Raw genomic sequence first — 144,179 nt, forward strand, 5'->3', positions numbered from 1 at the left:
CTAGCGTTTGAAAATGTACTTCCATCCCTGGGGATCTCGACAATCACAGTCGACCAACCCATCCCCTTTTGGGCGGCGCACTATCCTTCTCATTGTGCTTCTGATAGTCCTTATGATTTTCCTCATGAGGTGGTCTCGTTCTGCTAACCCCTCACAGAAACATCTCAACCTGACCTTGTTCTCTTCTCGTTTAATCCAACAACGGTGGCGAGGTTGGTCCTGGCACATGGTGTTTCTACCATTCTCTTTCTTCACAAAAAAAAAAAAGAAAAACAAAAGAAAGAAAAACAAAACAAAACAAACAAAACAAACAAAACTGTTATAGGAGAAAATGAAGAAATTCCCTGTCATAACAGGCCTCATTCCAAGAAAAGGTGGAAACACCCTTGGACGGGAAGCTGACTGTGGAAAAGGTGGTAACACCTTGCAGTTCAGGATAGCTAGTTCATCAGCAGAACCTTTTCAGTAAGTAATTTGAAGCCACCTCCCTTGGTGCGCTATCTCTGCAATACCAGTCCGTCTATCCTTCCTAACAGACGATCTTTCTTGCAAATCATTGAAGTATGAGATTTGTAGGCTGCCTGACAACAACAGCCGACATGATCTACATCACCAACCTCTTGAGTGATGCGAGCTTTCATCTTAACAGGATGGGAACGTGAGTATGGGCTGCCCTCTGTATCTATAAGTGAGAGTGTAAGACAGAGGGTCGGGTGAGTGACCAGTCTTTCCCTTCGAATCAAATGAGAGGTGAGATGTGTGAATGGAGTGTTGCACGCACGGGAGGGGCCTCTTAATGCACAACGCACGATCTATTCCTGTGCACTGCACCATAAGGCTCCCTGACCTTGCACTGTATGTCGATACAAGGTGGGATGCACCATTGCACTATCAATTGCGTACAAGGCATACGCCCTCTACACAAGTGATAGTGAGGATTACATCAATGGGTTTCAGGAAATGGGATGTCCTCTGTATTTATCAACAGAGAGTGAGTCAGAGGGTGGGCCGAGTGTGACTGGTGTTTCTTCAATCAATTATTGAGAGGTGAGAATTGAGGGACGTTACAACCATTGGAGTCCGGTATGTTCTTGTTTCCCTATGCACCCATAGGATGGGTCTCTGCCACAACACAGGACACGTCACTCTGTTATGTACACTACACTGCAAGGCTCCCTGGCCTTCCTCCTTGCACCTATGCCATACGGATTGGATGCACTGATGCACCATCAATTGTGCACCCTGGCATACTCCCTCTGCACCATCACTTTGTTGATTCCTAAATCGGGCGTGAGCTTCGGGTCCCATCATTATTACCTCGAGTGATGTTAGTAATGGAATGAGCGACTGCTCTTTCATTCCATTTGAGTGATCGTGAGTTGAGTGCAATATCCCTCGTGATCGACGAATTTCCTGTGATTCCTTCAACCAGCTACATCCCTGGGTGTTGCCGCATGGTCCCTGTCACATTGGACGTGTGCTGTGAAGACGCCTTGGTACCTCTTGCAGCCGACAACGATACAAGACGCAACCTTGATAATCGACATTCCTCCTCGGCAATATGGGCCAAGTTTTACTAACCCTACACCTTCTGTTTTTTAGTGACGGTCATGTCTTAAGTGTGGGGACGTTCATGGTTGGTCTGATGTGTGGTACTAGGTCCTTGTTATTCAATTTGCCCTTCCTGCTAAGGTTTTAAGTGTGGGGACGCGTCCTTATGCATCTATGTTGCATACCCCCATGCATATACCCTATTATGCATCTATGCCATGATTTTATTTTACCCTGACGGGGTCCCTTTCCCACTCTTTCGTTCTATTTCACCCTATCCCTAGAGTTGTTTCTTGACCGTTTGCCTTTATTCTTTGTTTTGCGATTTTTCCATGCGAACGTACCCTACGTTTACTAAGACTTACATCCAACCTTACAGCCATGTTCATCCCTTTGAACTGCCCATTTTTCCTTTTTACCAACTCCCGTTCCGATAGACGCTTCTAAAGTTATTAATTTTTGAAGCAATTCCCGTAAATTGGTCGGTTTTCCATGTGAACGTGTCTTTATTGCTTCGGAACACTGATTTGAGGCACTAGCCCTGCCCTACCCATTTTTCCTGACATTTTTTCTTTTTACTCCCTGTCATTCTGATGCACGGGTGGTCCGTATTAATTTTTGCAGGTTTTCAGACCCTTTTCATGCCTATTTTTCACATTTTTCCATGTGAACATGCCCTATTTGCACTGGAATTCTAGTTTAATTTCACAGTCGTGTCCTGTTGGCCTTTCCCCCACTTTTTTCTTTTTCCTCCCCCCTCTTCCGACTGCTGGATTTTTAGTTATTAATTTTTTCGAGTGTTTTCGAGTGTGTTTTTATGTTTTTTCCATATGCACCCCTCCTAATTTCCCCCAAACTGAGTTTTGATGCGCCATCCCTGAGAATCCCTCTTTTTTACACATTTTTCCTTTTTACTGTTCTCTATTCCAGTTCACGATTTTTCTTGTATTAATTTCTGAGTCCATTTTCGGGTCCGTTTTTGGGGTTTTTCCCATGTGAACGCATCCTATCTCGATTGAAACTGTGTTTTTCGGTGATAGGGTTATTGGACACACTATTCTGGACATTTTTTCTTCTTTTCACAGTTCGTTACAATGCGCGGATTTCTAATATTAATACACGTAAGTGTTTTTGGGCTTGTTTTTTGTGTTTTTTCCATGTGAACACCCTGATTTTGCCCTGAAACCCGTGTCACATTTTTCTATCATCTTCCCTCGTCTCCCAACACATTTTTCCTTCTTACGGTTTTTCGATCCAACATGTGGTTTGAGTTTTATTAATTTTTCTTCCTTTTTGTTGTATAGTCGCATTTCTCATGTCGCACGTGAATGCGCCTATTTTTTGTTTTACGCGCCTCAGGATGCCCCTGTGGCATCTATGGCTCGCGTCTCGCCGTCCCTGCCCCGTCTAATCCCACTAATGCAAAAAAAATTTCCTCCCACTCCGCACATGCGCACGAGACGAAAAAAACACACACACATCAAACACAAACAATTATTTTAAAAAACAAAAAACACACACACATCAAACAAACACTAACAAAAAAACAAAAAATTAAAATAATCATAAAATAAACTCAAAAAAACAACATAAAATTCTTTTTTTTAAAACAAAAACAAAAACAAAAACCCACAAACACCCACCTACACACATCCATATATTTTTTTTAAACAAAAAAGCGAAAAAAAAAGAAAAAAAACGGTTACTTGACTCCCGCCTGTCGCGTCATCCACCCCTTCTCTCTTCTCCCCCGCTGACATCTCCTCGCTCTCCCTCAGCTCATCCTCCGCAACTACCACGTCCCCCGCGGCCACCTCCTCCCGCGACCCCCACAAACACCTCCCCTCGTGGCCACCGCCCTGCCTTCCTCTCGCCCTCTCCCTTCCCCTTCACCACCTCCACCTCGCCCACCTCATCTTCTTCTTCACCATCTCCGCCTCGCCCGCCTCATCCTCCCCTTCACCATCTCTGCCTCGCCCACCTCATCCTCCCCTCCACCACCTCCTCCTCCGCCCTCCTCTCTCCACCATCTCTTGTCTACCCCTCCCCGTGGGCCTCCTCCCCACCTGCCCGTACGGCCGTCAAACTTACCCACCCCGCCCCCCAAACCTAACCATGGTTACCCTTAACCCCACCCCCCCCCCCCCCCAAAACCTAACCATAGTTACCCTTAACCCCACCCCCCCCAACCCTAACCATTGTTCCCACATTACCCCACCCCCCCCACTAACCCCAGTTACCCCTCCCCTAGTCCCCCTTCCCACCCACACCCCTCTCCCCCCACCGCAACACCCCCCTCTCCCATAGTCCCTATTCCCCCTCACCACCCGCAGGAACATACCCGCGTCACACACTCACCACACCTCCCCGCAGGTCCGTGTTCCTTTTCATGCACATCTCTACATGTGCTTGTGACGTGTTTGTGAGCTGCTAGTGGGCGACCATGCGTCAGGACGCACTTTCGGTTTGTTCATGCGGTGGTGTGTTGCAGTTAGCCGTTCACACACAGTCATCCTCCGTTGTTCACACACAGCTCAGGTACCGCCTTTTAATTTTTACACCCGAAAAATATATAAAAACACATAAAAATACACATAAAATACCTAAAACCTTCAAATTTTCATTAAAATTCATTTAAAATCCAAATAAATTGCAAAAAAAATCATTTAAAAATTCCAACATTGCTGAAATCATTTGTAATATTTTCAAAAGTGGGAATTCAAGAGAATAAATTGCAAAAAATTCAAAACTTTAAATTTTCTTCAAAAAGACATGTAAAATGAGTAAAATTCATTAAAAATTGGTAAAATTACAAAAATAATTCCAAAAATTTTCACAAATCCCCTTGCCCCTTTTTCCAATAATTTCTCAATTGGAAATGCTTTCATAAATGGCCAAAGTATTATTCGAAGTCAAAACCCTAAATTTAATATTTCATCTCATGAAAATTTATTTTAAATTCCAAAAATCAGCTAAAAAATCATGGATAAATTAAAACACATTGCTGACACTTGCTGGATTGCTGAAATTCCACATTTGCACTTCACAACATATTCATGTGTCATATATCCCGATTTAATTCTTTTTAAAAAACAAAAAAAGAATAAGAATAATAAAACAAACAAAACAAAACCAAACACTGTACAAAATACAAACACATCTAAAATATAATTTTTTTAAAAAAAATAAACAAACAAAAAAACAAATAAATAAAAATAATAAAAATAAAACAAAAACACTAAGGTGCTTTCTTTTTTCCAGTCAGTGGTGTTTGTTTTTTTTACTGGATTCCTTGCATTTGGGGACTACTCAATGCACCTTCAGTCTATTGCATACACACCCCTACCAAGTATTTATTTTTTTTAGTTTTATTCATTTTCATTATCCCTTAACCACAATTAATTGCTAAAATGAACTATATTCACCCACTTTTCCACGCACGCTTGCGCTAAACACTTAGGTTCTAATAACTTAAAAATTAATGAGCCATTCACTTTGCACACACTACGTGTGCTTTAGAGGCACTGTAATTTTTAATAATTTAAAATGAACCAGCAGTCACAAAAAAGCACGCGTTGGCAAAAAAGTGCTCCATATCACCATTAATTTTTAATTAATGAATTTGCATTTAGAGACCCTAGTTTGGGAATCGCAGTCGGGGTTTCGTTAAAGCACCGGCTTCACCCTAATAAATTGTAATTAAAATTTTAAGAAGGAACTGTTGTTTTCTTATTAAGGTTTATAACCTAATAAAATGTCACCTATTGTTAATAATTTCTTAAAATGAACCCTTCATTAAAACCATTTCCCTTCACTGCACATTTTGCCCTTTTTTAATAAACACGCTTCGTGGGATGGGCACATAAAGTCCTCTTAGCTGAAATTGTTGGTCAAAGTTATGTTTAGGTCTTGATTAGATTTTTATGGTATTATGGTTTGCTTATGTGCTACGATTACGAGTGTGGTTTGTAGTTTTTTCTCTTTCTTGCCTGATACGGGGTTTCGGGTACATGATTGTTGCATCGCATGAAGTTTTCGGTCGCATATGTGTAGACGTCATACCGAATTTTTTCTAGGATGTGGGTTGTTTGGGGTGGTCAATTGGTTAGCTACGTCTATGTGTGTGCTTCTTTTGATTGATTCCTTTTTTATAGCTATTTTGGTTGTTTTGCAGGCATTCTTTGTGATTGTATGTGTTTTGTGGTGTGTGTATTTTCCATTTGAATGGCGCCTCACGCTCCTCCTCCTATCCAGTATGTCACGTTGATCAGTAGGGATTATTCTTCCCTACTAGCTTTTGAGCCTATAGTGAAAGTAGAACTTGCAACTTTCGTGGCTACTTCACTCCCATTGATTCCAGATGATTCACCCCTATGTGATGAGTTTCTTGCATCATACAGTAAGAAGTCGGGCCTGGTTTATGGTGCTTCCATGGTATTGACACCCCAAGGGTTAGGGTAGGCTTTGTCTCTTCCCTACAAAGGTGAGCCCTTTGTTACAGCTAGACAATTATTCTCCAATGATGAGATTTTCAAGCTGTTACAGAAGCAGACCAAAGAGATTCTAGATGTCAAGAAAGTGATAAACACTTCAAGGGTATCTTTTTCCATTATCACTGACCCTCTTTGGAAGTTAATCTACCAATTCCTCCAAGACAGGTTTATGCCTGCCAAGACACCATCTCATTATTTGTCCAAATAACTCTTCACAGCTTCCAGGATGGTGTTAAAAGGGGTGGCCATTAATTGGAGTACTTACCTGCTTACGAAGATGGACCAATATTTCGTCAAAGTGACCAGAGGGAATGTCACAAATGTCACTTATGGTTCCTACTTATATGCTTTCTTTACATACTCAGGCCTTAAGAAGGGTGTACTACCACCTCCTCCATCTGATCCAGTACCTCCCCCTCCACCTTCAAAAGAGTCAAAACCTATTGACATAGAGGAACTTGATTCCCCTCCTCCATTGGTCATTCAGTGGAAGCACTTGAAGCATGTGGCAGATAAAACTCCCTCAATCAGTCCTTCAGTCTCACAGTTCCTGCTACATTTGGCAGTGATCTTCCTGCTTACCTTACATGTAACAATTTATTCAGGGCATATAGAGAGGGTTCTTTGGAAATATCAGTCCCTTCACTGAATAGTTTAGTGTTAGGAGATGCTATTCCATTCCTTTGTAATGACATCTAGAGTTCGATTGAACTTTCAGTGACAGCTTGTGTTCAACAACTGTATGCTTCTTTCTATGAAGAACTAATGCAGTCCAAAGACCAGTTGCATAAGGCAACCTCAGAGTTAGCCTCTGCTAAAGACACACTTGCTGATCTGTTTAAGCAGATGGAGCAGCAGACCCACATGATTGAGACCCAAAGAGAAGAAATATCTTCTTTGAAGATTCAGTTAACAGAAGCTCAGTCAGAAGTCACTAGAGTCTCAGAGGAGAAAGAGAGAATGTCCAAAGAAGCTCAAGAGTTTCAAACTCTTTTAGATGCAAAACTGTCTTTACAAACTACTCATAATACAGTGGAATCACAAGCTTCCCAGATTAAGCAGTTGCAAGACCAACTGGCACAATCACGGTCCATTCTTCCAAGCCCCAATGTTCCTATGATTCCTTCTATCTCTAAGCAGGACCTAGCAGTTCTCTAGAGACAGGCCACATTGTGTCTATTGTTTCAAGATAAAGTGAAACGATTGCAGTCCAGGATGGATTTGTTATGGTCTACATTTGAGCACTTTCAGGAGTATGTTCCTCTGGACTATTCTTTCTTTGTCCATTATTAGTTTGCAGAAGTTGGCCTTCTATATGAAGCTTTCAACGATGGATCTCCCTCTTCTAGAGGATGGTTGGAGTGGGGCTTGGTCTCCTAATTTGCTGACAGAAGTGGTCCATATGGTTTTTGAAGATTCTGTGACAACGGATACCATGTTGTTGTCTTACATGTATCTACGAGGTGATCTGTTGATTTCAGATGATGTAGATTTGGCCTGATATGTGGGGGATGTGGTTTTGCGAGCTGTCTTATATGTCAACTATTTGGAGTTGCAGATAGATGACATGTTCCAGTGTTATTCCTCAAAAGTGGCTACTTGCCCTGACAATTCATGGCATTCAATGATTGATTCTGTGGTCCTGAATCAACGTTAGAATATAGCTTCTACTTATGTGCAGAGCACTAACCAACTGAGGGTGGATCTCCTAGCTTATCTTTCCAAGAACCATCCATTTGATTCATCCTTTTTTTATGCCTACCAGAGAAATCTGTTTTAGGTCCCTCTGTTCCTAGCCTATTGTACTATCAACAAATGGCTCATCGCTATGATACTTATCTTTCCCTTTATCAATCTAATTTAGCAGCTATCTTACCTCTTCTTTTTCAACCTCAAGGTTTTCCTCAAATTCCTATATTTACCTATTATTCTTTCATCGAAGATTGAGTATTTTTCCCTTCTCCACCATGCCCTTCTCCATCTATCCATATACCTTCTACTTTTCCTGCTTATCAATTGACATCTTTCCTAACTGATTCACTTAAATTTTCAGCCACTCCTTCTTTAGTTTATTCCTCATTTTATGATTTTGCCTACCCATCTCTTCATCCTCTTTTACTTATTCCACTTCCATCTCCTACCACTTCTATTTCTCAACCTCCTCAGTTAGTTAGTGAGTACGATGGATTTGATCAGCAGATTCCAAGAAGAAGAGGATGGAGCTCGACTGATTCTCTCACAGGACCACAAATTAACTGGCTATTAATTCCAGGGGACTGGACAACTGCTAGTCAAGCATACCAGAATTACCTTCATTTTGCTCACCAATATTTACAATCTCTAGATCCTTCACTGAGATTAACAGATCATTTTGCTTGGTATCTAACATATATGCATAGGCATTCACATAATGATCAAAAGGCCATTCCAAAGTTTTGTATGAATGTCAATGTGAACATTGATTCCCAACAATTGGATGTCCTCTATTTTTATGCCCTATGTCTACCTAGCAGATACCTTGTTTTTCTAGAAAGGATCTGTTGCCTGCAGTTCTTTCAAAATCCTCCAAAAACATTTGTGGATGAGTCCTTCTCCATGGATCGTTTTTGAAACCACCAAGCCTTCAAAAGGGATCACCTTCATTGATTCCTTTGCAATGTATTTTGGATGATTCTTAATGATATATATCTCTTTTTGGAGGTGTCGTTCAGATGGTTGTGTTTGTGTTTGTGTGTGTGTTGTAATAATCTTATGTGATGAGTTCGTGCTGATTGAGAATAATTTGTTTGAGAGCTCTTTTCAAACTATTGATGGTGGATGGAAAGCCTATGATGGAAAGCTAAAGAAGAACCTCTTATATCCTTTACAAATTTGTTATGACTTTTAAATGTTTATCAGATGAGTTAATGAATAACGAAGTTTTTCTTTAGTAGTATTTTCTATCAAATACAGGTAATAAGTTCGGGTCATGGTTTGGAGAGATTGTTGAAGATCCTACGGAAGCTAAAATTGAGCTCTTTAATGAACTTATATTCTTCTTTTCCTTAGATCGCAAGGATGCTTCCTTTCTTTAAGTGTGGGGATATATTGAGAGTGGAAAAATACTGAATTTTTGATTGATTTTTGTTGTTTTTGAGGTCTCAATGATTGATTTTTGATGGATTTAGAGTGATGTATGGTTGATAATGGAAGTGTTTGAGAGTGTTTTGGATTATATTGATTATATTTTGGAAGCTCGTGATGATTTTTAGTGGAGATATGAAGCTATGTGATGTTCTGATAGTTTCTCATTGGTTTTGTATACCTTATGTATAGCTTCTATTTTGTTCTGATTTTCTAATATATGAAGCATGGATTGATGATTGATGAAGATTGAAATGAAAGGGATCGACGGATCGAAGATTGGACTCGAGAGCTATGGTGGGGAAGCAAGAGCAAGAAAGGGAGAGACTAGAAATGGGAACTCCAACAGTCACAATGTGTGACCGAGCCTTCCTTTATTCAAACTGTCACTAAAAGAATAAAGAATAAAGTGACGGTGACGGGTGCCCACCACCTGCAATGTGCAGTGGCGGTGACTGTCAATGTAGTAATACACGGGCGGCTAGGCAGAGGCGCCTTTACCCCCAACAACCTCCCACTTAAAGGCGAATCTTCCCCAGTGAGGAGTGAAAAGAAAAAGAAAAAAAAAAGACAGTACAACATGTACACATGTACAACAGGATGAGGAAAGACATCATCTCATCCCACGCCCATCAACCTCCTGAGGAAGGCAAAGCGCTCTATAGAGAGGCTTTTCGTGAGCAAATCTGCAAGATTCTAGTCAGTCGAGATCTTGACAAGATCAACAGACTTGTCCTCAACGACCCCACGTATGAAGTGATACCTTACCTCAATGTGTTTCGTCTTCGCATGGAAGACCGGATTCTTGGCTAACTGAATAGCACTCATAGAATCCGAATGCAGTATAGGGATAGCATCAATACCAAGGTCAACAACTAAATGACCCAACCAAATGGCCTCCATACAAGCCTCAGTGGCTGCAACATACTCGGCCTCTATAGTAGAAAGGGCCATGCATTTCTGCACCCTGGACATCCAAGAAATAGCACCTCCAATATAGGTGAGTACATAGCCAAAAGTGGACTTTCTACTATCTGTATGTCCTGAATAATCAGAGTTAGTGTACCCCACGACTCCTGTATCCTGGTTGCCATAGCATATACACATATTTGCAATGCCCTTCAAGTACCTCATGATACACTTCATGGCATCCCAATGCTTCTTGCCAAGTGTAGCTATATAGTGTGCCACAACACCAACTTCAAAGGCAATATCTGGACGAGTGGCTATCATGGCATACATAAGACTGCCCACTATGGATGCATAGGGAATCTTGGCCATCTCGACCCTCTGCTCATCTGTCTACGGACAATCAGCCTGTGATACCTTCACACAAGAAGGCAATGGATAGCCAATAGGCTTTACGTCCTGCATGCGGAAGCGCTCAAGGACTTTATGAATGTACTCCCTCTGTGACAAGTAGAGGAGTCCCTGATGCCTGTCACATCTAATGTGCATACCAAGTATGTGAGCAGCCTATCCCAAATCTTTCATCTCAAAGCTCTTCTTGAGCTGAGCCTTAAGAGCATCTAGCTCATCATGAGCTTTCCCTGCTATCAGCATATCATCCACATAGAGTACCAAAATCAATAAAGAACATTCACAGGCTTTCTTCGTGTAAAGACACGGATCCATAGCACTCTGGCTATAGCCCTGTGATTGCATAAAGGCATCAAACTTATGATATCACTCCCTAGGTGCCTGTTTCAAGCCATAAAGACTTTTCTTCAATTTGCACACTAGGTGCTACATGCCAGGTTCTGCAAAGCCCTTAGGCTGCTCCATATAAATCTCATCATGCAAGTCCCCATGTAAAAAAGCCATCTTGACATCCATCTGGTATAAATCCAAGTCAAGTTGAGCAACCAAAGCCAAGACTAAGCGTAGGGTGGTCATCTTAACCACAGGAGAAAAGACCTCATCAAAGTCTACACCATGCTCTTGCTTAAAACCCTTTGCTACCAATCTAGCCTTGTATGTCGGCTTGGGGTGTCCAGGGGTACTTTTTAGCTTGTACACCCACTTGCATACCAAAGCCTTCTTGCCCTAGGCAAGAAAACCAGTTGAAAGGGAGCGATGGATCGAAGGTTAGACTCGAGAGCTATGGCAGGAGAGCAAGACAAGAAAGGGAGACTAGAAATGGGAACTCCAACAGTCACAATGTGTGACCGGGCCTTCCATTATTCAAACTGTCACTAAAATAATAAAGAATAAAGTGACGGTGACGGGCGCCCGCCACCTGCAGTGTGCAGTGGCAGTGACTGTCAATGTAGTAATACACGAGCGGCTAGGCATAGGCGCCTTTATCCCCAACATGAAATATTTTGGAAGCTTATTGAATAGTTTTGTATAGTTTTGAATGGTTTTAGTATGAGTTATGAGGATTTTATGTTCTCTGGTGACCTTCAGTGACCTTCTGTAGAGCCTCTGTCTCTGCTCTGTAACTGCTCTGTATCTACTCTAGTACTATACTGTAGTGTTCTGTAGATCTTCTGTAAGTGTTCTGTAGAAAGTATGTGTGACTTTAGAAAATTTTTCTAACTTTTGGAAAGGATGAATCTAATTTCAAAAGAGCTAAAACAAATGGAAGAAGCAGCGCTGCTGAAGACTGAAGAGAAGGCTGAAGTGACAGTGACAGTAGTGAGTTGTGAAGAGACGCTGTAGTGGCTCTGGTGCCTCTTCACATCAGACATACCTCTTGGGAGGTACATCCATGACGTAAGAAGGATTATTAAGAGTTATTGTGAGAGTATTGTAGTGAGGAGATGATGTACTATTGATGGATAGAGAGAGAGAGAGAGAGCCAAAGATAGTCAATTCTATCAAAACAGTGTAACTGTATATGAGAGATTGAGAGAGAGAACTATGAAGATAATGAAGATGAATACTATGTGATTGATTTCCATTCAAAGATGGTGTATTCTTTTATGTTCCTTGTTCTATTGAAGGATTCTATGAAGATGTTGAAGATTATGGTTGATTCTATCAAATCTGTGGGAGATATCTACTATGATGCTGCGTGAAGATTTGTTGTTTTCTTTGTTTTGGTCATCAAAAGAATGAAATAAAAGCTTGTTGATGTTACAAGATAGATTTTCTTGTAGTAGAATCCCCTTTTCCTTGGTGTCTCTCTTGGGGCTTCAGAAACCTATTGAGAAGGCCAGGCTTAGGTGACTTATTCTTAATATCTAACCCTATAATTGATAGCCAGTCAGCTCTATAGGTTAGGGCAAGACAGATTGCTAAGAAGATGTGTGTGAGAGCATGAAATGCATGATGTGTTGAGTGAGGCGCATGGTGGAATTGCTAGAGGACATTTCAGCAGAGATACAAGAGCCTACAAAGTGTTGCAATCTCAACTATGGTGGCCCACCCTATTCCACAATGCTGCTAAGTTTGTCAAGCATTGTCATGAGTGCCAAAGGACTAAGATTCCTATATATAAATCCAAGATGGAGTTGACCCCTATCATAGCGTGACAACCCTTCTAGAAATAGGGTATTGACTTCATCAAACTTATCATTCCTACGGCCCAATACTCACAAGCCAAGTACATCATAGTAGCAAACAATTGTCTTACGCAATGGGCTAAAGCACGAGCTATGAGAAAGAATGACGCCAAAAGTACGGCAGAGTTCCTATGGGAGCAAGTTATCTCATGATTTGGTTGCCCTATTGAGTTAGTCAGTGACCAAGGCACTCATTTCATCAATGATGTGATTGCCCACATGCTCTCTATCTTCTTGATCATCCATAGGAAGTCATCACCTTACTACCCTCAAGCTAATGGACAAGCGAAATCAACGAATAAGATTCTAGTGAGTGTCCTCACTAAAGTGGTATCTACCTTGCATAGTGATTGGCACAATAAACTCATGGCAACACTTCGGTCCTATCAGATAGCTTATAAAACGACTGTAGGACAGACTCCTTTTAGGCTAACCTATGGAACTGAAGCTATTCTACCTCCAGAGTTCTTTGTCCCTAGCTTGAGGATAGACATCCAAGAGAGATGGGATGGAAAGGAGGCATGGATGGACCGCATAGTCGAGTTAGAGCACTTATCAGAGACTTAGCTTATTGCCATACATGTGCTAATTGGCATGATGTAAAAGTTGGTTTGACAAGCATGGAAAACAGTGTGACTTTGAGCAGGGAAACCTAGTGTTGTTGTACTCTGGGAAGGGCCATAAGTAGAAAATGAAGTTTAGAGGATTAGGGCCCTTTGGAGTCCGCACCATTAGCCGAATTGGCAATGTAGAGCTCAAGACCTTAGATGGCGAGGGCATAGGCTTCTTTAATAGTAGCCGCATAAAGAAGTTCTACCCTCCCACACATCCGTTGCACAAGTCGCCAATGCTAGAATCACCTGTGAACGTCCACGTTGCCACCTTCACTGACATTGAAGATGAAGATGAGGAAGCAGTAACAGTGGCCTACCTGGCATAATGATCACTGCCCAATAGACCCACACCTTCGATGCTTTGATTGATGAAGAAGCTGACTTTAACATCTTGACCCACAAACATTGGACCCTCATCGGTCAACCGCAACTCCAATCCATAAATGCGAAACTCAACCCATTTGGAGGTAAATCATATGCACTCTTGGGAAAGTGCAAAGTGGTAGTCTCTATCGAGTCTGCGCATCCCCATGATTTTCTATGTGCTACCAAACACAAAAGATGTAGGTAAGGAATCGCTACTAGGATGCACCTTTAAAAAGTAGACACTTTGTAATGTTGACTACTAGTCATCACATCGCATTCATCTAGCCATTGGCAACGTACGTATCGTCACGGCTTTCAGCAAGGGCAGCATCACTCCATCAAACTCACCAGTAGAGCAACCCACCACCAAGCCTAAGGAGGGGAGTCGTAATTCATCACACCTTGCTCAAACAAAATAGCAACAACCCACCAAGAACACAACAAAGACCAGAGAGCCTATCCTCAAATGGGTGCCTAAGCACAAAGGCCCACCTCTTAGAAGCAGGCACACACGACCTCGCAACACTAGAAACTCGCACCCAAGAGCTAGGAGGCCACATAATAGGCGATACAGGCGAAGACGAACGGTCAAGCCGCAATGGGTTCCCAAAACCTTGTTGTAAGCGCAAGGCTATTACGAGGGCAATGCCTAGATATGGGTGCCTAAAGCCAAAATTGTCAAGGGCACTACTCAAGTGCCACCCTCAAACCCATCTATGCAAGATCAAACAACGGTTAAGGAAGCAAGGCTCCAAGAGACCCTCATACCCAAGCCTGTAGAGCCCAGAGCTACTAAACCCATAAAGCCCAAGATCACTAAGCTGTTGGCACTAGAGCAAGTCCATCGACCAAAACTGCAGTTGACTCCCATTGACTCGACCACCCCCAAGGAGCCTAGTGACCTAGGTACTTCTCAAGCTAAGTGTAACACATTCTCTGAGCCGCAAGCCCAACCTATAGCAGCCCCTATGGATGCCATTGCTCCTAAGGATCGGCCACTAGAAGCTCCCTTGTCTAGCTCATTTTGACCCTATTCGTCTCAGCAGGGTCGTAAGCCATCCTACAAATGACGATCAATCCTCACATTGGCCAAAGACCTAGCTAAAAACATAGGCGACGACCTAGTCACCTACATCAAAGCGCTTAGATGCCACTTTCACCCTACTTGCTAAGAGCTATAAGTGCTTAGACCTAGGTCTACTTGATGCATCCTTAGAGTCGAATGTATGCTCCTTGTCATGCACTTGTTGGGAGGAATATGAATTCATGACAATAAAAACCCCCATGGTCGCGCAGGAATTGATCGCCAATGCCGAGATATTTCAAGACCAAGCCCTTAAACAATGGTTGATCACCTCCTATAGCAAGAGTAGAGTCACTACCACGAGCCAAGCTAGCCGATAATGACTCATCCACAACAAGGCCAGCTAGGAAAAAGTCCTCCAAGGCATCCACCATCATGTTCGATGAAGTAATGATTGCCATCATCCAAGAGGCCTTGAAGGACATAGAAGGAGGTGAAGAGGAAGTAGGGGAGACCCCTGAGCAATTTTTTGCTACACCCTGAGCAGGAGCAGTCCAGTGAGAGGACTATAAGTCATAGGGAAGAGCAGGAGACACAATCTACTGGCCAGAGAGAGCCCACCAGAGAACCAAAGAAGAAAACCCCATCGAAGCCACAGAATGAAACAAAAGAAGAATGATGAAGGAGGAACAGGCCAAGCTAAAGGGAGCCCAAAGAGAGTTCAAGAAGACTGAAGAGGAGAGAAGGGAGAAGGGAGAAGGAAGCAACTGAGCTGAAGAGAGTGGAAGAGGAGTCGAGAAGGGCTGAAGAAGAGAGAAAAAAAAAATCAGAGGAATAGGTGAAAGAGGTAAGGAGAAAGGAAGATGAAGACATGGTTGAGGCCATGCATAGGTCACTGGAGGAGACTTTTGGTGCAAAAGAGCTAGCCACCACCATGAGCTCCCGGAGGGAAGGAGAGCCAAGCAATAGGACCATGGCCTCAAAGCATGAAGCAATCATCACGATAGTATCAGGCAAGGGCAAGGCCCCAATGCACCCCCTCCCATCAATCTTCACGTTCCACACCATGACCACCTCGACTGCCCAAGACATTGCAGCTGCCATGGACACTAGCAAGTTAATGTCCATGATGCAGTTTTTCGTAATGAAGATGCAGGAAACAACACCGGATTCAGGAGTAGGGATCCCCACTTCATAGGAGCTAAAAAGACCAGTTGTCACAGTCAACGCCAAGGCAGGATCCCAAGAGGCAAAAGCTAGAGGCCTCTATGACTATAGCACCACCCACGGCTACAACATATGATGAGTACATCAAAGAGCTTCTAGCATAGGTAGGAAAGGCCCAGGAAGAGAAGAGGTGGCAGTAGCCAAGCTAGAGACTGAAACAGAAGCCTCAGCAACACTCAAATTGGAAGCAACCCACCAGGCGGCAAAGTATCAACAAGAAATCCGAGAGCTAAAAGAGTAGCTCAAAGCTAAGAAAGAGGCAGAAACAAGTTGGCAACAAAACTAGGTGAAGAGACACAAGACCTGGTGAGGATGCAGCAACGCATTGAGGAGCTAGCCAAGCTGTATGAAAAGCTGCAAGGAGATATGAAAAATGTCTTGGATGCCACGAAGGAGGTAGAGGTAGCTAGAGAAGAGAGGACACGAAGATATCAAGAAGAAATAGAATACTTGAAGAAGAGGAATGCCCTAGAGTTGGAGAAACATGAGAGACTAGAAAGGGAAATCAAATGCTTGGAGAAAGAGAAAGAAGAAGCCATCGAAGAAGCAACCCAAGGGCTGTAGGAAGAGGACTGCCCTAGAGTTGGAGAAACAGGAGAGACTAGAAAGGGAAATCAAATGCTTGGAGAAAGAGAAAGAAGAAGCCATCAAAGAAGCAACCCAAGGGCTGCAATAGGAAGAGCAAGAGAACCTAAAGCAGGAGGTGGAAGAGATAAAAACCATGGCTGAATTTGAAAGACAGCGACATGAAGGAAGTCAAGAAGCCCACGTGCAAAAGAATAAAGATCTGTCTAAAACGCTGTCAGAAACTTCCATGCAACTCACCGTGGCGCAACAAGCCCAGAAGATAGACAAGGAGTAGCCGAACCATTGCAACAAGGAAAAAACACACATGTTGGAAGTATGGAATGAACAATAACAAGTGGTAATGATGTTGTCTCAAAGCATGGAGAAGGACAAGAAGGAATTGGAAGAGAGAGCCAAACACTGGGAAGAGTACAACTTTGAACGAGTGTGAGGACTTGCCGAGCACTTGGCCACAACAGAATGCGAGCGGGTATTGGCAAAGGCCAGAATCGAAGCTACAGAATCAAGTTTAGATATGCAATGACAAGCCTTCTTAAGCACAGTGCTCCATGTAACACAAGTGGGCAGCAAGGATTCTATGGAGAGGATGAGAAGGAAGTTAGAGATGACCACTAGAGCCCTGAAGTACGGCTTGCAAGAGCGTGCTTTTCCAACCCAGCACCAGACTAACGAGAAAAGAACAATGCCAGTATTTGAGGCAAGCTGGCCTCTCCACCAATTGAAGGAGCTAGGTTTTGAAGAGCAAGAGCAGTCACATCCACCCTGAGCTTTGACCCCACAAGAGCAACCACTAGAGGAAGGGCCGGACTTTGAGCAGCTTGAAGAAGAGCAACAGGCCTAAGAGCTTAGCCCACCACTACCAAATGTGTCTCAAGAAGATCCAAAAGGCAGCCAAGTGCTCGAGTGCATCATTGTAGCTAAGAGAAGAAGACGAGAATTGGTGGAGCAAGCGCAGCAGAGAGCTAGAGTGCAACCCCAACAGTTTTCTCTTGGAGAGCCTGTGCCACAATGCAATGATTGCTATCCTGTCAACTAGCCCCAAGAATTGATTATTTGAGAGCAAGGAGAACTCCAAACCTGGCCCTTCGAGCTATCATTCCTCTTCCCATGGGCACTGGGCCAAGTCCTACCAGTGGAACTAGTGGACTACATAATTCAAATGGCCAACAACTTGGCGGCGAATCAATGGGTCAAGGAGCGGAGCATAGTTATCACTTGATGGAGGTGGGAGGTCCCAGACTACTGGCAGGACAAGGTGTACCATATTCCCAACATGGTCCAAGACTAGGAAGCACAACCCAAGTGGCGAAGAAGGATCAGGGATACAAATCTTGATGCATGGATGGCATTCTGCGGCACACTCCTTGAAGAAAGGAATGATCCTATCTACATGCCCTACCCTCGCAAGCACACGAAGTGGATTACAATAGAGAGGAGCATGGTAGGTATGACTTTCCCAAGATCTACAATGCCAATGCAAAGAATCTTGAGAAGTGCCTAACCTTCAAGGCAGGAGACATCCGTCCATCAATCACGCTGTTCCTCGAGGATTTCTCATCATGTCCAGACCCCGCTTTCATCACATCTTGTAATTATCTTAGGACTATTAGGTTTCTACTAAAGCAAAAGCCAACCGTCGAGGAGGTCCACCTTCCTCCACTCTTTTTTTTTATCTCAGCCTAGGAATAGATAGTTGTGTCATGGCTTGGCTAATGATGAGGGCTACGTTGTTACCCTCTTTTTGTATGAAGGTACTTGAAGACATGAACGATAGCCAGTTTACAAGGTGTGGACACCCCTTTTTGTCAACCACACCTCTAAACATCAGGCTAATATGAAGAGCTACATGCAAAGCCATGCCTTTTTTAGCAAATCCATTAGGCCACCCTGTAATGCATTATCAAAAGAGGACCAAGGTACAACCTAAGAGCACCCCTGTATCTATGATGTCGATTGTGTTTATCTATCCAAACAAAAAAAGAGAAAAAGAAATAAGAAATAAAAGAAAAATGAAAAAAAGAAAAGAAAATAAGAAAAGGAAAAGACTAAGTCCTTGAAATCATTCAAGTGCCACAATCACTACACCTAGGATTTTTTACCTTGCCCCGTCCCTCACTTCATGCTTAGGGCACCTCAAGGACAGGATTTCCAAACCTGTCTCCCTAAGCCACGCACCGCACCTACAATGATGCATAAACTGGGTCCTCAAGTGTGGGACAACACCGCAAGCTTGCCTGAACCAACTCCCAGTTCCATAGCCACTTGCACCATGCACTACACAAAGAGGTAGATACACCCCTTAGGAAGTACACAACTTTGACTTGAAGGTTAAGATCGCATCGTATCGACCTCGAAGGGATCCGTCCAACACCATCGTCAATTTCAAGGACAGATCCGTCCATCCACCATTCCCCAAGAAGGATCTGTCCAACACCATCTTCAGTTTCAAAGAACAGATCCACCCACCATCAACATCAGGGAGGGACCTGCCCCAACACCATCTTGAATTTCAAGGGCAGATCCATCCAACACCATCCTCAGCAAGGGCTTGTATACAAACTCAAAAAGCCATATGGCTATACCCACCCCACCTTCCAACTACTACCCATTAGTGCGATGGGACTGGCACTCGGCTAGGAGGGGGGTAATGTTAACCTTAGCACAAAAAAAGTAGAAAATTTGGAAAAGTGCAAGTTGAGAGCTGAAAGAGGTGGCCCAAAAGGAAATCAGACCTAGAAGAGCCCAAAAGCATAGCTATGACCACAGAAAGTCCAAGGTGTAGCTACCCACCGAAGCCCAAAAAGTGCTAAAAAAGAGAAGGCACACCTTTACATGTTAAGGCACAGCCAAAATCCTTGTAAAAGAGCACCAGGCTCCCTCTTGTGCAAATTGTAAGGGTAGACGGGCAGTAGAAAGGAAGCAAGGAAGATAGGAGGACAATAGGAAAGAGGGCTGGCCCTTTTTTACGTGGCCACGGCCGGCCATGTAAAAAAGTAGATGACCGCTCGAAAGGGATAAGGGTTTTGTATATAAACTCAAAAAGTGAATGAGAAGCTCATTCTTTGGTGTGTGGCAAAAGCTCTTCTTCTTCTTCTTGCCTTCTTGCTTGTGCTTGAGTGAGTGAGTCTGTGAGGGTGAGGGACTGGGGTCGAGAAGCTCCCACCATCTCCTCTCTTCTTCTTCTCTTCTCTTCTCTTCTCTTGTCTCACATGGCTATGGAAAATGGAGCTTGAAGGAGAGGGATTGAGGTTTCTTGAGGTTGCATCACAATCATGGAGCTACTTGTGTGCATGAGGGAGGAGGGTACTCAATCAAGCATCGAGGTAAGCTCAATACACTCTATGGGTCTTGGTGGTTGAGCATGAGCTCCCAACAAAAACCATCTTAGATACATTGGATACAAGCTTTTAGATTATCATTATCAAAATAATTTTAGACGCATTAGACAGTCTAATCTTTGAGCATTTCAGATACTCTAGACACCTAAAAATGATGACTACATTTAACAAAGTAGTAATGAAGCTCTAGACCTACTTTCATGAATTTTGAAATGCAATATACATACAACATAAGAAATACATGTGACTTTTATTTCAATAACTCAAAATTTGTTTTCATCAAAATATTGTACTTCTATCAACCTAACCAAGCTAATTCTAGCACCCACATAGATTACCAAATCCATACATTAGTCCAATTTCTATCAAAACATTTTGGAAGCATCAAAGTGACATTTGTATCCTGAAAATTTTACTATTGTTCAAAGCCTACAGTAGTGGATTAGCACGTTGTACACTCAAATCATGTTCATGTCATCTAAACTATTAGAGCATTGGCAATTATGTTGGCAATAACCATTGATTCAATTTTAGAGCTAAATGTTGATCCCTCTTTTTTTTTGTGTACAAAACCTTTAAAAATTTAACAATATCATTATCTTCTCCCACAAAATCCTCAAATAAAAACATTGCTTCATTGACCAAAGTGAGCATCCACCACTACAAATCGTAAACCACCAATAGCATACCATCCACCATTATAACTACTTTGAATAACAATACATAAAATAACTCTAACAAAGAGAACTTCTACAAGAAAGCTTAAGGAGAAAATGGAGAAGAAGCATCAAGCTCCTGACTATTATGATCTAGCTCTATGTAGGATACTATAAAGAACATTGCAAATTGAAATCCTCGTGAATCCAAAGGCTTATTTCACTTGCTGTTCTTGTGAAACCAAAACTAAGAGAAAGCTCTACTTGATTTCCATAGTCTTCTTAGATAGGTTATATTTTCTATTGGACTTCTATCTCAAAGAGGCTCAGGTCCATGATTGTCTAAAATCTAAGCAACACCTCTAATCCACAACTATTAGATCACGATCACTAGCATCAAAGGAGCCCCCCTTTCCAAGACATTTTTCTCTACAATTGAATTTTCCAAAACGAGAAAGCTCTTCATTTCATAATCATGCAAGCTGTCATAGCCCTTCACCATACAATAACAAAAAATCAAAATGCAGAGAAAATGCACAAAATAGAAAATAGAGACAAAGAATGCATGACACAAGATTGGATTTAACCTTCCCCCATGTCTGGATGAGCACCTCCCCCCTCTATGTATTTATGGATTTGTATTACTTTAGCTTTTTGTGCTTAAAAATGATGGAAAACATCCCTTTTGGCTTTTAGGTTTTTATGCTTGAATGCCATGCTTTTGATCTAATAATTTCTAGCTCTTATCTAATTAACATATTTTGAGGTTACAAAAGTAATTATTGAGCCCTTAGGCTTCATTACAAAGATTAGTAACAAAATAAATCATTTTATGGGTGTGTGCATACAATCATAAATAACTATGCACTATAAAACTCTTAATAATCTACTCTCTGCAACACAAAAACACATTAGTTCCTTGCAATCTATCTACCAAGCATAATGTGACCAATGCCACATGTACTACACGTAACACATCTTTGTCGTTTAGTAAATTAAAAAAAATAAAATTAACAAAAAAATAATTATACAAATCATCTTATTTTTCATACAATTATAATAGCATTAATACTAAAACCTTAGTGATAATTGCTAAACATGCCTTCAAACATCTTACTCTAATTCCATCTATTTCACTTGTGTTGGGGACACACACCTTAGCAGTCTTTTAGAAAAAGATCAAATTCATACTCCATTGCCTAGCCACCACAAATTAACTCCTTACCAAGGGTCATTGATTTTCACTCATCAACATCTCTTTAGATTACATATTTATTATATTTTTAGTCTCGTGAGTATTTGGCAACATTTATATAACATGCAACAATAGAGGGCTCATTCTCTTCTCAATTGGTACACACACACACACACACACACACACACACACACACACACACACACACACACACACACACACACACACACACACACACACACACACACACACACACACACACACACACACACACACACACACACACACACACACACACACACACACACACACACACACACACACACACACACACACACACACACACACACACACATAGAGAGAGAGAGAGTGTGTGTGTGTGCATGATTGAGAGAGGACCCAATTCATTCTTACTCTCCCTCTCTTCTTCTTCTTCTTCTTCTTCTTCTTCGAGAATAGAAGGCTAGATTGAGGTTTAGATGTGAGAGAAGGTTTGATTGTTCGTGCATCGTAGACCAAGGGAGCATCAAAAGATTATGAAGCTTTCTTATAATGGGCTCATCTTTTCCTATCTCCCTTGTTATTGTTTGATCCATTGGGAAGAAGATCCAATGACCCCCACCCCCCCCCCCCCCCCCCCATATGCTCCACAAATTCTCCAAGCTACCACCTCGTCTCTATGACTAGAATTGCCACCACAACCAAAAGAAAAGGGAGCAAGAGAAGAAGAGGAGAAGCCTAGTTCACACACACACACACACACACACACACACACACACACACACACACACACACACACACACACACACACACACACACACACACACACACACACACACACACACACACACACACACACACACACACACACACACACACACACACACACACACACACACACACACACACACACACAAAAGCTATGGTGAGGAGAATAAGGTAAGAAGCACAAGTTCTCAAACATTGAACACACAAGTTGCATTCATTTTGAACCTCATATAACATTGTTACTTTAATGTGGGTACACTAAGCACTTTGGTCCCTTTTTTTGTCCATTTGCAATGTTTGGCCTGTGGCCTAAACCTTATATCTTGCCTAGTAGGGATATTAAAATGTATATGATGGAATTTCTATTTTTATTGTGCATTTGATAATGCATATGGGGTTTTTAGTTTACCCACAAAATAATACTTTTAATTGCAAAGCTTGTACAATTTGCATTGTGCTTGGATTCTACAATAAATAATGTGCGCATGCTATGGGTTATTTAAAGTTGATTGCAAAATGTTGTGGCATAATTGTGGCTTCCAAACATCATTAGAGACACAATTTTAATTGAGAAGCTGGAGCTTTAAGCATGCTTTAACTATGGAAAACATTTTTTAAAACTATCACCTTAGTTTCCTCTTATTACTATTATAGTAGTTGGCCTTCATTTGCTATTTTTGGTTTCTTTCATTTTTTCCAATTGGTATTTTATTAACTATTATTTTTAGAAAATTTCGAAACTAGTTAAGAATGGTCAAAGAGCTAATGGTGAAAATAACAAACCAAATCGATGATGCTCAATCCTAATGCATAGTAAGGATCTTAGGGGGGATAACTTGATTGCATGTAAACAATACACATTTTGCTTAACTATTAAAGACTTAACTTGGAATAGTCAATTTCTAAGCTATATATATTTTAGAAACATTGACTACATTTGAAACATTTAACTTGCTTGCAAGATCTATGAGCTATGTTTTGTATAACCTTTTTACCAAGATTAAAAAAACAAATTTTCAAATTTAAGGATAATCTCCATATGTGATAGATCTCTCTGTAGTGATAGTAGAGTTAACACCACTAAATATAGAGGTATTCATAGGTAAGCACTTGTTATTTACACTACCTTGTTTCTTCAATGATGGGCACATACATAAAATTTTCAAAGATTTATGAAAATGGTTAGTGCAGCTTACCAAGACTACAAAGTGGATATTTTTCATGGGCATTACATGGTTTATTTTCAAGTTTATATGTACATTTCTTTTTTACTCAAAAGAAGGCCAACTGGAGTTAACAAATGAACCATTTGGATTTTAAGTGTGATCTTTTCATGAAAATTATGTACATGAAGATAGCCCACCTTGCTTGATCTTTATTAGGGGTGCCTTATTAGCATGTCTATCCTAATGAAAACCTAATGTATATGTGCATTGATGCATATAGATCTACATGCAAGCAATCACATACATGCATAAGGACATTCAAAAAATTAGTAGCCTCCTCAGAACATTAACAACTTATGAAAAGGTTAAAGCTTGTCACATAGAAAATCTTTTTTGTATAACATATCTAGACGCACGTGTGTTTTTGTGGATCTTAGCATGGATGACATGCAACTACTTTGTTCTACTTGCATTGTTGATGCTACACAAAAGTGCAAATTAAAATTGAAGCTAAAAATGGGCATCAAATGACGCCTAAAAATTTGGAGCAAAGTGTAAATGAAATTAAGGTAAAGGTTGCAAATGGAGTGCAATCATATGGGATAAGGTGTCACTATTAGCTCACATATTGCTTACACAAAGTATGCACCTATAGCCTCTAGCAAAACACATTTAGAGTGATCAACGGAGATACAAAAGCACAACTCCTTTCTTTAACCCTCATTGATTGATAGGAAAGTGTGGTCACTTCAATTGTTGATTTGATGTTCCAATATAGGAAACACCTTAGATCCAACCATATGTTGAGTGGATGGATGTTAATTGGTATCATATCGAGGAGGTAAAAAGAAGTAAGCCTAATCACTTACCCTACTTTAGAATAGGTATATCACCATACTATCTAGAGAAGGTTTTCTTGTTTTAATTGAAAATGTGAAATGATATTAGGCATACGTGATTCAAAACTATATTGTCTTAAAGTGAAGGCCCTCATAGGATATGATGAGATCTACCTTATGTTTAGTTTAGATGTAGCTTAGAACAATATGATGTGGTATCTTGGTTTGAAACCTACCCTATTCACCAACAACTAAATGGCTTTCTACTAATGAATGTTGTGGAACCCTTTTTGGCTACACCAAATGCCCACTTGCTCATGTAGCCTCATGTCCATATTGGACTAGATATGAAAAGGAAACTTAGAAAAGATGGCTACCCCGTGCCACTGTGCTCACATAGACGTGTAGCAAAGATAGCTATGGTGTTCCAGACATTCTAGTAGATGAATTGGATGCAAGTTCATTATTATAAGAAACCAAAAGATAGAGCACAAAAACAAGCAAACTAATGGAGCATTTGCATGCTATTTGAGTATCAACATAAAGAACATTTGAAGAGCTTTGGACAGTAACCCATGATGTTTAGCAAAATATCTACTAGAATTTTCTCAAATGCCAATATGGAGTGCATATTTACACTTAATAGATTAGAGGAAGCTTATCTACTTGAGGTGCCTTAGATAACCATATGCTTCCATGAAAGCCTTGTTAAAGCTATCATCTTTATCAGGATAAGTAGGTGACCCAAAAAAAAAACTATTCAATGGTGGATCACCCAACATGTGTTTTAAGATTTCCAATTGCATAAGTTTATCATTGTTGGCCATCCTAGCACACCCTATATCCATCCCTTTTTACCACGTCCCCTTTCCTTAAATTATATCAAGCCTTTGTCACACATATTTTGTAACCACATCAAAGAATGCAATCAAGAAAAGCCCATAAGAGAAGGCACTTGGATAGCCTTTTGGTTGTTGTCCACTAAGACCATGTGTAGCCATCTACCACCCCATGCTTCATTGTACAAGAGCCTACTAAAGTCGATATTCTTCTCCCTCTTGTCCACCAATAAGGATGGACATTTCTTCTACTTAGCCTAGGCTTCATGTGTACAAGAGCTAAGGTCTTTAAAAATTGATGGGATGGGATTCACACCTGGGTCTAAACAAAATATATTTAGGAATTTAAACATTAGATTCATTCAAGGCCTTCTTAGTTACCATCAATTATACTTTGGTGCTATGTAATGCCAATGCTATATTACTTGAGGTGGTTGGTTCCTTATTGTTTTAACATGTATAATAAGAAGCTAGAGGTTAAACATGATACATAAGGAGTGGCAACTTGCAAGTGCTTCTCGAACGTTTGGAAATTGCTATATGTGCTCATACTTCCCTACCACGCCCAAACAATCAGTTGGAAAGAACTTCTTCTAGAGGAAAACAGTTTGCCTCTTGTTATATGGAATCGGTTGAGAAGTCTAAACTTATGGACGATGTGGTTGAGATGATTGATCTTGTTTATGGTTTTAAAATAGTTTTTATGTTGTAGGTCAAAGTCGATAACAAATGAAGTGCCAAGGAGCACCATAAGTGGACCAAGGACAACAACTTCAAGTGTACTTCTCTTTAGGCCAAAATGGACAAGGATAAAATCAAAAGAGCACATCTCAACCCCATTGGGTTGAAGAGGAAGAAAAAATCCAAGGAGGATTGGTGCTCTTAAAGAAGCTTTCGACATTGATACAAAGGCTATTCCGAAGAACCTTCAACTCAGAATGCATCGATTTGATAATTGGCCATGAACACAATATACTAGTAATATTTTATTTGAATAAAAATATATTAAGGCATTAGCTTTTATATAAAATATTAAAAGTTAGAGGTCAAGGTTGGTTATACATTGCCCAAGATGGCTAAGGTAGTGTGAAAAATGTCTGACATTTTCTTTACACACTAAGATATGCCAATATTGGCATGAAAGGTAGTGTGGCCCACTCTTGTCTTTTATTTACTTGGGCACACGGAAATTTTGGCATGGAAGATCCCCCCACCCAAAAGTGTCTTTCAAGCACGAAACATGGAGCCAGTTGAAACATGACACGTAGCCTTGAAGGGATGCTTTTTTACACGTGCAGCTAATGGTGTGATGGTCCAACCCTCAGAGACCCGCTCGAGACCCCTTGGGGACCCCATCTAGGCCCCAGGGCAGCACTAGACCCTTCCCATAACTTTGCCATCCTGACCCCTCAACACGTCACAGGGCACCCCAACACGTCACGGAACGCGACACGAAACATAACACGGCACGCGATTTGCCATCCTGACCCCTCAACATGTCACAGGGCACCCCAACACGTCACGGAACGTGACACGGAACATAAAACGGCATGCGATTTGCACAAGGGCCCATCTTGGGGGCTTCACGTCATATTCATAGCCAAAAGATCATTTACAAGCTTGCCAGGCCTCAGATAAGGGACTATGTCACGGTGGGTGGGTGGAGCTATCAACGCGCTGTGACACGACGTCAACACCATGGGTGAGGGAGCTAGAGAGGTACTCCCTCATACACACCTCCCCTTGAAAGAACTTGATGACCACATCGAGTGAGGGAGGCACAACTTATTGTCCTTTTGAAAATGGCAAGATGACTCAGACTCATATTTATCGTCGGGGGTCTAGGTGCCGGGGCAGCACTAGACCCTTCCCATAACTTTGCCATCCTGACCCCTCAACACGTCACGGGGCACCCCAACAAGTCACGGAACGCGACACGGAACATAACACGGCACACGATTTGCACAAGGGCCCATCTTGGGGGCTTCACGCCATATTCACAGCCAAAAGATCATTTACAAGCTTGTTGGGCCTTAGTAAGGGACTATGTCACGGTGGGTGGGTGGAGCTATCAACGCGCTGCGACACGATGCCAACACCGTGGGTGAGGGAGCTAGAGAGGTACTCCCTCATACACACCTCCCCTTGAAAGAACTCGATGACCACATCGAGTGAAGGAGGCACAACTTACTGGCCTTTTGAAAATGGCAAGATGACTCAGACTCATATTTATCGTCGGGGGTCTAGGTCCCAGGGCAGCACTAGACCCTTCCCATAACTTTGCCATCCTGACCCCTCAACACGTCACGGGGCACCCCAACACGTCACGGAACGGGACATGGAACATAACACAGCACGCGATTTGCACAAGGGCCCATCTTGGGGGCTTCACGTCATATTCATAGCCAAAAGATCATTTACAAGCTTGTCGGGCCTAAGTAAGGGACTATGTCACGGTGGGTGGGTGGAGCTATCAACGCGCTGCGACATGACGCCAACACCACGGGTGAGGGAGCTAGAGAGGTACTCCCTCATACACACATGGTATTTTCTTTTTTAACTATTTGTTCTTTTTGCTCGTTAAAGAAAATATATTAAAAAATTGTATGAAATGTTATGAAAATTCGTTCCTTCGGGAAATTAAACACCTTCAAAAACAGATTGCACGCGCACTAAATAAAAGAAGCAAGCTCATTCATGAATGGCATGATTACATCAATCGCCAGGAAGCGCGTAGCAACTCTGAAGGGAAGTGTGTTGTTTGCCCGTGTCTGATCAGGGTGATATCAACGAAAGGAGCTCATAACGAGGGCAGGGTGCACAACCAAGCGACCATCTCTACATCGCCATTAAGCAAGCAACCCACCTCATCGACTTCATCAGCCACAGAGGTATTGCTCTTCACTGACGCTTCGATTTTATGTGATTTATGTTGCTTTTATGAATTGGAACCAGGGTTTTGCCTCAGTCACTCCCTCTACTTCTCGTCAGATTCTAGCTCTCGGATAGTTTTATGTGATTTGTTTTGCTTTTATGAGGAGGGGGACGGTGCCCTAGAGGGTCTATGTAGCACAGGCGGTGGTGGTCCTCTCCGAAACTGCAGCGACGGGGATGGAGGTCACGGGGATTGATGCTGAGGAGGATGACAGTGTGGGGGGGTTGATGGTGGTCGTGGTGCTGGTGGAAAGGGGCGATCCAGTGATTCAGGCCCTGGAGGATGTGGCCAAACCCATTCTAACCATTGGAATACATCTCGCACATCCGCATGCCAGAGAAGTGGCTCCGTGTACTTATGAGCTTTCGAGAGCATTCCCACGCTGCTGTGAATGCAAGGACAATACAGGAACTCCAGACCAAGTCTGAGCGGTTCTGCATTTTGCACTTGTGGTGAGATTATTATACACGGCAATGCTGATGCGAGAGCACACCATGGCTTTGCTCTTGCACACACCCTGAGGTTGACAGCACGGCTACAGCGAGAGAAACCTTTTTGAACTGACTGATCAACCTGAAAAACATCCCATGCATTGAGGTGTCACGTGGCACTCTAAATAGAAAAGAAGAATAGGTACACTTGAAAGGTGGCCAACAAAAGACAGGCCATCCAGCCAGACAACATAAGAGACAACAGCTAAAACAAAGCATTTATTAACAGTGATGATGAACTGCATTAGTGGCTGCCACAGTCTTCTGGTTGCAGCAACACTAAGTAGGGAACAAACTTCTTGCTCCAGATGTGAGCAAGCTGCGAAACCTCCACCATGTGAAAAACTATGGTCTTATGAATTGAAACTAGGGTTTTGCTTCAGTCAAATCCATGACAGCTATAGCCCATGATGCACTACCAAGGCAAATTTTCTCCTACATGTGACCCATGCATTGAAAGAGATGCAGGAGACGCGGGAGAGAAGAGCACACACAATGTAGGTGTTGTCAACAATGTTATGACAGCCTTATTGCACTTTCATATATATATGAATAAAAAATATGAGCAGTCACTGTACAGGGGCAGGCCTAAGGGCCTTTTACCCCAACAACCTCCCACTAAAAGGCCAATGGCCAGGGAGTGAAAAAACAAAACAAAAGAAAAGAGACAGGGTGAGGAATCATGACATCTCACCCAATGCCCAATTGAAAGCGAGCTATACAATAAGTGTTGGGAATCTCCGAGTCCAAGACATCCAGGAGGCAAGTGATCCCGCAGCTCTATACAACGGAGCAATCTAGCACAACTCATGAGTGCAAGGCTGTACATCATCATCATCAGAGTAGCGCATAGCATCAGCATGGCGCATACAAGATAGCGGAGAGCATCCAAAATCTCCAGAGACAATCACTGAAAGAGGGCCAGCATCTCGGACACAAGTCAGACGGGGTCTCAAGACAGTATGTGGCCTCAGCAAAGCAGAAGACTGACATACGGTTGTAGAATCAGCCATAAAGCGCACTGAACGCGCATCAAGAGGCTTGAGAGGTGTCTGCGTCTCATAAAAGGCTGCATGACGGTTGCGTAGAACCTGCTGGACATCTAAATCCCAAAACTTGTAAGCCATAAAGGCACCGTCTCCATATTCCAGGAGTATGCATCTGCGTGACATAGGCTCATGTGGCATACTGACAGATGCCTGGTAGCCAAACATCCTCAAGTGATTATAGGAGGGTCTCATGCCACTCCATGTCTCATGCGGAGTAATAATATCCAAAGAGAAACACGATGTCCGATCAACCAAGTAGACTGCTGTCATAAGGACCTCAGCCCAAAAGCCATAAGACAACCTAGCAGTGGTAAGCATAGAAGCAACCTTTGCCTGTAAAGTCAGGCACATGCCATGAGCAATCCCATAATACCGTGGGCATAAGAAATCAATGTCATATTGCTGACAAGAGATCCGTAAGCTGGGAGAGATAGCATGACTCTCATAATCCATCTGCAAGCATCTAGGCCTGCTACCAGCATAATCCATAAACCTGTCAAGCATAGTTAGAGCATCCTCAATCTGTACCAAAGGGTAAGTCCAAACATGATGGGTAGCATGATCCATGAAGGTCACAAAATACGACGCTCCACCAAGTTATTAGGAAGGCATAGGTCCATATACTACAACATGGACTAGATCTAGAGGAGCATGCCTCACACGATCGCCATAAGCCAAAGAGGCTCTGCACGGACCATGAGTACAATGACGGCAAGTAGCATGGGGAAGAGCAGGCAATAAGCCCATATCACATAAAGCATCCATCTCAGTGTGTCGTACATGGTCTAGGCGACAATGTCATAACAATGCATGTGGTATCTGCGCAATTGTAACCATAGAATCTCCTACATGAGAGACATGCATTACATAATCACTGCCATATCTAGCACCTCTGGTCAATACTAAGCAACCACAATGGATTTTCCATGAAATATCCCCAAGAGAGACATAATATCTTGCACCATGCAACTGACTGACAGAGATCAGGCCCTTACTGAGCGTAGGTATATGTAAAACATCACGGAGCATAAGAGAATACCCATTTGGCAAAGCCAAGTGTATATCCCCTGTACCAATAACATGACAATCGTGCTCAAGGCCCAAAGAAATACATTCGTTAACCTCCTTGTAAGAAGAGAACCAAGCTCTATGCAGAGTAACATGACAAGATGTCATACTATCTAAAAGCCAATCAAAGGTATAGGCTGTATCACTGAGCAAGTAATCTGTAGGGTAACACGATGCTAGGAGTCTAGGCTCAGCTTTATCATCATGGGTAACTACATGTACCATACCACTATCAACAATGGTCTCACCACTGACTCTGCTCTCATGTCTAGTGTGGTGCAATCTTTTTGGCTCTCTAATCCACTTAAAAGCATTTACGCTTCACATGCCCTGTCTTTCCACAATGAAAGCAAACAGAACTTGTAAAACCTGTAGAAGAGGACAATTGTTCTATAATAACATGAATAGGGCTGTCCAATACATCTAAGGAGCTCAAAGAATCAGGGGAACTCTCATCAGAGAGAACAAGCTCATTAAGAGGACTGTCTGCATGACTAGAAGAGCTGGAAGTCATCATAGCATACTGCAAAGGGGACTCATTCAAACCAGAAGGGGAGAACACAATGACATCAACCATAGATGCAAAAGATCTCACATGGACAAGCCTAGCAGACAAAAGTATGACATATCCAACCATTGTAGCTCGCAGCCATAAAAGCATAAGCATGCCTCGGAGCCATAAATGCATAAGCATCCCCGAAACATAGGAGTATACATAACTTTGCAGTGTCTCATACCATGTACTGACATACATGTCCAGCCAAGAACGGCAAGTGGCAAATAAACCTGCAAGAATCAAGCTCTAATAAAAGCCCAAATATTTGTGTAAAAGCATCCAGGTAAGAGGCTCTGTAAAATACATAGCAGCGGACCATGTGCATACACGGGTGGCCATAAAGATCAACTGCTTCCTGACATACACGGGCAATAGCAGCCCAAATAGCATAGATGCCATACAACAGAGAAGCAGGACGGCCATAAATCCCAAGCATTATCCAAGTCCACTGATCAGTAAGTATCCCGCATATCAAATGCAAACGAGCAATCACAGCTCAATAGGCAACTGCCAAAACAAGGGAGCAGTTCACTGTCCAATATCTGTAAGTGCATCCAAGTAATAGCCAAGATCCATAATCAGAGCATCAAATCCCATATAGTATCCAAGGTCGTAATGGAAAAAGCCAAGTCAATATCCAACTGCTCAAGGGAATATTCAAATGAATGTCGAGACGAGCTCAAACAACTGCCATCCACAGCCAAAGCATAAAGCATTCACCAAGACATCATAACTTGTATTGGGTAGCCCAGGCATAAACCATGTCATAGATGAAATGCCAGCTGCAAAGAAGTGACAGTCAAACTCAAATCGAGCTCTAATCTCAGCTCAAAAGCATTCCGGAGCATAAACAAGACATGTGGCATAGTCCAAATACGTGAATACATCAACCCAAGTAGCTGGGAGCACCCCGTACGCAATAGGCATAACCTGGCAAATCATTAAATAGCTTCAGCCCTGAAGTTTCCAGCAGCATATAACCTTTGTAAACTGAGCAAATCAGTGCTCAATCCAAGCTCAAATCCATAGGCAAACCATAGGTATACATTCTCGTATGTATACACACCAACCGAGCATAATCGGGCATCAAATGCCAAGACTTGTAAGCATAAAATTGAAGTAACAAGTGGTTGCCGTGTTTTGGACAGATCTAGGATTGTTCAAAATAGTCAATGGCTGAGCTAAATCAGCTCCAAATGCATTTCACATAAGAGGCATAACATCCACAAGTGATCCGGTATTAATAGACATCAGTAGAAGCATCACATAAGCCATAGGCATACAAATACATACTATCTTAGACTTGAAATCTGTTGCAGAATATTCTGTCATTAGAACTTGGCAAATCTGACATCACCATCGCGTCCGGAGCGTGCCAAAACCCCAACTTGGACTCTTACCTTACCTGAATCGGGTTCCGAATGCCCGAGATATGACAAAAAGAGTGATTTTTGAACCATTTTTGCAAACAGGCACAAATAAAATGTGAGCATGTTGCTGTACTTGAGGGGCCAAATCAGGATGGGTAGGGGATAAGCAAGAGTCCAATGAAGGCCTACAATAGGCCTACACAAGCCTAGGACAAGTCCAAGCAAGAGGTGAAGAGAACAAGCTTCAATGATGGAAGCTATGGCTGCCTCTTCATGAAACCCTGATGTTCATATGTGGACTGAAGAATGAACGAGAGAGAACAAGATCTTATACCTCGTGTAGATGCCGGGAAGAGCTTGCAAAGGAGTGGCTCTGATACTAGTTGAAAGGGATGCAGGAGTTGCGGGAGAGAAGAGCACACACAATGTAGGTGCTGTCAACAATGTTATGACAACCTTATTTCACTTTCATATATATATGAATAAAGAATATGGGCGGTTACTGTACACGGGCAGGTCCAAGGGCCTTTTACCCCAATATGGACTTTAAACATATTCTTGATAAACTTGTCTCATTTTCAATGAATCTCTCAGCATATTTTAGGCTGATCCCTGCATCATCAACTATTGATACATAAAGGAGCATTTGAAGAAAAACCCCCCTCCTAAAAAGCTATGATTCGTTTCCTCTATCTTCTAGTATCTCCCTATATTGTTTGCCATTGTAGCATCTATGGTTTGGAGCTTAATGAGATGGATGTTAGAATTGCATTCCTGTATGGTGATTTAGAAGAAGAGTTGTACATGAAGCAGCCAAAAGGCTTTGTTATGCCAGGAAAGGAGTATTTGGTGTGCAGGCTTAAGAGAAGCTAGTATGGTCTAAGGGAGACTTCTACACAGTGGTATAAGAAATTTGATGCCTTCATGCTCTCACATGGGTTCAAGAGAAACAATGCAGATCAATGCTCATATAGAAAGAAGGCTGATGATGGAAGCCTTATTATTCTTGTGCTTTATGTGGATGATATCCTTATTGCTGGTAAGGATAAGAGCTAGGTTAATGCATTGAAAAGATAGTTGAATTCAGCCTTCTCCATGAAGGATATAGGTGTAGCTGAACGCATTTAGGCATGCGTATAAGGAGAGAGAGGGAGCAACAACTCTTATTTCTCTCACAAGAAAAGTACATCAACAAAGTACTTGATAGGTTTTCTATGGCTGATGCTAAGCCTCTTAGTGTACTGTTACCATCGTATAGTAAGCTTAGCAAAGGAGATTGCTCAAAAGATGATAAGGTAGCCAATACTATGAAGGGAGTTCCCTATGCTTCAACTTGTGGGTCACTCATGCATGCTATGGTTGCCACTAGACGTGATATTACTCATGTAGTAGGAGTCATGAGCAAGTTTATGTCAAGCCCTAGCAAAGCGCATTGGGAGGCAGTGAAATGCATCTTCTGGTACCTTAAAGGGCACACAAAGATGTATATGTTATGGAAAGGATACATTATATTTGCTGGGATATTGTGATGTAGACATGGCAAGTGACTTGGATACTCGCAAGTCTACTATAGTAGGTACATTTTCACCTTGACTGGTGGGGTTAGTTTCATGGTGCTTTAGATTGCAAAAAATAGTAGCACTCTCTACCACTGAGGTTGAATATATTTTAGCCACTAATGCTTTGAAAGAAGCTATTTTACTTGGTTGTCTGGTCAAGGATTTCTGGTTACCCACCAAAACACTTGTACTTGGATGTGATAGCTAGAGTGTTGTATACCTGGCTAAGAATGCTATTGATGTGTAGTACCACATACCAAACATATTGATGTGTAGTACCACTTTATCAGACAGGTTTTGGATGATGGTCTAGTCACACTGACTAAGATCAAAACACATGATAACCTTGTAGATGTTCTCACTAAGAGTCTTGCAAAGGCTCAATATGAACATTGCATTTTGTTGGGAATAAAGGCTCACCGTGCCTTTTATGGTGGTTCGGGTGTGAACACACACTTACACTTGTACTTTACGTATATTACCAAAGTCTATAGTGGTACATCTTGTTATTGTACCAAACACTTTGTGTGTTGTGCTCTCACTCCTTCTGCTCACTTTTCCTACTTTGAACTATGCACTCAATTTGACGTGCACTCTGTCTCGATCCTTGTACATTGACTTCAAATTGGTATTAGAGAGGGAAAGAGGCAGCTTGACAGTTAGTCAGTTGTCACATGCAAAGATGCCAGGCCAACGTAGGTGACAGGGTTGTGACATGGTAGGCGACAACTGAGAGTCGCAGGGAGCAGTCAGCTTGTGACTGTCAGAGTGCAGCAGTGCGGAAGCGTAGGACTGAGAGAGAGAGAACGCAGAGAGAAAAGGGAGAGAAAGAGACAGTGTACAATGAAGATCTGCTGTATAAAGAATGCTGAATACAAAGATATACACGGGCGCAGTGCGCTGGACTGCGTGTCTCCACCTCGACGATGCGACCTGCTGTCCACCTCGAAGTCTGCTGCAGTTTGCACTATCTGCTGTCTGAAATCTGTGAACAGAGACAGAAATCTGCACGGCACCGGTCTGTAATCTGCGACAGAGAAGAATGGCCAGACTGCTGGAGACATCGACTATAAATAGTCGAAAACAGCCACAAACTGGGGCGCCAGAAATAGGGCGCAGCCTGGAATAAATCGGCTGCAGGCAGTCGGACTGCCACGTGGCAGTCCGACTGCACAGTCCGACTGTGCAGTAGCCTGCTGGTCCGACTGTGCAGGCCTGCCCTCTAAACAGGCTATGATCTCTAACACCCCCTCTCAGAGCCTGGACAGGGCAGAAGCCTGAGGGATCTGGAATGTTGCCGAAGGAGAGCTTGAGGAAGCGCCTTTGTAAACAAATCCGCAAGATTGTCCTCCGTCTTGCAATACTTCACAGTGATGGTCTCATCCAGAAGCTTTTCTCGGATGAAGTGGTACTGAATCTCAATGTGCTTCGTCTGGGCATGAAAAACAGGGTTCCTCGCCAAGGCAATGCAACTTTAATTGTCACATCGCAGCAATGTAGGACGAGTTTGGGGGCACCCAAGCTCCTCCAACAATCTCCGAAGCCACACAACCTCGCATGTGGTGGAAGACGCGGCCCGATACTCCGCCTCAGTAGACGAAAGGGCTACCGTGGGCTGCTTCTTGCTACTCCATGAAATAACACCTGCACCCAAAGTAAAGCAGTAACCTGTTGTAGACCGCCTGTGGTCCACGTCACCGGCCCAATCCGAGTCGCTCCAACCTGCAAGTACAAGATCTGACCCATCTGTCCCTGCGGGGTAATGAATCCCCAAATCAGACGTCCCCCTTAGATACCGAAGTATCCTCTGAGCAGCCTGCCAATGCACCGTCTTAGGTTCACTCATGAACCCTGCCAAGAGCCCAACAGCAAAACATAGATCAACCCTCGTGTTGAGAAGCCAAATCAAGGACCCTATCAACTGTCGATAGCGGGACGCATCCGCCAAAGGAGAAGCTGAATGGGAAGTGGCCTTCCAGTTCGGATCCATAGGAGTAGAGAGGGCTCGACAATCTTCCATCTCAAAAGACACCAAGAGCTCCTGTACATATCTCTGTTGGGAGAGAAAGATCCCCCTCTGAGACTGATAAATCTCATGACCTAAAAAGAAATGGAGGAGCCCCAAATCCGTCATCTCAAATGTCCGATGTAAAGCTGACTTTGTCTCCTGGACCTGCTGTGCATCATCACCTGTGACAATCAAATCATCAACATATAATACAAACAGCACACAACCATCCTCGGAAGTGTGAACATACAGCTGCGGATCGGCCTTGGACCGCCGATATCCCAACTGAGATTGGAGGAACGAATCAATCTTCTCGTTCCAAGCTCGCGGGGCCTGCTTGAGACCATACAGGGCCTTCTTCAACCTGTAGACTTTCCCATCTGAAGAACCAAAGCCAGGAGGCTGCTCAACGTAGATCTCCTCCTTCAAATCACCATTCAGGAAGGCCGACTTCACATCCAACTGATAAACAGGCCATCTCCTATGGCCAGCGACAGCAAGAACAGCTCTAATGGTTGCCATACGAGCTGTGGGGGCAAAGGTGTCATGACAGTCAATCCCTGGGCGCTGGGCAAAACCCTTAGCAACAAGGCAAGCCTTGTGCTTATCCAAAGTACCATCACTGAGATATTTGGTCTTGAAGACCCACTTGACTCCAATCACCTTCTTCTTCGGGGGGCGTGGTACAAGTGACCAAGTGCCATTCCTCTCAATAGCCTCCAACTCAGCTTCCATAGCTTTCTTCCATGGGGCGGACTGTAAAGCCTCCTTCACGGAGGTGGGACTCTCGATCCTGCATAACACGGGACATCAAACAATAATTGGAGCAAACAAGCTCCGAAGAATGCACCTGGTGCCTCCGTGACCGCCGCGGACCATCCTGCGGTCCCCACTCCTCAGGAACCCCCTCGATCCCTGAATCACGGAGTGTGTCACGGGCCTAGCGAGGAGGAGGCCGTACCTCCCCTCGTCGTTCTCCATCAGTAGAAGACTCTGGAATGTCCACCGGTGGTAACTCCTCAGAAGGGTCCGGTGGAACAATAGACTCTGTGTCAGAAACAGAATCATTATCAAAAGGCACAGGCTCCAGTGGAACTGTAGAAGGAGCCAAACTCTCCCCTGGATCTCCAAGAACGGGATGCTCATCACCCGTTGAAGAAGCCGGAACCTCCACAAACCGCACATCACGGCTAGTATATACATCCCGCTTGACGGGATCATACAGTCGGTAGCCTTGGGACTGGGAGCTGTAGCCAACAAATACTTGTTTTCGGGAAGCCGCTTCAAATTTGTCACGGTGAGCCTTGGGAATGTGAACATAGGCATCACACCCAAAGACTCGAAAGTAAGAAACATCTGGCTTCGTCCCAAAATAAGCCTCAAATGGAGTCATCCCTGCCACGGCCGAAGTAGGGGATCGATTAAGGATGTGGACGGCAGTAGCCATAGCCTCGGCCCACAGAACCTGAGGGGTCTGTCGGTGCTCCATCATGGTGCGCGCCATCTCGATCACACTGCGGTTCTTCCGTTCTAGAATACCATTTTCTTGAGGAGTATTGGTATTGGCAAACTCCTGGTGAATTCCTCTATCTGCACAAAATCGAGCAAATTCATTAGACACAAATTCACCTCCCTTGTCGGATCGCAAGGTCTTCAACTTCCAGCCTGATCGGTTCTCCTCAAAGAGAAGCCAATCCTTGAAGTGCGAGAAAGCTTCTGACTTTAGTGCCAAAAAGTAGGCCCATGTCATCCTGCTGTAGTCATCCACAATCAGCATGAAGTACGAGCTCCCACGCAGGGACTAATTTCTCATAGGGCCACATAGATCCGTAGATACTAGCTCCATCGGTGAAGTTGACCGCCGCGAAGCTGTGTGGGGAATGGCATCTCGATGCTGCTTCCCCCGTATGCAGGAGACACATGGCTGCTGGCTCACCACTATATCCGGCAACCCTCGAACAAGCTGTCCACGTGACGCCCTCCGAAGATAGTCATAGTTCAGGTGACCAAACCGAGCATGCCATAACTCAGACTGTGACTGTGAGGTAAGAAGAAGAGTAGAGAGGGCAGTGGAAGACTTCAGTTTGTAAATGCCGTTCTCCTCATATCCAGATGATAGAACCTTCCTCGATTCACGATCAAGGACTCGCACAGTAGAACTGTCAAACTCCACCAAAAGACCAAGGGAGCAAATCTTATGAACTGAAAGGAGATGGTACCCTAATCCTGGTACATGCAAAACCTCTGAGGTATGGGTGCCACCTCGGCCATCCGGAATAAGCTGCATCTTACCCCGACCTGCAATAGAAACTGAAGAGCTGTCTCCAATGAGAACCTGCCCACGCGAAGGTCGCAGCTGGGCAACACCATCTGATGAAGGAGTCATGTGCCGTGAGGCACCACTATCAACAATCCACTCGCGAGCTTGGGGAGCCGTCATCGCAACATCAGAAGCATTCGGTGAAGCGTCCTCAATGACAACTAAATGTAGAAATGCAGCTGATGAGGGTGCAGCCACCGCTCCAGAATCCTTGGTTTCCTTCTTCTTGGTGTCCTTCGAGTCTTTGTCAGGGCAATCCTTCTTCCAATGGCCAGTCTTTTCACAAATATGGCATGTGGAGTCTTTGTCCTTGTCCTTCTCCTTGTCCTTCTTGGACTTGTTATCCCCCTTCTTCTTCTTTTGGTCCTTCCCCTTCTTCTGAGAGGCTTGACCTGTCAACGCCTCCGTCTTGGAAGCATTCTGTCCCTTTAACTGTTCCTCTTGGTCCAAGACCATAGGAACCAACTCTTCCCACCGAAGAGTAGACTCTCGCCCCGAAGCAATAAGGGCAGAGTAAAATGTACCGAATCGTAGCGGCAACTGGGACAAGAGTGTGATCGCCATGTCTTCGGAGGAAATCGGCTTCCCTGCATTCTGAACCTGCATCTGTAGCTGCCTTAGCTTGTTAATGTGTTCCCTTAGCGAAGAAGACTTATTGACGGACAAAGTCCGCATCTGGACCTCCAAAGAAACCCTCTTCATCAGGGTCATCCGATTGTACATTTGATCAAGCTCCAGCCATATCTCACGAGCCACCGTCAAGTGCTCGATGTGAGCGATCACGGCTGTAGTGCATGATAGAAAGAGAAAGGATTGAATCCTGGCATTCAGTTTGTCCCAATGAGACTGGGCCCTGGCCAACTCCGCACGAGCATCGGAAGAGAGTTTGGACTCATCTCTTACCGAAGGCCGGTCAATATCTTCCTGGACCAACTCCGCCAAATCATAGGACTCAAGGATGGTCAACATCATAACGCGCCAAATGCGGTAGTTGTCGCCGTCGAGCTTCTGATCTGTAGGAAGAGCCGGTAGGACAGGCACCTTCCGGTCCATTATCGCCTGGAACTCTAAGTCCATCTCTGTAGACATCTTCACCTGCAATGCCTTCTCAAACACAAAAGCAGCCCCCTCTGACTGGGTAAACTCAGCTTGCTAAGGCTCTTCCGCGTCCTGAAGCTTCTTCACCCGCCGGAGGCGATGAAAAAGCAAAATCTGCACTTTTAGGTTGAAAACTCAAAACTTCCTCCGCGTCAAACAGCAGTAAACAGCAGCAAATCCACCACCTGTACTCCTTTCCTGTGCGCCCACACTCGTTTCAGCCTTGTTCCAAGGCGCAGCCCTCCTGTCTGCCCTTAAACGCAAAAAACGCAAATTTGTGTCGCGATGGAAACTCCACTTCAGGTTGATTCTGCGCTCAGTCAGCCCTCAAACACTGCTCTGATACCATGTCAGAGTGCAGCAGTGCGGAAGCGTAGGACTGAGAGAGAGAGAACGCAGAGAGAAAAGGGAGAGAAAGAGACAGTGTACAATGAAGATTTGCTGTATAAAGAATGCTGAATACAAAGATATACATGGGCGCAGTGCGCTGGACTGCGTGTCTCCACCTCGACGATGCGACCTGCTGTCCACCTCGAAGTCTGCTGCAGTCTGCACTGTCTGCTGTCTGAAATCTGTGAACGGAGACAGAAATCTGCACGGCACTGGTCTGTAATCTGCGACAGAGAAGAATGGCCAGACTGCTGGAGACGTCGACTATAAATAGTCGAAAACAGCCACGAACTGGGGCGCCAGAAATAGGGCGCAGCCTGGAATAAATCGGCTGCAGGCAGTCGGACTGCCACGTGGCAGTCCGACTGCACAGTCCGACTGTGCAGTAGCCTGCTGGTCCGACTGTGCAGGCCTGCCCTCTAAACAGGCTATGATCTCTAACAGTGACGTGCAGGCCAGCGGGCGACCAGATGGAGCACCAGGTGACAGCAGGTCGGCGTGATAGGAGTGCAAGGGCGACATGGGTGTAGGTCAAGCGGGCGACCAGTGCAGGTCCGTGGGAGATGGGGGCTGGTCAACGCCACGATAGGCCCGCTTTCCCTCCGTTTTTTAAAAAGAAATTCTGCATTTTTCTTGGGATAAACCTTTAAATATGAAGTGAAGTGCAATGTTGATTAAGTTGACAAACACATTCACTTGATGTCTTCTAAAGCAATAGTTATTTTTACTTTCACTTATGGGACACTAGCAAAAGGGAAAAATAAGAAAATTATCCTAATCCCAACATCCACAACCTCAAGTAGCAAGAATTGCTATAAAAGATTAACAATTTTCATAAGAAAAATCTACAGCTAGTAAGTCCAAATCCACAAAAAAGAGTAAAAGGACTATTAGGTACTAGTGGAAATGAAAAGGAAAATGAAAGAAGCACCACAAGTCAAACCCAAACCCCTTTAGCCTGTAAAATACAAGCGTGGAAAGCATATAAGAGAGAAGAGAAACCCAATATGGTGGCATACCTTGTTGTAGTGCATGCCCAAAACCCTACTCACATCACATGGATACTACCAAGTAGGTTGCTGCTTGTGGATTCACAAAAGCATCCAAGCTACCGAATCACAAATACAATAAGATTTTAAGGCCAAATCCATACCTAGCTAACAATCTATACATTTGTAGTAATGACTAAAGATACAAATCTTGGAGTACAAATCTTGGAGTTGAGCTTAAGGGGGAGTGCTAAGATGTTAAGCAAATTGTCATGTGCCTCATGATGGCCATTTCTACACCTAAGCCACTAGCATCATTGGTATCTACATCAATACATGCTTCTAGTGATACCTAATAGCTAATCCTGCTGAGTTGTAGTATATTTATCTAGCCAACTTACTAATTAGCATGTTCGCATTGTGAGTTGTTTGCACATTATTATGTATGTTATCTTTTCCCCTTATCTTTTAGTATAGTATTGTTGTAAAAAAAGAAGAATAAGGTGGAGGAGGAGGAGGAGTAGTAGTAGTAGAAGAATATGAAAAATAGGATTTTCACCTTTCTACCTTATGTTCTTTCTGTGTGTCATGTGTGTCTTACAAGAGCTCTCTCTTTCTCTCTCTCTCTCTCTCTCTCTCTCAATATTTTCATAAAAGCCCCAAAGAGTATCAAACTACAAGTCCCAAACTAGAGTATCAAACCTTCATAAATATGTGCATATACATAGTGTGCAATTTTGACCTTGAAATTTGGGACTTTTCACGGTTTTGGGGACTTTGATGCAGGGCGGGACAATTTGACTCAGAAATTGTAAAATCAGTGCACATATGCTTGGAAAATTTTGAGGCTTTTCACATTTTAGTGAAATTTCTTCAGTTTCACTGAAATTTGTGTACACCGGACCCAAGAAAATTGGGGCTTTTGCAAAATTTCTTCAATTTGTGCAACACTTGCATGGTATATGCACTTGGGTACATGTATTGATGCAATTTGGACGGATTTTCTTTTGAAAATTTAGGGCTTTTGACCGAAATTGTCAAATTTGTTCTGTGAATGCTTTTGGAGGAGGAATTGCAGTCAAATTTTGGGGATTTCACATGTAATTAGTGCCTTGGCCTTTGAATGTGGCTATAATTGCTTGTGGAGTGTAGCAGTAGACACTCAACTCAGAAAATCTATTTGTAGATCTGAAATTTCTGCAATCTCTTGTTTTTCATTGCTGGTTGGTACTTGTAGTGTACTGTGGTCACTTGTGTGACATTTGGGCTTGCATTTGGTGACTTTTGACTCAATTTAGTGCTGCAAATTATGGCTGGAAACAATGATAGCAGCAATCTTGTGCACATCAAGAAGCTTGAGGGTGCACATAATTTTGCAATATGGAAAAAACAATGCCACAATGTCTTGGTGCAGAAGAAACAGGTGAAGCCCATCAAAGCGAAGGGAATAAAACCAATAGGTATGGAACAAGAAGAGTGGGATGATTTGGATGAGCTCCCACGCTCTACCATTGAGCTTTTAGTGTCAGACAACTTGCTCTTTAACATTGAGAATTTGAATTCGGCATATGCAATGTGGCAAAGACTTGAAGAATTGTATGCTTAGAAAAGTGCAACCAGCGAGGTCTATTTGCTGAAAAAATTAATGGACTTTCGCAAGAAGGAATGTACAGCCATGTTTGTACATTTGAACGAGTTCAACTCCATTTTTAGTCAGTTGATTGCTTTGGACTTCCATATTGATGATGAGTTCAAATCTACCTTCTTGCTATGCACTTTTACATGAAAGTTGGGATACTTTCAGGATAGCTTGGAGTAACTCAAATGCTCAGCTATTATATTCTAATGTGGAGAGTTCTTTGTTGATGGAAGAACTCTATAGGCAAAATAATTCAGCAAACAAGTCTTCTAATGCATTGCACACTAGAGGCAGATTTTAGCAAAAGGGCAGTTCTGAAAATAGAGCACGTAGCAAGTCTTGGGGCAAAAATGTGGATTGTCATCATTGTGGCAAGAAAGGGCACTACAAACGGGACTGTTTTCAATTGAAGAAAGAGAAAGGCAAAAAAAAAAAAACATTGAAGACAACAAGGCTGAGAAAAAGGACAGCCAGCTTGCAAAGAAGAGCAATGTGAAGATAGAAGAGGTAAATGTAGTCATTCATGAGAATGACAGAGACATTGATATACTTCTTGCTTCTTTTTCTTTGAGTGCATATGCATTGATTGCAGATTCTGGGGATGACATGCACACTTGGATACTTGATTCATGTGCATCTTTTCATGTTATACCACATCATGAGTGGCTTTCTAGACTACAATGATAGTGCACATGGTGTTGTCTACTTGGGAGATAACTATACCTGTAAAATTGCAGGCGTTGAGACAGTGTGAAATTGGAATTTCAGCATGGCTCTGTATTTGTTTTGCATAATGTGAGGCATGTACTTCAGCTTAAGAAGAGCTTGATAAGCATAGGGTAGCTAGATGATGAAGGCTATTACATCACCTTTGGGGATAGCAAATGGAAAATTTGTAAGGGCTCTCACATTGTTGCCAAGGGCTCCAAAAGTGACACTTTGTATCCTGTGCATATATCTAGCGTGCATGACCATGTAGTCGCCATAACCGAGCAGCCAAGTGTTTCTTTGTGGCATAGTTGGTTGGGACACATGAGTCAAATTGGAATGAAAGTGCTTTCTCACTTGGGTTATTTGTCGTCTTTGAGGTATGTTGATTTTGAACATTGTGATCATTGTATTTATGGTAAGTATGCTCAAACGTCACATAAGAAATCTCTTTCTTTAAACTCTTCACCCTTAGAGTTGGTACATTCCAATGTATGTCAAATGCCGGAGTTATCTCTAGGGGGAAATAAGTATTTCATTATCTTTGTTGATGATGCCACATGCAAAGTATGGGTTTATCCAATCCGTCACAAAGACGAGGTCTTGGATAAATTTAAAAAATTCCTAGCACAAGCTGAAAATCAGACTAACAAGACATTAAAGTGTCTTCGCTTTGACAATGGTGGGGAATATGTGTCCAAAATCTTTCAAGACTTTTGTGACAACAAAGGGATTAAAAGGGAGCTCACCGTCCCTCACAATCCACCCCAAAATGGTATTGCAGAGTGTATGAATACGACCATTCAAGACAAGGTTTGTACAATGTTGTCACATGCTGCTTTACCTCATGGATTTTGGGCAAAGATTGCTATGATAGCCGTGCACTTGATTAATTAATCACCAAACAGGTCTTTTAGAGGGGAGGGGAGTTCCTCAAGAAGTGTGGTCGGGCAAGCTACCTTCGTATGCTCACTTGAGAGTGTTTAGCTGTGAGGCATTTGTGCACATTCGCAAGGAAGAACGTAGCAAACTTGAGCTTAAGTTCTGTAAATGTATTTTCCTAGGATATGGTGATGAAGGTGAGATGGGGTATCGATTATGGGATCTTGAGAAAAGAAAAGTAGTACGCAAACAACGATATTATCTTTCGGGAAGATCGCATGCACAAACAGCTTGAAAAGATAGAGGAAGTCAAAAGGGTTGTATTTTGGGAGGATGTACCAATAGAATAGCAAAGAATGCCCGTTAGACAGCAGCAAATACATGTTGTAAATGTCCCTGAAAATGCAGGGAATAATGCTGAAAATGATACGCAAGATCTTGCCCATGATGTACCACAAATTCAGCAAGAACAGATGCCTTTGGAACAACCAGAACCAGCTGTACAGTAATCTGAACCTGTAGAACAACAAGCTGTTAATGTAGATTTGCAGGTTGAACAGCGAGCAAATCTTGACCATTGGGTTTGTAGGTTGACCAGAGTGCAAAGACAGCTAGATAGGTTTGTTCTTGGTGTCAATTATGTGGCTGATTATGTCACGTTGATAGACTGTGGTGAGCCGTCATGCTTCCAAGAAGCAATGGATAGAAAAGACAGCAAGAAATGGCATAAGGCAATGGTGTCAGAGATGGAATCTCTCATGAAAAATGACACTTGGGAATTGGTGCCTTTGCCTAAAGGGCAGAAAGTGCTACCATGCAAATGGGTTTACAAAGTGAAAGTCACTTTTGGTTCTTTGCCAAAGTACAAGGCATGACTGGTTGCTAAAGGGTACAAGTAAGAACGTGGAATTGATTTTGATGAAATCTTTTCTCCTGTAGTCAAAATGACTACTTTGTGAACCATCTTGGGCTTGGTTGCATTTGAAGATATAGAACTCATATAGATGGATGTAAAAACAACTTTCTTACATGGTGATCTGCATGAGGAGATCTATAGGCAGCAGCCTGAGGGTTTTGTTGCAAAGAGGAAAGAGCACATGGTATGTAAACTCAACAAGAGCTTGTATGGGCTGAAACAGGCACCACGAGAATGGTATCATAAATTTGATACATTTATGCAATCTCAGGGATTCCATCGCTCTCAAGTTGATCACTGCTTATATACAAAAAAGTTAGTAGATGGCGATTTTGTATGTGGATGACATACTGATTGTAGGTAGGGATGTTCATGCCTTGGACTCCTTAAAGCAAAGTTTACACTGTAGCTTTGATATGAAGATCTTGCTGAGGCTAATCACATTCTTAGCATGCCTATACTTAGGGATAGATCGAAGGGTCGTCTTCATCCGTCACAATAGGAGTATGTTACTAAGGTTTTGCAACATTTCAATATAGAGGGGGGGGAAGCCATTGGTGTACCATTGCCTTTATATGTGAAACTTAGTGAATATGACATCCCTACATTTGATGATGGAAAGGCTGAAATGGCCAAGATACCTTATGCTTTAGTTGTTGGTAGCTTGATGTACGTTATGGTTGCTACATGTCCTGACATTGCATTTGCGGTGGGAGTGATTAGCAGGTATATGGCATATCTTGGCAAAAAGCATTGGGAAGCAATAAAGGGTATCATGACATACCTTAAGGGCACAAAGGATTTATGTATCTGCTTTGGTAAGCAGAAGTCATCTGTTGTTGGCTTCACGGATGCAGACTATGCCAGTCATCGTGATTACAGGAAGTCTACTTCAGGATATGTGTTCACGTTCACAGGTGGAGTAGTCTCTTGAATATCCAGGCTGCAAAAGTGTATTGCATTGTCTACTACAGAGACAGAGTATGTGGCTGCTACTGAGGGATGCAAAGAGGCCTTATGGCTTTTATGCTTGGTAAGAGAGCTTAGTATTACAGAGGTTCCTATCCTCCATTGTGACAGTCATAGTGCTATTATACTAGCATAGAATCCTGTCTTTCACACAAAGACAAAGCATATATAGGTGAAGTATCATTTTATCAGGTATGTGCTTGACAAAAAGAGCATTGAGCTTGTCAAGGTACATACAATTGATAACCCGGCAGACCTTCTCGCAAAGGGTTTTCTAGCAGAGCGGTTTGCTCATTGCCGCCAGATGATGGGGGTTGGATAGTATATGTGTACTTCAGCTTTGTAAATACATAGACTTAGTTGATTCTTTTCTCTACCTTTAGGCACATTGCCTTTAGGTGGGAGGTTGTTGGGAATAAAGGCTCACCGTGCCTTTTATGGTGTTGGGTGTGAATGCACCCTTACACTTGTACTTTACATATATTATCAAAACCTAAAGTGGTACATCTTGTTATTGTACCAAATACTTTGTGTGTCGTGCTCTCACTCCTACTCACTCTTCCTACTCTGAACTCCGCACTCAGTCAGACCTGCACTGTCTCGATCCTTGCACATCGATTTCACATTCTACTAGTGGGAGTTGGTTAAAGGTTCACTTCGGACCTTTAAGTGGGAGGTTATTGGATGTAAAGGCCCTTCATTATGCTATGTGTGTATATATTTACTTGTACATGTGAACGCACCCCTACGAGTATAAGTGTACGGTACCCTAAGTATAAATACATTATTTTATTCCTTGTGTGTACCACATTGGTACACACGCTACTCACATTGCACTCTTGTTGCGCACACCCCATTCACATTAGTCAAGAACACCAAAGCCAAGCCTTGCTGGGTAAGTTGGTTAACTCTAGATAGAGGACAATAGGGTCTTGACTGACAACCCTTGAAAGATGATTTGAGTGATAGATCTCCATGGGAAGACATGGCAATTGGATCCACATATAGCTTGGTTAGACATCGAAGGGAGTGGCTTCAACAATTGCCCAGAAGCTAGTGAGTTTCTTTGCTTATAGGGCGTGGATTGGCAAACACATGGTGATGCAAGATGACATGAATTGGGCCCCCTAGGCCCTCATCTAGCATAAATTGGGTAGAGTGTGGCATCAGGAATGCTTTTTATTGGATCTTCTAGCGATGGCTATGGGATTGTTGACTTTGAGGAGAGTATCCTACTACTTTTGGCTTGTAGCACGTGAGGGTCTACTAGTTAGGAGTTCGGGGCTCAGATGTAGCAAGATATAAGTTTGCAAGTGCTGCCCACAGTAGTGTGTGGAGTCTCCCTTGCCTATAGTCATGCGAGGCAACACAACTAGTGTGGAGAGGAGCTCATCAACTCGTTCCTTGTGTTACGCCTAGTGTGGGGTGCATTTCATGGAGGGCCCTATTGCTACACTTGAATGAAGGTGGATAGTGCCCTTGCCTAGCAGTCTGTTAGCTAGGGCCGCCACTTACTGTATGAGGTAGAGGTGCATGATACGATCTTCATGATCGAGGTGGACTCATGGCCGTGTTAGGCCTTGAGGGTTTGCCCAACTGCCAAATATTGGAGCCTACAATGTGACAAGAAGAGGTTTGGGAGATAATTGGCAGCCTCATGGGGTGATACATCCAAGTGTGCTGCACTGCTGCCTTTTAGTGGTGAGAGCATCAATGTATGCTACTGTGTCATCCATCATCACTCACTTTGTGGCCATTGGGAGCATCTATAGGTTGACTCTTGACACTGACAAGAGGTACGGCAGCCTATTTTTCACGTTACAAGATGGCCACCCTTAGTGGTACCACATTCCTCCCCCGTGGCTTCTATCCCCATCCTCTCGAGGTGGCCCTAAGAGACATATATATATTTGTTATTTCTATTTATAGACACCTCCAGCTAGATTGTGAGCAATTATACGTTATTTAAATTCCTTTTGAGTAATATAATTAGCCACACCTTTTTTCGCAAAAAACAAAAGCAAGGCTGGTTTCATTGACTTTTGATGTAAGTGTATTCTCTTTTGTATTTCAGACGACAGTAGCCCTTTGGTTTTGCTGTTCTTTTAAAGAACAGTTTATTCTCTCTGTCCCTTGCCACATGATTAGTGTTCTTGCAAACCTACTCATTGCTTAAATTTTTTGTATTAAAATTTGGAACTTTGCTCATGATCATTGTGTATACTTGCCTTGCTACATTCTGCAACTTTTGCCCCATGTTTTTATTCAAGCTTAGTTCATTGTCATCATGTACTAGGCAAGAAATGTCAGATTTATATCTCAACCATGGTGCTAGGATACAAATTGCAACTGCAACAAATTAAATGTGTCTAATAAATATGCCATTGGACACATTTGTCTTCTATTTAAATGTTCTCATTAACATATGATTGGACTAGATGAGGCTGTTTTCTGTGTAGCTTTGCTAAGTTAACATGTGTTCATCTTTTTATAGGTGTAGTTCTAGCAAGGAGATCAATTGGGCTTCTTGTATGCTTTGATTGAAAGCAAAGGGATTCATCATGGTACATCTTTGTTCTTGAAGCATTATTGTTGTTGGTTTTTACTTCTGTTTTTGGGGTTCACTTCTAGTACTTAAATCCTTGTGTTCAAAATGCAGACTACACTTGCAGATTCCTTCCTTGCTGATCTTGAGGATTTGTCTGACAATGAAGCTCCAGCAATGGTAATGTTTTCATGTCTTTATGTGCTACACGATTCTTAACACTTTTAATATTAGGACTTTCCTTGCCTTTCCTCTACCCTAATCAACATGCTTGCATTGTTAGGATGATGGAGACATTGGGGAAGAAGAAGATGATATGGATGATGAAATGGCTGATGTCGAAGCCCTCAACTATGATGATCTGGACTCAGTTGCAAAGCTGCAAAAGAGTCAACGTTATCGAGAAATCATGATGGTACATAACAATATCTATAGAGCTTTTTATTGCGCCTTTTTGAGCAATGTTTGGATTAGGTCTCTTGATATACATTTTTGTGAGTTTACTACTGGTTATCAACGAGGTGAAATATTAGTGGAGCACATAGATTTAGTGGAACAGAGAGCTTGTAGTAAAAGGAGGAACTTGGCTTTGTGTAGTTTATTCGTTGCCCTTTCACCATTGTTGTACACAATCAAGGTGGTTGAGAGAGAGAGATAGAGGGAGAGAGAGAGAGAGGGGAGGGAAGGGGGGGAGGAAGGGAGGGAGTGAGTGCAACTGTATCAATCTATTGTATCATTTTGTGTGGCCATATCTACATGACCACTCCTTATTAGACTTTTCTAATAAGGTGTGGTCAAGGATGGCCACATAAAATGGCGCGATAGATTGCTACCATAGAAACAGGGAATGACTATTCCAACCCTTCGGAATGGTTGGAATGCATTCTAGAATTGCTGGACCCTTGAAATGGTCTTGTAGAACAGTAGGCTCTTGTAAGTTAGAAAATTGAATTTTTTCTACAAGCGGCAAATCCCGAGCTTTAAGAGAAGCTTGATGATTTGTTAGAGGATTAGATTTCAGTGATAGGGCTTAAAATAGAGTGGAGGCATGTTAATGATGCTATTACTGTACTAGTAAAAAAGCATAGAAGAAGAGAAAGATTGTATGTATCTAGCTTGTCTACTGTTACGAGTACAACAATTGATGTATTCAATAAGCCACTTGCTTCTGTGACTTATCCTATGGCTGCACCTATTGTTCCCACTGTTAGGGAACATGTATTGGATGAATCGGTTAAAGGCATGCGGGATCTTAAGATGAAGGTCGCAAAATTAGATGAGAAAGGACAAGAGGACAGGTAGCAGTCCTAAACCAGGGAAAAGATGTATGTGGTGTGATAGTTTGCAACATGAAAGGAAGGATTGTGTTGCTTATCAGGAGGCCTTGATACAACAACTCATGTTTTGGAAAGATGGCAAGATTCATACACAAGAAATAGGAGATTCTCTTGCTTTGAATTTTAGAAAGAGAAGCATGTAAAGGTTGTTGGAAGACTTGGCTTTTCAAAATGCTTATTCAATTATACATGTTGCTACTTTTGGTCTATAGTTGGATAGAATGCCTAGCCAAGTGATGGTTGGTTTGAAGGCTATAATATGGATACATGCTTTGCATGTAGTTGAAAAGAGGAAAGGTATTGATAGTGAAATGTCTTATGCAAGATAAGACATTCGTGACATGATTGGTTGGGAATCATTGGTAGATGTATATTTAGTGTATGCATATTTAGCAAAAGTGCAAAATGCGGATGTACTTGTGAAAGAGAAATGGAAGAGGGATGAAGATAATGGAGGGATATCTAAGAGAGTGACAAGAAGAAGTGTGGATCAGCCTAAAGCTGCAAATTAACCATCTATTGAGTACGTTATGGAAGAGGTTGGGTAGGAGCAGAAACAAGATAGTAAATAAAAGGGCAAAAAGAAGGGCAAGCAGCTGGGATATAAGCTGTAGTCTGATATTGAGTAACTACGGATCTCAAGAAGATTCTTGAAGAACGGATTTTAAATAGTCGGGTGGAATTCACTTTAGGAGAGGTGCTTGGTATCGCCAAGCAGGAATTTCATGACGAAATCATTGACATAATTAAGAAAAAGTGTTAGTTTCTTGGTGATATCACTAGTTCATTGCTGTAATTTGAAGAGGAAACTTGTTTGTTAGGCAGTTGGGCTGAATATGAGTATGATATAAGTGTTGGTTTATCAATGCAGGATATTGCTAATCGGTGGGCAACATGTGGAAAAGAGAAGAAAGTGGTTGAGAATGCATTGTCTTGTAGCAATATGCATGGGGGAGTAAGGCAAATGCAACAAGATGGGGAAGAGACTCTAGGATTTATTTCTCGGAGTCATTACACAAGAAATCAGTGGGCAAGGGCTACCATTGAAACGGTAGTGAAATAGGGGAGTGTGAAACTCCTTGTGTTGCTTTGCATGACCAAGGGTCCGAGATTAATGCCATTGAGCGTGGATTGTATAAGAATGGTGTATGGCCTATGGACACTGATCATGGTTGGCGTATGAGGGTTGTAAATAATTCTTCGGGGGAGCTCTATGTTACGTGTCCTAATGTAAAAGTGACAATTGGTGATGTATAAGAAGAGCATCACTTCTTTGTGCAAGATAGTTTATTATATGTAATGATTTTGGGACAACCCTATATTATAGCAGTGCGTATGGAAACAAAGGTGCTTGATGATAGTTTTGCTTATGCAAGAGTCAGAAGTAGGGATGGGAGGAAAGCAGTCCAATTTTTTGCCGTTTGTGTTAATCATCCTAGGAATCGGGATACGCTTCGAGAGTCTCTTTTGCCTCCAAATGCAAGGGAATTCAAAGAACTGGAGTTTCATGGAGCATTGCTGTAATGTGGGGCTATAGTAGTACTGTTTGGAGGATGTACTCACCTCCTGATGGAATGAATCATGTATTTACTGCTGATTATTCTGAGTTTACAACAAATAGTTCATGTTGGTTTAAGCCTATGGAAGCTATGTGCAAGGCTAAACGCATATCTATGAAATGGGATGCGAAGGAACTTAGAGCATTGGGATTGTTAGCTGAAAATGAAGGCATTTCGGGCCTCTTTTATGGCTGAATATTATAGACACTATGGCTGAAATTTCAGCAATGATACATGTAAAAAATGAGGTTGAAAATAGAGTATTTTCAGTATGTTCTTTGGACATGTACGATGTTATAACATTATTTGCTTAACAAGAAGGATTACAATGGGTTGAAGCAGTTGTGGAGACAAAATAAGAAGGTTGACAAAAAGGTGAAATCAGTTGCTTTGCCGCTTCGACTAGACAGTGAGGGTTTGTATGAGAAAGTGTCAAGGTAGCCAAGTTTATGGGATCCTAAAGATATAGGTCATCAGTTTACGATTGGAACATTACAGGAGTTGAAAGTTGGTGCAGAAGGGTTTCTTTTGCCTGCTGAAAGAGATTGTTTTATGCAGATCTTGGCTAGGCATGGAAAAGCATGCTGTGTGGAATAAATTATAGCAGATTGGGGTGAATTGGATGTGGATGAAGCCCATGATTTCTTTGCATGGTTGGGGATAAAGCTTGCTTTAATCTCAACTTATAACCGTGAAGGAAATGACAAAAGAAAAGAGGTCATCCGTTTATTGTGAAGGCATTGGCAAAGCATGTGGAGAGAAGATAAAAGAGTGGCCATGACTGCTCCCTTATGCTTTGTGAGCTGACATAACATCATAGTGCTGCTATAGGATATATACCTGCTGAATTGATGTACGATCAAAGACCTATCATGTCCATGTATGCTCTTAGTTCATATTCCATGCCTAAAACATGAACTTTTTACAACAAAGAAGAGAAGAATGGTTGTGTCTAAACTTGTGCTTTTCAAAAGAGAAAGAAGCAAACCACAAATAGCCAAGATTAGCTTTCTAAAAGAGTAACTAGCTGCTTTTTAATTAGATCTCATTTTTGATTAAGGGCTCATTATGAGCCATTAATGACTTGGTTACTAATTAAGCATAAGTGAGTAGCTCACTAGATAGGGCTTGCCTTATAACTCAAGTGAGTTGCTTATTGGATGAAACTTTCAAATGATTATTAAACCTAAGGTGCAAACTTTCAAATAATGAAAGTTTCACATTGTACCTTATTGCTTTTGCTTTGTCTTTGTACCACATACCTTGTACACTTGCCTACTGCATGCTTCAATATCAAATACTTCATTACTAGCGCAATGGTCACCATGCCAAGAGCTAGGGATACCAAAATTAGAGTTCACTTTAATCAAATCATTAAGCTCGTTTCTCATTTTGGTTGCATACTCCTCTTTTGAAATGTTGCAAGTGACTTTGATTGCACGGAATTAAGATCCAACACAACATACATCTGCGTACTCTGTATATCAAATGTCACGAGGACATGTATTTTTGAAACCTCACTTAAGATGTGGATTAATTTTTAGTCACATGGTTAAGTAAATGTTGGACATGTGAGATGTAACTGGGGTTAAAGTAAATTTACAAGCATGGGACTTGAGAAAATCAGGGGATGTCCAAGGCAAAAGTTGCTATAAGTTATGCTGCATAGGTACTTAATGGTATTTGGTGCTAGTTGTTGACCTACGTCATTCATTTGGCCATCAGTGTCAGTTGGTGACACCAGGAAAGTGGCATTTAATGGTACCTAATGCCAATCTAATAGTCAAAGATGACGCAGAGACACTCGAGAATGGAAGTTGCCCATCCAATTTAATTGTTGGCCAGCCAGATTATTTTTCAGGGTATCGAAATAATTATTAGATTAATTTTAAGTGTTTAAAGATTGAAAACTAATATTTAATTATGGATAATGCCAGAAAAACCATTTGGGAAGGCTGTCACTTGTCAAAAATGCCCATGCAAGATTGAAAAACGTCTTTAGAGGTTGGAGAGAGACATTTTTAGTGTATTTAGCCTGCAAAAGAGAGGGAGGAGATGTTGCTGGTCTGATTTGTAGCCATTGGAAAGACCTTCTGAGGTAGCGAGGGGCAGGAGAAGGCCATTCAACAACAGGTGACAGCATCTACAGGCTATTGAGATAAGGTAGCAGCAGTAAATGACTGATTTTCTTCAGTTTTTGTATCTACAAGCTGTTGAGACAGGGCAGCAACAGTAAATGATAGATTTTCTTCAGTTGTTTGCGAAGAAAGTCTGAAATTTCTCTCTCCTCAGCATTCTCTCTCATCTCCCAGCTATTCTACAGCCCTGCTCCGAAAATTACAGCATTGAGATCACTAGACGTTGAGAAATTTCAGATTGCTCTGCTGTAAACCCTAATCTGCAGTAGAAATTAGGGTTTAGCAGCAGCCTCGGGAAGCATGCGAAAAATTGGAAGCTCCAAGACTTGGATTCAACATGGTTGAAGCTGTTTTAGCCTATTCAAGTGGAGGAACTAGCAAATCATTGAATTTAGGGAATTTTCCATCTCCATCAAAGCAGGTGAAGACCAATTGATTGCCCGAATCAAGGGGCAAATCAGATTGAAGACTTGCTAGTCATTTTGGACAGCAAGGGGAGTTGGAATACCAAAAGGGATTGGGAGAATCCCATTGTACATCAACTTCTTCTTTAATTAATTCAAATAAATGCTGAAAGGGGCGCCAATTTTGGAGCCAAAAGGGTGTCCAATGTCCAAGATTATATGGTAAAGTGTGCATTTCAGTTTTGTGAATTTGTTAATTGCTGTAAATAGTGTTTAATGAGGTTATTTACCACCCTATCTGAGGAGGAAGGCTGGTTACGCCAAACAAAATACATAGACATGTTACACAAATTACTTGAAGGAACATGTGCATTGTTGGCGTTGTAAAGATGTCCGTTGTGTATGCACAATTATCCAAACAGTATGATACTCAATGCTCAACTAAGAATCCATGCCCAATTGCACAAAAACATAGTGACTAGTTCACTAATTAGAGTAGGTCCCAAAGCAACCACTAGATGGCTTAGCCTATCTTTTTTGAAGGAGCGAAGATGTTATCTCCCTCTCAAGCATTAAGCAATGCTTTAAATCTGTGCTTTGCTAAACTTGATTGAACCACAAGAAAGATCAGCCCTAATTGCAAAATCTCAAAGCAAAGCGACAACAACATTTCAATAGCATTAGTTGCAAGTGTATTTATGTCCTGCTGTCCGACATCAACACGATCCTCATTAGACCTTGCACTTATGCAATGTGTGCATCTCCATTGAGGGCAATGATTCCTCATCACTTACATCTTGTTTCCTTAGTAATAGCTTGTTGAAATTTTTGAAAAAATCACTATTGTCACTGATTACAACACTTGAGAAAATGTGTGCTCACCATGAGACAACCATAAACTGAGCTTCTTAAAGAAGATAGTGATGCTGTAGCAGCCAAACCATGAAATTGGCCTTCAGAAATAATGGTAAGGGTAGTAAACTTTAATTAACTTGCACATATGAAATAAATCAGGAAATAAAAAGATTCAGTGAATAGGAGAGCTAGGATGCTCTTGTACAACAGATGACACATGACAAGCCCCAAAGATTAGCACCCTTTCGGTATTTATTTATCATCATTCAAAGCTTGCACAAATCACTTATAACTCGGTGTCACAAACCAACACTCTTAATGTCAGTGATTCCCATGTGCCTTGTTCTTGAATCAGCCTAGACTACTTATCTTGAGTGCAGTATCCTTAGTTGTTCTCACGAACCTTGATCATGAATCTTGATCAAACGTGCGACAAATCAGTCCCTTTACAATCTAATGAGTGTAATGGATAGGTGTATATGCTGTCCGGATTCAATGAATGCAAAAGTGATAGCTAAGCTTCAAAGCTGGTCCCACACTTGTGCGCTGCAAACACATATACAACACGAGAAATCAGTTCCAAACTGATGTATTGTGTTGTACAAAGGTTCAACTCTATTGATGCATCAATCGTAGTGCTCTGCCCTCACCTTTGCACATCCAATTCATTGTTAGATTGAGTAAATTCAGATCTACACTTTAGAATTGTATTATTGCTACCACAAACTAGTATTCAATTCATGCTAAGACAAATAGCAATTGCTAGCCATGAAAGGGGTGTGCACACCAAGAGTGCTGCACACTCGTAAGGATGCATTCACATATACAAGTAAATATATACACAAGAAGCATAACGAAGGGCCTTTACACCCAACCTCCCACTTAAAGGTCTGGAGTGAACCTTTAACCAACTCCCACTAGTAGAATACAATGGTCATGTCGAGCCTTTGCAAGGCTCTTAGTGAGAACATCTGTAGGATTATCTTGTGTTTTAATCTTAGTCAGTGTGGCTAGACCATCATCCAAAACCTGTTTGATGAAGTGGTACCGCACATCAACATGTTTGGTACATGCATGAAACATGGTATTCTTAGCTAGGTATACAACACTCTAGCTATCACATCCAAGTACATGTGTTTTGGCGGGTAGCCCGAAACCCTTGACCAAATAGCCAAGCAAAATAGCTTCTTTCGAAGCATCAGTGGCTGAAATACATTCAGCCTTAGTGGTAGAGAGTGCTACTAACTTTTGCAATCTAGAGCACCATGAAACTTCCCCACTAGTCAAGGTGAAAATGTATTTGCTAGTAGACTTGCGAGTATCCAAGTCACTTGCCATGTCTGCATGACAATATCCCTATAGATCTAATGTACCCTTTCCATAGTATATACATCTTCTTTGTGTGCCCTTAAGGTACCGGAAGATGCATTTCATTGCCTCCCAATGCGCTTTGCCAGGATTTGTTGACATAAACCAACTCACGACTCCTATTGCATGAGCAATATCAGGTCTAGTGGTAACCATAGCATTCATGTGTGACCCACAAGCTGAAGCATAGGGAGCACCCTTCATAGTATTGGTTGCCTTATCATCTTTTGGGCAATTTGCTTTGCTAAGATTAGTGTACGGTGGTAATGGTACACCAAGAGGCTTAGCACCAATCATAGAAAACCTACTAGGTACTTTGTTGATGTACTTTTCTTGTGGAGAAATAAGAGCTGCTGCTCTCTATCTCTCATTACACGCATGCCTAAATGTGTTCAGCTACACCCAAATCCTTTATGGAGAAGGCTGAATTCAGCTATCTTTTCAATGTATTAACCTAGCTCTTATGCTTACTAGCAATAAGGATATCATCCACATAAAGCACAAGAATAATAAGGCTTCAATCCATCAGCCTTCTTTCTATAAAAGCATTGATCTGCATTGCTTCTCTTGAACCCATGTGAGAGCATGAAGGCATCAAATTTCTTATACCATTGTCTAGGAGCTTGCTTTAGACCATACAAGCTTTTCTTACCTACACACCAAATGCTCCTTTTTGTGCATAACAAAGCCTTCTGGCTGCTTCATGTACAACTCTTCTTCTAAATCACCATGTAGGAATGCAGTTCTAACATCCATCTAATTAAGCTCTAGATCCATAGATGCTACAATGGCAAACAATACATGGGGACTGGTCATCTTGACAACATGTGAAAACACTTTCTGAAAGTTAATCTTCTCTTTCTATGTATAACCCTTAGCCACAAGCATGGCTTTGTATTTGGGTTTGCCATCTACACACTTGATTTTATAGACCCATTTGTTAGGAATGGCTTTTCTATCTTTGGGCAATGAGACCAAATCCCAAGTATCATTTTGATACAAGGATTCCATTTCTTCTGTATAGCTAGCTCCCACTTTTTCTTTAACTCACAAGATTGTCTCACTTTGTATGTGAGAGGCTCACCCTCATTTGTGAGTAAAATGCAGTCCACAGTTGATTAGTTAGTGCACTTGGCATCCACTCTTACTCCTATTGTCATACAGACAGAGTTATGGCATGCTAAGATGGGGTATGTGAACTTTGGTAGCTTGATGCTCTTACAACGTACAAAGATGCTAGATGGATTACCTCTACTGGAGAGACCTCTGAGTACTTGTGCGAAGGATATATTTTGGGAAAAATTCATTGGTTTTCGTTTCCCCGTGATGTTGCTTTTAGAGCAACAACCAGGTTGCAGTTAGTGCATTCGGATGTATGTGGGCCTATGCAAACAAAGTCATTGGGAGAATGTTACTATTTTGTGACTTTTATTGATGACTTTACTCGATTTTGCTAGGTTTACTCTTTGGTCAAAAAGTAAGAAGTGTATGATGCATTCTTGGCTTTTGTTGCACTTGTTGAGAACCAATCTGGTTGTAAAATAAAGGCTCTCCGTTCGGACCGAGGGGGGGAATATATGTCCTCTATGCTGAATTCTTTTTTAAAGTAGAAGGGCATTGTTCATCAGTACACTACTGCTTATACTCCACAGGAGAATGGGGTTGCAGAGAGGAAGAATCTGTCACTCATGGAGATGACCAGATGTATGCTGAAAGCAAAGAGCTTGCCACATAGTTTTTGGATGGAAGCCGCCATGTGTGCTTGCCATGTTTTGAACAGATACCCCACCAAAGCATTGAAGAAAATTACACCTTTTGAGGCTTAAAACAGCCGGAAATCTTCTGTTGGACACTTTCGTACCTTTGGGTACCTTGCATATGCACACATTCCGCAAGTACTCAGGAAAAAGTTGGATAACAAGGCTGTCAAATGCATTTTTGTGGGATATAGTAGTGAGAGCAAAGGCTATAAACTCTGTGATCCTGTCTCTAAAAAGGTGTTTGTCAGTAGGGATGTATTATTTGATGAAAATTCAGAATGTTCCTTGCTGGTTTAGATACATATCAGGCTGCCCGTGATGTATTTGAAGGGCTGCTGCCCATTACATTTGGTGATTCAGCTGGAGTTTCAGCAAGTGAACTCAATGTTCAGCCAGTTGCTCCATTGGAAAATGCAGAAAATCAGCCATTGGCTGATCTAAATATTCAGCAAAGTGCTGAAACTGAAACTCAGCAAGAGCTTATGCAGAGTCAAGAGGCAAGACAAATGCTTAGATGGTATTTACAGACTATGAAATATAGTCATCTGGATGCACCCATGGCTGGCCGTATTAGAAGGCAAGCTCGTATGCATGATACTGCACATACCATGGAGTTTGTTATGGTAGCAAGCACACTTGATGGTGAGGAGCCTGAATGTTTTGAGGATGCACAATAGAGTGTGCATTGGATGGCAGCAATGCAAGCTGAACTGGATTCTATAACTAAGAATCAAACATGGGATTTAGTGTCTTTGCCCTTTGGGAAGAAAGGCATTCTACAAGCTAAAATGAAATGCAGATGGATCCATTGACAAATATAAGGCAAGGCTTGTAGCTAAAGGGTATGCACAAAAGGAAGGCATTGACTATGAGGAGACATTTGCTCCTACTTCCTGCATGATGACCATCAGGTCTATGGTTGCTTTGGCTGCCCATTATGGATGGACTATGCATTAGTTGGATATTAAAACTGCATTTTTACATGGGGCACTTCATGAGGAAGTATATGTACAACAGCCCATTGGTTTTGCAGTTGAGGAATCAGAACACTTGGTTTGCAAGCTGAAAAAAACTTTATATGGTTTGAAACAAGCTCCTAGAGCTTGGTATGCAAAGATAGATGCTTTCTTGCTTGGCCAAGGGTTCATAAACAACTCATTTGAGTCTACCCTTTTTGTATGTAAAGAGGGGGGATCCATGCTAATCATTTGTCTATATATTGATGATCTCTTGCTTACAGGGACACATGCTGATCAGATTTCAGCATTTAAACAAAATTTGTAGCAAACTTTTGACATGTCAGACTTGGGGTCTTTGCATTATTACTTGGGCATTCAGTTCATACATGATACAAGAGGTATTGGTTTATCACAGTCAAGATACATTAGTAAACTTCTTGAGAAGTTTGGCTTATAGGATTGTAAGCCAGTTTATATACCAATGGAACCTAGACTAAAGTTGTCATTACATGATGATAGTGATTTGTTTGATATACACACATATACTCCAGCAATTGGATGTCGTATTTACCTATGCAACACTAGGCCGGACATACAATTTGCAGTTTTAGCCCTGAGCAGATATATGCATCAGCTACGCATGTCACATTGGCAAGCTGTTAAGCGTGTCTTTCGTTACTTGCAAGGTACTAGATCTCTTAGATTGCTTTATGCCAAGGGGGGACCATTGCAGTTACATGCTTACAGTGATTCTGATTGGGTTGGTGATTATGATTTACGTCACTTCACTAGTGGCAATTGTTTCTTTCTTGGCTCGTCTTGCATATCTTGGCTTAGTAAGAAACAGTACACTGTTGCCACATCGTCATGTGAAGCTGAATACAAGGCATCTTTCACTACCACAGTTGAATGCATATGGATTAGACGCTTGCTAGCTGATCTGGATGTATCTATTATTGAGCCTACTCCTTTGTTCACTGATAGTCAGAGTGCCATTGCAGTGGCACGGAATCCAGTGTTTCATGCACGCACGAAACACATTGAGATATATTATCACTTTGTCAGAGAGAGGCTACATGCAGGTGATATCAGCCTTGTCTATTGTCCTATCACCAGTAATGTGGCAAACATCTTCACCAAAGCTCTTCCTCGTGACAAGTTTAAAGCATTTCGCAATGCACTCCTTTGGTGGCGGATGATCCTTGTACTCTTGATCACTCTTCACTCCAGGGGGGTTTGTTGGGTATTTCACTTATGCCTCACTTGTGCCTATGCTCACATAGGAGTGTTGGTGATTAGTAGGACATTGGGTTACTTTTTACTCTCGGTAGGAAAGGTTTTCCCCCCCAGATTTATGGTCTTATTTCGTATGTACTTATGTCATACACTTACGGGCACTTATCGTGTTCGAGTATGAATACCACCTGCAACCCTAATTTAAGGGTTGTACCTTGTACTTTCACTACACACTCTTTCAGTCTATTGCATTGGGTGTCGTGCTTCACTCTCACACCGTCTATTGATTTTTGTGCTGAGCTTCGATCCCGTCTCCATCTCACAGAGGCCTCGAAGGTCCTTTGGGTTGCAATGAACTCAGCTCTAATAATCTCATGCGGTAATGATGGTTTGTTGCGGGTCATCCGTGGGAGCATAATGATTTGTGGTCTCTCAATTTGTGTCCATAGGTATGTAGCCAGACTAGGGGTCCAAATAGGTGCACCATACATCATGGCTGGTGTGACTAGTGTGTCAAATAGCCATCTTTGTGTGCGAGGCTTGTGAAAGTGTGCTTGGTGGCACTCTCTCCATCATGGCCAATGTTGGGTATGCTTGTGTGAGTCGGTCTTTGGCTGCTTGTGTGAGGCTCCTGAAAGTGTGCTTGGTGGCACCGTCTCTCCATCATGGCCAATGTTGCGTATCCTCGTGTGAGTCAGTCTTTGGTTGCTTGTGCCATGGTGAATCTCCTAACAAATGTAGTGAAATTGATCCCTCTCCACTTGTTTGGCTTGTAGGGTGAAGACTAATCTCCTCCTCATTGGGGCTGATGCGTGGAAGATCAAGATCTTGGTTTTCCCAAGATTAACCGTCAATTTGCGCTGTGTGCAGAAGTCATGAAGGGCATGGAGATGTTGTTGTAGACCTTCCTGCGATTCAGAGACTAGAACAATATTGTCAGCATAAAGCATAATGGAGACAAGTAGACAAGTATACTTGCTATCTCCAACCCATTGCCGCATCCTCGTGTGATGTGATCTTCTATCTCGTCGATGTAAAGACCAAAGAGTGTGGGGGCGAGAGGACACACTTGCTTCACTCCAATGGTGGTCGAGACCATGTTTGAAAGTCCTCTTGGGCATCTCACTTGGCCTACCACCCTCTCATATAGTGCATAGATGCCCCAAATTATATCTGATGGGATCCGGTGTGTTTGCAGCCTATGTAATAGTCTATCTCATGGAACTGAATCAAAGGCTTTTCGGAAATCCACAAAGCAGCAATAAAGCCTTTTCTTTCTTATTTTCGCTTGCTCAATCATTCTCGTTAAGGTGAAGATGTGGCGGAGTGTAGAGAATCCCCATCAGAAACCATCCTGTCCTACTATTGGCAACTTCCCTCTCTTTGCATATGCTCTGAGTTTTGCTTCTAGCACTGCTCCATATATCTTTGCAAATGTGTGGCCCACCATGATGGCTCTATAGTTACTTGGATTAGAGGGTCTCCAAACTTGTGGATGGGCATGATGGAATGCATGGTCCACTCCTTTGGGAAGCCCTCTACTAGAGCTCTATTCAACATAAAGGCAAGGAGAGGAGCCAAAATGACTATTGCATAAATGAAATGCTCACCTTGTATGCTTGTGTGATCCATTGATCATCCATGTTGTAGACGCTCAATTTCTCTCCTCACCATATCATGTGTAAAGAGGGTGGATGTGGTAGGGGGGCTTTGGTGGATCGAGGATTGGTGGTTGGTGTGGTATATCACATAGTCCCGTTGCATAGGAGTGCCATGTCTTTAGGTCAGTGATGGGTGTGGGGCACTGTGGCTCTTGTAATTTGTGCCATGTTGTGGCTACATCTTTGCTCATGAATAAATGGTGTAGATCCCAATATTGTGCCTCCTCATATGCTTGCCGTTTACGACGAGTCAATGTCTTCATTGCCTATGGGCTTCTCTCTTTGTAATGGTCCCTAATTCTTTTTGAAGTCGGAGGTGCCTTTATAACTCTCGACACTTATCATTGTATCATCTATATTGAGGCATGGTGCATGATCGGGTTGATTTGCTAGTGTGTGTAGGGTGCAGAAACCTTTGGAGAGCAGCCGAGTGGCTTTTCACGGTCTACGAAAGGGGAGTCTAGGCTGTATTGTAAAGATGGGAGATTTATGACATTTAACTATCACTATGTACTATATTGGTGTTGCCAATGATCTAGATGACTGGAGTGTAGGTCTATTTAGTATTAGCTTTGTTTAGAAGAGGATATCGACTACAACTGATGGGGCTTCCTCTCTACTTTGATTATCTCATGCGGCACTGATGATTTACTTCTAATCATGTGGGAGATCATCAGTACCAATGGTCTCTCCATTTGTTCCCATCCATCACAGAACTCCCCTATATCTAATGCTTGGTTCTTTGCTGTGGATCCACTCCATCTATAATAGAGGCTTGACTTTCAACCATGGCAAATAGATATGATTGGTGGGATTACAATTGAGACTGTGAGGATTGCCGAAGTGACAATTGAGATTGTGAAGATTGGCGTTTTAATTTGCTGTGATCATGATGATCATGGCAAAGACCTTGATATATATATATATATATTTTGGGGGGGGGAAGGGGGTTTGATGCAAAGACCTTGGAGGCTATGACAATGGTTAAGATGTGGGCCATGATCAATCTCCCTCTTGTCCACCATCCCTTCATCTTTCCTATTCCCGTCACCCTCCATACCTTCCATTCTGCTGATGGCTATCATGGTACCACCTCTTCATGTGCTCGTTGTTGCCAATCTCCCAGAGAAAGACAAGCTTGATGGCTGAAATTGGGCTATCTAGTTGTGTGAGATTGAGTGTATTCTTGACACATTCTATCTCTCGAGGATTGCACCACTCTCCCTACTCCTTGTCTGATTTTGGACTCTTAGATTGGGTTTACAATGGATTCCATGGCCTTATGGGGCTGGCTCAACTGTAAACGCCCCGAACAACGTAGTATGCTTAACAATTATGATATTCGCTTGTTTTCGAGATTTAATATAAAAGAGAATGAACACTTAAAGCTGAAAATGAAAATTACTCACAAAATTACAGCCATGAAAATGTAAAAGTAATGGAGACAAGATTGAGGGTTGAATATGGGCAACCCACCCTTCCCCCCCCCCCGAAGGAATGTATTTCTGCTCAACCCAAGTCCCTTAGGGAAGAGCTCAGTTACAATCAACCTGAGAGTGAGAAGAAGTAATTCTCACTCTCACAAGATCATGCAAAGATGTACAAACACACATGCATTATCTATTATGCAATGATAAGAACTGATTTCTTTACAGTATGAGAGAAGAAAGAGGGGAAATCAGCCTTTCTCCATCGTTGAATAGTAGTACATGGATAGGGCTTGCTTCTTGTTGCTAAAATGGAAGAAAGAGCTTGAAAAGGAGGTGATGTAATGAATTTACAGGCTTGCTGTCCTGTAAAACAGCAGTGATAGAAGAGGGGATATGGAGGAATTTGATAATGGAGAAGTGGGGGATGATGATGGGGATGGATGGGGCCAGTTCTGGCTATTTGTGGGTGCTGTACATGAGTTTACAGCAAAGAAAAATGATGCTGAATGAAGAAAAATGAGCTCTTATTTATAGGAGAGGGAAGAGCTAGTACAAAAGGGGAAAGTGGAGTAGCACAAGACAAGTGTCCAGCCACATGTCATGAGATGTGACAAGTGGTGGGACACTTGGAAACTAGTGTGACAAGTGTCTTGATACTTGTCTCTTCTCTATGGCCTTTCTTTTTGGGTTGAATACTGTCAAGAATAGAAACAACCAAATTTAGTAAGCACAATCAGAGTACAGAACTTACTATTTTTAGAACGACATCCCTATTTTTTAGGACTAGCATTTTTAGGCTGATTCGAGGCTCCTAAAATTTAGGGACCTTCTAAAATTTAGGGATCTCCTAAAATTTAGGGACCCCCCCAATATGGGTGTCATATGAAAGCTTTTTCTGTGTACATCGCAAAAATGGTATCCGAATCTTCTTGTGACTTTCCTATGCAAAGAAATGTGCATTTCAAGCTTTCAGCCCACACATGCACATTATACAAGCATTTCATGATCATGCCATCTTGTTGATTGTAACTGTCTGTTCTGGTGGATCTAGCCCACACTTCAAGGCATCAATCCTTTCTGTGTGCGAGTCTAACCTTGATATGCGTGAGTTCTAGTCACAGGCGCCCAATCGAGTGATATAGGTGGAAGTGTGAACTATCTTTTCTCTAACCCACCGCGTGGGTCCACCATAACCTGTGACCACTCATCAGTGGCCAGCTCTAATGCACTTTTCTTTATATCTAATTAGTGCAAAGGAAATAAATTTAATAAATCATTATATAGACAAATTAATGAAAAAGGATACAAATTCTGTTTCTATAGAGTTGTGACAGTCCTCTGGCTTTTATTCAGCTGTCCTCAGCTGAAAAGCTTCTTGATATTGCTGTAGAATATTTGGGTAATCCTTCATGAATTTTTCATCTACCCACTGTGCATCTGTTGTGGGTAGATTCTTGAATTTTAGTAAGAATTTTCGTGTCACAAGGCCACTTCTCGTGGTTCGATCCTTGAGAAACAAAATCTTTTCAGGTTCCAAGAGTTGCTCTGTTTCTTCAACTTCAGGGGGATCTTCAGTAATGGGTTCCTTTGGTTCTGGTCCTATGTAAGGTTTTAGCAAACTTACATGAAAAGCATTGTGTATTTTCCAATGAGCAGGAAGCTCAAGTCGATAAGAAACTTCATTTATTTTCTCAATCACTTTGAAGGGTCCAAAGTATCTACTGGAGAGCTTTGGAAAAGATAAATTTTGACCAGAACCTTGTTTGAGCTTGCTTTTATCAAACTTTAGCAAGACATATTGACCTTTTTCAAAAGCCAAAGGTCTTCTTCGTTTATCTGCTTGCTTCTTTTGTCGCTCTTGGGCAACTTTGATAGTGGCTCGAACTTGATCCATTGCGGTTTTTAAATCTGAAGCAAACTCATCAGCAGCAAAAATCTTATCTTTAGTGCGAATAATTGGAGGAGGAATCACTTTACCCTGTACTATTTCATTTGGAGCTTTCCCTGTGGATGAGTGCATTGTATTGTTGTAAGCAAACTCCAATAATGGAAGATATTTCTCCCATTGTGACTTATGTTCACTAACATAAGCTTTCAACATATCCAAAAGAGTGAAATTCATCACCTCTGTTTGGCCGTCAGTTTGAGGATGAAAAGCTGAGGAGAACTTTAAAGTGGTTTCCAAATTCTCAAATAAAGCACGCCAAAAGTTACTTGTGAATTTGGAGTCTCTATCTGAAATGATCTCAGAAGGCATACCATGTAATCTGAAGATATGTTGAATGAAAAGTCTTGCAGCTTGTGCGGATTTCAATGTTTTATGATATGGAATAAAATGTGATTGTTTGCTGAATCTATTAATTATGACCCAAATCATATCATGACCTTGAGGTGTTCTTGGAATACCTGAGATGAAATCCATTGTGATAAGTTCCCATGGATCTTTGGGCACTGGAAGAGGTTGCAACAATCCTGGAATCTTCTGCCTATCATATTTGGATTTTTGGCATACCAGACAAGCCTCAATGAAGTTATGTGTATCTCTTCGTAATGTTGGTCAATAAAAGTAGCGCTCAATTGCACTTAGAGTGGCTGCCCTCCCTCTATGCCCTACGTAAGGGGGTTCATGACTTTCTTTAAGCACCTTTTGTCGAACAGGAAGAGTGACACAAAGGCGATTGTTCATGAGAAGGTAACCGTCTTTGATGGAATAATCTGGATGAGAACCTCCTTGCTGTAAATTTGACCAAATTGCTGCAAAATTAGTATCTTCATCATAAGTATTCTTCATCGTTTGAAAATCTTCATGATGAGCCACTGTAATAGTTGCAATGCGAGGCACTCTAGAAAGTGTATCAGCAACTACATTTTGTTTCCCTGGAGTGTACATAATTTGAAAATGAAACATAGACAAGAAATTTTCCCATCTTGCATGTTTCTCCTGCAAATGCTTTTGAGTCTTGAAATACTTCAAGCTTTGATGATCAATTTTGATAAGGAATTCATTGCCTAAAAGATAATGTTTCCATATCTTTAAAGCATGAACCACTGCTAAGAGCTCCTTTTCATAAATGTCATATCTTTTCTCCACATCATTTAGACGGCGGCTTTCAAAGGCTACGGCATGGCCTTCTTGATTTAGCACTGCACCAATACAATCACCGCAAGCATCTGCTTCTACCATAAATGGTTTTACCAGATCTGAAATGAGAAGAACAGGTCCAGAAGTAAGAGCTGTTTTCAGCCTTGTGAAGGCTACCTTCTCTTTTTCCTTCCATTGGAAAGAGATCTTCTTCTTTGTAAGGTCATGAAGTGGAGAAGCCATATGTGCAAAATGCTTGATGAAGCGGCGGTAATAAGAGCATAAGCCAAGAAACGATCGCACCTCATGTACATCATGAAGATGAGGCTATTCTTGGATTATCCTGATCTTTTCAGGATCCATCTGAATCCCTTCAGAAGAGATGACATGCCCAAGGTAATTTATTTTATGCATGAAAAATTCACTCTTTTTACCATTTACTAAGAGTTGATTTTGTTGAAGTAATTGTAGAACAATTTCCAAGTGTTGATGATGCTCCTCTTCATTCTTGCTAAAGATAAGAATATCATCAAAGAAAGTACCGACGTATTGTTGATGCTCTCTAAAGATGCGCTCCATCATTCGATTAAAGGTGGCTGGTGCATTGGTTAATCCGAAAGGAACCACCAAGAATTCATAAAGACCATATGAAGTGCGGAAAGCAGTTTTGTGTACATCTTGTGGTATTACCCTAATTTGATGATAACCACTCTTTAGATCAATGCGGCTGAAAACCTTTGAGCCTCCTAGACGATCCAAAATGTCGTCAATTCTGGGAATAGGAAACCGATTCTTCACAGTGATTTTGTTGAGGGCTCGATAATCAATGCACATCCTGAATGTGCCATCTTTCTTTTGAACAAGAAGAACCGATGAACAAAATGGTGAGCTACTTGGCCTAATTAGCCCACGGTTGAGTAGGTCTTTGACTTGCTTTCTGATTTCTTCTTGTTGAGGACGGCTCACACGGTATGGTGCTATATTAGGAGGAGAACTGCCCGGGATAATATCAATATGATGGTCTTCTGGTCTTTCTGGGGGAATCTGATAAGGAAGATCTTCCGAAAAACAATCTTTATACTTTTCCAAGAGCTGAAGTCGCTCTTGGTTTTCAGCATTCATATTATCTTTTATATCAGTGACATAAGGCAAACAACATTGAACACAATCCTTAATTTCTCTAGAGACTTGCATATGGCTTACCATAGGTATGGTGTCTCCAGAAACTCCAGCTTGGATCTCGTACTTCTTGCCTTTGTTGGTGAGTTCTACCTTCTTTTTCTGAGAGAAGATGGTTGAATCTACTCTATGATTCCAGGGCATGCCAAGAATCACATCGCAACCATCAAGGTCTCCGATACAAAAGGTATCTTCGTCACTGTAGCCTTGAATTTGAAACTTGAGCTTGCCAATGTAGGGTATCACAATCTTCACTGTGTCACCTTCATCAGCATTTAAAGCTTGGCGAACTTTTGCCGCGGAGTGTCCATCTCTTCATTCTTTTGATTTGATGGCTGCTTTTGCTGCTGTTTTTGTCCTTCATTTGGGGTTGAATACTCCTCATCATCAGCTACTCTCTTCTTATCATTCTTTTGGAATGATTTGTTGCCATTGTGCTCCATTTCCCATGTCTCAGCATGGCCAATGAGTTCCCTGAGACTAGAACAATGATAATGATTAAGAGAAGTACGAAGTTTAAAATGCAAACCTCCTTGAAACTTCCTAAGCTTTTCCGAACTGTTGATCTTCTTGAAATGTTGGACCTTCAAAAGTAGCTCCCAAAATCTCTTGGTATAGTCACCAAGTGACTCATTTTTCCTTTGCCAAAGCCGATCCCATTCCATTTTTACATCTCTTTTGAAATGAACAGGAAGAAATTGGCTTTGTATCATGCGAACAAAGGACCGCCATGATTTTGGGGCAGTATGATCATATTCCAACCCCGTCCACCAAGTATGGGCTAAGTCAGTTAAATGTAAAGTTGCAAACTTAATCTTTTCTTTTTCTTTATACTTGTCACGACCATACAAAATTTGAAATTGACGAATAAACTTCAGAAGAAGATCAGGATTTCGGGAACCATCATACATACTGAACTTGATCTTCTTTTCAAGTTGAGATAGTGACTTAGTCTTCTTCTTCTTCTTATGCCTTCGTCCATGCTCGGATCTTGAGGTTGAAGATGATGAAGTGCTTGATGGGGATGAAGATGGAGACGAGGGTGAAGAATGTTGACGCCTTTGACGATGATGAGGTCTTCCACGAGAAGGGTGTGACTCTTCGTTACTAGAAGAGGATCCATCAGAATAGGCGCCAGATGACTTTGAAGAAGAGGATGAGCTTTGATGCGATCTCTTTCTTTGTCTTGAAGTAGAATGGGACTGCCTCTTAGAAGTAGTTGGACTTCTTGATCAGCTCCTTTCATTGGTATGGCTTTGTCTCCTTGAAGCAGATAGACTTTTTTCCTTGAATTCTTTGGGATTCTCATTTTTTTCTAGTTTGAGAAGTTGGTCACGAATTTGCTGATTCTCCTCTCTAAGACTTTGAATGGCTTGAAGGATAGCACTTGACTGATCCATTGAGACTCTTAAGAAAAAAAATATGCTCAAGCACTCAATGCAAGGGTTGAAAACAAACAAACTTATAATTGTAAGCACTACCAGTGTTGGGGTGAGGACCGAGCCAAAGCTCTGATACCACTGTAAACGCCCCGAACAACGTAGTATGCTTAACAATTATGATATTCGCTTGTTTTCGAGATTTAATATAAAAGAGAATGAACACTTAAAGCTGAAAATGAAAATTACTCACAAAATTACAGCCATGAAAATGTAAAAGTAATGGAGACAAGATTGAGGGTTGAAGATGGGCAACCCCCCCCTGAGAGTGAGAAGAAGTAATTCTCACTCTCACAAGATCATGCAAAGATGTACAAACACACATGCATTATCTATTATGCAATGATAAGAACTGATTTCTTTACAGTATGAGAGAAGAAAGAGGGGAAATCAGCCTTTCTCCATCGTTGAACAGTAGTACATGGATAGGGCTTGCTTCTTGTTGCTAAAATGGAAGAAGGAGCTTGAAAAGGAGGTGATGTAATGAATTTACAGGCTTGCTGTCTTGTAAAACAGCAGTGATAGAAGAGGGAATATGGAGGAATTTGATAATGGAGAAGTGGGGGATGATGATGGGGATGGATGGGGCCAGTTTCTGGCTATCTGTGGGTGCTGTACATGAGTTTACAGCAAAGAAAAATGATGCTGAATGAAGAAAAACGAGCTCTTATTTATAGGAGAGGGAAGAGCTAGTACAAAAGGGAAAAGTGGAGTAGCACAAGACAAGTGTCCAGCCACATGTCATGAGATGTGACAAATGGTGGGACACTTGGAAACTAGTGTGACAAGTGTCTTGACACTTGTCTCTTCTCTATGGCCATCCTTTTTGGGTTGAATACTGTCAAGAATAGAAACAACCAAATTTAGTAAGCACAGTCAAAGTACAGAACTTGCTATTTTTAGAATGACATCCCTGTTTTTTAGGACTAGCATTTTTAGGCTGATTCGAGGCTCCTAAAATTTAGGGACCTTCTAAAATTTAGGGATCTCCTAAAATTTAGGGACCCCCCCAATATGGGTGTCATATGAAAGCTTTTTCCGTGTACATCGCAAAAATGGTATCCGAATCTTCATGTGACTTTCCTATGCAAAGAAATGTGCATTTCAAGCTTTCAGCCCACACATGCACATTATACAAGCATTTCATGATCATGCCATCTTGTTGATTGTAACTGTCTGTTCTGGTGGATCTAGCCCACACTTCAAGGCATCAATCTTTTCTGTGTGCGAGTCTAACCCTGATATGCATGAGTTCTAGTCACAAGTGCCCAATCGGGCCGTATAGGTGGAAGCGTGAACTATCTTTTCTCTAACCCACCGCGTGGGTCCACCATAACCTGTGACCACTCATCAGTGGCCAGCTCTAATGCACTTTTCTTTATATCTAATTAGTGCAAAGGAAATAAATTTAATAGATCATTATATAGACAAATTAATGAAAAAGGATACAAATTCTGTTTCTATAGAGTTGTGACATCAACTCTCAAGCTCATTCCTTCCTCTTCGTGAGCTGCATGATCTAGTTCTTGTTCATATCCTAAGCATCCGTAATGCCTTTGAGGTTTGGACCCGATTGTCCTCTTTTTATCAGGTCAAGACCGTTGCACACAAGATAACCCTCAAGGGAAGCTACAATAATTTTGTCATATATTCCTTGACCATGAAGGATCATATCTCAAAGACGGAGGAGATTTGCAATGAGCTTGCATCACTTAGTAAGCAGGTTAACTCAGATGACATGGCTATGATTCATTTGTCACATCTATTGTCTGAAAGTATGATGTTTTTTATACCAGTCTTCCCACTTGTGTTTGGGACACTATTGTGTCATCACTCTTTTGCTCTTACCTCTTCCATCTTGCTTTACCTCCTATATTTGGGACTTGAATATACCTTTATCATCACTTCACCTTTTCACTCTACTTTTAGTGATCCTACAAATCACTCTACTTGATCCCATGAATATTTGTGTGCGCTTGGTGTTGTACCAAGTCCGTATATACTAGCCACCTGGTTAATATATCTATCTATTTCTAGCTAAGAAAGGAATGATGATTACAACTTTTTTGCTTGTCCCTATCATGCAGTTTCAGAAATGGTTGGCCATCAAATAGCATTTCTAAGCTATGTACAGCATTGTATTTCTTCACTCAACCCTTCAGTGCAGATCTAGAGTAATAAGAGAAGTTCTTACAGAGGATGCTAAATGAGTTAGACTTGAGAGAGTTTTGAGTGTGGGGCAGCAGGCTACGAATGCAGAAAAGAAAGATCATCCTTTTGGAAAGTAATTTTTAGTATGGTGTAAAAGGCTGAAGTTGTTTTATAACATCTGAAGTTGCCATCCTTCCATTATTCTAAGATATGTTGCAGAGACAACAAAATTTTCTTTAATTTATATTAATAAATTGCAAGAAAAGTGCTTAGCAGACTCTTTCAACCAAGTCTTGTGGCCTGAGGATTAATTTGTTGGGTTGCATTTTGCAGAAAGTGGAAGAAGCACTTGCAAAGAACATTGAGGCTTCGCGGACAGTGTTAGTCACTGAAGATGATCCTGAATACCAGCTCATTGTGGACTGTAACACACTATCTGCAGATATTGAGAATGAGATAGTAATCATACATAACTTTATCCGAGATAAGTATAGGCTAAAGTTTCCTGAGTTGGAATCTCTCGTCCTTCATCCCATTGACTATGCCAGAGTGGTTAAACGAATAGGGAATGAGATGGATCTTACCCTTGTTGATCTGGAGGGTCTGCTTCCCTCTGCAATTATCATGGTTGTTTCTGTCACTGCTTCTACTACCACAGGCAAACCACTATCTGATGAGAGTTTGGAAAAAACCCTTGACGCCTGCTCTAGGGCTTTAGCACTGGATGAAGCAAAAAAGAAAGTGCTGGAGTTTGTGGAGAGTAGGATGGGTTACATTGCCCCAAATTTATCTGCAATTGTAGGAAGTGCTGTTGCTGCAAAGCTCATGGGAATTGCGGGTGGTCTTAATGCTTTAGCTAAGATGCCAGCTTGTAATGTACAAATTTTGGGTGCAAAAAGGAAAACATTGGCTGGATTTTCAACTTCAACTGTTTCATCACACACTGGGTGTGTTTTCCAAACTGAGGTGGTGCAAAGTACTCCCCCAGCCCTTAGAACTCGCGCTTGTCGGCTTGTAGCTGCCAAGGCCACACTAGCAGCACGAGTTGATGCTGTGAAGGGAGATCCAACTGGAAAATCTGGGAGAGACCTGAGAGAAGAAATACGTAAGAAGATAGAAAAATGGCAGGAGCCACCTCCACCAAAACAGCCTAAACCACTTCCTGTGCCAGATTCTGATCCAAAGAAGAAGCGTGGTGGACGCAGGCTTAGAAAAATGAAAGAGAGGTATGAATCATTATTTCACTTCATGCTGTTTTGGTTACCACACTGCTTGTAAAGGTGCATTCCTAGGTTGGCTCTCTATGCTTGTGAGCTTTTCTGGTTTTTACTAAAGATAACGTGTCTAATTCTGCTTCTTTCCACTTTGCAGATATGCATTGACAGACATGCGAAAGCTAGCAAATCGCATGCGATTTGGTGTTGCAGAGGAAAGCTCATTAGGTACATCTTCAAATCCTTCCAAATAGAACTCTTGCTTTCGATTCTAAAGAATGTGTCTCATGAGGGCAACTCCTTGCAGGGGATGGACTTGGTGAAGGCTATGGAATGCTTGGACAGGCTGGAAGTGGGAAGCTTAGAGTGGCAGTTGGACAAAGCAAGCTTGCAGCCAAAGCGGCCAAGAAGTAAGATGGCCTCTCAAAAAAGAACTTTATTGAAAAAGTCTCATGCTCATACGTCATCTCACTCCAGAACTGCTTTGATCTTGGGGTTTTGCCTGTTCTTTCTGTTGCAGGTTCAAAGAAAAAAGCTATGGTAGCAGTGGTGCAACATCTGGGTTGACATCTAGCTTGGCTTTTACCCCTGTACAGGTACACATATTTTCTACTGATTTATGCTTGCATGTACATGCATTGAGAGATGTCATTGTGTGGATATTGGCATGTACTGACATCCCATTGCTTTTCTGTTGCTGTTTTAGGGGATTGAACTCACAAATCCTCAGGCTCATGCAGCTTTGCTGGGTAGTGGTACACAGAGCACCTACTTTTCAGACACTGGGACATTCTCTAAGATCAAGCGTATATGAAATGCCACAACAGCTTCACATCCACTTGGAGCTTAGAGTTCACAATGTCAAAAGGTTAATGTAGTTTGAGAAAGCTCTTCTTGAATGCTTATCCAAGGTAAATGTATTATTGGTTTATGTAATTGAAGTCAATGGGTGCATCTTGGCTCTCTTCGTTTGGACCACATTTGAGGTGTAAGAACTTCACTCAACCTGTGATGTATCTTGTAGATGCTGATCTGGATATCTTCTTAATTTGGATGAAGCATTCTACTGATTCAATGTCTTTTCTGTGTTTTGCATTGAGGTGGCAGAATCAGAGCTATCATGACATCTGTTTTGGGGCAGTCTTGTGACACCATCGGCATAAGTCTTTCGTCAGCTTGTAGACTGGTTGTAGGAGCTAAAACTTTTTGGGTTGATTCTAAACTCTAATATTTTCAATCATGCTGATAAATAACCAACTTGAACGTTTCTCTTTGCTAAGGTGGAGGTTGTAGACTTTGGAATTATGTGCTTGAAGTGTATGGGTGACCTAATATTCATTCTACCAATTGGAGAGGAGTTTCTAATGGTCTGAACTGTGTAAAATAAAGTTACTGAGAATGGCATATTCTTTTCTATGTATGTGAGTTCGTATGTGCACATGTTTATCTTGATGATTTCACTTGGCCTTGCTTTGAGTTGTGCTGGTGTGAGTTCGCCTATGATCCAAAATTTGGTTCCCTTGAAATATGTTGATTGCTTAAGCACTTAAACTTTATATTTTATGTTTCAAAACTCAAGTTGTTTGATTCTTCCCTTGTGTGGTGAGACCCTATGCTATCACCCAATTGAACCCTTGTTCTTTCAATAGTGACCTTAGTTTGCTCTTAATGTTTGTATGACTTTGAACATGCTTGGTGGTCTTCATGTTTTAATTCCTCATGTTTCTTTATGCCACCAATCAAAAAGGCCTCTTAGGCATGTCCCATCAAAGAGTCTAATCACAGTACATCTAAACAAGTAAATCTAGAAATAGAACTAGAAATAAGAAGTAAATCTAGAAAAATTGGAAGTTTAAAGATGATATGGTCTCTCCTCATCCTAAGATCCCCCTCATAGAATGCTGCAACAACTGCTCCAATATAAGGGGACTAAAGCATTTTGGTGGGCTTCTATGGTGGGTAATAATGGCTCGTATTTGTTGGTGATGAGGATAGTTGGGTCATTGCCCTTTGAGTTGCGGGGGTCTTGCTTGGCAAAGTGATATGGCTTCTTCTAAGGTAATCCCATGTGAGCGTGAGCTTGCTAGGGCTGAAACAATGAATGCTGGTGCCAAAAAGAAAACCAGTTACTAAAGTTGCCAAAGCTACTTAATACTTCATGACCCAAAAGTAACTTAGTGCTTCTGTAATAACTTTGCTACCTTAAGATAGTGTTGAGTTTTTGAATTCCTACATGATGACGTTGCCACCTCCATAAATTGTCAATTTTCCCTCCTCGGAGAGAAAGACCACAAATTGGGAAATTTAGGAATAAGGTTGCCATTCCTAGGCAAAACAAAAAGAAAGAAAATGCATTTACTCATCTTAATAGAGTATCATTAGGATGTATGGATTTGGATTTTCTAGGTATGGATGCTTAAAGTTAGATGGCTACAAATCTAGAAGGAGTAGGAAAGTATGGAACTCCAATCAAGGGATGCTTTGCCAAGCTCGGCAAGCAGGAGGTATATGGTTATTAATGCTTAGTTAATGAACAAGGCATCATGGAAAATCATGATAGGGGGTATGAAAAATTGGAGACTATCAACAATTAGAAGGAAGAAGATGCAAGGCTTGATTACATTACCTACCTTTGATGCAAAATGACAAAATAAGGGCGATAAAACATGAATCTTCTAGAGATGGGCACATCAATTAGATTTGGATGTTGTGCTAGTACAAGAACATAAATTGCATGCAAAAAGTGGTAGGTTCTTTTTATGTAGAGAGGAATTTGGATTCCATATAGTAGTTAAAGTGCATTGGAAATGTATATTAAAGTTTAATGCTAAAGTGCTAGGCTCTTGGTGATGAAAATAGATTGAAAGGAAGGTGAGCTTGAGCTAATCAATACATATGGACTCAATGATGAATAGGGGAATCACATGTAGAAAATAGGTTACTTGGTGAAGATTTTAACATGGTAATAGGTAAGCTTGATGCTTCTTGTTTGGCTTTATATGTAGGAGCTAAAAAGGAACCATAAGATAATGCAAGCAACCACCTTGGCTTGGTGCACATAAAAGTTAACCTCCATTTTGAAGAAACCCCATTTGACATTCAACTTGCTAAGTCACCTTGGCCTAGTGGACAAAAAATGTTACCTTCAATTCCGAGAAACCCCTTGGACCTTCAACTTGTTAAGTCACCCCGGATATTGGCCAAGATTAGATAGGTGGTATAGCGTACATGGGAGATAATAGATATTGTTGGTGGTAACACTCGAGGTAGATTTCAAATGCACATTATCGAACCATGTCCTATGATAGCAACCCTTAAATCTTTTCACTTTAAGAGAATTGAAGGGTACTTTATATGGTTAATTACAAATTCCAGACACTACAAGAAGATTGCCTTCTTATATGGTTGAAGATGAAATGGAAAGATTGGTAGAGGACATATGAAAGGAGATTGGAGACCCATTGGGCATATTTTTACACACAATATGACAATGTATTGACTTGCAAGGTAGATGGATTTGTAAAAAATAAAGAGAGGAGTCACTTGTGGGAAAATAACACATTGTTATGTTTGGGAGGAAGAGCTCGGGGTAGAAGATTGGATTAGTGGGGGATTGTGTTGTGGAACAATGCAAAAGGCATCAAGCAAGCAATGTTGGTTAGAGAAATTGCGAAGTTGAGTCTCCTTCATAACAGAAGATTGATTGTTCCTCTTCAAATTTCATCAAAAGCTTAAAACATAAGAAATGCTAGGAACTTCTAGTAATCTTGCATTGAGATGATGATATATGGATAATGGATCAATGTGATATTGCACATATGATGCTTCCAAGTGTTTATGGTCACAGAAGTTAATGTGAGGCAAAAATAGTTAGTAAATTGCAAGAGTTAGTTGATAAAGTGGTCAGAGAAGAAGAATATGAAATTCTCATCAATGAATTCTCTAGTGAATGCACTCAAGAGTCTTGGAAAAGGAAAGTCATCGTGATTTGATGGAATGACTATTGAAATGCTTGCACATTTTTGGTCGAAGCATTTGCAATATGTACTAAAAACAATTAATACTTATAGGATTCTAGAATCATGGACCAAAAGCATTTTGAGCTTCATTCCTAAACAAAACTTTGATGAATGCAAAGATGCATAAATAAGCTTAATACAACTTTATTAAAGGAAGATTATTTTTGGATAATGCTACTAAATGTTATGATGGCTACAAAATGTTGAAAAATTTCAAGTGGAAATGTTGTCCTTTTGCAATTGGATTAAAAGGAACCTCTAGGTTTTCAATGAATCTAGGGAAATCCTCATTCATAAGTGCCACTGGCGATGACCTTACAAATTTTTGTTGGTAAGGGAAAAACTACAAACATTTAGGTATAGGGGGTGTCCAATCAGAATATATTTAAAGGAGTTAGAGTGAGTGGCTCTTGGTTGTTGGAAAAAATCATGAAAAAGGTGAGTTAGTTGGGGATCCATTGCCAACCAACTCATGTAAGGCTCTAAAATGTTTCTTGTGGTTAACTGCTCTGCTGTGAGATTTTATCTAATGAGTGACCACATGCTAGAATAAATGAATGCATAGAAACTTGTATAAAAATTTCTTTGGGGTAAGCATGGCAAATCAGAATACTTTTGGCACTTATAGGAATGTAAAGCCTTATAAAACCAAATGTCTTTAGGTGGGGTGCAATTGTTAAGTATTGATGAGGAGAGGCATGGTTTCCGATTTCAACTACTAGGAAGATATTCAAAGAAAAATTTTCCTTGAGCTCAAATGATGATAGATAGGTATATCTACACTAGATGTAGTTAAAACGTAGGCCATTAAAAGCATTCTGGCCCAAAGTCTAGTGGCGGATATAACTAAGTCATGTCAAATTTTTCATAACTTTGTAAAATGGTTGGATAATGCCAAAGTAATTGAAATAGAAGATAATATGTTCTAGCCATGCGCCTTCTCACCATCTTTATCAATGCTTGGAAGAAGACGGAAGTCCATGGTGAAGAAGGGGATTAAAAAAGCCAGCTATTGGTTATGACATGATGGTAGCATTATGTTCCTTTGAAAAGGGATTAGAAAGTGGATTTTTTTGAAAAGATGTACTTGAGTAAAATAATCGGCACTAATGTCAGTATAGGGAAACAAGGATTTATTCACACACTATGGCTTAACCTTTAAGCGGAAGAGATTATATTAGTTATAAATGCAAGATTAATTAGAAATGTACTAGAAAACAAAGAGTCAATAGTAACATAGGTCAAAAGAGCAGGAAGGATTCAACTCTCTGATTCTCAGTTTTTGGAAATCATGAAGATAATTGGTCTCTTAAGGTGCCTCTTAAGGAGAGGGTCTCTACATGGAGAATGATCATGGGCGTGTTATTTCTAGGAAAGAAGTTGGAAAGAAGAGGACTTTCTAAATGGAAGTGCATATATGGAAGCAAAGAGACTTTGAGACGTTTTTTTGGGATGGATGCCTAGCAAGGAATTTATGGAAGGAGATCCTAGCAAGATAAGAGCTCCATGGTTGGAATGATGGTCATAAGATGCATTGTGCCTTTCATGTACTTAAGGCTTGGAGTAAACTAAGGGAACTCAACTCCTAAACAATCAAACTCTCCATTTTCTATAGCATGTGGGAAGCCAACATGAATGTCGTCTCAGAATGCATAAGGAAAGAAGTTAATTGGGAGAAGGTAATTTAAACAAATCATGTTGAGTAATTCTAGCATGTTTGGTAAAATTAGAGAGGACATAACTAAGATACTTGAGCTTTTAGCATAGCATGTTCTCAAGCTTATAATTTGAAGACATCACTTCAATATTAGTATATATTTTTGCATATTAGATAGGCCAAATTCTTGATTAGCTTCCCATATATTTTTATATCCTCCAAAGGGTTTTGTAGTTGCATTTTCAGCTTTGAAACCAGTTTTCCTTGGGAATTGAGTTGCAATTGTCCATCTGAAGCTTCTTCAATAAGGAGATAGCATACTTTCATTGAGACAGAAAAATGGTGTCCTTGTTTCTGTGTACTTCTATTCTCAAAATATTTTAAGGAATATCCAAGTCTTTTATTTCAAACATTGAGCTTATATCTCTTTTAATATAAGCCAAGAGCATATCATTACTTTGACTTAGTACCAAATCATCCACATAAAGTGAGATGAAAGAAATATTGTGACCTAAGTTGCATTTATATGCCCATATTTATTTATAATATATTTTATGTGTTCAATGTAGTGTTATAATTTGTATAATATCTTAATTAGCAGATTGTAGTCAGGTATACTAGGTATACATATCCCCGATGAGTGCATCACAACACCATATCCAAACCAATGACAAAGAGAGAGATCCAATCATGGCAAACAACAATGCTTGATAAAAGAAAGGATACAGAAAAACAAAGATGGCGCAAAGAATAACATTGCTACTACCTTCATTACGATCATTGCTATTGAAGGAATGCGAATACAACACAAGACATCTACGGCTAAACCTCACCAGCAATTGGAAAACCGTGAAGGATATGACTATTCATTACACGAGCTCCTGCAGCATCGAGGTTTTCCCTTTTCCCTTTTTCTCAGCAAAGAGATCCTTCGAGGCGGGGAAGGAGAGAAGGTCAACATGTTACCTGCAACAAGCAACATGTCGCAAGCCTACAAGAAGGAGAGTCATATCCTCACATAAATAGAGTGCATTTTTTTCACTTGTGCCACAATAAATCAACAAGGACCCTTACTTGCAATGTGCACATAACGATTACACATTTGAATCACAAGTGCTTACTTTAATTCTATTATTTTGAATCACAAAGCGCTCACATTAATTGCACTATTTTGCCTTGTAACTTCGCAAGTCAAGGGTCTTGATCCCATGCAATTTGTAATGGTAATGTAGGCTCCTAAGGCAAAATTGAAAAGATTTTGTTCTACTCTCACCATAGAAAAGCATGCGATAAGGGGTGACTAGTCTTATGGCTACAAAAGGGCTAGTTGCCCAAGGGGGATGGGAAAGATCTAGCCCAAAAAAGGTGTATGTATAGGATGAGAAAGAATAGAATAAGTTATTCATGTGTGTGTGAAATCTAGCTCCTCATCTTCTTATTACTCTATTGTCTATGAGAGAGAGTGAAGGAGTGGGAGAATGAGGGATAAAAAGTTTGCCTACAATGACTCCTCCTTCATGTCATAACAATGGAAGTAAGACCAAGTTGAAGGGTGCACATGTGGATTGTGGAGTAGGCTTGCCAATATGAGCTATGATGGTTTGCCAAGCCTTTGGATTTGTACCCATGTGTGAGTAGTTTAGGTGAGAGCTAGTCGTGGCTTTCATAGGTTGAAATTTTCGAAATAATAGAAACATGTCCAATGGTCCCAAATGTTGAGCTTGTGAAACACACCATTTTGGTTTCATTGCCAGGACCTAGACATGTTAGCCACATAACCACTCACATGCCTTGTGTTGTGGAATAGAAGAGATGCGCATGCATCAACTGTGAAGTGCGAGTAAATAGTTAAGTCTTGCTTTTAGTTAGTTGAATAGAATGCATGGATTTCATTTTTGTTGGATGCAAGAGATTTATGGAAGTTGATTCATGGTGAGATTACAAGTTGTAGATAGGAATGACTTATACATTTTCATTTTTGAAGAGATCCATTAACTCCATCTACTAAAAAGTCATGAGACCTCACGACAAACACTCATGTACGATGCCAACTTAGGAGAGAGAGGAGATTGGAAGTAAAAGAGAGGGAGAGAGCTTGGATGGAGATGGGGGCTTAACCTTTCTTATTTGTTTTATATTGTTGAAAAAAGGGGGCAAAGGGGGGAGGAAACATATTGCTAAGAGAGAGTAGGAAACCCTTAGGGTTCCCCTTGTTACTCTATGTTGTTGCCCCATCTTCCTCTCTTGCTACATGTTCTTTCTCTCTTGCAATCCCCTCTTCCTCCCTTATTGCTACTTGTTGCTCCTTATGGTCCACGCCTACTCGTGGTGGCCCACACTATAGCTCACGATGCGTACCCTAGTGGCAATGGGCACGTTGTCACCCTAGTGGTTATCCCTATTGTTCCAATTGTGGTGGGGATCATTGCAACCTAGCCAGGAGGTTGCTACATGCTGCTTCAAGCTACCACCCTCGTGATTCACACTCAACACCACAACATGATTGTCCTCCTAACTAGATCTTTCCTTGTGTTGGCAAGGGTAGTAAGTGACATCTTTGTGAATAGTGGTTTTCAACATCGTGGTCTCCCCTCCAGATGAGTCTCATGGCTCCCTTATTGACCTTGTGACAATGTTTCATCAATTGCAAGCAACACCAAGGTGAGTAGAACAGTAGCATGGCCTATTTCACCAATGTAGTATGCTCTTTGCTAGTATGACTTGCTTTTTGGCAACACAAACAACAACATGGCTTTTTCTTTGCTCAAAGTTGCCAACATTTTTCAATGTGGCATACTTCACAAGTATGCTCTACTCCATTGATTTCAACCGCTCATCAATTGCAATCATTGAGTGGATTGCTCTTAGCTAACATTTGCCACATCCTCCAGTTGCTAACATCTCTACTAGTGTGGCTTGTTTACCAACATGACCTACTTGCTAGTGTGTCTTACTATTCTAGCATTCGCTAGCAATTCCAATGCAGCCCACTCTCTGAGCATGGCTTGCTTCATTGATTGTTGCCACCTAGTGGCTTGCTCCCCAAGTAGTTACTATAAGTATATCCTTTATATCACGTGTGGTAAAGGCCTATTTATAAATACCATTTTCCCTTAATAAAACATAACCCTTTTTTATTCAACTTGTAAGTAGTCCCTTTATATGGAAACCTTTTGTATGTAAAAAATGGGTATTTAAAAAATCCATTATATTGAACCCACGTGATACATACATATATTTATGAATTGACCTCCCCACTGCCAATACTGCCAACAACTTTGAGCATCCACCAATCATTAAATCTATTAGGTGTCACATCACCCTTTGAAGTCGTCTCACAAGGCGGCAATATCTAGCAGCCAAGTTGTTCCTTTTTTAAGTTGTCATAGGAGATAGCAGCATTTAATACATAAAATTCTTCTTCGTTTGAACGTGATGATAATGGGGTAAGGGATTAGGTGAGAATGTGGATAAGCATTTGGAAGGAGTTTCTAAAAAGAAAGGGCGGGGGGGAGAGGTAGGAAATAATGAGTGCTAACTCATTGTATGTTAATGAGTCGCCATGCAAACCCCCTACACCACTATGCATTTGCTTCTCTCTAGTGCACTACACCTATAAGAAAGCCAATTTCTCATTACTAAAAAATGCAAGAAATACTCAAGAAAATATAAAATAGTTATGATCAAAGCAACCATAACTAGTGCTTATATTTCATATGAATGAATTACAAAGGTGAAAAATGTGGTTGGCACCAAGGAACTCACCCCTTGCAATGGTGGAGCAAGATACTTACCCCTTAGTTATGGTGGGGAGGTCCAAAACAAGAAAGCCTCAAGAGAAGATTTGATTAATTGATGAAAAAGTAACGAGTATTGTTACATCTCAGCCTTTTATACTCTTCCCTAAACTTATGCTTCATTACAAGGTTACTCGGCCTAAAGAAGCTTTGTCCTCAAAGCTTGGAAATGATATGAAAGGTTACAATGGAATATAGAAAAGAGCTTTGGAGGGTGTAAATCCATGCTAAGATTGAAGTCCACAATCTGAAGAAGATCCCCCATGAATCAAGAATTACAAATAAGTGAAAGAACTACAAATTGCTCCAACTTTTCAATCAAGATAGTCAAACAAAAAAATGTTGTAACTTGGAATATCCATGTCCAAAACCTAGTAAATGAAGTACCATTAGAAAATAGACATCATATAGAAGCTTGTCCATCCATAAATATGACCACCCTTAGTTATGACATATTTATTGTATCACCTCTTCTTTCCTTAGTAGTAGGTACACATTTAGTGATTGCATGTATATATGTCTAGTACTTTCAATGCTCATGGTCTCTTCACCTCTCTTCCTTCTCGTTTGTTTTCATGGTATCAGAGCTGCCCCACAGCTATGCGGAGCTTGATTGAAGGCTAAGGTGAAGGCATTGGAGCATGATAGCAAGCAAGCAAACAACATGTAAGAAGCTCTTCCACCTTGCTAGATTTCCCTTGGAATATAGGAGGCTCTTGATACTAGCAAGGCTGCAGTCTTTGATTGTAGTGAATCTTGGTAAGTAGAAAGAATAATGTATATATTACAAATATATCTTTTAGGATTTTTTGGTTGTGATGGCATCAGAGGTCACTACAATCTCCGTTCTGGACGTACAAGTAGCCCCGATAGTAGTTTTTGGGTATGTTGCAGTCTTGATTGTGTCAGTTTTTTACATATGTGCATGTTATGGATCTCGAATCTATAAGATTTCAAGTGTTTGTGGGGTTATAGATACAGAAGGCATCTATATACAAATTGCTGATTGCGGTTATTGTTATGTAGTCGGCAAAGAAGGATGCGTGTTTAGTTGTGATGCACTTGGTATCGGCTTGCTTTTAGAGATTGCAATTTTTTCAAGTTGTTTGTTTTGTCAAAATGTCTAACAATTTTAACCATATTGTTAGCAAGAATCTTGATAAGAACAATTATCATACATGGAGGTTTAGGATAATAATTTTTTTGAAGGGTAAAGGTGTTTGAACTTACATTGAAGGAGACATGGTAGTAGCACTTGAAGTTCCTACATGAAATGCTATTGTAGAATATGCAAAAGCTAAGAAGGATTGGGAGAAACATAGAGTAGAGTTATGTATTTGATATCTATCAATGTCACAATAGCATAATGGGATATTTAAAGGAATTTGATTACCCCCCTATTGTATGGAAGAATCTAGTAAGGTTGTTTGAAGTAAACACAAAGGCTAGAAAGCTGCAACTCAAGTCAAAGAACCAAGTGAAAAAAGGGAACATGCCCATTAATGATTATGCCTTGAAGATCAAGAGTATTGTGGAAGCTCTTGGATTTATCAGTGTGGCAGTTGATGGTGATGATGTTATGCATGTATGGTTAGATGGTCTTGGAGGTGAATACAAGAGCTTCTGGTCATCTATTAATACAAGGGATGACATCCTTGATTTTGTGGACTTGATTTCTATGTTGATACTTGAGAAGAAGAATCTTAGCTTGGATTCCTCTTCTTCTCAAAGCAGGTACAATTCTAAATAGGTGTATTACTCTACTAGCAGAGGTAGAGGTTGTGGGAGAGGCCAAGATGGTGGCCGTGGTCAAAATTATGATGCACAAAAAAATAGAGGATAGTCCCGAGGAAAGGGGAGTCAAAAAGGGCAAGTTGCAGATTCTAATAGGCAACATACTTCTAGTGATAGAGCAGAGAGTGCTGACATTGTGGTCAGAAAGGCCACATTTCTAAAAATTACTTCAAAATAAGGGTGAAATTAGAAATGGAAAAAAGTAGCAAGGCAATTATGCATCCAGTAGTAGTAGAAACAATGATGAAAAGAAACGAACACTTGTTTGTTATGTAACACTTTATGAATACAATGACTATTGATGGTTCATCAAGGAATGATGTATGGTATGTAGAATCATGCGCTCCTAACTATATATCTTCTAATGCAAAGTGGTTTAAAGAGACACACAATTTAGAGTGTCCAGGGTATGTGGAGAGAGGGGATGATACAGCTCACCCCATTACTCATATTGAAAATATTCCTTTGAGTATGCAGGATGGAGAAACTAAGTACTTGGCTTATGTGCTGCATTTACTAAGTTTTACAAAAAACTTGGTTTCTGTTGGTTAGATGGGAGATAGGGATTTCAAGTTATTTAATGGTTCTTATATAGAAGACCTAAGAAATGATTGTAGGTTGATTGTAAAAGGAAAACATGCTGGTATATTTTGTACACTTGATGTGAGTCAGCATGAAATGGATGCTACCATGTTTGCACAAGGTTCAAGTGTTGTGGTTGATATTGAAATTTGGCATAAGAGAATTAGTCATGTGAATGTGCAGTGACTGAAAGATATGGAGTCACAATAGATTGTGGATGGCTTTTCCAAGTTTAGGGTTGATGGGATACATAAAGTATGTAAAGCATGTCAATTTGGAAAGTAAGCAAGGCATGCTTTTCCACATGAAAAGCATGCATGCGGTTTATCTTTCCAGTAGACCTTCGAGTATTTGATAGCAATGGCCTACAAAATGGAGCTAAATTTTTCCTAGCTCTAGTTATACTTGGTGCAATGCACTATCTACACCATGTATTTCATGGTTTCATCGGATTCGTGCAAAAATTTACTAGTAGGGCCTTTGGGGCATCGTGAGCATGGAGAAAAAATTTTGATGGGATCAGGTGCCTAGAGCAGCGCTGGCCGAAGACCTGAAGACTCACATTTGGGGAGATTGAATCGATTGAATCTCCCCAGACGTGAGCCTCTGACCAGGGCTGCTTCATTAATGATCATACTCGCAAAGTATGGGTTTACTTTATGCATGAGAAAAGTGAGGTGTTTACTCACTTTAAGAACTTTAAGGCTTTGGTGGAGATATGGCTGCATATTAAATGCCTAAGATGAGATAGAGGGGGAGAACATGTCTCTAATGAGTTTTTTGATTTTTTTATAGAAAAATAATTTACAAAGGTAGTATATATGTAGACATACTCCACAACAGCAAATGGAGTTGTTTACGAAAAAAAACAGGCATATTGCAAAGGTGGCGTATGCATTGATGTCGAAAAGAAACTTGTCTCATTACTATTGGGATGAAGTAGTTGCTACTATTGTATACATTATGAACAAAATACCCACTAATGTTGTACATGGTATGCCATTGGAAGAGAATTTTAGATGTAGAAAGCCAAATCTCTTCCATATGAAAGTATTTAGATGTATTACTTATTATGTGCATATTCTTAATGAGTTGCGTAATAAATTGGATCCCAAAGAAAAAAAAAATATTGGATCTTCTCTTGAGAAGAAGGGATATAGATATTATAACCCTGTTATACGTGAGCTCAAAGCTAGCATGGATGTTGTTTTTTATGAAATGAGTAGCTGGTGCAGTAATGTACAAAATGCAGTTGGGGTTGATGAGCATGAGAGTATGGTTGTGCAGAAAACAAGTTAGCAGACACATAGACAGTGAGTGGACCACAAGAGTTTTTGTCATTGTTCTATTGATAGACCTTGTAGTGGCATATTGAGGTCATACGTTACTCTACCAAGTACATCATAGATGTCAAGAAAAGATAAAGAGAAAGTTGGAGACTCACCTATTATGACAGATGTATCATCAAGTTTCTCTCATGTTGATGCTGATTCAAATGGCTCTGAGTAGAACTTCGATGAAAAGTTTGGGGTTCTGTTCCTTAAAAAACCTAGTGTAAACAATTGACATATGAGGGCTATATAGCTTATCACTATGCATATATGGCTAAGGTTGTGTAGAATGAGGAACCCACTTGTTTTGAGGATGCAATGGGTAATGAGTAGTGGGATCATGCTATGGATGAAGAAATGGCTGCACTTAAGGAGAGTGACACATGGGAGTTAGTGCCTTTACTTGAAGGCAAGAAAGCTATTAGTTGTAAATGGGTTTTGTTGGGGTAAAGGCGCCTCCGCCGTGCCGCCCCGTGTATTACTACACTGATAGTACTCGCCACTGCACACTGCAGGTGGCGGGCGCCCGTCACGTCACTTTATTCTTTACATTCATTTTAGTGACTAGTAAATAAAGGAAGGCCCGGTCACACATTGTGACTGTTGGAGTTCCCATTTCTTGTCTCTCTCTTTTTTGCTCTTGCTCTCCCCCCATAGCTTGCGTGCAAGCTTCGATCCTTCTCACCTTTCAACTGGTATTAGAGCTTGGCTTCCTCTTGCTCGAGCTTGACTTGGTGCTTCTCTACCTTCGCATCGACTCCCTTCACGCATTGGGTCTCCATCCCAGCAGCCATAGCCGATCTCCTGAGCTTCCGACACTCCCCGGCTTCCCGAGCTCCCTCCCAGCATTGTTGGGCTTCTTCAAGGCCTTGCCCTTGAGGTATTGCATCAGAGTTTGAAGGGTTTTCCTTCAGTTCTCAGTTTTAAATAGGTGGAAGAAGAGGGGCAGCCATCATTTTGAAGCTTCCCCGGGCAGCCCGCTCAGCAGTTCCCCCTTGTGCTCCATGTGGTTTGAGCCTACTCAAGGCTTCTTGGAGCACTACTAGTGCCTACCAACCCTCCCCATTTGTCTTCCCCAGCACACGTGGCACTCCAGGCGTGCTCGATCACGCAGGCTGCGCCCTGCTATGGCAACACTTTACACACGTGGCATTCCTCTTCCTCTAGCTCCCACTTCCTCCTGGAGCTCATTGGGCACTCAATAACCACCTCGGCCTTGCTCTATGCCCTTTGGTACTGATCTATGGCACTTAACCTTTGAGCTTTGAGCTCCACATTTTTAGATAGGCTAAAAATCACAGGTCTACATGCTGTAATACAGGGCAGCTCCCTGCTTCTCATGCCTGAGATCAGTGTGATGGTCCGATGATGCCCCTTTTGTGCTCGATAAATGCCTATATGGTTGGAAATGATGTGCCATTGTTTGGATAGGCTTTTGGAGCTGGATTGAGCCCTTTTTTGCTCATATTTTTACTGTTATATAGTGCTGGAAACAAGGAGCCACACTTGGCATTGGCATTTGATGCTTATACTCTACTCCTGTTACCTTGTTAAATGCCCGTATGCGGCCTATATGATGCCTAGTGCCTTGGGAATGTATGCACATGATTATGCCATGATTTTGGCCTGAAATATTGGTTGAAATTTCTCAGTTTTGACCGTCAAACTTGGCTGTAATAATAGTGGACTGAAGGTACTTTGGATGCTTTGTCACTTACCTATTGGTATCGGATGTATGCTTTGGGATTTGCCATCATGTATTTGACATTTGGGGACGACTTTGAGTTCATGTTTGAATCTATGGAATGTATTTGAGCTACGCATAAGCTCCGTCTTGGTTGGTATTCATTGGCATTTGGACGGACTTGGTATGCTCTTGGACCGCTTATGCCTCATGTCTATGCTTGACAGTTAGGCTTCATACATTACATGCTTTGGTTCGTGATATATGCTGCTTGGTTTGTCTATGCTTTATCGACATTGGGAGCTTTGCCTTGGATGTATTTGAGCATTTTTGACTCAGTTTGATCATTTACTTGTTTGCTATTGGATGTCATTGAGTTGACAGAGATCTTATTTTGGAATTATGTATTGCTCGTTGGTTGCTTCCATCAGTTGCTTCATGTATGTCTTGCTCTTGGGATGAGTATGACACATTGACTTGGTCACTTGTCACTGGTACTTTGTCTTGGGTTGCTTGAGCCCTTGAGCTCGTTTGTACGCCTTTTGTTCCAGTGGGAGCATCTTGCATGCTTACTTGACCTTGAGCAAAGATTACATGCTATTGGAGTAGTCTATGTCATTGAGCAGTTACAGATGTATTGAGACTTTGGGATTATACTCCGACAATTGGATGTTGCATTGAGTATATGTCTTGGTTCACAGGATGCTTATGAGCTGAGTCTCAATTTTGGATCTGCTTTCTTTTGAGCAGACACCTATTTGTGTCAGGTTTTGGCAGTTGCAGGTACATTTTGCCTAGATTGTCTGGGGGTGTGCCTCTTACTGGCATATGCTATTTGATATCTCTCGGTGTTATGCTCATGTATTTTCACTGTCATTTGGATTTGCTTTGTCCTCTTTATGCTGGCTTTGGACCTAGCATTGTTTAGTTGATATTAGATCCAGTTTTGGGACAGTTTGCTCTCATTATTGCAGTTCTGAAATTTATTATAGCAAGCATTTATTGGTGGACTGAGCAGTATTTTATATGCTGAAATATCCTGATTTTGTGTACCGCACCTAGTACTAAGTAGGCAGCATCGTTTGGCACACTTTTCTCGCCATTTGGAGCTCATTTCAACGGATTTTGGGCATTTTCTGCAGTAAAACAGCCAGTAGTTTTACATTTTCTGTGCTTTTCCAACCTGCATTATGGCGTCCTCTTCGACTGATAATGCCATATTTAACATCACAAAGTTGGATGGTACCAACTACTCTTATTGGAAGAGTCAAATTTGGCAGGTCTTGGTGCAGAAATCTCAGATTAAGCCACTTCGGTTGAGCGGGGAGCAGCCTGAAACTATGGACAATGACGACTGGCTTGAACTTGATGAGCTATGCAAGTCCACGATTGTATTGTCTCTCACTGAACATGTACATTATAATGTATTTGAGAAAGCATAGAGTGCATGGGATCTATGGAATAAGATCTAGAATCTTTATGATAAGAAAAGTCCGGCGAGTTAGATGTATTGGTTGAAGCAGCTTATGGATCTGCGCATGAAGGATAATGCGACTATGTCTGCTCACTTGAGCCAGTTCCATGCTATATTGAAGAACCTGACTTCGCAGGATATCACCTTTGGAGAGAAAGTAACTCCTCTTTTCTTACTTGGGACTCTGAATGAGTCATGGGATGTATTCCGCACTGCCCTATGTGCCTCTAGTGCTACTCTAAAATTGAATGATGTTGAGAGTGCTCTTCTGCAGGAAGAGGTTAATCGCAAAAAACTTGGATGCCTCTCGTGTTTCACATGCTTTGACAATTAGAGGTAGGAATGACAGGAATGATCGTGGTCATGGCCATGGTTGTGACTCGTAGAAGGGTCGGTCTAAATCTCGTGGAAAGTCGCATAGTAAGTCGCGTGGGCGCAACGCTAATGTCACTTGTCATCATTGTGGGGAAAAGGGCCATATCAGACCACAATGTCATGAGTTGTGCAATGAGAAGCTCAAGGACAAGGGGGAAGAGAAAGTACAGGAGAAGTCCTCTGATCGCAGCATAGTACCTGCGAAGTCCAGCGTCAAGATTGAGGAAATTAATGTCACGCAGACCGAGGATTCCGATGGTGGTGATGAGTTCATACTTGCAGCTAGTTCTTCTGATGTCTCACACTTGACTGAGACACCTAGTATGTATGCACAGTGCTGGTTATTGGATTTAGGTGCGTCCTTCCATGTGACGCCTTACCGTGAGTGGTTTCACTCTTACCGTACTGTATCTAGATTAGTCAGACTTGGAGATGACATGTCTCTTGATATTGTGGGCTGTGGAGATATTCAGTTACAGTTTTCCATTGCAGTTCCTTTTTGCTCAGGGATGTACGTCATGTACTTGCGCTTACGCGTAGTCTTATGTCTCCAGGACAGGTGGATGATGCAGGGTTTCATGTTTGTTTTGGGGATTTTTCTTGGAAGATTTTCAGAGGCAGACTTGTGCTTGCTAGAGGTGCCAAGGCTGGCAGCCTCTATCCTCTTATTGTATCTGGGTCTTTTGTAGACCATGTTTTGGCAGTGGGTTCTACCCCCCATGTATCACTTTGGCATGCCTGTTTGGGGCATATGTCTTTGAAGGGAATGAAAATGTTATCTGGTTTGCAGTATCTTCCGCCTTTGGACTATACACGTTTTGACTCGTGTGATCATTGTCTTTATGGTAAGTAGCATAGGTCTACACATAAGAAATCGGGTAGGCCATGCATGAGTGAGCCCTTGGCTTTGGTGCATTCAGATGTTTGTGGGCCCATGCCGTGTATGTCTATGGGTGGCGTGAAGTACTTTGTTACCTTCATTGATGATTTTTCTAGGAAAGTGTGGGCTTATCCCATAAAGCAAAAGTCCGATGTCTTGGCAATCTTTCAACGTTGGCTTGCTCTTGTTGAGAACCAGACTGGGTATAGGCTGAAATGCCTTAGGACTGACAATGGGGGAGAATATGTCTCACGTGCTTTTGAGCAGTTTTGTAATGACAGGGGTATTAAGAGTCAGTTGACTGCCCCTTAGACCCCACCCCAGAATGGTTTGACTGAGCGCATGAATAGGACTTGGAGTTCCCATTTCTTGTCTCTCTCTTTCTTGCTCTTGCTCTCCCGCCATAGCTCGTGTGCAAGCTTCGATCCTTCTCACCTTTCAGGTTTATAAGGTCAAGATGGATCTATTGAGTGCTATAAGGGTGCTCTAGTAGCTAAAATGACCACTATAAGGATTGTCATAGGAATGGCTGCATCAGAATGTTGGATCATGCATCAAATAGATGTTAAGAATATTTTTTTTGCAGGGGAAGTTGCAAGGGGAAGTTTATGTGGAGTAGCCACCTAGTTATATGGATGAGAATCATCCAGATTATGTATGTAGGCTTTGTAAGGCCTTGTATGGGTTGAAGCTAGCACCCAGGACATGGCATGAAAGGATTGCAGAATACATTGTCAGCATTGGATTTTATAGAGCACAGGGTGATCACTCACTCTATGTCTATGGGAGTGATATAGGTATTGTAGTTATTACTATATATGTGGATGATTTGATCATTGTGGGTGATAGTGAGATAGAGATTGACCATGTGAAGAGTCTTTTCAAGACTAAATTTGAGATGAAGGATTTGTGAGAGTTGAACTTTTTTCTTGGCATGGAGATAATCAGGGCGCTAGAGGGTATATGGTTGGCATAGATAAAATATGCATAGGATATGTTGAAGAAGTATGATATGGCTAATTGCAAGTCTATTTCTATACCTTTGGATGTTAATGCTAAGATTAGTACATGTTGCACATGAGGGTGGATTAATTGAGGATATTACTATGTATCAAAACATTGTGGGCAGCCTTATCAATTTGAAGATCACCAAGTCAAACTTAACTACATAGTTGGTTTGGAGAGTCAGTTTATGCAGCTTCCATGGAGGCTACATTTAGATGTAGTGTTGCATATATTATGCTATGTTAAGTCCACATTTGACTATGCGTTACTTTTTCTATGGTGCAGGTGTACCATTGGACTTGCATGGTTACGTAGATGTGGATTGGACTATTAGTATTTCAGACAGAAGATCTACCAATGGTTTTATGTTTTACTTTGGCAATGCTATTGTTACTTGTTGGAGCACAAGAAACAACCGATAGTTACCTTGTCTAGTACATACAGAGGAGGCAGAATATAGAGGTATTGCAATTGCAGTATGTGAGCTGGCTTGGTTACACAAAAGCTAATTGGTGATTTGGGGATGTAGGTGAATAAGAAGGTTACCGTTTATTGTGATAACCTTAGTAGAATTCAATTGCCCAGGAGGCCAAACATATAGAGGTCCATTACCATTTCATTTAGGAGTAGGTTCAAGCAGGTGATATTGACTTGGTTTATGTTAGCATAGAGGATTAAGCTACTGATATTTTCACCAAGGCCTTGGGAGGTGAGAAGCTTCAACAATTCAAGACTATGCTTGGAGTTTATAAACTGAGCTTGAGGAGGAGTGCTGAGATGTTGAGCTCTACATGAGTTGGCCTCCATTGCAGGCCTTGATGATATGGTAGGATATTACTTACTGGCATGTTAGGTGACCGACATGAGGACACACCAGTGATTCTACAGGTGGACTATATCCATGTAGTTCACCCTTATTTATGGCATATTTATTATGCCACCTCTTCTTTTCTTAGTGGGTTCATACTTAGTGACTATGTGTACAAACATGCGGTACTTTCATATCAATATTTTATCATGTTGTAGACTTAGTCCTTTTGTGTGGAAGAAGAAAAAAGAAGAAGAAGAAGATTTTAGCCCTCTCTCTCTTTGTGCTCAAATCTCCATTGCTTGTTGTCATGTGCTCTTGGTATCCTCACCTCTTTTCTCTCTTTGTGCTCGAATCTCCATGGCTTGTTGTATGTGTGCTCTTGGTCTGTTCACCTCTTTTCTCTCTTATCTATTTTCTTTATTGACAAGCTCCATTTTTCCATCCATTTGGGTGTGATATGGTATGCTAGGAGCAATTTGGTGCCCATAGAAGAGAACAGACCCAAAAAAATGCCCATAAATTTAGTATCACGATGGAATACGATATTTCATGGCATCCCATGAAGGTCAAACACAATTTTCATAAACAGATATTTGACAAAAAAATGGATCTTAGCTGGGATAAAATGGGCCAGTTTTGTTAAATGGTGAACAACCACATAAATGTTATTCCATCCATGCTTTATTGTAGATAATCTTGTGATAAAATCCATGCTTATATCGTTCCACTTCCCTTGAGGAATAGGTGATGGCTAAGGAATCCACTAGGTAGAAGCATGGAGTCTTTATTTTGTTGACACAATAAACATTCCATGACGTAATCTTTAACATCTCACCCAAATATCCTTCCAATAAAGACTCTTATGGATAGTGTCAAATGTCTTAAAGAGCCTATGGTGACCTATCAAAGATGAGAAATGCATTTCTTACACAATTTGATGCTTGAAGGATATTTGGGGTGTCAAATAAACCTATCATTTGCACTATATAATAGTCCATTATGCCATGATAATTTGGAATGCTCTTCAACTCTCCCTTGTTGAAATACTCTCATAATAGTGATTGCATTTTTATCAAGTAAATACTCTTCTTGTATGTCATGGATCCAATCTTCATATAGGATAGAGATTAATGAAAGTAAACATGTCCATATTCTTGACATAGCATCTGTCACAATATTATATTTATTCACCATATAAGAGATGTCAAAATCATAGCCTTGAAATATAGACAACCATTGTTGTTTCCTAGCAAATAAAGTAGTTTGAGAAAGGAAATATTTCAACACACAACGATCGCTCTTGACCTTGAAATGGCTGCTATAGATATACTGATGTTACTTTTTGATTCCAAGAAGAATGTCTAGTATTTCTTGCTCATGGACATGGAGTTGATGTTCCTTATCATCTAATTTTCTGCTCTCATAGCAATAACTCCATGATCTTGATATAGAATAGTCCCAATACCTCTTCCACTAGCATTTGTACATATAGTGAATTTCTTGGAAAATCCTAGACATACCAAAATTGGTGTTGAAATAAGAAGTAATTTTAGCTCATTGAAGCTTTTGTGCACTATGGAATCCCAAAAGAAAGTCTCTTTCTTCAATTGGTTGGTCAATGGAGCCACAATATGTGCATAATTTTTAATGAACCATTGGTAGAAAGAGGATAAACCAAGGAAGCCTCTCAAAGATGTGGAATTACTAGGGATAGGCCAATTGCTAACACATTGCACCTTCTTTAGATACACCCTAGTGTCACTCTCACTAACTATGTGGCACAAATATTTTGCCTCATCCTCCATAAAAGAATACTTTGATTCCTTTGCAAAGATTTTGTGCCTTCTTAATGTATCAAAGACCTCCCGTACAGGCCTTAAATGTACTTCCTTGGATTCGCTATATATGAGAATGACACCAAAGACAATAAGGATATTTTGAATAAGAATGGCTAAAAAATCTTATTCATAGGTGCTTGAAAAATGGCTTGAGCATTTGATAGTCCAAAAGGCATCACCAAGGATTGATACAATCCCCTTTCAATCCTAAATGAAAATTTATACTTACCCCCCTCTTTCATGCTGATTTGATGGTATCCCAAACATAGATCTATCTTGGTGAAAACCCTTGTATCCTTAAGTTGATCCAAGAGATCATCGATACAGAGAATGGAGTATCTGTGTTTGATGGTGGACTTGTTTAACTCCCTATAAGGAATGCACATACGGAATGTCCCATCTTTCTTCTTCATTAGGAGCATTGGAGATACAAAAAATGACTAACTTGGCTAGACTAACCCCATCTATAGTAACTCCTTGACTTGCTACTCCACCTCGTCATGCTCAAATATAGATAATCTTTAAGGTGACTTGTTGGTAGGCTTGGTATTAGGGACCAAGTCAATAGAATGATTGACCTCTCTCTTGGATGATAATGAAGATGGGAACTAAAACAAGTCTTTGTATTCGAAGATGGGGACTGAAATAAGTCTTTGTATTCTTCTAACAACTTGCTCAATTCTAAATTCTTCTTCTTTGTAGTGGATGTGGGCTGATTATCATCTTCTTTTTGGAAAGAAGAAGAAAGAATACACAAGACTTAGCATTGATCTCTCTCTTTAACTTCTTCATATGAATGAGCTCCATTTGTTTATAAACCATTTCATGCAAAATTACTTGCTACCTACCCTAAGAAAATTTTATTTGCATTGAATTCAAATCCATGGTGAACCTTTCAACTACTTTGAGCCAATCACAGCCAATGACTATGTTAATGGGTCCGATTTCTAAGGCTGTAAGATTAGCTTGAATGATACATGATAGTGATAACTCGATAGAAATACATGAGTACACTTCATGACTGGCTTCAAAAGTTCCATTGGAAACTTGTACTCTTAATAGTGTCTCCATATCCTTAGGTAGTAGCTTCATCCCATTCAAAGATTTTGTATTCACAAAACTATATATGCTACCCATATCCACAACAGTATAGGCAACTCTTCCATTCCCAAGACCTTTGAGCTGAAGAGTGTTTTCACCTCTACTACCGATCCATGCATCATAAGAGATAGTGCACAATATAGAAGAACCACCTAGGTCAAAAGGAAACCCATCCATAGAATCATAAAACTCCTCATTTGTAGCTTCTTTATCTTCATGTGGCTCCTCTAATGTAGGCATAGATGACATTTGAAATAGCTCACTCTCGTATGCTTTTTCATCCAATCGATCTTCTATGATCATGTTAATTTTAGTACCCTTTAATTTGTATTTTGCCTTATGGTCAGAGGTCCACTTTTCACCACACTTAAAGCATAAGCCTTTGGTGTATATCTCTTTTAGTTTCTCATTTGATATATGCTTCCTTGTGCATTATTGGCAGTAGATTTTCCACCAAAATCTTCCCTGTTAAAATATCATTTCATTTTAGCATTTCGTGTAAAAAAACTTAGCCCCTGTTTTGTACCATAAATTGTAGGAAATATTGAAACTTTGTTGTAAGAGTTTTGGAATCTTTTTATCTAAATGACTCCCTTTGTTGGCTAAATTATTATCCCATGTACTAACTTGATATATTGCCTGTGAAGGGGGGGTTAGGGGGGGAAGCTTAAAGGTATTAAAGCCTTTATAAAAGAGAAAAGAAAATCAAACAAATTAAATAACTGATGATAGAGGAATCGAAGAACTGCTCTAATCATAATGAAACATCATCACCTCCTCTCAATCATGCCACCTCTTAACTAATTATCATCGTCACCATCTCCTTGGAGTAATCAAGGCTCCACAAATATCAGATACTTGCACGGTCAAGCATCGAGGAGGGGATAACATTGAATTCCAATAATATAACCGATGGCGTGAACTAAAGGCTATAAAGACTTTTCCTTAGGCTTAGCCAAAGGCTAGTGATTCCCTACTTTGCGCCAATTGCTACTTATATATATATATATATATATATATATATATATATATATATATATATATATATATATATATATATATATATATATATATATATATATATATATATATATATAGAGAGAGAGAGAGAGAGAGAGAGAGAGAGAGAGAGAGAGAGAGAGAGATGTTGAGATATCGAGCTCTGCTCATGATATACCAGGGTGACTGTTGTGCATTTATGTCACCGACTTATTAGCTGTAGATGCGGTTGGTACACCACCCATGAATAATAGCTAGATGATAGCTATCCTTATCTACTCTAGTTCATGGCTCAGTTAGTATGCCACCTTAGCTAGTTGAGTTTGGTTTGAGACCCTTATATAGGGTTCTTCTATTTCTATGTACTGAGTTCTTTTTGGCTTACACAACTAAGAAGAGGAAAACTGTTTTTCAGCCTCCACTTGTGTGTGTATTCCCCCATTGTGCAAGCAAGAAAGCTACAAATGAGACTCCTTCCTTCTCTCTCACAATCTTGACATGGTATCAGAGCCTTGTTCGTGGTAAGGAGCTCAAGAGTGCATTGTCTCAGATTGAGACGCCCTTCGGAGTGTAGCAAGAGGGCAGTATATGCTACGGGTAAGTGCTTTAGCCCTTGGTTGCTTTGTTTTTTTGATTTGAGGCCATTTCGGGGCCTGTTTTGGAGGCGAAAGTTTTCTGCACGCACTCAGGAAAAGGCCCTGTTTTATGTTGTGCAACCACTGTTCTACAGGTTGGTGAAAAGTTACCGTAGAAATTGCATTGTATGCCTGTGCGCAGAAACATTGGGAGGTACAGAATCATCCCTGTTGCCTGTTGATGCAAAATCGTCACTAGGAAGTGACTATGTGGTCAAATACCACTTTCGTCAGTTTTACACTTGTGAGGCTGAAGCTGTGTTTTTTGCAGTGACAGAATTCTTTGCAGTGTTCTGTAATGGCGTCTGATTCTCTTTCACAGATTGTCCCTGAAAAGCTTAACAAGAACAACTTCCAAGCATGGAAGTTTAGAATGACGAATTTCCTTATGGGAAAAGGATATTGGGGATTCGTTGCAGGAAATGAAGAAGAACCAGTTCTTCTTGATGTTCTGAATCAACAGCAAATGTAGGCATTTAAAGGATGGCATGAGAGAGCCAGAAAAGTTATGTACTGGCTGTCTATCAGTATTTCAGACTCTATGATTATGCATATTCAAGATGCAAGTACACCAAAGGAGGCATGGGATACTTTGTCAAAAATATATAGCACAAATACACAAGCCAGGAAAATGTAGCTCAAGCAAGAGTTGCACAATGTGTAAAGAGAAAGTATGAGCATTAATGACTACCACATGAAGGTGAAGAAGATTGCAGATGCACTTGCTTCCATTGGGTCGCCAGTGGAAGATGATGATTTAGTTTCCGTGACCTTGAATAGTCTAGGAAAGGATTATGCATAGTTTCAAACATCCATTTCCATCCGTAAAAGATTTCCTGATTTTGAGGAGTTGATTGCTCTTCTAATTTCTGAGGAGCAGAGAAATGGTAGTGCATCTTCTTCAGGAGGAACTTCAAAAGAAATTGTCTTCTACTCAAATGCTAGAAGAGGTAGAGGTAGAGGTAGAGGAGGGCAATCTGGAGGCCATGGTAGAAATCAGAATATGCAGCAAACTCAAGAAAACCAGTCCTATGGAGGAGGACGTGGTAACTCTAGAGGCAGGGGGAGCCAAAGAGGTCGTGGTGGATGGCAAAGAGGCCAAAATGCAAACAGAAATGTTAAATGCTACTACTGTGGTAAAATGGGTCATATGGCTAAAGACTGCTATAAAAAGTAGAATGACATCATGAATGGAAAATTGCAACAAGGGAATTATGGATCTTCTAGTAGACAGGGTGATGACAGAAATGAGAATTTGTTAATGGTGCAACACATGAACAATTCTGTGACAAGTACAGAAGAAAGCAACGAAGTGTGGTATGTTGACTTAGGTGCATCAAACCACATGACAAGTCATGCAGAATGGATGCAGGATGCAAGGAAAATGGAAAAACCAGGATTTGTGGAGACTGGTGATGATACTGCACATCCTATTGTGCAGATTGGAAAAATTCCTTTGTCTATGCAGGATGGGAAAAAGAAATACTTATCGGATGTATTTCATGTCCCGAATATCACCAAGAACCTAGTTTCTATTGGTCAAATGGTTAAGCAGGGCTTGCAGGTTAGATTTAATCCTCATGGATGCTTTGTTGAAGATATGAAAAATAAAGGTCGCTTGATAGCAAAAGGAAAGAAGAAGGGCATAATGTTTACATTGGATGCAGACATGCCTGAATTGAGTGCAGCAATGTTCGCACATGGGACTGGTGTAGTTGCAGATATTGATATCTGGCATAAACGCATTGGTCATGTTAATGTACAGTGACTTAAATCAATGCAAGCCCAAAATATTGTTGCAGGATTGCCTAAATTCAAGGTTGCAGAAATGCATAACGTATGTGAAGCCTGTCAATTTGGAAAACAGGCAAGGAAACCATTTCCTAGACATATTCAAGAGGGTAAGAAACCATTGGAATTAATCCACTCTGATGTGTGGACTACTAAAGCTGCATCTATTGGAGGCTGTCATTATTTTGTCACTTTTATTGATGACTATAGCAGAAAAGTTTGGGTGTATTTTATGAAAAAGAAAAGTGAAGTGTTTGGGCATTTCAAAACTCTTAAAGCTATGGTTGAAAAAGAAACAGGCCTGCAAATAAAATGCCTAAGGTCAGATGGAGGGGGAGAGTACCTCTCAAATGAGTTTGCAAGGTTCCTACAGGAGCATGGCATAAAGCAGCAATATTCATGCAGTCATACCCCACAACAAAATGGAATTGCACAAAGGAAAAACAGGCATATTGGAGAGGTATCTCATGCCATGCTCAACGAAAAAGACTTGCTAGATTTTTATTGGGCTGAAGCAGTTGCTACAACAGTCTACATAATGAATAGGACTCCCACTGTAGCAATACATGGCATGAATCCAGAGGAGAGGTATACTGGTAGGAAACCGGATATTTCTCATTTGAAAAATTTTGGTTGCATTGCCTATGTTCATGTGCCAGATGAGTTGAGATCCAAGTTGGATCCAAAAGCTGAGAAGTGCATCTTTATTGGTTACTCTCTACAACAACAGAAAGGGTATAGATGCTATAACTCTTCTACTTGTAAGTTTACAATGAGCAGAGATGTTGTTTTTGATGAGATGAGTAGCTGGTATAAACCAGTAAATGTGATTGATAATGTGGATGCACAAAATGGTAATGCTGCACAGAATTCACAGCAGCAGTCACAAGATATTAGTGGACCTGGAGTGTCCTCTAGTAGTGGTTCACATTCTTTGCCATGGACAGGCAGATTGAGATCAGGAGAATCTTCTCAAAGCAATGCAGATAGTGGTATGCAGATATCACGAAAAGGAAAAGAGAAGGTAGATCAACCCATGTTTGATGTGAATGCAGGTCACTCTTATGTGGATGGTGAATCCAGTGGCTCAGAATAGAGCATTGATGATGAGTTGGGTATTCCTTCTGTTGTTACACCTGGAGTAAGGAAGACCAGGGATGTTTTGAGAGCATCTGGAAGTGAGCCTACTTTGCGCAGGTCTACCAGAGCTAGGTATCCTGTGGATAGGCTGAAATATGATGGATTTACAACCATTCACTATGCCTATATAGTTAAAGTGATACAGGAACCAGAACCCACTTCTTTTGAGCAAGCCATGGGAAAAGAAAAATGGGAGAAAGCCATGGATGCTTTGGAAGCAAATGCTACATGGGAATTGGTACCTTTGCCTAAAGATAAGAATACAATTGGTTGTAAGTGGGTTTATAAGGTGAAGCACAATGCAGATGGTTCTGTGAACAGATACAAGGCATGAATAGTAGTCAAGGGGTATGCACAAACATATGGCATTGATTATGAAGAAACATTCAGTCCGGTTGCAAGGATGGAAACCGTAAGAGCAGTCATTGCTATGGCTGCATCAAAGGGATGGTCTTTACATCAGATGGATGTAAAGAATGCCTTCTTGCATGGTGATTTGCAGGAAGAGGCCTATATGGAGCAGCCACCAGGTTATGTGCATGCTGTTTATCCTGAGTTTGTTTGCAGGTTGAAGAAATCCTTGTATGGCTTGAAGCAAGCACCTAGAGCATGGTCTGACAAGATATGACAGTATCTTATCACTATTGGCTTTCAGATTTCCAAGGCAGATTTCTCACTTTATGTGAGAAAAACAGAGAAAGGTATTATGCTGCTTGTCATTTATGTTGATGATTTGATTATCACACGTAATAGTGATGAAGATATCCTTCATGTGAAAATGCTATTGAAGCAGAAGTTTGAGATGAAGGATTTGGGAGAGCTGCGTTATTTCTTGGGCATTGAGGTGATTAGATCACCAAGTGGGATATGGCTCTTGCAAAGGCAATATGGATTGGACATGCTGTCCAAATATGGTATGAAAGCCTGTAAGCCTATTTCAGTTCCTTTGGAGCAGAATGTGAAGTTGAGTGCAGATGCAGGTGAGCTTCTCGAAGACCCTACTATGTACAGAGACATAGTAGGAATTTTGATTTATATGACTATTACCAGGCCAGATTTGAGCTATGCTGTTGGATTGGTAAGTTAGTTTATGCAGGCTCCAAGGAAACCGCATTTGGATGCGGCTAGACGCATATTCAGGTATGTGAAGTCCACATTGCAGTATGGACTATTTTATGAGACTGGGATTCAGATACAGTTGCATGGATACACTGATGCTGATTGGGCTGGTAGTATTTCTGATAGATGATCTACCAGTGGATATGTGTTCTCTTTTGGGAGTGCTGTAGTCACTTGGAGCAGCAAGAAACAGCCTACAGTTGCCTTGTCGAGCACAAAGACTGAGTACAGGGGTGCAGCAATGGCTGCATGTGAGGTAGCTTGGCTGCATAAGCTACTTTATGATATGCATCAGCCTACAGATGGGCCAGTTGTCATTTATTGTGACAACATGAGCAGTATGCACTTGGCAAATAACCCAGTATATCATGCTAGAACAAAGCACATTGAGGTGCATTATCACTATGTGCGGGAGAGGGTTTTACTAGGTCTTATTGATCTAGTTTATGTCATCACAGAGGATCAAGTAGCTGACATATTCACGAAGGCATTGGGCGCAGAGAAGCTGCGCAAGTTCAGAGACCTGCTTGGTGTGCAGGAATTGGGATTGAGCTCGAGGGGGAGTGTTGAGATATTGAGCTCCACTCGTGATATGACAGGGTGACCGTTGTGCATTTATGTCACCGACTTGTTAGTTATAGATGCGGTTGGTACACCACCCATGAATAATAGCTAGATGACAGCTATCCTTATCTACTCTAGTTCGTGGCTCAGTTAGTATGCCACCTTAGTTAGTTGAGTTTGGTTTGAGACCCATATATAGGGTTCTTCTATTTCTATGTACTGAGTTCTTTTTGGCTTACACAACTAAGAAGAGGAAAACTGTTTTTCAGCCTCCACCTGTGTGTGTATTCCCCCATTGTGCAAGCAAGAAAGCTACAAGTGAGACTCCTTCCTTCTCTCCCACAATCTTGACAGAGAGAAGAAGAAGAAGAAGACGAAGAAGAAGAAGAAGAAGAAGGAAAGATAGTAGAAGAGGTGAAGAAGAAGAAGGGAAGAGAGTAGAAGAGGTGAAGAAGAAGAGAAAAGAAGAAGACAAGGAGAGAAGACGAGGTGAAGAAGAAGAGAAGAGAAGGGAGAAGAGAAGAAGAGAGGAGGAGAGTAGAAGGGGTGAAGGAGAAGAGAATAGAAGGAGGAGAGTAGAAGAGGTGAAGGAGAAGAGAAGAGAAGGAGGGGAAGAGAGAGGGTAGAGAGGAAGAAGGGAAGAGAAGAGATAAGAAGGAGAGAAGAATAAAGAGGGAGAGAGTGAAGAAAGAGAGGGAGCAAGAGGAAGAAGAAAGAAAGAAAATCTATATTCACAAAGAGGAGCACCATTCCAACCCGCAAGAGTCTCGTCTACCTTCTTGTCCTTCGTACTTCGACACAAAGTCTTAGTGAAGTCGCCATTTCGCAAGGAGCCACTAAAGCATCTAGAGCTCAAGATTGTAAAAGCTTTGAGTCAGTGTTGTGGATGTTTTCTCGCAATGGCCTCGAAGAGAAGATATTCTAGAGCAAGGAGCACGGAAGCTACCAATGTGCCTGTAAACGTGCCATCACACGCAGCATAAGATCAAGTTTCTTCACAAATTAATGCTCATTCAATACATGGCTAGGAAGGGAATGATAGAACAAGCAAATATTATTAAATTAACATTATATAATTCAAAGTTAAGATAAATGGCATAATATTGCATTGAGTAAATTATCTTTATTTTGTTATAAATAAATAATTACATTAATAATAATTTATTTTTGTATTTATAAACTATATAAACATTGAAAATATAAAAATTTATATTCAAAATAATTGATTTTTGTATTTATAAATTATATAAACATTGAAAAGATGAAAGTTGCATTAATAGTAATTTCTTTTTATATTTATAAATTATGTGAATGTAAAGGATGATGAAAATTGTATCAATAATATTTCTCTTTGCACTTAAGAAATTATTAAATATCAAGAAATATTCCCTTAGTACTTATAAACATAGAAAAAATAGCATTATCTTGGTACTTAAGCAAAATAGGGGATAACTAAAATAGATGATCAAGATTATCAATTACGAGTACTTCTTATGAGAGAAGAATCCCACTATAAATTCCAAAAATTTGATAAATTTTGAGAATTTAGGATAATGTCTAGATTCTTATTGAGGTCAATGATCAATCCTTGACAAGGATTACGAACACAAGATCGCAAATAAAGACCAACAACAACTAAGGAAATGACCTAAGGAAGGAAGGTTAATCGAAGTTTAAAAAGGAGAAAGCTAGAAAATCAAATCGGAAGGGAAATTAGAAAAGACCCAAGAGTTAGAAGATAACAAAGTTAGAAGGGGTTGCTTCTAAGTTAAGATCTTGCTCACTTTTCTCTTTGTTTGTTATTAGGAATATTTCTTGAAAGAAATATCTTGTGCTTGTAGTAATGCATATAAGTTTAACTCGATACACTTAGGAAATTGATTGAATAATAAAAAAATTCTAATACATCGATTTTGTAACATGATAAAAAGGAAAGTATACTAGACCTCCCCCAAGGTTAGTTGTGGGTTTCTTTCAAAGGGAAAAATAGATTGCTGCCTCTCAGGGACTAACCTTGATGGGGCGAGAGGTCACTCCATATAGGAAGTCCTTGGGCAAGAGGAGTTGAGGGTGCTAGGGGGCTCTGGCTCGTAAACTCTTAGGCTCCTAGAAACCACCTTAACTCCTATGTGACTCAAGATGGATTTATTGAGATCGCAGTACTAGTTAGGGATGGAAATCTTGAAAAAGAAAGGCCTTCGTATTGTTCTTTTGTATGGAAAAAATGTGAACACTTGTATAATAAATTTCTATTAAATAAAGAAGTTATCTTTCAAAATATTTATTTTCATTGTTTGTGTGATGTGGTTTTAAATTTCATAAATGAATACTATGATTAAAAGGATTAATTAAGGAAGCTAGTTTTATATATGAAACTTAAATCTACCAGGTAAGTAGATAACTAAAACTATCCAACTAAGCGAATAGGAGAGCATGATCCCTAACAGATAGGTAGTCTCGGTAAGTGTAGAGCTTCTCACAAAATTTGATACATTAGAATATAGGAAAAATTGACTCCTAGAATCATTTAGGACCTTGACTCCATATTTTTTTAGGAGAATGAAGTAAGACTTTGCCTTATGGGTAGAGGGGTTGACATACTCATACTCTCCCCCATTTCTCACTCTCTTTGAGCCAAGTGTGATATGAGTGGGTGTTGGTTTGATCAAACTGGCACAAGCAGTTGCTTAAAGACTGATGATATAGTTGATCCCAAATAAGAGACCTTAACTTATTTAGAAATCAAAACTCGAGTCAATTCTCGTGGGAATGGGCAAGACCTTCCAATGTGCAAAGTGGATTTGAGAGAGTCTAGATAGTAAACCTCATGTTATTTGAAAGAGTATTGAGCGATGAAGCCTAAGGAAAATCATCTTGAAGGACCACTAAATCGTGTTGCCAAGGATGTTTCAAGCGAGTACATCACGTCCCAACCTTAAAGACTGATTTGAAGGTAAGTTTTCCATAGTTTTATGCTAAAAAGGAGATGCTTCTCTTCTATAATTTTTATTGAGATATTGGCAATCACACCTAGCTTAGCCTCTTTGTATGGAGCAATGTGGGCTTGGGATGCAGAATCCCATATGCACAGTGGTTGAAAGTTCAACCTAGTCTTGCACTACAAAGCATTGTACTTGCTTCCTTTTTGAATGCAATGTCATAGTACTTTTGTCCTTCCAAAAAAGTGTCTGTGTCATTGTCAACACACAAGATTGTGTTTATGAGCCCAAGTCTCAATCTTGGAACCTAATTCACTTGTGTGACAGTTAGTCTTAATGTCTATGTCCTCATGAGGTCACTCTTCCTCTTTCAACCTCCATAACCATGTCCTAGATCCATGCATTTTAACACGGTATCAGAGCCCAGACATGCATGGCCTAGCTCATCTCACCTTCCTTCTCTTCTCTTCCAGCTCCTCTTCATTATTGCTCAGCCAGCTGAAGGTCTCATCTTCCACCTCTATCTCCACTTGACCTTTCTTGGCAGCCATAATGAGCGTGTATGTACCCTGCTTGGAGCTTTTATATATCTCAAATAGGCCATAATGAGCGTGTATGTACCCTACTTAGAGATTTTATATATCTCAAATAGGCCATATCTCATTGAGCTTCCATCTGGAGAATTGTTCTCTGCTTCCAAAGTTTCTATGTGGCATTTCAGTTTACTGACATTGGTGGACTACACTTCCAGCATTGCAAAAATTTGCCATCATTGCCCTGTTTGCGCCTGTTCTTGTTCATATTGATGGTGCGCATCGTGCAAGTTGCAATTCTGGTCGAGATCATGGGGCAACTAGAGCTTCATACCTAGGCTACCTCCCACTAAGAGGGCTTCCCAAATGATCATCTCTTTGAGTTGCCGCAACCAAAAAATCAGAACCTGTCTTGAAAACCCTAATTAGCCATAACTCATTTTCACTGAAGCTTTTTTTTCACTTCATCTAATCACTAATTCCAAAACACTAAAGGTCTTTGAAGGGCTTGTCACTCAGATCTAAAGGTCCCAACATCAAATCAAGGAGGGGAAGATTTGAATTTTGAAGAACTTGAAGGATTTTTTTAGATTTGGAAGACTCAAGGAAGAAACATAGTGTCCATAGACACTCATCTAGTACTCTTAGCACTTGTGTCTTTTGAATATCTCAATAAACTCTTTTGGTGCTCAAATCTAATAATTTTTGAGTTGATTTGCTGCTATCTTTTCCACTCCAGCATGGGCAAATACTCTCCAACTATTCAATTCAATGGAGCCGGGTTTCACACCTAGCAAACTCGCATCAAACTCACCCTGATGAAGAAGGACCTATGGGCCATTACTAATGGACAAGAAAGAAGCCCCGAGATGCAACTCTTGCACCTACTTGGCAAAAGAACGATGACAAACCACATGCCATCATCAAATTGGAGTTGGATGACAGCTACATCCATCATGTAGATGCTTGTGACACATCCCATGACACTTGGGATAGATTATATACCTTGCTTGGTGCATAGTCTAAATCCTCAAAGTATGGTTTGCTGATTGAATTCTTTCGACTTGATATGAAACCTAGTACATCCCTGGCATCTCATTTGAACTACATGGAAAGTCTCCTAACCCATATTGCAGGGATAAATCTCAAGATGGATGAAGATATTTGTATTGGTGTGTTGTTAAAAAGCTGGCCTCTTGACTATAATAATGTGTTAACTACATTAATCAACATGCCTAGTCCTGAATTGGTTGACATTAAGGCCTCCTTGCTAGAATAAGAAAAGAAGATAAAATCCAAAGAAGAACCAAGCACCCCTAAAGATGAACAAATGTTATATGTTGGTAACAACTACAAGGGCAAGAAAGATTAGCTGGTATGTGACTTCTGCAAAAGGATCAGGCACACTGAGAAATTTTGTAATGCCAGGAAGAGGTCTCAAAAGGCCTATCTAGCTATTGTCCAAGAAGAAGAAGACTACTAGGAGAAGGATAACCTCATCAGTCCTTCTACTCCTATTCTGATAGACTTTTTTAGCCTTGTATTGCCTAGCCCTAATGCTTCTGACATAACCTTGTAAACTCTTCATGTAACCTTGTACTACAGTCTTTGTACACTTTGGAGCCCTGTTAGAGCCTCTGGATATCCACCATGTCTTTGGTACCCACACTTAGCCTTTTCTGCGACAACCTCTAGTGTTTACCATGTTTGTGGTGTGCCCACACTTTGCAGGTGGTTGCTCACTAAAACCTCTACACACTTTGTACTTTTTAGTTGTGATTGAGGAGGGCTGTTGAGATATTGGCCATCACACCCAGCTTGGCCTCTTTGTATGGAGAAGTGTGGGCTTAGGATGCAAAATCCCATATGCATAGTGGTGGAAAGTGCAATCCAATCTATCCCTATAAAGCATTGTACTTACTTCCTTTTCGAATGCAATGTCATAGTACTTTTGTCCCTCCAACAAAATGTTTGAGTCATTTTCAACACACAAGATTGTGTTTATGAGTCCAAGTCTCAATCTTGGAACCTAATTCACTTGTGTGACAGTCAGTCTTAATGTCTATGTCCTCATGAGCTCACTCTTCCTCCTTCAACCTCCACAGCCATGTCCTAGATCCATGCATTTTAACAAATCTCACTATATCTTTCAGCAAGTTGAATTGCTTCATGTATGTTCTTGGGCTGCATCGCACCAACCTCCAAGGAAAGATGTAGATCAAGTCCATAAATGCACTTATTCAATATTTCTAAGTTTGTAATTTCTTCTACATACATGGAGATATTGAGAAACATTTAGAATACTCTTGTACGTATATTCCTCTTTGCTTCAAATCATACCACCTTCTTTGTAGCTTCTATTTTTCCATAGGAGATACAAATATATCAAGTATTAATCTCTTGAATTATTTTTACATAATACCTAATGATCTTTTGCATGTAAAACCACCAAGTGTGGGTAGCATAACCTTCAAGATGAAGGGCTACATAACAAATCTTTGCTTCATCGCTCCTAAGGTAGAGTGTGAAGTATATTTCAAGCTTATTGATTCACTGTTCCCATTTCATAGGTGAAGAATTATCTCCCTCAACCTTTATAATGCTGATTTTCTCTTTGTATTCTTGGTCATTGTATGGTGATTGTGAATTTTTATTGGGCCATCCATATGATTATTGTCTCCATGACTCCTTATTCTAAGAATTTTACTTGTAATAGGGCTATCCATTTTGGTTACTATCAAAACCATGAGCAGAAGATTAGTGAATTTCATGATTAGAGGGTTGTTTAAGTGATGGATATTCTTTAGGTATTTGATCATTGAGAGGCATTCTTCCATCATGTCTATCTTCAAGATTAACTTCTTCTCTCCTTGGCAAGATAGTGGCTTAAGTGTAGAAGGACTTATAAAAGTAATCACACCCATGTTCATCTTCTTTAGCTCTTGTGTCCTCTTCATGCATTGAGTCATTTTTTAGATTGAATTGTGACCTAGACTTATTCTTGGGATGATATGTATCTATAAGTTTAGGTGATTCACCATTTTCAAAAGTAGTCGGATCAAGTAGTGGGGTTGGAAATGAATCATTTAGGGGTGGAAGGATCAGTAGGGTTGAGGTTCCTTCATTTTACTACCCAAACCCTTGATAACATTGATCAACTAATCAAACATATTGTCCATCTTTGTTATTGATTGGAACTTTGAGACACATGTAATTTTGTATTCTACTGATGACTATTTTAAGCATTTATTGCACTTGTCCCTTCATCATCTTGGTATTCATTAAGGCCAATATTCAATCCATTTGGTTTATATTGATATGCCCTTACATCCTCATTAAAAGTTTCTAAAATTTGGTTTTCCTTTTGTTTTTAGCCATGCTTGAAAGTTGCTATATCTACAGTGACCACCACAACATGTAGTAAAATGTCAATATCTTTTGATATTGGTGTCTGTTTGAGATGATTTTTGGCTCTATACCTTTGAGATGAAGTCCTTTAATGAGATATGATGTTCATTTTTTGTTAAAATCAAGATAAACTATTCTAGAACCAACATCTTTGTAATGTCTTGAATTGTCCACCATCCTATTTTAAGGCTTGTTTTAGCCTATAAATTCTTGAAAGTGTCATTTCTTTTTGTGAAACTCTATTTGACTAGTTGGTTGGATAGTTAGCTAGTTGTCCAATTAGATACCTAATTACTTTGTTGATTAGATATTAGCTACTTTGATTGTCGACTAGCTACTTAGATTTCTAGACAACTAGATAGCTATTTAGGTAGTAGACGAAAACTATTTAGATAGTCTAGATAGATAGATAGCTAGTTGCTTTGTTGACTAGATAGTCAGTTAGTTGAATAGTAGAATAGCCACTTAGATAGCTATTTAGATAGTGGACTAAGCTATTTAGATAGTAGCGTAGATAGCTAGATAATCACTTAACTAGTTAGCTAGCTAATTTTTTGGTTGACTAGTTGGTTAGTTTTTTTGCTACTTGACCAATTTTGTAGCTAGTTACTTTGTTAAGTAGATACTCATAAGCTATTTTGATAGTAGACTAGCTACTTAGATACTAGATAGCTATTTAGATAGTAGAATAAATAGCTATTTAGGTAGTAAAGTAGATAGATAGATAGATAGCCAATCGGCTACTTAGTTAGAGAATTTGTTGGTTGACTAGTTGATTAGATAGTAAGCTAGTTGACCAATTAGATAGCTAGTTACTTTGTTGACTAGATAATTAGCTATTTGGGTAGTAGAGTGGCTACATAGCTAGTTAGCTAGGTTAATGTTCTTTTCATTTCTATTTATTAATTTTGCCACTTTTAACTTGTGATTTGTGTGTTTCATCTACAGAGAAAGCATAGAATATGTTTCAATGCATAGGGAGCCTACAAGTGGAGAGCCAATTCACAGGGAAAAATATGACCTTAGAAAATTTAATGTAATAAAAGCAGTCACATTGAAATGTGTGTGTGATCTAGTATACATGCATAAATGATTTATCGTTGGTAGATTTCCACTTCTCTTAAGTTATGTCTACGCATTGTGCCATAAAATTAGATGTCGATGCGGTCTTAAAGGACATTAAAAAGAAAGCATCTTTTGTGTATGACCAAGCACCATGAAGCCCCAAAAATACAACACCCATTTCAAAGGTTGGAAATGGTTTTAAGTAGTGGAAGATCACCTAGTCGAGGAAATGCCTCTTCATCAAGCTAGTGACTCCATGAGATAAGTATAATGTGCCTGCCTATTGGTTGACCAAGCACATTTTTAGTAATCCATCGAGAGACGAATCTAAGTGACACCGCCCAGCACTCCCATGGAATGTTACAGGGTTTTTCACCTAGGGTTTCTCAAGTCCTCAATGGAATGTTCACGGTCGAACCCACTAGGATTGACTTGAAATCTGGGTTCTTAGTGGTTAATGTCTCGTGACAGCATTCTAGCGTCCGGTCTTGGACATCCTACTTTACACAGAGATACCCAAGCCGAAGCAGACCCATGCCGCACTAAGTTCAAAGAGAATGGAAAATGAGAGGGATGCGCCACTCAACCTTTCTGCCTGTAGGGCGGCATAGTCCCATTCTGGTCCCTTAAAACGGCATGAATTGGGTTCTAACTCAACAATACCTAAAGGTTGAAAACCTTGTGAGAAGCCTCCCAATTCTCTGGGACCACCGTGTCGTAGGACAGACCCGTTGGGTTCCCCCCACCCGATTCCCTTGATAGATCTATTTTTTAAATTAGGTCCTATCACATTTATGTGTGACATTTAAAATCAGCTTTCTTAATTAGGCCTTTTAGGGAATGGGGTTCATTCGCATAACTTATGGCACTGGCACGAAAATAGAGCAAGCAATCCTTTGACAAAATAGTTCAAACAAATTCCATAACTTATCTTCCCATTAATCTTTCTCTCCTACCCACACAAGAAGAAATTATGTATCCCTTCTGTCCAATAGAAGTACCTGGTCTAAATCATATGGCACCATAATTTCCATCCATGATCTAGAATAGGACCTTCCAACACCACAGATGTTGGGATCACGGTAGTCTTCAACTCCATTCCTGACTGGGCAAGGGGTGTCCACAGCTCCACCTGACCCCAAGCGACCTAGGAGTGAGACACAGCTTCTGTGGTTGGACTTTTCACCAATTGACCTTTGGCCCATGAATCGAGCAGTGCCCTCTTGGGTCGAAATGCGGTGTGACCTTGGAGATGTTCCACCTGCACAAAATAATTAATCCAATGAAGAATCAAGCACAATCAAGGCATTCAGTCCTAATATCATTGTTCAAGAAAAAGTTTCTTTATTTCCATGGCAACTTGTCATCACAGACCCCTGCCACGCATTTACCATCAAACACAAGTACTTGGAATAATCATCCAAACCATAATCCCAACAATCATTTTAATGCAAAAGCATTTAGGACATTGTATGATCAATCAACAAAAACAATGATATCCTTGTCCAAACATTTTAGGAATAGTTGCGATAACCTTTCCATCGTGTATTTGCTCTCCCCCTTGGAATCAAGAGCTGTTCCATGTAAAATCTACTTAACACACCCTTCTTTCAACGAAAGCATATGTTACAATTTCAAACACTATACAAGACATAAGTTCTATTAATCACTTGCACTGATCGATAACCCAGCTTTCTTCCCAACAAGTACAAAAGCATCGGTCTTTCCTTTGACTTAGGGTTTCCTAATCCTTGAGTTCTCCACTTGCCCTGGAGTTGTTTTTTCATCTAGCCCAACCCTGAATAGGATGGAAATTCAAAGTAGCTATTATACGGATCTCAAGGCATCTTAGTTTTTAATTCTTACATTGTTTGTGTTAACTACGCACAACATCAAGGTCCCACTGAACTAACAGTTCGTGATATCAGCGATACTTTAATGCAAGATCAATTTGTGTACCATCGATGTACATTTCATATATTCTTTCTCGTGCATGCACCGTCTATGTGCATAACCCTTAAGTAACCTTATATGATCTTTATGCTACTTATGATTTTTGTTGTGTAGCACTGGGATGCAATGATTGTATTTGGATACAAGGGTTTGTGCTAACCTGAATGCATCATATGCAAAAATCTACGAAAGGTCATCTATGGTTACGAAAAGAATTATCCTAAATTTCCCTACGAGTTCATTAACTATTGAAAAATAATTTCGGGTTACTTATTAAAATGAACTCATGCACATGCCAAGGTGACATAACCTATGTCTCAATGAATAGCAGATATGAAAATTAATACCTGGATATTCGGATATGAACTATCCATACCCGATGTTGTATTCGTATTCATAGAAATGCCATGGCCGGTGGCTTCATTGTGGGATGTGGAATTACCGTTGGAGCGTGTCTCCCTCCGTTTTCGGGCCATACTTTCAGCTTATAAATCTCTCTCCCTCTTTCTCTCGTCCGAGAGATGGCATGTTGGGGTGACTCCTCTCGATTGCAATGTGTGTTAAACTCACGGGGAGATGGGGTTTAAACTTGCGGGGGAGGGGAGGAGAAGAACAATGCATGTGGTCACTCTCTCAAGAGGGGAAGAGAAGAAGAATCCTCCTTAGATTACTCTCTCTCTCTCTCTCTCTCTCTCTCACCCTCTCTGCCACCACTTTCTCTATCTCTCTCCCTCTCTCTCTCTCTCACTCTCACACTCTCTCCCTCTTCTTCTTTTCTTCTTCTTCTTCTTCTTCTTCTTCTTCTCTCTCTCTCTCTCTCTCTCTCTCTCTCTCTCTCTCTCTCTCTCTCTTCAGCGTGTTGCATAGCATGTCGAGACCTTTCCTTTTATTCCATGGGGGAAAAGAATAGCGTGTCAAGCCCTTCAAGGCCTCCTATCCCCCTTGCCATGAGGGGGGTTTTATAGGGGAAAAAATAGATGGTGGGTGAGAGTGAGGTGGCACACATGTGCCCCTCCCTCGGCATTGATTCCATCATTGCTCTCATCTTCTTTGACATCCTTGACATAATCACCAACTATAGATTTGTCGTTTTGCTCTGGCACTTCATCTTCGTCGACTACAACTCCCCCTCCCTCCGCCAGCTGATGGCATTGACTGGGGGAGGGGGAGTTAAAGAATTGCAATTAATTTTAAGCACTCGATGATATTACATCCTTTCCCCCTTAGAGAACTCGCATCTTGGAAGAACTGGGGAAGACATGCATTAATGGGGCTTAAGGCCTATGGGTTATGGGCCCACCATGTGTCCACTGTGCTACTCGCAATGACTCAAGTAGTGCAATTTATATTATTGCGAGGTTTTGCTCTGATACCAATTGTAATGTGCCCGACTGATCATGCATGGTTTTAGCACTCCATTGAGAGATGAATCTAAGCAACGTCACCCGGCACTCCCATGGAATGTTACAGGGTTTGTCGCCTAGGGCTTCTCGAGTCTACCTCTCTCGCAACAAAACGTTCGCGACCAAACCCACTAGCATCAACGTGAAATATGGGTTCCTAGTGGTCAAGGTCTCTTGACAGCATTCTAGCGTTCGATCGTGGACATCCTACTTTACGCATAGATACCCAAGCCGAAGCAGACCCATGCCGCACTTGGTTCAATGAGAATGGGAAACGAGAGGGATGCACTGCTTAACCTCTCTTTCCGTAGGGCATAGTCCCATTCCGGTCCCCTAAAACAGCATGAATCGGGTTCTAACTCAACAATACCTAAAGGTCGAAAACCTTGTGAGAAGCCTCCTAGTTCTCTAGGACGACCGTACCATGTCAGGGGTTCCACCCACCTGCTTCCCTTGATAGATTTATTTTTCTTATTAGGTCCTATCACATTTATGTGTGACATTTAAAATCAGCTACCTTAATTAGGCCTTTTAGGGAATGGGGTTCATTCACGTAACTTATGGCACTAACATGAAAATAGAGCAAGCAATCATTTGAAAAATAAGTTCAAACAAATTCTTAACTTATCTTCACGTTAATTTTTGTCTCTTGCCCATAAAGAAGAAATTATGTATCCCTTTTGTCCAATAGAAGTACCCGGTCCAAATCACATGGTACCATAATTTGCATCCATTATCTAGAATAGGATCTTCCAACACCATAGACGTTGGGCTCAAAATAGTCTTCAACTCCATTTCGGACTAGGATTTCCAGAGGTCCCCACCTAACCCCAAGTGACCTAGGAGTGAGACACAACTTCCGTGGTTGGCCTTTTTACCACTCGACCTTTGGCCCGTGAATTGAGTAGTGCTGTCTTGGGTTGAAACAGGGTGTGACCTTGGAGATGATCCACCCGCACAAAATATCATTTCTTAATTAATCCAATTAAGAATCAAGCACAATCAAAGAATTCAGTCCTAATATCATTGTTCAAGAAAACATTTCTTTATTCCCATGGCAACTTGTCATCACATACCCTAGCCATGCATTTACCATCAAACACAAGTACTTGGAATAATCATCCAAACCACAATCCCAACAACCAATTTAATGAAAAAGCATTTAGGACATTGTTTGATCAATCAACAAAAACAATGGTATCCTTTTCTAAACATTGTAGGAATACTTGCGATAACCTTTCCATTGCATATTTGCTCTCCCCCTTGGAATCAAGAGCTGTTCCATGTAAAATCTATTTAACACACCCTTCTTTTGAGCAAGGCATGTGTTACGGTTTCAAACACTGTACACAACATAAGTTCTATCAATCACTTACATTGATCGATAACCCAACCTTCTTCCCAACAAGTACAAAAGCATCAATCTTTCCTTCGACTTAGGGTTTCCTAATCCTTGAGCTCTCCGCTTGCTGTGGAGTTGTTGTTGCATCTAGTCCAACCCCGAATAGGATGAATAAGCATAGTAGCTATCAGATAGATCTCAAGGCATCTTAGTTTTTAATTCTTATGATTGTTATTTGTATTATCTACACACAACATCAAGGTTCCAATGAACTAACAATTTGTGATATCAGCGAGACTTTAATACAAGATCAATTTGTGTACCATTGATGTATGTTTCATATAATCTTTCTCGTGCATGCAACATCTATGTGCATAAACCTTAAGTAACCTTATATGCTCTTTATGCTACGAATGATTTTAGTCGTGTAGCACTGGGATTCAATGATTGTATTTGGATACAAGGGTTTGTGCGAACCTCAATGCGTCATATGCATAAATCTATGCAAGGTCATCTATGGTTATAGAAAGAATTATCCTAAATTTCGCTACGAGTTCATTAATTATTGAAAAATAATTTTGAGTTACTTTTTAAAATGAACTCATGCACATGCCAAGGCGACATAACCTATGTCTCAATAAATAGTGGAGATGACAATTAATACTTACATATTCGGATATGAACTATCCATACTCGACGTTGTATTCATATTCGCAGAAATTTCCTAGCCGGTGGCACCATTGTGGGATGCTAGATTACCATTGTAGTGTGTCTCCCTCCATTTTGGGGCCATACTTTTAGCTTATAAATCTCTCTCCCTCTTTCTCTCGTCGAAGAGATGGCGTGCCGGGTGACTCCTCTCGATTGTGATGGTGGTTAAACTCGCGGGGAGATGGGAGTTAAAACTTGTGGGGAGGGGAGGAGAAGAGCAATGCGTGTGGTCACCCTCTCAAGAGGGGAAGAGAAAAAACATCCTCCTTAGATTATTCTCTCTCTCTCTCACCCTCTCTGCCACCTCTTTCTCTCTCTCTCTCTCCCTCTCTCTCTCACTCTCTCCCTCTCTCTCTCCCTCTCCCTCTTCTTCTTTTTCTTCTTCTTCTTCTTCTCTCTATCTCTCTCCCTCTATCTTTCTCTCCCTCTCTCCCTCTCTCCCTCTCCCTCTCTCTCTCTCTCTCTCTCTCTCTGTAGAAAGGGGGGAAAAGAAGTGGTATCTCCTTGCCTCTCTATCTCTCTTTCCCTCTCTCACTTCAGCGTGTTGCACAGCATGTCAGGCCTTCAAGGCCTCCTATTCCCCTTGTAAAGAGGGGGGTTTTATAGGGGAAAAAACAAATAATGGGGGGGAGTGAGGTGGTACACATGTGCCCCTCCCCCCCATTGATTCCATCGTTGCCCTCATCTTCTTTGACGTCCTCGACATTATCACCAACTATAGCTCTGCCGTCTTGCTCTTGCACTTCATCTTCGTGGACTATAGCTCCCCCTCCCTCCGCCAGTCGATGACATTTACTGGGAGAGGGGGAGTTAAAAAATTGCAATTAATTGTTAGTGGGTGATGATATTACATCCCCTTCCCCTTAGAGAACTCGAGATGTCCTCATCTCGGATGAACTAGGAAAGAAAAGAATTAATGGGGCTTAAGGCCTGTGGGTTATGGGCCCACAATGCGCCCACTGTGCTACTCATAATGACTCAAGTAGTGCAACTCATATTATTGTGAGGTTTTTCTCTGATACCAGTTGTAACGTACTCACCTGTCGGCTGATTAGGCACGTTTTTTGCAGTCCATCGAGAGACAAATCTAAGCGACACCACTTGGCACTCCCATGGAATGTTACATGGTTTGTCACGTAGGGTTTCTCAAGTCTGCCTCGCAACGGAACGTTCATGGCCGAACCCACTAGGATTGACCTAAAATCTCAGTTTCTAGTGGTTAAGGTCTCCTGACATCATTCTAGCATTTGATCCTAGACATCCTACTTTACATAGAGATACCCAAGCCGAAGTAGACCCATGTCACACTTGGTTGAAACGATCCCAAGTACTAATTTTCAGCCAAAGCATCTATCTCCTCATCCATAGTTGTGCACCAATTTTTATCCATCACTACTCCAGCAAATGTAGCAACCTCTTTGACTTCTGTCACCTTTGTCATATAAGCAAAATGCTTTGCAGAGTAACCACTATAAGCTAGCCTATCCACAGGGTACCTGACTCTCCACGATTGTCTAAACTGTGGTGCACTACTCGATTCCCCTCTCTCATGAGGCAAAATGTACCTATTCTACCTAGTACTAGGCATATACACTGTTGGAATACCAAGCTCACTATCTAGACTATCAACTGAGTCATAACCTGAAGTCATCTTGCTAGGTATCATCACATCAGATGTATTATCAATGACTTTTTCTTTTCCTTTGTTATCCACCACATCATATCTCCCCCTCACTGACATAGTGGTGTCAGTGAGGTGACAGTGAGCCAAAGCTCCTCAATCTCCTTGTCCATGGAGATATTGTTTTACCACTAGGACATGTCACTCCAGTACTCTGATGCAAATCAACTATAGAAACATGTGTAAAAGGCATATCCAATAGCACTGCAGCCGGTGATGCATCGCAAGAGGCCATCTCATCAAAGATAACATCTTTGCTGACTAATGTCTCCCGAGTAGAGGGATCATTGCATTTATATGCCTTCTTTTCATGCAAGACAACCAAATACTTTCATTAGGGATGCACATAAGCAAGACAACCAAATACTTTCATGTGACTGACATTAGGCTTGTAACCATATTGCTTCTCAAATGGTATCATCTCATGAATACCTGCAGTGGGAGTCCTGTTCAAGATATACATGGCTATCATAACAACCTCAGTCCAATAATAGAGTGGCATACTCTTCTCATTCATCATTGCCTGAGCAGATTCCATCAATACCCTATTCTTCTGTTCAGCTACCCCATTCTTCTATGGAGTGTAGCTGCATGTAATCTGTATACATATGCCATTTTCAGCCAAAAAATTGTCAAACTCATTTGACACATACTCCCCACCGCTGTCAGATCTCAAGCAAGAGATGTAACAATCAAATTCCTTTTCAACCCGCTTTTAAAACTACTGAAAAATAGTAAACACCTCATCCTTTGTTTTCAGTATATAAACTCAAATATAGCGACTAAAGTCATCAATGAATGTCACATAGTAGCTGGAGCCTCCCATAGATGCATTATGGACTAGCCCCCACACATCAGAGTGAATAACTGCAATGGTTGCCTACTATTTCTTACATGCCTGACAAATGGCAACCTTGACTATTTACCAAACTGACAAGCATCACAAACATGACCAATATATGTATACTGAAACTTAGGTAAACCTATCACAAGTTGTTTCTTCTACATCATTTGTAGCTGCTGAAGATTGACATGTCCCACTCTCTTATGCCATATTTCCAAGTCTTTAACTATGCCAAAGCCATGGGCAAACATTGCTGATTTCAGTTGTGGCAAAGTGGCATCAAGAGTAAACATCATGCCATTCCTATGACCACAAGCAATCAATTTGTAGCCATTACCAAACTCCTCAATAAAGCATCCATGCTTGTTAAATCGGACTTGCAAATTCTGCTCAGTTGTAATGTGTCCACTCGTTTACTTGCAAGACACGTCTTAGCAGCCCATCGGAAAGAGAGTAAGCACCGCTCGGCACTCCCATGGAATGTTACGGGGTTTGTGATCTAGGTCTGCCTGAGTCTACCATGTAGCGGAAGCATTCCGGCTGTTCCCGCTTAGGACTGACCTGAATCAGGGTTTTCCCTAGGTGGTCAAATTCCTAGAACGGTAGCTAGCGTCGAACCCCAGATGAACTACTTTATGCAGAAACGTCAGGGTCAAAGCGGATTCATGCTGCACTTGGTTCAAGGAGAATGGGAAACGAGAGGGATGCAAAGCTCGACCTCTCTGCCCATAAGGCATAGTCCCATTCCATTCCCCTAGAACAACATAAATCGGGGTCCTAGTATCCTAGACTCTAGGTCAACGTTCCTTGCTGTTCATTTCCTTCGCGAAAAATTCCTTGCTGCCGATTTCGTTTGAGAAAAGTTCTCGGCCAACCGCGACCACCTATCCATAGGACGGACCCATGGCCACATCCACTGCACTTTCCTCAGGGTTGCTTTATTTGTCTAATTATCTACCACATTTAGTTGGACACGCATAAACTTCCTTAATTAGCGGTTCCTTCACGTAATCTTAGCACTTGACATAGAAAAACAATGTCAAACAAGTTCCTTTTCAACCATTGCTCTTATTTATCTTTGGAACACATCATATGATCCAGCATGTAGGCTAATCTATAATCCGCCCGAAGAAAATCCATAATCCGCCCAAAGGCAATCCAACAATCCATAGGGTTTATTAATCAAAGATTTTGCCCATAGACTAGTATGCGGGCCTCGAGATACAATCCCGAGTCACATTGGCCTCTTGTGCAGGGCCCAGAAGGTGAGGGATTTACGGCCAGAGCCCCCCTGGCACCCAAGCGTCCTCCTGCTCCAAGTAGTGCCCAATGGAGAGACCTCTCACGGGGGGCTCGGTCCACGTTCCTGGCGCGGCTAACAACCCCCTTGGTTAGGGTCAGGTAAACAGTCGGGGGTAACTGATGCTGCCTCTCCCTTCAGGCCTTCAACCTGAAGCATTAATTATCTTTCCATCTTTAGTTCCTTGAGCAAACAATGCAAATAGTGCTCCTAAACTGTTACAAACACAATCAATCCAGTGGTTGTTTATTTGGCCAACTTCTAAGGAGTGAATCTTTCTCTCCGAATGCATCCAGCATTCGATCCGGGATCAATTGCAACTTGGTAAGATCCCCAAGGGTTTGTTTGTTTACGATTTTGTCCTTGGGTTAGGGTCATACCCTGTCAACCCAAATTAACCAACACCTTAGGTTTCTTAAGTTAAGACATTGAATCTTGGCGATCACGTCGCTCTAACTTGATTGATCCTTTGCTTGCTAAGCAAATACATAACGTCCCTTAACTTGGCCAAACAGCCCAAGAAGGGTGATGTAGCAAGATGTCTACTCATCCTCTTGCAAGTTAGACTTGCGCTAGAACTTGCCAACCTTATTCCAAGAAGTGGCAACTCTACTTTGTGATTTAACACAACCATGTGACGATGCAACTTTGTTGCACAAGTGTCGCACCTAACTCATGGGATCATTTCACCCATCAGATGGCGTTTCTTGGTTAAGGAATTTGTTTAGTCGAGATGTAGGATTTGGGGTGTCTCCTTACCTAACCCAACGCTAACCTTTCTAGGCCAATAACGTTTGGGCCTAGGGTTTCTAAACTCGATCGGATGTCGTTCCTCAGGGTAAAACCCTAGATCATTATTGCACGGGTGTCCAATTAACCCAAACATTCCGTGAATGTGGGTAGGACCTTTGGGTTTGAGGGTCTCGACTTGGCGACCAAGTGCGATACTAGGCAGAAATTCTAATGTGCTAAACCCTAGCTATCATTTTGAGGTGTTCGTTGTACTAACTAGATATGCTTATACGAATCCCTAGAGGGTTATAACATTACAAGTGATTTAGCTAAATTGGTCTACTTGTCTTACGACAAGGAACGATCCTTTCCTAGAGATGCTAAACTTGTTCTAAAGGTGTAAATAGTTGCAAGACATCACAATACGTGTAAACATGCGTTTCATTACCCCTATGTACTATAAGGTTTGCAATAACCCTTTTCTTTTCTTGCTAAAGTCATGACGAATGATAATTTGGAGAATAACTTGCATGAAACCTACAAGGATTTACATCAAGGATCTATGCCTACAACCTTTAGTTTAATGCAATTGAAATTCAGATATGACATGCAACCTTTTCTCGATGCGACTTCGATGAATGAAGTTTATGCATGACGAATATGTAACACTCAACCTTTTTTTAGATACAACTTCGTTAAATGAAGTTCATGCATCACGAATATGTGACATGCAACCTTTAATCCATTCTTACAAGCATCTTTGCGTGCGAGATGCAAGTCTATGGTTTCATTCTCATGCTACGCAGTCCTTTGGACGACATCTAACAGTTGTAAATGACTTTCGCATGCGAATCACAATAAGGAAGTTATTGCCTAAATGCAATATATGCTTATTCTTTCCACAGCCAATCAAAGATACACTTAACAATTTCATCTTTTAACCCCATAGCAATATGCGTTTAGGCTTGTGACTTTGGAAATGCACAAAAAAGGCAACATGCGACTACGCTCGTAAGATGAATAAGCAATTTATATTCATAACTTCCCTATGAATTTTAAGCATGCCCAATGTGGAATTAAACTTCAAGAACCCGGGTCTGAGGACTTGCGGTGATGTCCACGTGTAAACATGGGTCCGAGACTTCCGCACGTGTGCCTTGCGACTTTGGCTTTGGAGCCATTTATGCAGCGAAGTTTTTATTGTAGCGGGTTCCCTCGGGTTATTTGCGCGTCCTGATGACTTACAACCTGTCATCTTATCTCCTGCGTAGGATCAGGCCCTTAGAGGCTTGGATTTTTAAACCTCGGGGACAAGCCGTTTGCACAAGGCTTAAGGGCTTGCCTTTAGAAGCTTCTAGGAAGCTTCTAAGAAGCTTCTGCCTCCCAGAATCACGTGGGTGGAGGGGTCAATGATTGGTGGAGAGAAGATGATGACCAAAGGGGGGGGGGGAGTTTATTGATGATGATGGCGGGGGGGGATGGGCGGCAATAGCAGGCGCTGTAGGCGGCTGCATGGCATTATCGTGATGGTAGTGGTGGCACGGGATGGATGGCAGCAGGTGGACAAGCGGTCTCCTCTTCCGTCCCTGTTCGTGTCCCTCAGCATGGTAGCCTCTGGCTCCTCCTCCCCTCGTGCCACAGGGGGGTCATATAGCCTAAGGGGGGGCGGGGAGAGGTAGCCACCACGTGGCCTATGCATGCCTCTCCCTCCTCATGCTCCCCACACACCACACTACATAACTCACTCACACTCCCTCTCCTCTAGCCATGCATCGGCTAGGGAAAGGGATAATTAGTAATTTTTTTTCCTAAATTTTCACCATTATCCATTTTCCCTTTATCCAAGAATGGTTTTCTTGCACGCTTGCGGTCTTCGTGCCCCGGCCTTAATTGCACATCGCGGATGGGGATTTTTATCGTGTGCGCGGGGTAACCACTTAGCCACCGTCATTAATCGACACGGGAGATGAGTTTGCACAGCTTTTACGCAGGTGTGCGGGGGTCAAGTTCTATAAAAATTTTGGGCAGAAATATTACATTTTCTCCCCCTTAGAGGAATCGAGATGTCCTCATCTCGAGAAGGATTGGGGATATTGTTGGTTGAGAGTACTTTCATCCATCCAAGTGGCATCCTCCTCGGGATAATCTTTCCACTGGATGAGACATTCTCTCAAGGTTCTAGATCTCCACTGTCTCTCCCTAACATCTAAGATCTTATCAGGTTGTAGCTCAATGACTCCTTGGCTAAGCATTACAACTTGTTCATCATCAAGTACATGACTAGGATTAAGTACATACTTCTTCAGTAGGCTAGTATGGAATACATTATGTACCTTTAGGTTCTCAGGGAGTTGCAATTTATAAGCATTAGGCCCTAAGCACTTGAGAATCTTGTAGGGTCCATAATACCTTGGACTTAGCTTCTTGCATTCACCTAAGGATAGGGAACTCTTCTTTGGGCATATGTGAATGAAGACCATGTCTCCTTCAGCGAAGGTTCTATCTTGATGTTTCAAATTTGCGTATGCCTTCTGTCTATCCTTGGTGGCTTGGATGTCCTGTCTTATTGACTTCATTTGGTCATCCATATCTTCCAGCATTTGCTTTGAAGCTTCAACCCTTAAGGTTGGATCTGAGAAGTTTAAAGGACTTCGACAATTGTGCCCATATAGTGCTTGAAAAGGGGTCATTTGAATGCTTTGTTGGTAGGAGGAATTGTAGGTAAACTCAACCAGTGGCAAGCATTGAATCCACTTTTTGGGTTTACGGCAGCAGTGTGCCCTTAGCATATCCTCAATGACTTGGTTGACTCGCTCTGTTTGACCATCAGTTTGGGGATGGTAAGATGTACTAAAACAGAGTTGAGTCCCAATGGCTTCAAAGATAGCTCTCCAGAAGTGTGATGTGAAGAGAGAATCACGATCACTAATGATTCTTCTGGGCAACCCATGCAGTTTGATTATCTCCTTGATGAACAACCTTGCAATGTTTTAGGCTTTATAGTTTGTCTTAACAGGAATAAGATGTGCAACCTTGGTGAGCATATCCACCACAACCATAATGGAGTTGTATCCTCCCTGAACTTGGGGTAGGCCAACAACAAAGTCCATACTAATGAATTCCCATTTCATTTGGGGAATGTCAAGTGGTTGCAACTTTCCTGGTTTTTTGACATGCTCGGCCTTAATGTGTTGACAAGACAAACACTCATTGACATATTTGAGAACATCACCTTTAAGCCTCTCCCAATAGTAGCTCTTTCTCACTGCATTGATTATCTTGGCATAGCCAAGATGTCCTGAGAAAGGGAAATCATGAGCTTCCCAAAGCATCTTTTGCTTGAGTGACTGGCTTGCTGTATACATAATCTCGTTCTATAGTAGACAAGTTCACTATTAATAGAGAATTCTTGATACTTAGTCTGTAGCTTCGGGTCTTGATCCTTGATAGGGCCCTTAGCATCTTCTGATAGGTTGGATCATGGCATGCTTCTTCTCTAGCTAGCTCAAGTATTGGGTTGTTTGGCATGGATACCTTTGTGGCTAGAGATCTAGCTGTTGATGGATCTTGCAAGATTAGAGAATTTAGAAATGCCTTGCGATTGAGTGCATCGGCAACTACATTCTCCTTTCCAGGCCCATATTTGATTTCAAAGTCATATTCCTCCAACACTTCAATCCATCAACGTTTCCTCATGTTGAGGTCGTTTTGGGTAAAGATCCACTTGAGACTTTTATGATCTGTCACTAGGGTAAACTTGTTACCCAGGAGATAGTGTCTCCAAATCTTGAGAGCATGGATGACAGCTAACAACTCTAGATCGTGGGTAGTATAATTCTTCTCATGGCTCTTCAGTTTCCTTGAAGAGTATGCTACCGGATGACCTTCCTGCATAAGCACACATCCTAAGGCAAGTGTGCTAGTATCAATTATTACTTCGAACTCCTTACTAAGGTCTGGAAGTTTCAGGATAGGTGCTGATACCAAACTTTGCTTGACTATCAAAGCTAGATTATTTAGCAGGTGACCATACAATTGATGTTTGCTTCTTCAGTAGATCGGTCAGAGGTGCTGCAATCAAAGCATAGTTTTTGATAAAGACCCTGTACCATCCTGTCAATCCAAGAAAACTGTGTATTTCTTTGACACTTGTTGGTATTGGCCATTCCAGAACATCTCTGACCTTAGTCGCCGGATCCACTGAGATTCCTTCCGCTGATATGATGAATCCCAGATATTCAATCTGTCGTTTGAAGAATGCACACTTCTTCTTTTTGGCATAAAGCTTGTGTGCCCTCATTGTCTCAAGGACAAAGCGAAGCTGGGGTTCATGTTCTTCTTCCTGTTTGGAGTAGACTAAGGTATCGTCGAAGAAGACGAGTACAAAGTCATCAAGATATGGCCTAAAGATATCCTACATTAGCCTGTTGAAGGTGGCAGGTGCATTCGTCAGCCCGAATGACATGACCAGGAACTCAAAATGCCCATATCTTGTGCTGAATGCCGTCTTTGGGATATCTTCTTCCTTCATATCTGATAGTATCCAGACCTGAGATCAATCTTGGAGAAGATCTTCGCACCTTTGAAGACGGTCAAGAAGTTCATCTATTCTTGGAATAGGGTACTTGTTCTTAATGGTTGATTGATTCAACCCTCTGTAATAAGTACATAGCCGAAGCATTCCATCCTTCTTCTTATGGAACAGTACTGGAGCTCCCCATGGCGAATTGCTAGGACGGATGTAGCCCTGATCTAACAGTTGCTTGACTTGCTCCTTCAGCTCAATTGCTTCCGGGATGGACGTTCTATATGGCCCCTTTGCAATTGGTGCAGCTCCTGGCACTAGCTTGATTTCATGATCAACTTCCCTTTGAGGCGGAAGTTCTGTCAGCTCTTCAGGAAATACGTCCGCGTACTCCTTTAGCCATGAAGGTTCTTCACTAGACTCCTGATTCTGATCTAGCTTATTAAGCTTAATCAAACAAATAGGAAGTCCCTTTCTAACTCCCTTTATTATCCAAGATGCTTTGGCCAATTGAATTTTCGGCTTTCCAGCCTCTCCTTGAGTTGTGACCAATTCCCCTTCAGAATTTCAAAAGGAAACTTGGCCCTTTCCACAATGAATGTGGGTATCATTAGGTTTAAGCCAATCCATTCCGAGCAAACACTCATGGATACCTAGGTTCATGACCCTGAATCTGACCGACGTTGACTTTCCTCCCAGTAGGAATTCCACCTTAGCAGTTTTCCTGGTACAAGTGACCTCATGACCATTTGCTAATTCCACAAGCAAGGTAGGTGCATCTTTTGTGGCTATTCCTAATCTTCTTGCACAAGCTGGTGAAATAAAGGAATGTGTACTGTCACAATCAATCAAGGTTTTGAAGCCTTTACCTTGATAATCCGATGGTGTCTGAATCACTGAAAATTGGCGATTCGGGCCTTTCTTATGAAGGGTGGCATGGACTATTGCCCTCTCAAAGTTTGCTTCCATGGTCGGGTCTTCTTCTTTGCACATCTCCCTGTTGGCAACACAGGCGGTTCTTCCTCTGCCTCGGGTGGCGGATCCTTGGCCACGGGCGGTTCCTTGGAATGGTCCTTGACGTTGTCCTCCGCCAAGCTTGGGACATTGCCTTTTGAAATGACCGGGCTCATTGCAATGGAAGCAACGGAGGTTGCGGCAATTACCTTGGGTAGGAACAAAATTATTGATATTGTTGATCCTCGCTTTCTTCCTTTGTCCCTGGTTTTGACCTTGAACTCTCTTCGCCTGGGACCTATATACTCCTTTGTTCTGATCCTTATAAGACCAAGTCTTGTTATTTCTTGGTCTGGTCTGCACCTCCTGAATTATGGGCGCAGCTCGAATGAGTGCATCTTAAAGGTCTGTTGGGTGCATTGATTTGAGGCGGGTGTTCATAGGTGGGTTTAATCCAACACAAAACTTTGATACCTGTTGTGTCATATCCATTTGTGGCGCATACTTCAAAGGAGAGACAAACTTTGAGTAGTAAGCATTAAGAGATAAACCAAGATGTTTCAGCTCATAGAACTCGTTCATCTTCTGCGTGCAGTATGCCAGTGGTAAGTATCTTCCTTGCACAGCTCTTTTCAGCTTCTCCCAAGTAACGGACCCTTCTGAGATCCCTTGGTCTCTGCACCATTGCTTCCACTAAAGTCTAGCTTTGCCGGTGAGCTTCAACTTGGTGAGCATCGCTTGGTTAGCGGATGCAGTACCAACCGCTTCAAAGTAATCTTCCATGGACTCCATCCAAATCTCAGCATCAGCTTGGACAATCCTTCCTTTGCCGTTAAATTCTAGTGGCTTGATCTGCTTGAGAAGAAACTTCTTCTCATGAATCACGGCCGTACTTGGTGTAGGGGTTGGACTAGGAATCTGTACCTAGGGTTGTGCCTGGGTATGAGATTCTTAACGTTAACAACTTGCTAAATGTTACTTACATTACATTTCATGCCCAATTCAGCTTTTAACCAAATGACCAAATCACTTTGCTTCTTTATCAATATTCACAGTCCAGACAATCATTGATAAAAAGAAGTCTTATTTCATACATATGGGCATAGCCCTTTTGGAGTACAATTATTCTTGGGAAGATGGAACGATACATTAATTCAGGGAGAATAAGGTTGTGTTGCATTCAGCTACGGGAACTGGGTAATAGTATGGATTTGGGTCATGGATCTTTAGGAATCGATAAGTCATTGGAAGTTTATTAGGGTATCCTTTCCTTTGGTACCCGTTCTTCTCATAACGTCCCAACACCTTGATCCTGTCGGTGGGGATTATTCGGGTCACTTCCTTGTACACATACGTGTTTAGCTTGACCTTTCGACCTTCGACATGTAAAGTTATGTTTACATGAGCCTCAACAAAGACGAACAGCTTCACAATCTTCAGGTCCTCCAACCACTTGATTCTCTTTAGGTTGGTTCGAAGGTACGCAAATTGGTGGGCAGCTATGTAATAGATTCCCGAATCACCCGTCCATCTTCGTTCCACGTACAGAAGCGATGGATTGTAGATGCGGTCTTGGATATTCATCATATCGATCCTCCGTCGATAATCCGAGGCACGCATCGCGGTCATAAACATGACCTGGAACACCAAGAATTTGTTCCATGCTTCATGACTCTGCAAGACAGCATCAATAAGTAAGGAAATGTTCTTTATAGCAACATTTTCTTTACTTCACCTTATTAAGTTTTCTTATAAGACAGATCCTTTGTTGGTTGTCTCTAATACCAACTGTAACATGTCCACTCGTTTACTTGTAGGACACGTCTTAGCAGCCCATCGGGAAGAGAGTCTAAAATGTGCTGCTCGGCACTCCCTTGGAATGTTATGGGGTTTGCGATCTAGGTCTTCTCGAGTCTGCCACATAGCAGAAGCATTCCGACCGTTCCCACTTAGGACTGACATGAATCAGGGTTTTCCCTAGGTGGTCAAATTCCTAGAGCGGTAGCTAGCGTCGAACCCCAGACAAACTACTTTATGCAAAAACGTCAGGGTCAAAGTGGATTCATGCTGCACTTGGTTCAAGGAGAATGGGAAACGAGAGGGATGCAAAGCTCGACCTCTCTGCCCATAAGGCATAGTCCCATTCCGTTCCCCTAAAACAACATAAATCGGGGTTCTAGTATCCTAGACGCTAGGTCAACATTCCTTGCTGTTCATTTCCTTCACGAAAAATTCCATGCTGTCGATTTCGTTTGAGAAAAGTTCTCGGCCAACCGGGACCACCCATTCGTAGGACGGACCCATGGCCACATCCACCACACTTTCCTCAGGGTTTCTTTAGTTGTCTAATTACCTACCACATTTAGTTGGACACGCATAAAACAGCTTCCTTAATTAGCCAATTAGTCATCGGTTCCTTCATGTAATCTTAGCACTTGACATAGAAAAATAGTGTCACAAACAAGTTCCTTTTCAACCATTGCTCTTATTTATCTTTGGAATACATCATATAATCCAGCTCCTAGGCTAATCCATAATCCACCCAAAGGCAATCCATAATCCACCCGAAGGCAATCTAGCAATCCACACGGATTACTAATCCAAGATTCCACCCGTAGACTAGTATGCGGGCCTCGAGATCCAATCCCGAGTCATGTTGGCCTCTTGTGCAGGGCCCGAAAGGCGAGGGATTTACGGCCAAAGCCCCCCCTAGCACCCAAGTGTCCTCCTACTCCAAGTAGTGCCCAATGGAGAGACCTCTCACGACCGGTTCGGTCCACGTTCCCGGTGAGGCTAAAAACCCCCTTGGTTAGGGTCAGGTAGAGAGTCAGGGGTAACTGATGCTGCCTCTCCCTTCAGGCCTTCAACCTGAAGCATTAATTATCTTTCCATCTTTAGTTCCTTGAGCAAACAATGCAAATAGTGCTCCTAAACTCTTACAAACATAATCAATCCAGTGGTCGTTTTTTTTGGCCAACTGCTAAGGAGTGAATCCTTCTCTCCGAATGCATCCAGCATTCGATCCGGGATCAATTGTGACTTGGTAAGATCCCCAAGGGTTTGTTTGTTTACCCTTTTGTCCTTGGGTTAGGGTCATACCCTGTCAACCCAAATTAACCAACACCTTAGGTTTCTTAAGGTAAGACATTGAATCTTGGCGACCACGTTGCTCTAACTTGATTGATCCTTTGCTTACTAAGCAAATACATAACTTCCCTTAACTTGGCAAAACAACCCAAGAAGGGTGATGTAGCAGGACTTGAGCTAGAACGTGCCAACCTTATTCCAAGGAGTGGCAACTCTACTTTGTGATTTAACACAACCATGCGATGATGCAACTTGTTGCACAAGTGTCGCACCTAACTCATGGGATCATTTCACCCATCAGATGGCGTTTCTTGGTCAAGGAATTTGTTTAGTCGAGGTGTAGGGTTTGGGGTGTCTCCTTACCCAACCCAACGCTAACCTTGCTAGGCCAATAACGTTTGGGCCTAGGGTTTCTAAACTCTATCGGATGTCGTTCGATCCTCACGGTAAAACCCTAGATCGTTATTGCACAAGTGTCCAATTAACCCAAACATTCCGTGAATGTGGGTAGGACCTTTGGGTTTGAGGGTCTCGACTTGGCGACCAAGTGTGATACTAGGCAGAATTTCTAACGTGCTAAACGAGTGTCGAGTCACAACAAGGGACATGGCTTTCAGGTAAATTTTTTATCTCTTACTTGACTATTATCTTAGTTTGGGATGAATCAGCTAACTTTCCTTTCCAATTATAGGTACTATCACATGACAGCCTTTATGGCTAGTGTTCAAGTATCATAGATCGAGGATGCTCAAGGGTAAATGGTTGTGCCTTGATCAAGACATGTGTGAAAGCACAGTTGTGGATGTTACTGTCATTTGTGAGGGTCTCGAGTCTGAAGTGTTGCAAATGGAGGATGATTGGCCCTTGAGTATAATGCACCATGAAATTACAATGTTAATGTAGAATCCACTTGTTGGTTTCTATTTTAAACTAAATGGTAGGAAAATTCAAAACCGAGCTAAGAATACTGTTACCAGTGGAAAGTGTGTGGCTCCGTATATTTTAGAAATTGTAGAGTCTCCCTAAAAATCCAAACACCATGTCAAGTTGTAATATACAACACCTATAAATTTTTTATTTTTTATTGCCAATAGAATATTGTCGCTTGCAAACTTGCAATATTTAAAAAGTATGGTATTTATGCAAAATCATACACTTGTTATACACTTTTCATATCAACACATTTACATATGCATGTAAACTTTACAAATATGTAAGTAAAGCCATAACTAAATATCATATGAGAACAACCCTTAATGGTTTAGAACTTAAGGTTTTTAAGGTAGAACTAGTTTAGTTCTTGTTTCATTGTTTCATTTCACACTTTCTCCCTTCATCCCATTATATCCACCACATCCCTTCTACCTACTACGATGGATGCTCGTGCACAGTTTGATGAGTGGATCCACAAGACTATCTTTGCCAGCTAGGGTGACAATATATTTTAGGTTTTCTCTAAGAAATTCAACCTTGAAAGCATACTCTCATCGCTAGATCCCCCCCTTCTTGTTTGAAAGACTTTGTGAGTACCATTGCTACCTACACATACTCCATCGAGGGATCCGACATGACTTGCGAACCTCTAGAACAACTCACAGTATTTCAAGCAGGGAATAATCACCAAAAAGTGGTGAATAGGTGTTTGGTCATATGGATCCTTCGTATAGAGTATGCACTATTCCCATGGGCAATACACCAGGTACAACACCTTTGGATCTTGTGGAGTGTGATTGCGCATTGGCAATTTACCTCCTTGCATTGGATACACCCCCAGAGGAGGAGAGAGATGAATATACAAATCCATAGGTTATTACTATCACACACATGGGAGAAGAACCGATTGAAGAGCTCATAAATGTTGAAGAGGAATATTGAGTGGTGGCAAAGCAAGGGTTGGCTCTCATGGTGCCATGTTCTTCAGAACAACCATAAGTCGATAAACCCAACCTTGCCTCCTTGATGCCCATTGAAGTAGATGGTGTACAATACTTGCTTCTATTAGATGTGTTGCAATACTTGGAAATGAAGGAAGAAGAATTGTTTTCCATCCTAGTCAGGGATTCAATGGAAGGCCTGATTGATTATGATTACATGGATATGCATCCGATGATGGCAGAGATTGGAAGATATGAATCGGATGTTGAATTTGAAGCACTATAGCATGATCTGTTGGGACAAAGGCCCCAGCTTTCTACCAAGGATTTTGTAGATTCCTTTGCCCAAAGAGGTGCCTCGTTGACACACGAGGAAATGAAGATACAAGATGATCTGGAGAAGGCGAGATTTCTAACTACCATATATTTTTATCATGGATAAAAATGATGCATGCAGTTGCCCTGTCCGAAATCTGGTGTTTGGGCATCTTTCTAGCCGTCTGGCATCCATTGATGAAATGCTGGCAAAAAATAATGCTTGCAGCTGCCCTGTTCGAAGTCTGGTGTTTGGGGTAACTTTCTGGTCGTCTGGAGTCTAGGGTAACTTTCTGGGGTCTAGGGTCTGGGGCCACTTTCTTGTCAGAAAGTGGCCCCAGATGCCATACTTCAGACAAGGCAGCTGCATGCATCATTTTTTAGCCAGGATTTCATGGATGGACTCCTAAGGACCCGACATACCCTACCATCAAGTTTCGTTGCTTTCTGATAACTCTAGGTTAGTTGCTAAGTATATTGTTTGATTTTACTTTGTCATTCAAGACATACTATATATAGATGAGTTTGCATCAAGGCAAGGAGGAGCTTGGCATGCGCATCAGACAGAAGGATTCGGCTGTGAAGAAGCAGTACATTGGGAACCTTGTTGTAGACTTGGTGGACTTCCATAAGAAGTGCTCACCATGAGGGCAAGAAATAATCATGAAAATTTGAGCTTGACCAAGTTTGGAACTTTTTGAGCAATACTTGTGACATCTAGCTTGGAGAAGGTGGTGGGTGCTAATCAAGCGGTCAAAACTTCTTTACTTGTTTAACCAAACACATGGTGGAGCAATGTGTGTGCTTGCTACATTAGGTGGAACTTATATTTTCATCGAAAGCTGGCCCCTCCTCTCCACCGATGAAAAAGCCAAGGAACAATTGAGAGTTCTTGTTGGCTATCCGCTTTTTGTATCTGCCATCACTATCAGCCATCGCATGTATTTTTCTTGATGAATATAATATATTTTACTTTTTCCTTATAAATAAATATTTATTGAATAAATGTGTGGTTCGTGTAAGTGTGACGATAATGTGTGGTACGTGAATGATGCATTCACATGCGTTAACATAATCCAATTTAATTATGTCAATGCATAGTATTGCACTTGCGATTGTGCATAAGCAATAACGTAGCTTGTATTCGTACGTATTACTAATTTTGATGCGTCCGTACGTTAAATAAAAATTAAGAGTCATGCGTTTCAAGAAACAAAACAAAATAACTTTACTTAATTATTTGAATTCAGTACACATTACGTGAGATATTATGTATATATAAATAAATATTCAAATATGGCAGAGTATACAATTTTTTTTGCTCTTTCAAGATGCTATGCTACTATAACCTTTATTACAAAACTTTGCATCATTAATCTCATAATCTATGGAGGAGTCCCCTTGCCGTGTCGAAGCCGCAAATGCTAATGTTCATGTCTTTATTTGTGATTGTGAGACGCTTTGCATGGATGGCCACTAGTTGTGTATCATCGAACAAGTCAATGAGAAACCACTCTGCAGCTGTTTCTGGGGCCTCCATAGCTGTAGCAGTCCACCTTCTTGCTGGTGCGCCATCCCGTACTCGCACCCAAAATCTTCCCATCTCTTTCAGCTCCAAGTCTTGCATGACTTCCCAAACAACCTTATAAAAAGATATTTTCGAGATGAGAAGCTCGTATCCTTGTTGGATTCTCCTCACCTCCCGAATGGTGATAGTGCCCGATTTTCATTTCCTCTTCTTCTGTGGTGGTCATTGTGCTCTATGGGGAGCACCTGCTGCTGCAATAAAGGAGGCTTCACCTTGTGCTCCAAGTGGAGAGCCTTGGCATGAGGACTTCCCAAGACCGAAACGGCAACATGCTTGCTTGGTGTGTGCCATACAAGCTCGAAGAGGGCAAGATGGAGAAGAGACAGAGGTTGGGGGTGTAAGAATGGAGGAAGCAAAGAAAGGAAGATATGAAAATGAGAAGAAGAATGAGCTTTTGACCCTTTTAAACCCCAAAACTAGGTTAATGCAGCCTCATACGCATTGTTAATCATGTGATCGTAAATCCATCACCTTTTATCAAAATGCGACGAAACTTCACACCCTCATTAGGTGGCCAAGATCCCAAAATTATTTTTTGGGAAAAAAAATGCATCCAAACCCTTGGTTTTAAGTATATTGACGTGTCTGGAGCCACTTCGGACCACCAGACTTCGGACTAGGGGTCTACATATATTTTTTTCCTATTGTAGAAAAAAAGGTAATCAATATTTTTAAAAGACTAGTAAATCTTGTTCCTATACTATACACAAAGCAATATTTAGTGAGTGGTAATACTCATACATAGGCAAACTATGATTCAACCTGAGATGGAGCAAGTTCACTAGTATATGCTAAAACATATACTTCAATGTTTTTAAATCACCTACAAGATGCCATTCAACTTGATAGTCCCCAAACTCCTCGATGTGTAAAATTGCTCCATTATTTTTCTGTTGAATAATACTGGGTATATTAGTGAGGTTAAAAAAACTTTAAGTACTTCATGGTTCTCCTTTGGTACTTCAAATACTACAAGCCACCATATTTCATTCTCTGATTATATAGTAAAGTATAAAGGATGGTTTTCATCAATGGTGGGATCCAATGCTCGATTCATAAGTATTATACTCACATGTTCAAGTTTTTGCCCCTTAATAATCTCACTCTCATCAAGCTTGAGGACAAACTTAAGCTTGCCTCTACATTCTTCCATAGACATATTATAGAACTTGACCATAGCAATCTGAACCCTACATATATCCAATACAAAGTTGTTGGATGCATTCAATACAAATGCAACTTCTTTGGAACCATATTTCAATATGTGTGTATTTTCACCACATTAGGCAATCACAATTGTTAGGGTTGTTACCATTAGCAACATAGAACTAGATGATAAGCCCTTGATTCTAGTAGCATACCTCCGCATTTGTCTCACTATTCTAGGTCACTATTGGTCCTCCCAAGGCTTGTGCAGGCATTTTATTACATGAGTTAGCATACACCAACTCTAGATGAGCCTTCACTCTATTCTTGTTTTCTTGTGGAAATACCTTTCTCTATTGTCTGCCCATCATACAAGCCTCACATGGTTCCTTCATTTCACGTATTGTAGGTAGGTGAACAACCACACCTTGCTTATGCATCTTATTTAATACTGCAAAATCAATGTGACCAAATCTTGTATGCCAAAGTAAGAGTACTTAGCACTAATAGTTTATTCCTTCTTTCTCCTTTGTTGACAACTTTGCCAGCACTATCGATAATTTTTGCATCTATCTTAGTGAGCCTCATCTCATAGCCAAGATTAGTTATAGAAGAAACTAATAGAAAATTTCTCCTAACCTTTAGAATATACAACATATTTGAAATATTTTTGAGTTCACCATTTGTAGCAACAAAGGAAATAGTACCCGTGCCCTCATAGGTCATTTTGCATTATTTCCAACTATCAAAATAATGGGTTCTTGCAAAGGCTTCATATAACTATATAGATCTTTTGTATTGGTCATGTGATGGGAGGCTCCAATATCCAATATCCATGAGTCAATGGTAGATATTTCTTGCACTAAGGAACACACTTCCTCAATGGTGGTTGCCATGAATAACTCTAGCTCTACTTTAGTTGTAATGGTTGTCTCCTTCCCTTTAGTCTTCACAGTGTCATTCTTATCATCTACCTTCTTGACGCAACAATCTGCAATTGCATATGATTTCTTCTTGCAATAGAAGCACTCCCCTTGAAACTTTCTCTTACCATCCTCCTCCATTAATAATGCATAAAATTCCTCAAGTGTTAAAGCTAGGGGTCTCATCTAAGTATTTAGGATAGTTACAAATCCATCAGACTTTGGTGAAAAAATCCAAAGATACCTCCGAGCTAGCTCCTCATTAGTCTTTTCTATCGCAGCACCAACCATTTGGTTGTGCAAATTCTTATTAATCCAAGTAATGAATGCTCCACTTATCTCTCTTTCAGCAAACTTCTGCTAGTTGATTCTCCAAGTTTTGAATCCTTGTTTGATTTTGTGTTTTGTACTAACATCTCAATACATTTCTGAGCCTCTTATGCCTTGGTTGTATGATGAATCGAGGTCAAAACTTGTAACTAAGGCACACAATACATCTTTGTTCCTTTGTTTTCAAGCTTGTAGAAGATCTACATCTCTATTTGGAGGAATCATAACACTCGAATTTAAAAAATCTTTTATGTCCCAACATCGTCTCCAAAAGCTCATAAAAATCAAGGATAGTTGTGATTTTAAAGTTTCACAAAGTGTAGTTGGTAAATGAATCCTCAATGTTTGAATTGTCAGTACAATAGTAGCACCACCTAATGCACTAGCATTGCTGCTTGATGTAGCTGATGACATTTTTTCTCTTTGCTATTGAAGCCCTTGTCTCTTGCGTACTCTTCACTCCTTAGAGTTCCTTGTTCTAGAAATTATATGGCACAGTGGTGGTGGACAGAATCTAAAGTAAGGAGTAGAAAATAGACAACAAATATGAGAAGAACAAAGACTACTTTGATTTCAAATGAATTGATACAAAGATGGCTCTGTCCACCTCTGTGCTTCCATTGTGAAGCTTAGATAGCAATCTAGAGAGATGATAGGCAAAGAGCTTAAGGATAGCTTGAAGAACTCTAGCTGGGTGAAAGATAGATTGATGATGGCTTTGGAGGAGTCTTTCTTTTATAGCCTAGGAAAGGTAGTCTAGTTTTCCTATCCGATTATATTATAGACCTTTCCTATTCGGTTTGAGTCCCCCTCGAGACCCCCCCACCACAAGGGCCGCTTCTGCGGCCCCTAGACCCTAAAATAGGGATTTGTAATAACTCCCATACCTTGCAACTTGATGCATTGTGCCTCGAGTTGCTACCAACATAATTACTATGTCTAACGGAAAGGCTAGATCCATGAAGCTCATATTTTTTCCATTTTTTCCATTTTGACATACAAGTCATGACCCACGTAATGTCTATGCTCACACTTCATAATGGGGGCCTTTCAACTTAGAGCACCATGGATCATTGGGTGCACCTTACGAGAGTGGGGCATTGAGCATATTTAACATGAACCACCTTTGCCTTTCACATTGGTAGAGAATGTAGCATCTCCCACTATTCCTACATTCTCAAGCTTTCAACTGCAATTCCTCCTTCATTCGTAGTGCAAAAAGAATTTCAAAAATCAAAGCTTGGAATCTCATTTGAGTTTTTAGGAAAGCTATCGATCCATAGAACTTTGGTGGACTGGTAACCTAAGTGTTTAGGGCAATTACTAGTCAGAGCTTGGGGTCTCACCTAAGTGTTTATGTTAGTTGTGATACACCAAACTTTGATGGATAAATTTGAAGACACCTTTGAGCTAGCTCCTCAATAGTCTTTTGTATCTGAGTGCTAGCCATCCGGTCGTAGTGATTCTTGATCTAAGTGGTGAATGCTTTAGATATCTCTATTTTATTAAAGTTCTCTCTTGCTAGTTGATTCCCCAAGTTCTAAATGCTAGTTGATTCCCCAAGTTCTAAATGCTTGTTTGCTTTTGATTCATGTTAACCCCTCAGTATGTTTCAAGTCTCTGATACCTTGGTTGTATGCTTAATTAAGGTCAAAACACTATCAAAATGACTTATAACTAAGGCACACAACACATCTACATTCCTTTATTTCTAAGCCCATAGAAGATCTACATTTAGAGGTATCATAACACTCAAATTTGATGGACTAGGGGTGGATTATGGTTATGGATCAGTTCTTAGTACCATCTCTAGAAGTTCATAAGAATCAAGGATAGTTAAAATTTTAAACTTCCACAAAGTGTAGTTTATATCATCTAACTTTCATTTGTTGAAGGTTGGTGGATGAATCCTCAATGTTTGAATTGTCAATACAATAGCATCACTATTTGATGGGCCAACACTGCTAGTGGGTAAAAATGAGCAACTTAGGACATGATGTTGCATGGGGTCAAGTGGGGTAACACATGCAAATATTAATTTTTTGTCTTTTTAACACCTACCCATAGCAGGAGTCGAGTTGATAGATGGCAATCCCAAGTGATACCATGCATGTGACACGTGGTTGTGATATTTCAGTTTTGAGACGTGCACATCATGTAGGAAGAGATATCCTCATACATGGAACATGTTCTCGCTTTCGATTTTGAGTCCCCGAGTGGAATTTTATGTGGCAGGGGGCATGTTTGCCATCTAGCAACTAAGGGGAAGCAAGGGGCAGCTTGGTAAAATAGGAAAAAAAGCAAAAATGTGAGGAGTTTTTTTTTATTAAGAAAAGAGAGGGAGAAGTGTTCTACACAAGACAATCAACGTATCACAAAGAGAGAGAGAGAGAGAGAGAGAGAGAGAGAGAGAGAGAAGAATCTTCACTACAAGGATTTGAGCTAGTAGCGACGCTGATTAGCGACGGCGGATAGTGGCATCGCTATTGGCGTCGCTATTGGTGCGCAGATCGGATGCTGTACACTCGCGTAGTGAATGCCGGAAGGTTCCCAAGAACAATAGAACTCTACTTTTTACACAAAATTCAATGTAAAAAGCATGAACGACATGAACAAGAGACCAATTGGGTGCAATCTCCCCCCATGCCTTGTGTGAGAGCTCCATAAAGCATGTATTTTATGTATTAATCATCTTCAAGCTCAAATAATAGCCCAAATTACAAAATAGCAAGCTTTTAGCTTTTGAGTTTGCTTTAACACAAAATAGGAATAAAGCTAACGGGCGGTGCCCAAAGAGTCTGGCATGCCCAATACAATGTCCAAGTACAAATAACATAATCGTGCGCCCATGCGCATACAAAATAATAATAAATATCCAACGCCTCAATAAATAGGCGTGACAAAATATAAGCGCCATGCCTAAGGTATGCGCCCATCAAAATATAATCAATAAATCGAATACTCGCTATCCTCCAATGCTTTCCTCCACCACCACTGCTGCTATCTCTACACATCAACTGAAGCATTCACAATCGTTAGTAAAATAATACCATTAAATCGACAAAAGTGAATACCTAGTAGTCTTCAGCTACATAAATAAATCAACTGGTTAGAAATCAATCCTAACCTTAATTTATTACGAGTGCGCACTCTAAACTCATAAACGTTTATTAATTTAATATGCATTTTACGGAATCACCCATGTACACACTAAATTAATGAAACGCTCGAAAAGGACAGGCGTCCCCATCAACTTCTCGCACAAAGAATCCACTTTGTGTATGATCCCCGGTCATCAAAGTTTACGGAATCCACCGTAAAACCTCACGGAATCCACTGTGAAATATGCCTCCTGGCATCATACCCCCGGGGTGGGATAGCAATTGACCTCAATTGCTATTAGCTCAATGTGGAGCTAACAGAGTGGGGAAAGCATTTAAGTCTCTAGCATGCGTCCATTGTGCTTCTTCTACAGGATGGTTCTTAAATTTAACTAGATATCTAGAATATCTTCGGCCAGTTCTAGTGGTCATAAAATCAATATCTATGATAGCTTCAAGTTCAAGTATTTCAGTCTCTTCCTCTAACAAAGGTGGGTTTTCATAAACAGGGTGTATAGGTAATTGGCCTCTAAAGGGTCTTAATAAACTAATGTGAAATGTATTGTGAATTTTCCAGTGAGGTGGTAATTCTAACTTGAATGCATTGTCATTAATTTTATGAATGATCCTAAATGGTCCATAGAATCTAGGGGCTAATTTAACAACTGGGTGTCTATCTACACTTTGTAGTCTACGTTTTTCTATTCTCAACCAAACATAGTCATCAACTTTGAAATTCATTGCTTGTCTTTTCTTATTGGCTTGTTTGGTATATGATTGCTGGGCTTTGGCAATCATGTCTTTAACCTCATCAAAGATAGTACTATGCATACTAGCAATATCATCAGCACTCTGAATTCTATTTGACAAAGATGCAACAGGTGTAGACAATCTATAACCATAAATCACTTCAAACGATGCTTTCTTTGTAGATGTGTGTGGTGTATTGTTATATGTAAATTGCAATAAATGTAAATGTGTGTCCCATGTCTGAGGTTTAGAAATAGTATAAGCACGTAAAAGATCTAGAATAGTGCTATTAGTGGCTTTTGTCTGTCCATTAGTTTCAGGATGAAATGCAGATGAGAAATCAATTTTTGTGCCTAGGTTAGCAAACAGAGTGATCCAAAAGTTGTTAAAAATCTAGAATCACGATCAGAAATAATAACTTTTGGCAATCCATGGTTAGTGAAAACAGTTTTCAAAAACAATTGTGCTGCCTGTGATGCTATTAAAGTTTTCTTACATGGAATGAAATATGCTTGTTTACTAAACCTATCTACTATTGTCCAAATCATATCATGGTTAGATTTAGTATTAGGTAAACCAGTAATAAAATCCATAGAAATTTGTTCCCATGGTCTAGACAGAATAGATAAAGGCATAAGTAATCCATACTGTTTACCATGATGTCTCTTAACTCTTTGACAAATCAAACATTCAGAAACAAAATTAGATACATCAGTATCCATATGCGGCCAATAAAAATCTTCAGTTAATGTACGTAAAGTAGATATTATACCTCTATGAGCTTGATATGGAGGACAATGAATCTCATTCAAAACAAAAGATCTGAATGGGACTGTAACACATAATCTCTTTTCATAAGACATAAATCCATCGTTATATGATAGTGAATCAATAGGAATCAAGTTATTTTGAACTAATTTATTCCAATCAGCATGAAAAGTAATATCTTGATGATAAGTATCTTTCATAGCAATCAAAGAATCAAAATATATAACAGAAATATTATGAATGGCAGGTCTTCTACTTAATGCATCAGCCACTACATTTTCTTTACCGGGTTGATATTGAATGATAGGATGAAAACTCTGAATAAAGGCAGCCATTTGATATGTCGGTCAGATATTTGGGGTTGACTAAGTAGATGTCTAATACTTTGTTGATCGGTCTTTATCATAAATTCTGAACCCATTAAGTAGTGTTTCCATTGTCTTAATGCTTGTACAACAGCTAATAATTCTTTGTCATATGTGGAATATTTCAGTTCAGAGGGTTTTAGCTTACAACTAGAATAGGCTATGGAATGATTGTCGTGCATAAGTATGGCTCCTATTCCTGATCCACTAGCATCAGTCACTACTAAAAAGAATGGTCTATTAAAATCAGGCAACCGTAAGACATGAGCATTGGTTAATGCATGTTTTAATAAGTCAAAGGATTTCTGTTGATTATCGGACCAATGATAGACAATACCTTTCTTCAGAAGTTTGGTTAATGGTAAAGCAAGTAAATGAAAAATTATGCACAAACTTCCTATAGAAACTAGCAAGACTTAGGAATGATCATAACTCATGCACATTTTTAGGTACAGACCAATTCAATATTGCATCTATTTTCTTAGGGTCAACTTTAATTCCATCAGATGATACTATATGACCTAAATACTCAATTTCTGTTTTAAAGAATTCACTCTTTTTCGGATTTGCATATAGTTGATTATCTTTTAGTAACTGGAAAACCAATGACAAATGCTCATAATGTTCATTCTCATTTTGACTAAACACTAAAATATCATCAAAGAAGATAATAACACAATACTGATATTTCAAAAATATACGATTCATCATTCTACTAAATGTAATAGGTGCATTAGTCAATCCAAATGGCATCACTAAAAATTCATAATGACCAAACTCTGTCCTAAATACGGTCTTGAATATGTCTGACTTATCTAGTCTCACCTGATGATAACCAGACTTAAGGTCTATTTTACTAAATATAGCAGATCCTTGCATTTTATCCATAAGGTCATCGACTCTAGGAATTGGATACATATTCTTTACGGTGATCTTATTTAAAGCTCGATAGTCAATGCACATACGATAGGTATTATTCTTTTTCTTGACTAACAGAACAGGTGCACCAAATGGAGAACTACTAGGTCTAATCAATCCTCTATTTAGTAATTCCTCAACTTGACTTTGAATTTCTTTTTGCTCTATCTGGTTATGCATATATGGTGCTTTACAAGGTGGTTGTGTGCCAGGAATCAAATCTGTTTTATGGTCTTCTAGACGGAGGTAAACCAGGTGGTAGATCTTCGGCAAAATAGTCTTTAAAATGTGCAAGAAATTCTTTATGCCTAGGATGCATATGATTTTCTTTCACTTGCAGTTCATTCACCCAAATGAGATAGGATTTACTACTTTTGCGTAATGCACGTTTAGCTTGAGTATGCGAAAGCAGTGGAAAAGCATTAGATGCATGCATACCATACAATGTAATAGGTTTTCCTTGAAAGTTAATATTAATTGAATGTGTGGAATAATCTATATCTGGGTTATGCTGATGACGCCAAGGCATACCTAAAATAATGTCACTCGACTGTAATGGAACAACTAGAAAAGTTCTTCTTTCAGTGTATTGACCAATTTGAATCTCTAAGTCATGCACTTCCTGTGTACCATTATACCTAGTGCCTAAGAATGCTGCTTTGATGCAATAATGCGTAGGTACAGTCTGTAACTTCAATTCTTTTACTAGTTTTGCTGAAATAAAATCATGAGTACTACCGTCATCATGCAAAATAATCTTTTCCTTTCCATGTACTAAACATTTCATAGTCAATAAAGAATGTGGAGTTGGCATACCTGGTAAAGTATCTGAAGGAGTAGTAGTGTCGCCCTCATCTTCCGTGAAATCAGGCATATCTTCATGTTCGTCATCTTCCATTGCTCCAAGGTAGTTGATATGGGCAGGTGGCTTATTTGAATGGCAATTTGCTGCTAGATGTCCAGGCTGGTGGCATTTATAACATACTATAGGCTTGGCTTTGGTTACATTATTTGCAATGGCAGGAAGTCTATGGACATTAGGATTTGGCTGTGGAATAGGCTTAGGGTTTTGATTGGCATTGGATGGTAAAGCAGGTGGTTTTGCCCAATTTTTATGAAAAGATGATGAAGTAAAATGACCTTGATTAAATCTTCTAAAATTTGAGTTGAATTGCTTAGATCCATAGTTACCATTAGCTTGGAATTGCTGTGGACGTCTGTCTCTACCTCACAGCTTGTCTTCAGTGTCGTAGCTAATGAAATTGCGTCTTCAAGAGTTGCAGGCTTGAACATGTTAACTTCAGCGTAGTAATGCCCAAGGAGTCTAGATATATACTTGCGTTTGTGTGTCGCTTCAGGTACGTCTTCAAGCATGCGTAACTGGAGTAATGCATTCCAAAAACGCTCTGTGTACTGAGGAATAGGCTCACGATCCCGTTGCTGAAGAAGATCCCATTGCTTTATGGCTTTTTCATGAAATTGTGGAGGAAGGAAATTCAGCATAAACTTCTTCTTGAAATTCTCCCAGGTAGTGGGACAATCTATACTCTTGCGTACCACAGTCCACCAAAGAGATGCTCTATCCACTAAATGATTAGTGACACACTTGATTTTATCTTTTTCTGCATAGGTTTCCTCATGAAAGTAGTCATCAAACTGACTAATGAATGCAATAACAATTTTTCCCTCTCAAGTGCCATTGAAAGTACGGAATTTGAAATTGCTTTTACTTATCTTTGATTCCTTACAGATAGTTTGAGCTTCGAGAGTTGCGTCGATGGTACGTCAAATAAGATCTTCAGATTGAGGTTCCTCTTTGTCGGTAGTCGATCTTTGTAAATTATCCAATTGAACTTGCAATGCTTGCCTAGCTCGTCGTTCTTCATCCAACTACATCATAATTAAATCCAACTTTTGCTCGATCGTAGGTTCAGGTAGATCGCCTTCAGCCATTAAATCATCCATATGTGATTCCGTCATCCTGCAAAACTCAAAAGACCTCTCACTCTCAAAATCAAGTTAGCAAGATGAGCGTAGCTCAAGTTTGGGAATACAAGGCTTATATATTTTTGGGTGTGGCTTTCACAATCTTCGTCTTCGACGATTGCGGGATTTGTAATTTTTGAGAAATCTACGTTTTATCCTTTTTCGTATGCTGAAAATGCTTCAGCAAACCTGCGTATGCGAAGAGTACCTTCCAATGAACAACTTTGCAGTTCGAAGTTTCTGCGCAGGAACAACCCTTCTACGAGTTTTGAACAGAAGTCAGTTTTGACTTCAGGTGACTTGTCTGACTTGCAGAGTACCAGACTTATGTGACTTGCAGAGTTGGTAGACTTGCAGAACTTGGTTGCTTTATGTAACTTGCAGAACTTCGACTTGATAGACTTGCAGAATTTGATTGGTTGTGTGTGACTTGGAGTTTTGATATGACTTGACTGATTGAAGCTTAAGTGATTAAGCTTTAAGCTTAATCACAAAAACATCGAATCGGGGGGGGGGGCATTTTTTCCCATGCGGTGGAATTTTCGGAACATCCTCTGAGGCGTCGAGTTAAAATTTGTGAAGCTTAAAGCTTCTTTAAGCTTAATCTAAGCTTCTTAAGCTTTTAAACTTATGATTAGAAGACTTATCTCTCTGAAACTCCACGACTTGATGAAGAGGATATAGGAGTGGTCCTTCGTCTCTGTAGGCCGGTCCTTCGCAGTTTGATGATGGAAACAGAGGTTCTTGATCGCCAAGAAGCCGCCTGTATCGACCGTTCGCGACGAGATTGACCGTAGAGCTCAATCGTTCCAGGAGCTCCGCCTTCGCACAAGATGGGTAGCGATTGGAAGCTCTTGATCTCAGCTTCGCTCTGATACCACTGGTGCACATATCGGATGTTGTACACTCGCGTAGTGAATGCCGGAAGGTCCCCAAGAACAATAGAACTCTATTTTTTGCACAAAATTCAATGTAAAAAGCATGAACGACATGAACAAGAGACCAATTGGGTGCAATCTCCCCCCATGCCTTGTGTGAGCGCTCCACAAAGCATGTATTTTATGTATTAATCATCTTCAAGCTCAAATAATAGCCCAAATTACAAAATAGCAAGCTTTTAGCTTTTGAGTTTGCTTTAACACAAAATAGGAATAAAGCTAACAGGCGGTGCCCAAAGAGTCTAACATGCCCAATACAATGTCCAAGTACAAATAACATAATCGTGTGTCCATGTGCATACAAAATAATAATAAATATCCAACGCCTCAATAAATAGGCGTGACAAAATATAAGCGCCATGCCTAAGGTATGTGCCCATCAAAATATAATCAATAAATCGAATACTCGCTATCCTTCAATGCTTTCCTCTGCCACTGCTGCTATCTCTACACATCAACTGAAGCATTCACAATCGTTAGTAAAATAATACCATTAAACCGACAAAAGTGAATACCTAGCAGTCTTCAGCTACATAAATAAATCAACTGGTTAGAAATCAATCCTAACCTTAATTTATTACGAGTGCGCACTCTAAACTCATAAACGTTTATTAATTTAATATGCATTTTGCGGCATCACCCGCTATGGAATCACCCATGTACACACTAAATTAATGAAACGTCCGAAAAGGACAAGCGTCCCCATCAACTTCTCGCACAAAGAATCCACTTTGTGTATGAGCCCCGGTCATCAAAGTTTACGGAATCCACCGTAAAACCTCACGGAATCCACCGTGGCACGGAATCCACCGTGACATATGCCTCCTAGCATTAGCTATTGGCGTTGCTAATAGCATCCCTATTTGCGTCGCTATTTGCGTCGCTGTTTGTGACACAAATAGCGACGCTCCACAGGGAAAAAAAGCGGCCGAAACCGAGCGCGGTTTTCATTTCACGTTTGCGGCTTGTGTGTTTTGACAGCGAGAGCGAGGGAGAGAGTGACCGTCGTGAGAGAAGGAGAGGAAGAAGACTTGCCGCCGCCGCCATTGTTCGCGAAGGAGAGGAGGAGCCTTCATCGCAAAGAGAAGCCGCCCCACACTCGCCATATCTCATCGGTGAGTCTCCCTCTCTCTTTCTTTTGCTTGTTTAAGGTTTAAATCACTTTCTCTTTTGCTTGTTTAGGAGAGGAAATGAGAGAGAAAGAGAGGGAGAGGGAGAGAGAGGGAGAAAAAGAGAAAGAGAGGGAGAGGGAGAGGGAGGGAGAGGCATTCTCTCTCTCCCTCTCCCTTTTTCTTGTTTAATGTTTGAATCACTTTCTTTTTTGCTTGTTTAGGAGAGGAAATGAGAGAGAAAGAGAGAAAGAGAGGGAGAGGGAGAGAGAGGGAGAGAAAGAGAGGGAGAGGGAGGGGAAGGAAATGAGAGAGGGAGAGAAAGAGAAAGAGAGGGAGAGGGAGAGGGAGAGGGAGGGAGAGTGCATTCTCTCTCTCCCTCTCCCTTTTGCTTGCTTAATGTTTGAATCACTTTCTTTTTTGCTTGTTTAGGAG

General features: G+C 40.9%; 1 protein-coding gene across 4 annotated transcripts; it reads left to right on the forward strand.

Moving 5' to 3' along the window:
• Window positions 1–27,959: 27,959 nt before the first annotated feature.
• EMB1220 (pre-mRNA processing ribonucleoprotein binding region-containing protein) lies at window positions 27,960–73,951 on the forward strand. 4 transcript variants are annotated; one of them, XM_087675825.1, is made up of 9 exons: window positions 27,960–28,187; window positions 48,738–48,807; window positions 48,903–48,968; window positions 49,072–49,203; window positions 71,680–72,572; window positions 72,718–72,788; window positions 72,868–72,970; window positions 73,081–73,156; window positions 73,267–73,630. In XM_087675825.1, exons 2-9 carry the CDS (start codon window positions 48,805–48,807, stop codon window positions 73,372–73,374), a joined length of 1,452 nt encoding a protein of 483 aa, XP_087531951.1. In that variant the 5' UTR covers window positions 27,960–28,187; window positions 48,738–48,804; the 3' UTR covers window positions 73,375–73,630. The 4 variants fall into 4 exon arrangements, 2 of the variants coding, with proteins under 2 accessions (XP_087531951.1, XP_087531949.1); XR_015690528.1 differs by lacking the exons at window positions 27,960–28,187; window positions 48,738–48,807 and adding an exon at window positions 73,668–73,951 and having other exon boundaries at window positions 48,897–48,968; window positions 73,267–73,471; XR_015690529.1 differs by lacking the exons at window positions 27,960–28,187; window positions 48,738–48,807 and adding an exon at window positions 73,668–73,951 and having other exon boundaries at window positions 48,897–48,968; window positions 73,267–73,428.
• Window positions 73,952–144,179: the final 70,228 nt, after the last annotated feature.

Source organism: Lygodium microphyllum, chromosome 4 (assembly GCF_053477565.2).
Source record: "Lygodium microphyllum isolate KBCC chromosome 4, Lygodium_microphyllum_v1.1.10, whole genome shotgun sequence".
In the NCBI taxonomy this organism is placed as follows: Eukaryota; Viridiplantae; Streptophyta; class Polypodiopsida; order Schizaeales; family Lygodiaceae; genus Lygodium; species Lygodium microphyllum.

Bases quoted from the DNA above. Each gene is read 5' to 3' on its own strand.
- EMB1220 (XM_087675823.1), top strand. From the start codon at position 48,897: ATGCAGACTACACTTGCAGATTCCTTCCTTGCTGATCTTGAGGATTTG. The intron at 49,204-71,679 runs GTACATAACAAT...TGCATTTTGCAG, and splicing joins GTTATCGAGAAATCATGATG to AAAGTGGAAGAAGCACTTGC. The intron at 72,971-73,080 runs GTAAGATGGCCT...TTTCTGTTGCAG, and splicing joins GCAGCCAAAGCGGCCAAGAA to GTTCAAAGAAAAAAGCTATG.